General features: G+C 35.3%; 11 protein-coding genes and 1 pseudogene across 25 annotated transcripts; 8 read left to right on the top strand and 4 right to left on the bottom strand.

Annotated features, from left to right (window-relative positions):
- Window positions 1-1,213: 1,213 nt before the first annotated feature.
- LOC146920671 (bZIP transcription factor 16-like) lies at window positions 1,214-8,835 on the top strand. Its single transcript, XM_085714113.1, has 13 exons — window positions 1,214-1,525; window positions 2,015-2,127; window positions 2,214-2,273; window positions 2,365-2,439; window positions 3,867-3,956; window positions 4,054-4,110; window positions 4,236-4,405; window positions 4,951-5,008; window positions 5,159-5,201; window positions 5,323-5,612; window positions 7,641-7,718; window positions 7,814-7,939; window positions 8,387-8,835. The coding sequence occupies exons 2-13, from the start codon at window positions 2,059-2,061 to the stop codon at window positions 8,477-8,479; spliced, it is 1,209 nt and encodes a 402-aa protein (XP_085570239.1). The 5' UTR covers window positions 1,214-1,525; window positions 2,015-2,058; the 3' UTR covers window positions 8,480-8,835.
- A 3,778-nt stretch (window positions 8,836-12,613) lies between these two features.
- LOC146920670 (uncharacterized) lies at window positions 12,614-15,493 on the top strand. The gene is made up of 2 exons (XM_085714114.1): window positions 12,614-13,472; window positions 15,360-15,493. The coding sequence occupies exon 1, from the start codon at window positions 12,759-12,761 to the stop codon at window positions 13,410-13,412; it is 654 nt and encodes a 217-aa protein (XP_085570240.1). The 5' UTR covers window positions 12,614-12,758; the 3' UTR covers window positions 13,413-13,472; window positions 15,360-15,493.
- Window positions 15,494-19,727: 4,234 nt separating this feature from the next.
- Window positions 19,728-20,699, top strand: LOC146920669 (uncharacterized). The gene is made up of 2 exons (XM_085711188.1): window positions 19,728-20,220; window positions 20,353-20,699. The coding sequence occupies exons 1-2, from the start codon at window positions 19,728-19,730 to the stop codon at window positions 20,697-20,699; spliced, it is 840 nt and encodes a 279-aa protein (XP_085567314.1).
- Window positions 20,700-24,568: 3,869 nt separating this feature from the next.
- On the bottom strand, window positions 24,569-25,767 carry LOC146920668 (uncharacterized). Its single transcript, XM_085710735.1, has 3 exons — window positions 25,267-25,767; window positions 25,110-25,178; window positions 24,569-25,001 (listed from the first exon to the last, which is right to left on the bottom strand). Exons 1-3 carry the CDS (start codon window positions 25,432-25,434, stop codon window positions 24,909-24,911), a joined length of 330 nt encoding a protein of 109 aa, XP_085566861.1. The 5' UTR covers window positions 25,435-25,767; the 3' UTR covers window positions 24,569-24,908.
- Window positions 25,768-27,082: 1,315 nt separating this feature from the next.
- LOC146920667 (HVA22-like protein c) lies at window positions 27,083-34,230 on the top strand. 14 transcript variants are annotated; one of them, XM_085714106.1, is made up of 17 exons: window positions 27,083-27,310; window positions 27,411-27,487; window positions 27,702-27,843; window positions 27,931-28,057; window positions 28,282-29,063; window positions 29,197-29,273; window positions 29,372-29,522; window positions 30,254-30,494; window positions 30,623-30,694; window positions 30,828-31,311; window positions 31,385-31,556; window positions 31,886-32,418; window positions 32,560-32,625; window positions 32,825-32,912; window positions 33,033-33,197; window positions 33,563-33,661; window positions 33,997-34,230. In XM_085714106.1, exons 7-10 carry the CDS (start codon window positions 29,473-29,475, stop codon window positions 31,101-31,103), a joined length of 639 nt encoding a protein of 212 aa, XP_085570232.1. In that variant the 5' UTR covers window positions 27,083-27,310; window positions 27,411-27,487; window positions 27,702-27,843; window positions 27,931-28,057; window positions 28,282-29,063; window positions 29,197-29,273; window positions 29,372-29,472; the 3' UTR covers window positions 31,104-31,311; window positions 31,385-31,556; window positions 31,886-32,418; window positions 32,560-32,625; window positions 32,825-32,912; window positions 33,033-33,197; window positions 33,563-33,661; window positions 33,997-34,230. The 14 variants fall into 14 exon arrangements, with proteins under 14 accessions (XP_085570232.1, XP_085570231.1, XP_085570236.1 ...); XM_085714105.1 differs by having other exon boundaries at window positions 27,083-27,487; window positions 28,282-28,491; window positions 28,983-29,063; XM_085714110.1 differs by having other exon boundaries at window positions 27,083-27,487; window positions 28,282-28,491; window positions 28,983-29,063; window positions 29,153-29,273.
- Window positions 31,215-34,230, top strand: LOC146920666 (ethylene-responsive transcription factor 1B-like; annotated as a pseudogene). The gene is made up of 7 exons (XR_015011869.1): window positions 31,215-31,311; window positions 31,403-31,472; window positions 31,886-32,418; window positions 32,825-32,912; window positions 33,033-33,197; window positions 33,563-33,661; window positions 33,997-34,230. The product of XR_015011869.1 is annotated as an ethylene-responsive transcription factor 1B-like (transcript).
- An 8,043-nt stretch (window positions 34,231-42,273) lies between these two features.
- On the top strand, window positions 42,274-99,056 carry LOC146920664 (uncharacterized). Its single transcript, XM_085711186.1, has 13 exons — window positions 42,274-42,396; window positions 42,511-42,598; window positions 48,297-48,515; window positions 52,848-53,333; window positions 54,952-55,003; window positions 55,091-55,197; window positions 67,735-67,799; window positions 68,132-68,170; window positions 72,598-72,607; window positions 88,573-88,647; window positions 88,808-88,846; window positions 97,095-97,525; window positions 98,224-99,056. Exons 1-13 carry the CDS (start codon window positions 42,274-42,276, stop codon window positions 98,830-98,832), a joined length of 2,343 nt encoding a protein of 780 aa, XP_085567312.1. The 3' UTR covers window positions 98,833-99,056.
- LOC146920665 (uncharacterized) lies at window positions 81,992-85,686 on the bottom strand. Its single transcript, XM_085714097.1, has 2 exons — window positions 84,195-85,686; window positions 81,992-82,307 (listed from the first exon to the last, which is right to left on the bottom strand). The coding sequence occupies exon 1, from the start codon at window positions 84,906-84,908 to the stop codon at window positions 84,255-84,257; it is 654 nt and encodes a 217-aa protein (XP_085570223.1). The 5' UTR covers window positions 84,909-85,686; the 3' UTR covers window positions 81,992-82,307; window positions 84,195-84,254.
- Window positions 99,057-101,272: 2,216 nt separating the features above from the next.
- Window positions 101,273-104,314, bottom strand: LOC146920663 (aspartate--tRNA ligase 2, cytoplasmic-like). Its single transcript, XM_085714096.1, has 9 exons — window positions 104,089-104,314; window positions 103,826-103,939; window positions 103,422-103,679; window positions 103,221-103,331; window positions 102,992-103,045; window positions 102,253-102,332; window positions 102,043-102,158; window positions 101,747-101,861; window positions 101,273-101,592 (listed from the first exon to the last, which is right to left on the bottom strand). Exons 1-9 carry the CDS (start codon window positions 104,188-104,190, stop codon window positions 101,508-101,510), a joined length of 1,035 nt encoding a protein of 344 aa, XP_085570222.1. The 5' UTR covers window positions 104,191-104,314; the 3' UTR covers window positions 101,273-101,507.
- Window positions 104,315-113,574: 9,260 nt separating this feature from the next.
- On the top strand, window positions 113,575-114,051 carry LOC146920662 ((R)-mandelonitrile lyase-like). Its single transcript, XM_085711185.1, has one exon. The coding sequence runs from the start codon at window positions 113,575-113,577 to the stop codon at window positions 114,049-114,051; it is 477 nt and encodes a 158-aa protein (XP_085567311.1).
- A 15,651-nt stretch (window positions 114,052-129,702) lies between these two features.
- Window positions 129,703-130,179, top strand: LOC146920661 ((R)-mandelonitrile lyase-like). Its single transcript, XM_085711184.1, has one exon. The coding sequence runs from the start codon at window positions 129,703-129,705 to the stop codon at window positions 130,177-130,179; it is 477 nt and encodes a 158-aa protein (XP_085567310.1).
- A 2,064-nt stretch (window positions 130,180-132,243) lies between these two features.
- On the bottom strand, window positions 132,244-134,963 carry LOC146920660 (putative disease resistance protein RGA4). The gene is made up of 2 exons (XM_085714095.1): window positions 132,507-134,963; window positions 132,244-132,424 (listed from the first exon to the last, which is right to left on the bottom strand). Exons 1-2 carry the CDS (start codon window positions 134,884-134,886, stop codon window positions 132,363-132,365), a joined length of 2,442 nt encoding a protein of 813 aa, XP_085570221.1. The 5' UTR covers window positions 134,887-134,963; the 3' UTR covers window positions 132,244-132,362.
- Window positions 134,964-136,488: the final 1,525 nt, after the last annotated feature.

Genomic DNA, 136,488 nt, shown 5'->3' with positions numbered 1-136,488 from the left:
ACAGGGCCGTCCCTAAGAATTCGGAGGCTCGGCTCTGGAAATGAAAAGAGGTCAGTGATAAAATCAAAACGTATTTTTTTTAAAAGAGCAATGTTCTATTTATATTTTTAAAAGATAAATATAAGGTGCCGTATATATGCGGTACATCCAAAGGTGAAAATGACTACCGTATACATGAGGAACCCCCACCTAACACCAAAAGCAAGAGGACCTAATTCTAATAGGCCTAAAAGGCTAAAACAAGGGGACAGAAAATGGCTGGGGGTATTAAAAAAAATTGGAGGGCAGTAGTACTAGTGGGTATTAATTTTTTTTTAGGCCCATGGCTGAGGGAGGCCCAGCTCTGTTGAGCTATTTGCACCCCCTCAGGGCCGGGCCTGTATATGAACATTAGATTTGATATTTTGATGCGAAAGAACAAACATCCCAATTTCCTTAAAAAAAAAAAACATTTCAATTATTCATTCTAAAAAGGTGAATTCTAGCCACTAAGTTATTCAACAAAAAAATATTAAAGATCGAATAATATAAATGATTTTTTTCCAGTAAGTATATAAATGTTTGACAAAATTTGTGTTTGAAAAACATTGCTCATTGGCAAGGCCGTTCCAATAAAATTGGAGGCTCGACTCTAATATTAAAAATGATCCCTAATAAAAATAATTAATGATAATTTAAACAACTGCAAATTAACAATAAACATTATTTTGATTTTAATTTGTTTTGTTGAATTTTTGTTGTTGATAAATGTGTGTTTGGTTTAACTTGTCAATTTACTCTTTATTTTTGTCAAATAAATGTTTGATTTAGACCTACATAACAAAAAAAATATTATCCAACATTCCAACAATTATACTCATACTCCGTCCTCGTGAGCTTAGCTCAGTTGGTATGGACAATGCATAAAATATGCAAAGTACGAGGTTCAAACCCCAGCCACCACAAAAAAAAAATACTCATACTCCTACAAATAATTGAGGCCTCTGTAAATTGGAGGCTCGGCTTTGTAGAGCTCCTTTCGCATGCCAAACAACGGCTCTACTCGTTGGCTAATGAGAAAAACATTGTTCATTGGCAAAAAAAATAAAAATCGCAAGAATGTGATACGAGTAAAAAACTGCAATGAAGCTTAAAAAAATATAAAAAAAAAAAAAAAAAAAAAAAAACTGTGGGAACAGAGGGTAAACGGGGGATTTCACATCCTGTGCAAAATAGGAACGAAAATCTAACTGGACAGTGACCCACCGTACGACGACCCACGAGTTCCTCTCCGCGAACAACAAACACATTAACCCAACAAACCCTAATTTTTGATCTATCCCCAATTCTTTGCCCCCTTCTCATCAATTCAATCTTAATAAAACTAAGATCAAAATTTTCACAAAATTTCTCAAATAAAATCCCAAATTCACCTTCTTCCTACGCTCAATTTCCATTTTTCTTGCCAATTTTGACCCCTCCTACTGTATATTCACTGCTACTCTCCAAATCAAGCTCTGAAGGATCCCCAATTTCTCTTTGAGTGGTAATTTTTGAAAATTCTCAGCTTTATTTGCTTTTAATTGGATTCAGCTATTCAAAATTTCATATATGCTAGCTGCTTTAGTTGTATGAATTTCAATTTCACTTTTTATCTTTGGTTTCATCTTGATTTTCTAGCTTTGGTTATTGTTGCTTTGATAATTGAATTTGCTATGTTGGGTTTGGAGCATTACATAGAGTAAAATCAAAATTGGATTTTTGGATGATTTTGGAATGATTAGGAGGGGAATTAGGATGGTGGGTTGTTAATGGAATGGTTCATTGTGGTCGATAGATATAACAACTTATACATGCAATATAAAGATTGTAACTTTGTAGATTAATTCAACATTGAAACATGTGTTAGTCCTTGAACTGTTTAGTCTAACATAGTTAACTTTACAGTTCTGGAATTCGGTTGTGAGTTTTTGATTTTGAATGAGTATGGTGTCTCTTATACTGCCTTGTAACGTAAGTTATGTGTATGTTGCAGAATGGTTAAGTATACACTTTTGTAATTCACCCATATATAAAAGTATGGGCAATAATGAGATGGATAAAACAGCAAAAGAGAAGGACTCGAAGACACCGCCACCAACATCACAGGTCTAATTGACTTTCTTTTGTTTTATCTATACTGATATTTAATCTTACATTTTGTGTGACGAAGGAAACATTTATCCTTTTTCTAGGAGCAGCCTTCGACCACCACAAGCACCGGACCAGTTAATACTGACTGGGCCAGCTTTCAGGTTTTTAATGAAGAAGTTTTTTTCGGCACACTATTTTCTATTATTTTCGGTATTAGAAGATTTTAATTCACCATTCTCCATCATTGTATAGGCATATTCTCCTATGCCTCCACATGGATTCATGGCGTCAAGTCCCCAAGCTCACCCTTATATGTGGGGTGTGCAGGTAATGCCGCATATATTTTAAATGCCTGATTTGATGCACACTATGGTGTTGAATATTGCAAGTTAACCTTGTATTATTGCTCATTAATGGCCAAATAATCTAATATATAGCTGTGCCATAATACTCCTTACTGGAGCTGCAGTCCAATGCCTATTGTTAAAAGGCTTTTGATATTTAATGAACATAATACATATAATTTAGATATCAGTATTTTTTTCCCTTTTCAAACTATTATCACTGTTGAAATTATAAGGTTTTAGGTAGGGTAGAAGGAAGAAAGAGAACAAGCTTATGACTAGCATGAAATTCTGTTATGATGCAAATTAAAAGGCACTAACCTCTACCTTTTCTGCTGTAGACTACTAATACTAATCCTAAATAAATAAAGAAACAAATCATGAAATATGAAAAATACTCCTATGAGATCATATTAGATATCCGTCACAAATTATAAGTAACTTTGACTATTTCACACAAATTAAGAAACATAGTTAATTTTGTATGGAGAAAGAAATTATGAGTTACTTGATAAAATTATTCTTCATTAATGGCATGGGAAAAATAAGATAAAAGAATGAGAAGAAGAGGGAGTAATAAATCATAAAGGGTGTGATAGGGAAAGAAACATTAATATTCCATTGGTAAAGTGACTTATAATCTGTGACCGAGGGATTGTTAAAAAACATTCTATAGAAAAATGATATTATTTTCTAGAGATTCTAACACTCTCCTTTGTGCTAAAGCTTACAAAGCTGAGTTTGTTACAAATAGACAAATTCCAAAAGAGAAAATATCATTAATATAAAGTGGACTACATAAAACATAGCTGTCAAGGTAACTTAAACTTAGAGATGCCGGAAAGAAACATCACAGAGATAAGCATTGTTGGAAAACTAAGTTAGCAAAATGGATGGAATGATTCTTAGGTTTAAGAGCTGGAAAGAAAGTTCTCCGACTCCAACCAAGGAAGAAGAGATTTTGATGGTATGACCATTAGCAAAAATTTCGTTGCATGCAACTGTACATATTGACTAAAACTTCCCCGTGTATGGAGAGGACTTTATGCACTCTCATGTGCTAGGTGAATGAGAGATGTTTATGTTATAAATAATGATGACCCTAATTCCTTAGATGCTTAAGGAATATAATATTTTCTTAAAGTTATTTTGTATTAGAAAACATATGTCTTAAAAAAGGATAAGCTTGATCCTCCCAATAATGAATGGGAAGAACTCTTCTTACCACTACAAAATGAACAATTTAGATTTCGGCCCTCAACTATTTATTCTTTGCCTGTCATTGTTTGTTCTTTATATTGTTATCCATTGTATCCGCAGTTTGTTTATACTTTGCCAACACTACAAAATATCTTGTTTGAACACTTCCCCATGTTTTATTTGGTTCATTAATGAAATTATTATTTGCAGCACATGATGCCTCCTTATGGTACTCCACCACATCCCTATGTTGCAATGTATCCCCATGGTGGCATATATGCTCATCCATCCATGCCTCCGGTAATCATTGTCAATTATGATTTCATGGAGTTATCATTTTGTTATTGACTCACCAATTCACCAACCACTTTTTGCTAATTGTGGAAAATTTACACAGGGATCTTATCCATATCCTTATGCCATGCCTACTCCAAACGGTATTGCTGAGGCCTCCGTGAGTTTTACCCCCTTCTGCATTTTTATGTTCCTTCTTTCTCCTTCTTTGTCTGTCCTTTTCCTATTCTGTGAAGGGCTTGTCCTTATATAAGTAGGGAAAAAGTAACACGAGTTTACATGCAGGGAAACACTCCTGCCAGCATGGAAACTGATGGTAAACCTCCTGAAGTGAAGGAAAAATTACCAATCAAAAGGTCAAAAGGAAGTTTAGGTAGTTTGAACATGATTACAGGGAAAAATAATGAACATGGTAAAACAGCGGGGACATCTGCTAATGGAATTCACTCAAAGAGGTAAATTTTGGTGTGTTGATTTGTCCTTGCGTGACGTAGTGCATCCATTCTTTTTCATCGAACAGTATTCTGCTTGATCTTGCTCAGACTTATTTGAAGGACTATGTTACGTGCCTATTAAAACTTTTTCTGGTGTGACATGTCCAAGAGAAAATTCTTGGTGCTTTGGAGGAATGAATTTGAACCATGATTCAATATGTCGTGTATTAGTAATGATTACATTGGCATCCATATCCCTACAGAATGAAAACTTCCCGCAGCTGATGTTTCCTCTCATGTGTCATCCTTTTAACATTTTTATCTGATTTGCTGTACATTATGGGAGCTTATTTTAATAATATAATAATAACTAGATTAAAAAAGCTGCATTTATTATTTATCTCCTAATGCCTGAGGACCCCTACACAGTTACTTGATTTTCTTTTTATTTTATCAATGTTTTTGCTCTATTGGCAGTGATTTATTTTTCCAAGCCTGTTGAGTACATTAGTTTGCCATTTGCAAATTCTGGCAATTTATGCTGATTGGTAATCTTGGATTTGCAGTGGTGAAAGTGGAAGTTATGAAGGTACTAGTGAAGGAAGTGATGCAAATTCTCAGAATGTAAGTTCTGTGACGGTCATCTGTTTACTACTTCATTGTCAATATGTCCACAAACACACATTTTTGCATTAGTTATAAATTTTAAGATATATAAAAGGAGATAATTATGTTTTTTCAACTATCATAGGTTTTGTATTTGTGTTTTTATAGGGCTCTCAATTGAAATCGGGGGACAGGCTGGATTCTTTTGAAGGTTTGGCATTGTGACTTTCTGATGTTCCAATATAGTTTCTAATTTTCACTATCTAATGCTATGCAAACCCATGATGTATGTGTGTTAGAAGCTGAAGTGTACCTTTTCTATTTATTTACAGGTGAACCATCTCAAAATGGCAGTTCAGTGCATACTTCACAAAATGGGGGACTTAATGCACCTCATACAGTGGTTAATCAAACTATGTCTGTCATTCCTATCTCAGCAAGTGGTGCTCCTGGAGCTGTTTCTGGCCCCGCAACAAACTTAAATATAGGAATGGATTATTGGAACACGCCAACTTCATCCAACATTCCCGCTCTCCGCGGAAAGGTGCCGTCTACCACAGTTGCGGGAGGGGTGGTTACTGGTGGATCACGGGATAGTGTTCAGTCACAACTTTGGCTACAGGTTAACTTTTAACAGACCAATGATGTTTATTCTTTCGATAACATTTTATTGCTGTTCAATGAATGAGATCATGTAGAAAATATAAATTGTTTTGTCCTCTCTTGCTTACATTCAACATACCATGCTTTATGTTTGGCAATTTTCTGTTCACCTTTCAAATTGTGACTATGTATCAGTAACTTTTAAGCATTTCCTCTCAGTATTTGTCACCAAGATATTCCTTGTTTTTAAGCAAGTGTACTCATTCAATTACACATATTTTCATTGAGGTTGTCAAAGGTGGAAGGCCTAAAACCCACCATATAAACACGCCATTTCGTCTATGGCGCCGCCATGACAGCTCTTCACAAATTGTCTATGGCAGTTATAAATCCACCATGCCATTCCGCCATGGTTCGCCACCATTTAGCAGCACTTATTTTCATTGAGGCTTAAACAGACGAAGACTATTTCTACTTAGGTGCATACTTAGCCTCATAAAAGTTGTATTTTAGTGAATAGGTTAATCTAATTGTGACACTTATTAAATCTTGGTTCAGTAGTATTGTACATGTATGTTTGGGTAGGGCTGGACAGGATTTCACTAAACCGCCCAACCCGTCCGTTTCGAATGACCCGCAGGCAATCGGGTCGGCCTGGGCGGGTAAGTCGGGTCCTTCGGATTTGAAAAAACGGACATGAATGGGTTATTTCAGTCGGTTTCGGTTGGATAAAATAGACCCATGGCAACCCATTCCCGACCGATCCATACTGTCTAGAGTAGATAAATCATCACTTTTTCTATATGTATGGTCCCATCCTTAGAAAATTGTCAGATTCTTGAGACCCACAACACAAACACCTCACATGCTAGAAGTTCTTTTTCTCATTACTTCTTTCTTTTCACAGTTTTACTTTTCCAACAACTATCTTCCCCTCATTTTCACACTTCTACGACTACCCACTCTCATTTCTCTCTTCCAAACTCCTTCCTCATTTTCTTCTTCTTTACAATTCTTGTGTTTCTTCTCTAAACTCCATCATATGCATGAGTTCCCATTCTTTTTTTGCTTCAACCAGAAAAACAACTGCAACTTTTACATCAAATTTGTTCAATTAAAGTTTATAGATCTACACAAGATTCAACATTTGCTCCATAGAAGAATAAAATATTCTGCCACAAGTAGATCTGCAGAAGTTTCACAATCTTTTGTGTTCTTGTTTGTTTTAAAAGTTTATTTTTTGAATCAAATGTTTATTGTATAGGTTGAAATTCAATGTTCTGAAGTTTTATTTTGCTTGTAACTTTATATATGAATATTGCTGCTGGTACAGTGCTGGTTGATTATCTTCATCAATTGTAAATTCCGGAATTTTTGTGTGTATGACTTTGAAATTTGGCTTCTTGAAATTTTGCATTTTGGTCCTTCGTATCCGTGTAAACCGAGCCGATTAAACCGCATTTCGACCAACCCGTCAACCGCCGTAACCGAACACTATAATGGACGGAAATGGGTTCCATTTTATCACCCGCGGTTGCTTTTGGTTTGGAGTTTTCGGACCGAATTTCGACCGAACCCGACCGTTGTCCACCGCTATGTTTGGGGATGCAGATTTGTGTCTAACTGTGAAGTTATGTTTGACATTGGGCATTGTCAGAGCCATTAGTCGATGCCCTTGGAACAGATGTTTATCGAATATTCAGTAGCTTCATGCTTTTCTTTTTCTGTGGCTGTGTCATTGTTTATTCATGTTATATAGTCCCCACTTACACATTTAGAATTACATTTTAATTTCTTTCAACATAATTTCTCAATTCCCTTTCTCAGATAGAGAATTTTTAGTTAACCCACGGTTTAAGGTTTTAATATCTTGTAGCTTTTTTCCTGGGGAATATAACTCATGTTTTTCAAATTGACTGTAATCAATAACTTGCAATGTTGCTTTCAATTTTTGTCTGAGATATCTGATTTTGAGTTGTATTGTTCCATTATTAATAATTTTTTACACCTCTTATTTAAATATTTATATTTTCTGGTTAACTTTTAGGATGAAAGAGAACTTAAAAGACAAAGACGAAAGCAGTCTAATAGGGAATCTGCTCGGAGATCCAGGTTGCGCAAGCAGGTGATGTCGAGTTCCATGCAGCCTTTATTTCCTTCAGTGTTTGCTTGATCATAATTGGCACATTTCTGATTCCGGTTTGGAAGTGCTGTTTTCAGGCTGAGTGCGACGAGCTCGCTCAGCGTGCTGATGTTTTGAAAGAAGAAAATGCTTCCCTCCGATTAGAAGTAAATCGCATTAGAAGCGAGTATGAGCAGCTACTTTCTGAGAATGCAGCTCTCAAGGTAATGTTAAAATCTTGTATGCTTTTTTTGTTAAAAGGAATGAAAAGTAAGAAGGGAACGCATGGAAGGGGAGTTACTTCCCCTGGTTTGAACTCGGGACTTGTGAGACTCTTTGGGAGTGTATGGAAACAACTTGTGACATGTCTATAAACAGCTTTCACCTAACTTGTGACATGTCTATGAACAGCTTTCACCTTATTTCCACGAGCTCTCCAGGATTGATCATTTCTTATAAAAATAACTTATATATATATATATATATATATATATATATATATATATATATATATATAAACGCTTAAATAAGTTGTTTTCTCAAACAGAGCATAAATAGATGGGCTTAGATGGAATTTGGCTTCCAACTAAAACCTACACCATTCGTAGATTTTCTTAATATGTGAAAGCTTACCATAATTATTTGACTTAACATAAAGATTTAATCTACAGGAGAGACTTGGGGAACAACCAGGGAACGATCAACACATGTGTAACAACAGTCAACAAAGTGGACAGACAGAGGTTGTGCAGGGTGGTCATTAGGATCATATACTGCATTTCGGGAAGATAACCTAACTCAATAGCAAGAGCGCGATCTTGTTTCGGATAGCTTGTAGCTCAAATTGTATTACAGCTGACCTATTATAGTCTTAAAAGATCTGTTTTTATGTTATATGATCCCTCATTCCTAATTTGTCTTTTACTTTTAACCCCATTAAAAACAACATGGATCATATGTAGTGTGTGAATTGTATCATACCTCATTCTCAGTTTGAAAGTTAGTGTCTGTAGTAATAAACAATATATATTAATGTAGTTTTTTTTTTTTTTGACAAGATATATTAATGCAGTTGGTGTGTTGATTATATAATTTTCTGTATGAATAAATTTATCGGGAATTTCGTGTTAAACATGTTATCCAATTTAAATTGTCTCGATGTGCATGCTGAATTCTACTTGTGTACAAGACACTCTGAATTACTCTCATCTTATGAATTTTTTTATTAGGAACTCTACCTCCATCGTTATTGTTCTGGACCGGCCAAAAGGATCTTTGGCCCATTACTTAGGCCCAATACGATCCAAAGCCCAAACTCCACGTTTGGCAACGTTACTTGCAACACACCCCCTCTCCGCGAGGGGGGTGCACGGAGCTAGCGAGACCGGTTCAAACGAACCCCCAACGTCTCTTTGCACGTTCCCGCAATAAACTCTCAGACGGTTACGCTTCCCACGATTTCGTAACCACCAGAACCAGGTGTGCCATTACAATGGCTCTGCAGCCCTCCACCTCTATAAATAGGGGACTCAATGCAGTCCCCAAGGTAGAATCTCTTCTTCCCTCTAAACCCTCACTCTCTGATCTCTACTGACTTGAGCGTCGGAGTGCCTGCAGGTACACACCCCCCATCCGCTCCAAGAAGCATTCTGACGTATTCCACCACCGTCATAACCACCGCATTCAAAGCACCGGCAGTCACCTTCTGATTAGGCACGATCACTTATATATAACTTAAAAAAAATTGTTGTAGTTTTTTCTTCGTATATATATTTTTTTTTTCAAGAGAAAACTTATTGCATTTCATTTAAAATAAGATTAGAGATACAAGATGGAATTCAAATGAAAATACGGAAACTAGTATGACAAAGAGCTACCCTACCCTAGCTAAACAATGAGCAAATTCATTAGCTTGTTTCGTAATAAACTTAACATCGGAGGTTGTTAAATCTGAAGAAAGTAAACGTCGAGAATCATTAATAATTGACGCAAAATCTGAGATGTCGAGTGTACTGTCATAGATACTGTCTACAACCACCTTGAGTCCATTTCAAAATGCACATTGGCCAATTGAAGGTCATGTACCCACTGAAGACTAGACAACAATCCAGGTGCTTCTCCCAAATCAACATCAAATAACGGTAATGGCCACTTCATTTTAGCTAACACAAAATGATGCTCGTCATCCTGAATACACATACCAAGGCCAACTTTGTTTAACACATGAGAATAAGAGGCATTAACATTACATTTATAGCGACCTACAATTGATTTGCACAAGACAACCGTCTTAGTGTGATGTGTATGAGTAGGGGCAGTGGTCCTGATAAGTTGGGCATTGACCTAGCTATTGAAGAGAGTGTTTCCTGGTTCCAAATCATCGAAACAGATTCAACGATATTGTTCAAAACCATATTATTTAGATTCTTCCAAATACAACACAAAGTCACCAGAAAAACTTGCTTTTGTTGGGCATCTAGGTGTCGTAAAGAAGCAAACACAATCAAAGCAAAACTAGGAGTAGGATCGATTGGAGGAAGACGGGAGGACCAAATACTAGTGTGTTGCCAGCAAGTGACACTTTTGTCGCATTGAAAGAAAAAGGGGAAGTTATCTTTGTCGTGAACCGTACAAATCACACAAGAACCTTGACAAGGAACACCTCGACTATGCAATTTTAACCGTGTAGGAAGACAATTGCGACAGGCTCGCCACATAAAATTCTTAACCTTAGGAGGTAACTTAAGATTCCAAATGAGATTTCATTGTCCTGCCACCCTATGTTGAATTGCATCATTATTAACATTCATTATTTGACGGTAAGCACTACGCACCGTATACTCACCATCCTTTTCAAACTTCCAAAATGGAGCATCAAACAAAACAGATTCAAACAAAGGGGTGTTGATGATTTGGTTAGTTGTACCATAATCAAAGAAAATATTAACCAACCCCACATTCCATTGCTTTAGCATGTAGTGCTAATAGCTCCGATACAGTAATATGTGGCCATGCTAATTGTTGCTGGGAGACTGGAGAGATACGACCCGCATAAGAAAATCATGGTTGATTCCACAATGGTATATTCTCACCTGAACCTATGCTCCATCTGCATCCATGCCGAAGAACATCCTTCGCACTCCAGAGTCCACACCAAATATAATTTGGATTGTGACCAAGACCTGCACTAAAATAATCACACAGAAGAAAATGTTTAGCTTTGAGTAATCGAGTGATTAAGGCATTCATATTTGAAATTAATTTCCAAGCCTGTTTGCCAACCATTGCCAAATTGAACGCTTTCAGACGCTTAAACTCCATTCCACCAAAAACTTCATCTTTAGTTAAATGTTCCCATGAGAGCTGATAAGTGTCATAAAAGTGTTAATTTCATGTTATATTTTAAGCACTTTGTGTTGCTTGCTTTGCAAGTAATTGAAGGAAAAGCCGAGAAATAAGTGTTAAATACCTTATTACGCTTTACTTATCATTACTCTATCTTTTTGTGCAGGAATTAGCCTCAAGACACTGATCAAAGACCAAAAATCATGAAAAAGTGCAAAATGGCAGAAGCTGTCCAGCAAGCTTGAAGAAATGGCGCTAATAGCGTATTCTACGCTATTAGCGTGTTCAATGAAGTGTCAAGGTCCAGAGAGATACGCTATTAGCGTATCTGGAGCGAAGCCAAGAAGAAGTCATGAAGAAATACGCTATTAGCGTGATCTACGCTATTAGCGTAAATGCTCCAGAGAACCACGCTATTAGCGTAATTTGGGCGAAGCAGGGCCCAAGGACCAACGTGGCAGAATCTCATTGGCCACCAAATAGGCCGACCTACTTCGCTAATAGCGTGGATTTCGCTATTAGCGTAGGTGCAAAAGTTCAGCCCCTTTAAATAACACTTTTACTTCTCTTTCAGGATATTGACTATTCCATTAGATATTTTTATAGCATTCTTAGAGAGAGAAATAGGGCTAGTGCATATAGAGTGAGAGTGATTTTGGAAGTTGGATCTTAATCCTTTGTTGAGACATCACTAGGAGAATGAATCCTTCCTTTTCAATCCATCCTTGCAAGGCTTCCATGATGATGTGTAGCTAAATACTCTTTGTTGGGATGAGAGGTACTTGATTCTTGCTAACATGTAATCTTTTGATCTTGCAAAATATGATTCTAGCAATTTATATTCAATATTGTTGTTATTCTTGTGTTAATGCTTTCAATGAGATTCAAGATGATTTGGACACAAACTCTTGAATCTAGAGCTAGAATATCAATCTATCTTAGATTGTCTTACTTGACACCTTTGTTAAATCTTGGATAATCACCATCAATCAAGAACTCAATGCTTTCGGACATTTAGTCAGGCTGGACACGGTCGATTAAGTTATCCGATCGTCTTTGTGATCGTTTAAATGATTTGGTTACGAACGTTTAAAAGATAGGTTATAAAAATACATATCGTTTTATGACACGATCGATTATGTTATCTTTTAAATGATATTGACACAATTGTTTAAACGATACCTTAGAACTAATAATATCACTTTGGACACGAAGGATATTGTAGAAATGATTGTGATAATGTTGGTTATGAAGCTAGAATTCGTATTGATCATTAGGTTATGTGTGATGCTTGGTTAAGAAACTCTACTCCTAACAAGTTTAAATCCTTATTAATCTCCTCTTTTACTTTTGCAATATAGTTAGTTTAGTTAGAATTAAACCAAACTTTGCACCCTTTTTACTTAGAATGATATTTGATGTTAAACTATCCGTGATGTCACACTAATCCCTGTGGAGACGATACAAATACTTATCTTGTTTTTGATGTAAAACTACAATCATCAAAATGGCGCCGCTGCCGGGGATTGGTGTTTAGATATCGTAGATAGAACGATTGATTTATCATTTTAAGCATTTGTACATAATTCGTAAATATTTTTTTTTACTTAATAGTTGTTACCACTAACCCCTCTTTGATAAACAAAGAAAAGTTTCTTGTTAGTTGTTTCCGTTTCAGATCATCACCTAGACAAAATCATGGCTGATCATGGTTATAACAACTTCTATACTCCACCCAAGTATGAATCCTATCAACAATATCAACAATGTTCTTATGAAGATGAGAGATATTCGGTGATAGAAAATACTTTGAACATCTTCATGCAACAATCCATGATAAACATGCAAGATACCAGCCAAAGATTGAAGAATTTATCACTTCAACTTGAGTTGATTCAAGCACAAATCATGGATAACCAAGCCAACAATCAATCCATTCTTCGAGAACAAGAAAATAATCCAAATATGTTTGAGAGAGTCGGAGAGATTGTTGAAGAAGTTGTTGTTCAAAATGAGGAAGTTACAACATTAGAAGAATGTGGTGCACCACACAAAGACGAACTTCCTCAAGAAAGGTCAAATATTGAAGTGGCCAACACTGTTGATAATGGAGAAGTGATAGAGGTGGTAGAGGAACGGTTACTTAGCAAGGAAGAAACATTTGAACAAAAGGGGAAGAAAGTGAGCAAGGCTGAAATTTACCGGGTCATTGATGAAATTTGCGCCTTGTTCAAACCAAAGTTCAGGAGGTCATGGACTCCACATCAGCTGTACCTAAAGTTCATGGAATTCCTCCCAAAGCGTAGGGTTTCAAAGGATGATGTGTTGTCCGTCTCATTTTGGCCGCCCTAACGAAAAAGGCGTCGAGCTAACGACGTTAAACAAGCGCTTGTTGGGAGGCAACCCAATTTTGTGAGTTTATTTACTGTTTTAAATGCATAATAAGTCTAGGAGTCAGGTGCATGCATCACAACAGCAAAAATAGAAGTTAAACAGAGAGCAGAATCCTGAACTGACACAACTCGCAATGGCGAGTAAAATCAGCTCGCAACTGCGAGCATATGGTCATAACTCGCAACTGCGAGTAGATCAGCTCGCAATTGCGAGCAAGCATGGTTTGGTTTTTTGTTTTCTTTCTTGATACCTTTCAACACTAGTTTGCTTCTGTTGTTTGTTTCATTTTGGCACATGGACTCATATTTTGTTTTATTAGTACTATGTTTTATGTTGAATAATGTGTTAGCATTTTTTGTTGATTAAGTACTTCATTTTATTTTGAAAATCATGGAAGCTTCATTTGTATCACTCTTGCTTCATTCTCAAATCTCAGATGATTGGTAATGATACATAATTATGGTAAAAGCGCAAAGCCAAGGTACAAGTTTCCAGTTTTTCTAGGTTTTTACTCGAATATGGAACGAGTACTTTGTGCAAATTTCATTTCATTTAGTTCTTCGCAATAATATGTTTGTTTGTGAACCACTTAGTACTAGCTAAAAGTGAGGAAACCTCAAATGTTTGTACATATGCAAGGAGACCGGTATTCATTGTTTAACTCGGTTGTTTTATGTTAAATCCAATAATTATTTTAAATTGTGTGAAGGCATGGAAGTGATCAAGGCATATTTTTGTTTATGAGTGAAACTTACTTGACCACAAATAGCCTACCTTGTGAGAAGAGTGAGTATTTGCTAACCCACTTGAGCCAAATGAATCGGAGTCCTCAATTATGAACTGTCAATTCATAAGCACAATGCTTGATGAATTTGCCCTTGAAGTTTTAAAAATCCAGTTCATTCTTGACACACTTTAAGACTCTGATATGTTTTTAATTGTTGAACCCTAAAATTTCATTGTTTTATTGTCCCTTTTGCCTTAGAGTAAAGGAACATTCAAATAGGGTATATTGATTCAAGTTGGGGAGAGAAGGTAGATGTAAATCTTATGTCAAGTATAATGGTGTAATTTTATCTTTGATCAAGACAACATGTTGTTGTAAATACAAAAAGAAAAGAAAAACAATGTGTACATGAAAAGAAAAAGAAAAAGAGAAAAAGAAAGAAAAATCCAAAAAGAAAATAAGTTGTCAAGATCAAAGTTTGTCATATTTAAGCACCAAGGGTTTGTAATGATTGGTAGGAAAGATTGTGGATTTTAATGGTTGATACAAGGAATGTTCCTCTTTGATAGGCTTTTTGATTTCAATTGCCCCACATATGACATTTCTTTTGTAGCCAAGCCAAGTTATAACCCTCAAAGACCTTTTGATCCATGTTTTTATGCATTTTGAAATGATATTTGGATGGACACATAATTTGATTGGAATGTTAACTTGATTGCCGGATGTGTGTTCATAGCCCTCATTTTTATGTTTTCAATTGTTTATCTACTTTCATAGAAGTGTGTTAGGTGTGGTTTGTTAATAAATATATTATTGTTTTGAAATATTTGGCATGAACTTTGTACATAGGACTCATCTCATATTAGTAGTAGAATTCTAAATTAGTTGGAAGCTTAGCCTTGCCCGCGCATTCATTTTGAATCATTCATCTGAAAAAGTTTTCAAAGCCTTTTGTACTTGTGTCTTGTCATTAACTTGTTTGATTTTCAATCCTTTGTTTGAGGACAAACAAAGAGTTAAGTTGGGGAGTGTGATAAGTGTCATAAAAGTGTTAATTTCATGTTATATTTTAAGCACTTTGTGTTGCTTGCTTTGCAAGTAATTGAAGGAAAAGCCGAGAAATAAGTGTTAAATACCTTATTACGCTTTACTTATCATTACTCTATCTTTTTGTGCAGGAATTAGCCTCAAGACACTGATCAAAGACCAAAAATCATGAAAAAGTGCAAAATGGCAGAAGCTGTCCAGCAAGCTTGAAGAAATGGCGCTAATAGCGTATTCTACGCTATTAGCGTGTTCAATGAAGTGTCAAGGTCCAGAGAGATACGCTATTAGCGTATCTGGAGCGAAGCCAAGAAGAAGTCATGAAGAAATACGCTATTAGCGTGATCTACGCTATTAGCGTAAATGCTCCAGAGAACCACGCTATTAGCGTAATTTGGGCGAAGCAGGGCCCAAGGACCAACGTGGCAGAATCTCATTGGCCACCAAATAGGCCGACCTACTTCGCTAATAGCGTGGATTTCGCTATTAGCGTAGGTGCAAAAGTTCAGCCCCTTTAAATAACACTTTTACTTCTCTTTCAGGATATTGACTATTCCATTAGATATTTTTATAGCATTCTTAGAGAGAGAAATAGGGCTAGTGCATATAGAGTGAGAGTGATTTTGGAAGTTGGATCTTAATCCTTTGTTGAGACATCACTAGGAGAATGAATCCTTCCTTTTCAATCCATCCTTGCAAGGCTTCCATGATGATGTGTAGCTAAATACTCTTTGTTGGGATGAGAGGTACTTGATTCTTGCTAACATGTAATCTTTTGATCTTGCAAAATATGATTCTAGCAATTTATATTCAATATTGTTGTTATTCTTGTGTTAATGCTTTCAATGAGATTCAAGATGATTTGGACACAAACTCTTGAATCTAGAGCTAGAATATCAATCTATCTTAGATTGTCTTACTTGACACCTTTGTTAAATCTTGGATAATCACCATCAATCAAGAACTCAATGCTTTCGGACATTTAGTCAGGCTGGACACGGTCGATTAAGTTATCCGATCGTCTTTGTGATCGTTTAAATGATTTGGTTACGAACGTTTAAAAGATAGGTTATAAAAATACATATCGTTTTATGACACGATCGATTATGTTATCTTTTAAATGATATTGACACAATTGTTTAAACGATACCTTAGAACTAATAATATCACTTTGGACACGAAGGATATTGTAGAAATGATTGTGATAATGTTGGTTATGAAGCTAGAATTCGTATTGATCATTAGGTTATGTGTGATGCTTGGTTAAGAAACTCTACTCCTAACAAGTTTAAATCCTTATTAATCTCCTCTTTTACTTTTGCAATATAGTTAGTTTAGTTAGAATTAAACCAAACTTTGCACCCTTTTTACTTAGAATGATATTTGATGTTAAACTATCCGTGATGTCACACTAATCCCTGTGGAGACGATACAAATACTTATCTTGTTTTTGATGTAAAACTACAATCATCAAGAGCCAATGTAGTCCTCTAGAATTGCAAGTATTATGATCCCACCAACAGGAATTTAACATCTTCTCAATTTCATTAATAAGAGTTATCGGCAAAAGAAACACACTCATGATCACATAAGAGGGAATAAATTGCAATACTTATTTGATTAGGACCTCCCTACCTGCTTGAGACAAGCTCCAGCTGCCCCAAGAATTGATTTTATGCCAAATTCGATCTTTCACATATTTGAAAGTAGATTTCTTACTCCGACCTATCATAGATGTGAGGCCAAGATATTTACTTGTACCTAACGCTTGCCTGACACCAAGAATTTCGGCCCTGGTTGCACAAAGTTCAGCGAATGTATTTCTTCTACAAAAAATCTCAAACCTTTGCAAGTTGATCGCTTGTCGAGAAGCCCCCTCATACTTATCCAAAATATATTTCATTGCTACAACATCACTCTCCCTAGCTCTGAAGAAGAGAAAGACGTCGTCCACACAATTTGATACAATTGGATGGAGTCAAAGTAATCCACTTTAAAGAGAATATAGAAATCCAGTTTTAGTGAAAATGAATTACAATGGTAAAATCGAGTGCTTACTTTATGTCGTTGATAACTTTTCTCTCTTAAGAGTAGCCTCTCTTAATGGTTGCTACATTTAACAAATAGCTCCATTTAATTGATTTTATTTATGAATTGTTATTATCTCTTCATTTTATTTATCTGTTCAAATTCCTTCAAAAAAAAAAAAAATCTGTTCAAATTGAACATTGTATATCTATCTAGTTCAACTTCAATGTTGTGGAATTGATAAACAACATTGAAAAATTACAAGTTCTAAATATTTTTTATTTTTTTGAAGAAACAGTTCTAAATATTATAGAGGTCCAATTTTAATATTAGAGTGGAGTCTCGCTTTTGATTGGGACGGCCTGACCTTGTGATGAAAATAAGTTTAGACTACATTATAAAGATTAGATGTAACTTTTGATATTACTGGATTATTTTTTGTTACATACTTTTGATATTACTGGATTATTTTTTGTTACATCCTGAATTAAAGTAATTGAATAATCTTTTTTTAGTAGTAACTGAATACTCTAATTGTAACAAAAAAAAAGAGTACTTTAATGTGATTTGTTTATTAATTGCATTGAATTTTTCTCTACGGTGCCAATTTATGTTCTTTAAAAAAAATGCATTGAAAAAAAAAACAAACCGGAATCATATCGATTTTGCGATTGAGCGGTCAAAAACCATCGCTTTTTGAGAGCGATTTCAATGAGAACGACTGAATGATTGAACAATTGAAGATTTTCATTGAGAGGTAATTAACAGTTCACAATGGTTATCGCCATCTCAGAACTTAGAATCGATGTTCCTTTCAATCATTCATCTCAGTCGCTTCTTTCTCAAATCAATTGCTTGTTTCACATAATCAATCGTTCCCTCACAAATTCTATCAATCAATTCAGAATCCATCTCTAACAGAATCGATAGCTTCTCTATGAAACGCGATTTCCTTCTCTTCAATTTCGACAGAAACTGCAATATCAGACAGAAAACAGAAACGCGATAAACAGAAACTGCGACATCAAACAAAAAACAGAAACACGATAGTGCGATAGTAAATCGTGATCGCTCTACTATTATTAGAAACGCTATTGTTCTACTACACAAAACATGATCAATCTGCTAGGGCTTTTGATTGCTGAAGGTTTTCTCTCCATCGTTGTGAGAGTTTTTGTGCTTCTCTTCTTGTAAGAGCTTGTGGTGTTGTTAGTGTGGGTACGATGACAGGGGTGAATTTGGAAGACTTATCGCTGAGTGATGACGAGGGACTGAGTTTCGATATCGAGGAGGAAGAGAGCCTCGCATATGTTTGGTTGGCCGTTTTCTTGTCAATCGTCCTGTTCGACTTAAAGAGATGAAAATACGGCTGTCTGAGGTGTGGCGACCGGTGAAGGGGGTGGCAGTGAAGGAAGCGCAACCAGGGCTATTCTTGTTTCAATTCTTTCACAAACAGGATATGGAGGAGGTACTGAAGGGTGGTCTGTGGACATATGACAGTCACTCATTGGTTTTGGAAAAGCTGCGAATAGTGGCGTCGTTGAAGGATATACAGTTGAACTATATGAATCTCTGGGTTAGGGTTTACAATTTGCCAACTGGTATGTTGAAGGAGAAAGTCGGAATGGGACTAGGGAACTATATTGGAGAGTTTTTGGAATACGATGGAAATAACAATTCTAGCTTCTGGCGTGAGTATATGAGGTTGAAGGTGAAGTTTGATATAAGACAGCCATTGATGATAGGGAAGAAAATAAAGAAGAATGGGGGAGAATGGTATGTGGTGAATTTCAAGTATGAGAAGTTAGGAACCTTCTGTTTTGTGTGTGGGGTGCTAGGGCATAGCGAGAACAAGTGTGAGTTAGGTTCTCTCAGCCAGATGTCGTGATTCCAAAACGGTGGTAAAATGCGATTAGGGCATATCCATGGAAGCCAGGTGGGAGGGCGTCATCACAGTGGTTGCGGGAAGATAGGGGTTATAAGGTTGATGATGTGAAGGAGGGAGGGAGGCAGGCCGAAATAGATTGGCGGTCTGAGTTCAATAGGCAGCAGGCATCTCCGCCTTTTGTGGAGAACGTGACCACGTGTCAGGTATTGGTGGGCAAACAGATTGGTTCTACGATTGTGTCAGGTGGGGCCAGCAATAGTGTGAAGGAGTTAAGACATGCAAATTCTCCTTTACTCGACTATTCCAGTGTGAAGGAAGATAATGCAGATATGGAATATCAGTTTTAGAGAAAGCGTATGCGAGAAAACAAACAACAACTTATCGAGGATTCTACAAATCAGACTAACAAGCATTTTTTATCGGCACGTCCTGGCAGCAGGCAGGACTGCTGGGACCAATGATTATTTTAAGTTGGAACTGTCGGGGACTGGGCAGCCTGAGTGCAGTTCCAAATCTTCAAAACCTGGCCTGGGGACACAAACTAGACATTCTTTTCCTATCTGAAACGTTGGCTACTACTCAAAGCATGGAAAATATCCGTGTCATGTTGGGATATGATTCATGCCTAGCAGTTGATGTGGAAGGAAGGAGCGGGGGGCTGGCAGTGTTTTGGAAGAATGTTTCTAATTTTCGTGTTTTAAATTACTCTCGAAATTTCATTAATTTGATTGTGGAGGATAGAGAAGTTGGTGATTGGAGATTAACTTGTTATTATGGCTTTCCTGAACGTGCCCGTCGTCGTGATGCTTGGGATTTACTCTGGGAGTTGCTGGATATGTCATCTCTTCTGTGGTATATCATTGGGTACTTTAATGATTTATTGTCTCAACAAGACAAAGCTGGTATTCATCCTCATCCTAATTGGTTGTGTATGGGCTTCTGTGAAGAGGTTGATGATTGTGGCTTATCCGATATTAAATTGCATGGTCACCCATTTACGTGTATCAAGAGTCCGGGTACGAATCGTGTGCTGGAGGAAAGATTGGATATGGCTATGGGAAACTCCGAATGGCTGCAACGTTTTCCAGAAGTCAAACTTACAAACTTACTTACTTTTCACTCAGATCACTCTCCAATACTGCTTGAGACTACACCGACAATTCGTCAGAGGTATAATTATTCTTTTAAATTTGAAAACAGTTGACTTCTAGAGGACGATATTGAGGAGGTGGTGGTGGATGGTTGGGGTGGTACTATGGGGTTGGAGCTTGGTGATAGAGTTGTGAATTGTTCAACGAAGTTGCAGAGTTGGGGTAGCAGGAAAAGAGTTCGGTTTAAGGAAGAAATTAACCAATGTATCCGTATTTTAGAGGAACTTCGTGCTCAGCCGAATGGTATGATGCGCACGCAATATGTTGCAACCCGAGAGAAGCATGCTCGACTTCTTGTACAAGAAAAGGCCTTTTGGAAGCAGAGAGCAAAAATGCATTGGTTGAAGGAAGGGGACATCAATACAAAGTTCTTTCATACAGATGATGGGGATATCAATAAAAAGTGAAGAAGGTTAGTAAGCTCCGTACAGATGATGGGAGGACTGCTACGTCGCAAGAGGATATGTGTATTGTGGCACAAGGTTACTTTGAGAACTTCTTTGCTGTGAATGCGGGTGTTCATGAACCGGTGTTGGATTTGATGAGCCAATGTGTTTCGATGGATGACAATATAATGCTTACAACACCTATTACAAAAGAAGAATTGGGCCAAGCCCTTTTTCAGATGCAACCGGACAAGTCCCCAGGTCCAGATGGTTTTAATCCAGCATTTTATCAGAGATTCTGGCATGTGTGTGGTGATGATATTTTTCAGGCAGCGACTTCTTGGTTGGATCACGGTTACTTCCCTTCAAACCTTATAGAAACAAATATATGTTTGATCCCGAAGTGCGAAGAACCGGATAATATGAAAGATCTTAGGCCAATATCTATATGTAATGTGTTGTATAAAATGGTATCGAAGTTGCTTGCTAATCGACTGAAACGGTGTTTGGATAAATGTGTGTCAGAGGAGCAGTCAGCATTTGTCGATGGACGCTCTATACTGGACAACGCGTTAATAGCTACCGAAATAATCCACTCAATGAAGAGGAAGACAAAGGGATGGAGAGGGGAATTGGCTCTCAAGATTGATATTAGCAAGGCTTATGATAAAGTGGATTGGGGCTTTCTTCGTGGTGTGCTTATGCGAATAGGATTCAGTGAGAAATGGATTCAGTGGATGATGATGTGTGTTAGTTCTGTTACTTATTCGGTGTTTATGAACTTTGACAGGGTGGGGCCTATTGTACCCGGCCGAGGGTTGCACCAGGGTGACCCGTTATCACCATATTTATTCATATTGGTGGTTGAGGGCCTCTCGACTTTAATACATAAAGCAATTAATAGAGGTGATATTCATGGTGTACAAGTATGTCGTGGCGCACCAGTGGTGTCCCATCTGTTGCTTGCAGACGATTGTTTCTTGTTTTGCTGGGCCAATGTGGTAGAAGCACAACGTTTACTCACTATTCTTAAAACTTATGAGGCAGCATCTGGACAAGAAATTAACTTATCAAAGTCCGAGGTGTTTTTCAGTCGCAATATGAGTGGGGCGACGCAGGTGGATTTGTCACGCATTATTGGTGTCCGCCATGTGATGGGTACTGGAAAGTATTTGGGATTACCTTCGATGATTGGTAGAGATAAGAGTTCTGTTTTTTCTTTTATCAAGGATCGTATTTGAAAATGAATAAATGCGTGGAGGGGACGAGCGCTATCGCAGGCGGGAAAGGAAGTTATGATTAAATCTGTGTTACAATCCATTCCTTTATACATAATGAGTATTTATCTTTTGCCGAATTCAATTATAAATGATATTGTGAAGATGATTAATGCGTTTTGGTGGGGAGGAAGGAGTAACAATCGCAGGATTAAATGGATGGCATGGGAACGCGTGGCATGCCCCAAAGAATTTGGTGGAATGGGGATTAGGAATTTCAAAGCATTTAATCTCGCTATGGTAGCTAAGCACGGATGGAGTTTTTTGTCTAAACCTGAATCTCTGGTTGCTAGAGTTTTTAAATCTAGTTATTTTCCCCATTCTTCATTTTTGGGTGCTAAACTTGGTTATAACCCGAGCTTTGCTTGGCGGAGTATTTGGAATCTGCGTCAGTTACTTTTATATGGATGTAGATGGACAATTGGAAATGGGCAGCATGTCAGTGTGATGAATGATCCATGGGTTCGAGGTGTTCAAGGTAGTTGGATTCAATCCCCACAATGCCAAAATGTGCATAGTTTGAGTGTGTCTGATTTGATTGCGGTCGAGGGACGGATTGGGATATTGATAAGATTGAATATTTGTTTTCAGATGATATGGTGCAAGCTATTCTCGACACACCATTGTTTGCAGAATGATAGAATAATGTGGATGATGGAACGCAACGGAAGGTATACTGTTAAGACTGGTTATAAATTGGCTATGAAGGAGTTGTTACATACCGATCGATTCCATGTGGAAGGAGACTGACATATAATCTGGAAGGTGAATTCTCCCCATAAAGCTCGTAATTTGTTATGGAGGATTTGTAGAGAGTGTGTTCCGACGCGTCTCCAGTTACAATCACGACATGTACAATGTGAGATGATATGCCCCTGGTGTGATACGGCTGTTGAGGATGATTGGCATGCTTTTGTAGGTTGTACGGTGGTGCGTGAGAGTTGGTATTGGGCAGGTCTTTTGACTGTGTTGCAACCCCGAGTTGGAACTGTGAGCAGTTTGGCAGATTTTGTTTTTGATATATGTCGGCCAGAAAGCTGAGACATTGCTGGTTGGGTGGCTTTACTTCTTTGGCAAATATGGGCTGCTCGTAATGATGTCATTTGGAATGACGCTCATCATACTTCAACTAGCATTGGAAGGACAGCACTAGAGGCATGGCAACAATGGCAAGAGGTTCATAAACAACCTTCACCATCGGCTGTGCAACACGGGCAGAATAGAGTGCAAGGTAACAGCACAATTTGGGAGCAACCGAGCGAGACGTGGTTAAAGTGCAATGTGGATGCCGTGTTCCATGGTCGTAACCATATTACATCTTTTGCGTGTTCCATTAGAGACTCCCGTGGGCAGTTTGTACGGGCTCAAACGAGATGACAGCGGGCAAATATGACAGTATTGGAGGGAGAGGTCGTAGCCTTACTCGAGGCCATTCACTTTGCTGATGCGAACAGATGGAACCGGGTTATCTTCGAGTCCGACTCATCTACTCTAGTGCAAAGCTCTATCGTTTCCGGGTCATGGTGATTCGGAGTTCTATGTTATTGTTTCTAGCATTATTTATCAGTTATCTTTACATTCCTATTTCAAGGTGAAGTTTGTTAGGAGACAAGCGAACATGGTTGCTCATAGTTTAGCTAGGGCGGCATGTTCTTGGGCTAGTCACCGTATTTTTTATTCTTATCCTTCTTGTATTGAACATTTGTTAATTAATGATAATAATTAACTTTGCTTTGGTCGTAAAAAAAAATGCATTGAATTTAAGATAAATCGGTATTTGTTTTCAGGGAAATTCTAACATGTATACTTAGAATGCATGTTAGAAAAACTCAATATTAAAATTATATCTTAAAAATTATGTCAATTTATTTTTTAAAAAATAAAAAATAATTATTAATTAATATATTTTATTCGTAGAATCAGTAACATATGCTTTTAAGCATAACACCCTCCCTTTGTTTAATAAATAAGATCAATATTTAATCGATGACTTATATATATATATATATATATCCCGAAACGAGTGAATAGCCAAATACCCCCCTGAAATTGCAAGGGGCGTCAATTACCCCCCTGTAGTTAACGAAATATCAATTACCCCCCTGAAATTGATAAACGTTAGTCAATTACCCCCCTCCGTTAATTTCCTCCATCCAACATGCTGATGTGGCAGTTAACTGCCCACGTGGCACTGCCACATGGTCAGAAAAGGCATGCCACGTCAGAGGGGGGTAATTGACTATAGGGGGGTAATTGACTATATTTTTTTTTTTTTGAAAAAAATCTGATTTTTTTTTTTTTTTTTTTTCTGGTTTCTTCATAATTTTTTTTGGCTATTCCCATTTTTGTGGAATAACAAATAGTACTATTTTTTGTGTAGACAAACTTTTGCAAATTTTTAATACTTCAATATCCTTGCAGCATTTTCCCATTATCCATGATTAGTTTTAACCTTGTGTTCAGTTTAAAAGCCACTGACTTGGCTAAGATTCACTTAAATAATGGAACCATAAAATCAGTTTAAAAAAATTAGTGTCTAAGCATGTGATTCAGAAATATTAATCATATCTAAAAGGTTTACCATTTACTCCTACTTTCTTTGAGTTCAATATCTCCGCTTAATGATTAAATCCTTGGTTAAAATGAATATTGATCATGTGTCCATATAAAACTGTTTTCCACAATCTAAATGAAATAACTGAGCTGCTCCTCTTTCTTCCTTGAACCTCCTTCTCCATACAAATTATTCCATTGCTCCAGCATTTTCATATTTGATCCTTCTGTAGCATAACTTGCAGCCACCTGTATTTACATTACACATGCATCTATTAGATTAATTTAATGCAGTATCTAAACAGAACATGTGCTGTGCTGCTATCTTGAAACTTAGGTATTAAGTATATTCCTACAAAGTCTCTAGGTAAGAAATATAAGTGCTTATGTATGAGCTATTTCAATTGCAAAAGATAAGATAAAGTCGAGCAGTTTTCATATAAGCTATAATATCTTCTGATTTTTCAACTTCTGCCTCCTTTTTCTTCTTTTTCTGAAATAAGTGGTGGTTATTACTTAGCTTTACAGCACATGAACACTATACATTTGATGGAAATCATTTTAACAATCACATTATTATATGTAATAGTTTAGTATCTACCATTTCTTTTTCCTTCTCCTGTTGCATTAGCTCCTTAATGGGGCGATAGGCTGCAGTGGTGCACAAGTTCTGTTTACAGAAATTAATGTCAAGAGATCATTATCACGACAAACCAGAAGTAGGGAATATGAAAAAGAGAATGATCAATAAACTGAACCTTAAGGTCGCTTCCACTGTATCCTTCTGTCATAGTTGAAAGCTCTTTGAAGTCTATATCTTCGTGTTTTCCCTTAGCTAGAAGAGTTTTCAAGATCGTTTCCCTATTCTCAGCAGACGGAAGACCAACCATTATCCTGCTCAAAATTGCCATGAACACAAATGTCATCCACAGATTTCAAAAACGAGAGTTTGCATCATACCGTGAAATCAAACCATGCAATCACACGCCTGCAAGATGCTTCAAAATAATGGTAGAAAATTATGAAGAAACCAGAAAGAAAAAAAAAAAAATCATATTTTTTTCAGAAAAAAAAAATATAGTCAATTACCCCCCTATAATCAATTACCCCCCTATAGTCAATTACCCCCCTCTGACGTGGCATGCCTTTTCTGACCATGTGGCAGTGCCACGTGGGCAGTTAACTGCCACATCAGCATGTTGGATGGAGGAAATTAACGGAGGGGGGTAATTGACTAACGTTTATCAATTTCAGGGGGGTAATTGATATTTCGTTAACTACAGGGGGGTAATTGACGCCCCTTGCAATTTCAGGGGGGTATTTGGCTATTCACTCATCCCGAAACGGATCCTCGGCAGCCAATGTGTCTACCGCTGTTTCTGCAGCACATTCTTAGCCTTTAGATCCATCTAACGATATTCTCTCTCTCGTATGATTTATTACACGTTCACATACAAGATTTTTGGTGCCCTCTTTCATCCGCATAGGTGTTAATCGTATTTTTTCCAATCCATGGCATTTCAGAGATGAATTCCAATCATGAGAAATTCAACTCTCTGAAATTAAATCTTATGTTTCCCCTCAACAACTTTGATTTCAACATTGACCCAATCAATCCAAATCCCTAATCTTTCCTCTATGTTAAACATTTCGTGACAGGATTTCAGCCGCTAGTCTCTTCCTTTTGTCAAGGACACGATAAATATGATTTCTGAAAACATTTTTGTGGCTTCATTTATGCATTTTAACATTCATTTTTTTATTTTCAGTAAAATCATTTACCACTTCAATTTGATTTCTGGTTTGTTAAGGTTTTGTAAAAGATTAGTGATGAATTTTAATTGAAGAAGTTAAAATAGGAAGATATTGCCATGAAAGAGGCACTTGGATGTTGTAGAAGAAAAAAAGTAGTAGCAGTTTGAAGAAGATGAATGAAGGGTAGAGAGGTATTATGTGAACGTGGGACCACATATGTGAACGTGTCATAATAGTATGAAAGGGAACGAGTAATACAGTATGACACCAACCTATGCAACAGTTGTAATGTTAAATTTTCTTAATCGTTTGATGAATCGAAAGGTTAAGAATGATGCTGCAGAAACAGCTGCAGACATATCGGCTGCTGAGGATCCAAATCCCTTGGCCCAGTTGGCCTTATCAGTTGAAAAAGAACCATATTATAAAATTATATTACGTAGAATTTTATTTTTATGTTTTAGTTTTTATCATAAATGATGGTTCAATTAAAAAAAAGTTGACTCATCCTATGGCTGTAGGTTCAACCCCACTTGTGCTTTTATTAAGTTTTAAAGTCTTGTCTGACTCTACGATGAACTTTAGAGCCTAACTTTTGTTATAAAAAAATACTTTAATTTTTTTATTAAAAAAGGTAATTATACTTTATATTTTTGTTTAAGTGAAACAACACTTATCTACTAAACTAAATAGAAAAATCATTGTCTGTTTTTTTTACCATTTTACCCTTGTGAGGGTATTTTGGTAAATTAGTAATTCATGCTTTTCCCCTATATATATGGAGTGGTATGAAAAAAAAATCAGTGTCCAAAACTTCTCTCCTTATCCCATCGTTTCTCTCCTTATCCCATGGTTTCTCTCCTTTTTCTCTGCAACTCTCTCCGATGACCACCCATCGGAACGGCGACAACAACCGGCAACCGCCATCTCTCATTGACCAGAAAATCAGTCTCAATCTCTCCCGAGAATCCATTCTTCTCCGTCACGACTGCGGAACACGGCGGCGCCGGTGAGGAAGAGTAGGAGAGAGACGGCCAGATGACGAAGGTAATTTCCAATCTAAAGCCATGCATGTTGTTTTTGTTTTCGTTCTCCAGTCGGCCGTAAATATTGTCCCGTTTTGGCTAACAATCGTGCTGTTCTTGAGATGTCTTCTATGGATCCTCTATCTTCTTCTTCCGCTTCTTCTTCTGCGTTTCCAGATCAACAACCTCCTAATCTCAGGTATATTCACGCTCCTTGAATCTTTCTGGATGATGATCTCAGTTATTTTGTTTCGGTTTTGTAGTTGTTTTTCCTGGTTTTTTTTTAATCGATGGTTATTTTAAAATTTTATGCTGTTGATTAGATACATTGATAAGAAAATTTGTGTTTTTTAGGGTTTTATTTTGATTTTGAGGTGGTTTTTGCACGTGGGTCGTTTTTGTTTGTGTTTTAGAATTGAATTGAATGGAGTGGTTCTAGGGTTTTGAAAGTGGTTTGCTTAAGGATAAGGTAGAGCATTATCATGTCCTAGAAGAAAAATTAAAGGACAGAGGCAGAGATTTCATCAATGCACAGTGCTTCGTTGGAAAAAGAAGGTATAAATTTACATAAAATTCCTCATCCCTTTTGTTTCATAAACATTTATAGAACATTTGAGTCAATATTGTTTTTTAACTTTGTAGGAAGCTGTGGCTGTTGGAAGAACATTTGCTGCTATGAAAGACTATTCACTAGATGGTAACAGAGAAATGGTGGCACTAGGAACAATGAACATTGTTGGTTCTTTGACATCTTGCTATGTGGCTACAGGTACCAGAGAGGTCTTATTTTCATATGCTCTCCAGGATAGCATATGAAAACAAGTTGACATTATTATATCCTTTGTTATAGAAATAGCTTATTTTTTTGGCTTCAATCAATCATCTTTATATTTTGGCTTCAATACATGATCCTCTACTTTTGTTCCCATAGTTTCACGGTTTTCAACTATTATTAGAGTTATCTTGATGAGTGTTTCTGATTATTTTTTTCAGGATCATTTTCTCGCTCCGCTGTGAACTATATGTCTGGTTGTAAAACTATTGTATCAAACATAGTTATGGCCATAGTGTTGTTAACTCTATTAGTGATTATACCACTATTCAAGTACACTCCAAATGCAGTGCTTGCCTCAATTGTTATAGCTGCGGTCATGAGCCTGTTCGACTATAGTGGTCAAGGGTGTTGGAGCAATTAATTAGTTGGTTGGTTAGTTTGTTATGTGATCAATTTTTTTTAGTTTGGTGCACGCATTTCTGACATCTTGCTAAATCTTGAGAGATGAGAATTAAATTTGAGATTCTTTATGAGAGAGGTGAAATTATTGTTGGTCATTCTTTTTTTATAGGAAGAATTTTCTTTTTGAAGAATCTAATATGATAAACTTGCGTGTGTTTCAAGTTTTTGTCATGTAACTTTCAGTCATTCAATGGCTAATATGGTGAGTTGCATTTTGTACATGAGCCTTGCATAATGAGATGTGTTGATAAACTAAAAAAAATCCAAAGCAATTTATGAATTATATTGGAGCCTGTGACTGTTAATTCTGGTGTAATTCTCTATAGGTTTGATGAATTTAATAAATGCCGCTTTGTATTTGTTGCATATGTGTCTATGAGGCAATGGAATATGTGATAAATAATGAAGTATTATGCCTAATATTGTATACAATGAGAAGTCTCTCTTCTTTGTTTAGTTTGGCTTTCCAAAGTTGATGCGACTAGAAAGGCGGTTTTACGGGCACTTAAGCTTCTTGCATTAGGTATTTTTCTTCAAGGTGCCAACTGAACCTTTTTCTTAAATTTTGTGAAAATTTCTTAGCTGAAATTCAAGCTTATTTAGCATTTTTTTTTTATGAATGTCAAGGTGTTAAGATAAAATGTTGGTGCTGGAAATTTTGTCGTTCGCAGGAGGTTATGTTCATCACGTTAGTGATTTGACGTTCGGAGTGGATTTGAAGCAGATAAGTTTGATGGGAATACTGCAGGTACGATTTTTCGCCTTATGAAGTTAGAATTTCGTTGAACATGATAAAAAATGTCTGTATAATACTGATCATTCTTTATTTATTTCATTTGATGTCAGAGAATTGCGGTAGCAATATCAGAGTCTGAGTCTTTTTGATGAGAAAATGAAAGAGATTGAGCCTCTGCAGCAGGCACTGGGAAAGCCCAGCAATTTAAATAATGCTGGTCGGGGCGGTATCTGCTCATCTGAGGACGAACTTAACAATTTCGTATGTTATGAATCTCTTAGTTTCTTTTCAATCCAAAGCCCTCACTTTACTTGTGTTTTATTTATTCGAACATGTATTCTTCAGTCACTCACCACTGATATGCTTTTATGGATACATTGAGTGAAAAGAAAAACACCTTGAAAACACCTAATACAACATAGTAGTTTGTGACTACCCTTTTTTGGACAGGTGTGCTTCCATACAAGCAATAGAGACCGACTCTTGTGCAAGAACTAAGGAATTGATCTCATATTGGATACTTCTTTCCTTAATTTACCTCTTTGAATATGCTTTTATGAACCTTCTTCTATGGTAGTTTTTTTGTCTTCCCTCAAATATGGAAAGAACCTTGGTATTACCACGGACACCGTGAATTTGGTGAAATCACGGACACTGGTTTTGATGAATCTTGATAGTTTAGCTTTTGCCAAAATTACAATGACGTACCTGGATTCTCCCAAATTCATCGGCAATTCAAATATGTATTAAGAAATTAAGAATGACCAAGTTCATTTTTTCACAAAGAATGAGTACCTGATTTGAACTTGAGATTAATCAATGCACTTTTAATGTGCCAAATTTTTAATTGAGATTATTAGGGCATGAAATTCCTTCTGGGATGTCTTTTTCCCCATAAGAAAAGAAATGTTGCAAATCGCACCTTTTTTGTGTTATTTTAAAACCAATATTAAGGTAGTTTTTAACTACTTCATTACCATGTCTGACATCAGGTTTCAGCTCTGGCCATACATTAAGCTAATGATCATCTTATGGCTCATCATACCGGATTTTGGACGAACTTCTTATGTTTATAACTACCTTATTCGCTCCATGAAACCACAAATAGTCACATGGAGGTTAAATAGCTACTGGAGAGATTGTTTTGCTGAGAAAGATAACTTTTTACTGCATGCAGAGAGATATATGAAAGAGAATGGAACTGAAACCTTACAGAAACTCATTGCTAGCAAGGTAATTACAGCTAAAAATGTCAAAATACTATAATTTAAGAAGCATGTATGTGTTTATGATAACTCTATATCTGCATTGGCAATTGAAAATTTTAGCTAATTCTGTTTTTTTTTTTTTTAATATTGAAGAACACAATGTGTATGCCTGATGTAGAAGCGACAAAGGAAACCATAGGTACTAATAGTAAAGAAATATTAAAGGTAAAGTTTTTGGTGTTAAGTCAATTGTGACATTAATAGTTTTTGTTACAAGTTCTTGTATGAGTAGATTCTACCTGTCTTAGTCTCATGGTGACATTTAGAGTGCTTAATGAGGGAGCTTAATCCTGTGCAGAAAAATGGAGAAAGACTCCAAGTAAAATACAAAGACATCAAAGATTTGGAGGCTATTGAGAAAAAAGATTTTCCTGCAACCAAGCAAGTAAGGATTCATTCATATTCACTGCAAGTAGAAATCTCCCAAGGACAAATAATTTTTAGACTTGATTTCAGTCACAATATGTCAGATGATTTACTTGAAATATGTGTTTCTTTGTTGGCCAAGGTGAAAGAGTTGGACCTCTTTCATAAATTACAATTTCTACCTACATACATAGCAGAAATTCTTTGAGGAAATTTTATTTGAATAATTGCAATCTTTTTCGAGAAATTAGAAGGATTCATAAGGCTGCACATCCTTGAAAGATTTAGACCTCACACTTCTTGCTGCATACACCAGAGATTTTAACTTCTTCAGATTCAGTGGAATCTGTAAGGATTCTTAATGACACAAATGCTCCAAGCCTAAGTGAAGAGGCTATGCAAGCTTTGCAAATAGTGTAAGACTTCATCTTCATTGATGCTTCAGTTCTATTGCAACCTGCTTAGGTTACCTCTCTAATTTTTCTGCAGATGATGATTACATATCAGGAGAAATGTGAACACTGATACAAGAGCCTTGATGGAGTTCAAAGCTGGAGTAAGGAATAAAATGAATCAGGTATGATAATTGATTCTGAATTGCTGCAAGCCGATTAATCACCATATGATCAGCTTCCGACGTACATAGCATAATAAAGTATTTGTAAGCTTTCTTTCAACAATTTACTTTATTTATCTGCAAAGCTAAATCCAAGATACTTGCACAACGACTTTTATGTTTCATAATAATTATTGGACAATAAAAATGAGTTTTGTGAGTGTAAATAAGAATATTTGACTTTATAATTTGAAGTACTTGATCCAATTGTTGTTTTATTACTTTATAATTTGAAGTACTTGATCCGATTATTGTTTCTTGCTTCATTGTCAAAAATTCAGATGGTTAGCTGTTTGATTACATTGCTAAATATGCAATATTGTTTGTGTGGTTTTCTTTCCTTTGATATGATTGATTTCTCATCGAGTTCGCAGACAACAATTACCGAAAATGAGCCAAAACAATTGATGTTGAAGTCATCATCATCTGAAGCAAAGGAAGTGTTGCAGAATAATAATTAGATGAATCAAAAGTCTTCATATATAGGTGTGAGAAAAAGACCTAGGGGAAAATATGCAGAGATCAGAGACACAACAAGAAGAGGAAGAAGGGTTTGGCTTGGAACATTTGATAGTGTTGAGGATGCTGCTTTGGCTTATGATCAAGCTGCATTTTCAATGAGAGGTAATAATGTTGTGCTCAATTTTTCTGTTCAAAGGGTCAAAGGATCTTTGCAAGAGATTCAATATGATTGCAGAGGGGTTTTCACATGAACTTGCACTCAAGGAGAGACACTGTGAACAAAGAAAGATGTTATCCAAAGGTGTAAATAATAAAGCAGGGAAACAAGATCAATCAGAGGGATCAAGTGTCTTGGTGTTAGAAGACTTGGGAGTTGAATATCTTGAGCAACTTCTAACAATATCTGATAATCAAAGTACAAGCAGCAGCAACTTACGATCAAGTTGTATGTAATTTTTATTACTTCTTTTTAATTGATGCAGTAATTCTTTTTACTTGAACTAACATTATTACTTATGAAGAACTATCCATTGTAATTTTGGATCAATTGGTTGTGATTACTTTATGATAAAAACTTATATTTCAGAAAATTTGGTCGATTACAATAAATACTAACTATGTTCTGCTTTAGGAGCCATCGTCGAGAAATCTTGTGAGTTAAAATTTGGTTGATTCACTCCTCTCTTTGGTGTGATTTAAAATTTACTTTGAAACAAAATCTTATCATAGATTGTCTTTCGTTATATATGGTATTCGTCAAAGGTTTATTTAATTTTGGTTGGGGAAGATCTTTTCTATGTTTTCCTTACCTTCTGCAGTGCAACTAATTTCCTCATTTCTACATTTTACAGGTGAAACAATAATTTTGATACTCTTTGGATTATGTACAGCTCATAGAGGATACTTTTGGTGGTTCTAACTTCTCTAAATATATAATGGGTAATAATGCTTAAGTTGTCTGCTATATTGTTGAGTTGATAAGTTTTACTCTAAACTTTTATACAGTTGAGCTTATTTTGAGGTTTTAGTGTTTCTAACTTCTCTAAATATATTCTTCAGGATGTTAGTGCTGTTTTAGAGCTATATAAGGCTTCACAAGTCATTATACATCCCAATGAATCAATTTTGGTTAAACAAAGTTCTTGGACGACACATTTTTTGGAGCAAGATTCTTCCCCTTACCAATTATACGCTGATAAACTTCAGATTTATGTTGATAATGAGGTAGTTTATTGTCTCAATCTTTCATAATAATAACATATATACAATCAGTAGGTGTAAATCGCGGCCATGGCGTGTGGTTTTTTTTTTTTTTTTTCAACAGCCATAGACAATTTGTAAAGGGATGTCCGCCATAGCGCCACCATATGGCCATAGTCGTCAATGACATGTTTATATTGCGGATTTTAGCATCAGTGTAGACAATATTACAATCTATCCTGAATACTGCAATGTTCTTGCACATTATAATAGGTCAGTGGAGCATTGCAATGCAAACGAAACAAGGACTTTGAAAACATCATACATGTGTGCCATTATTTTCATTCCTCTTTTTTGTGGTCAATTTTTTTAATGTTTTTATGAAACAGATGTTGCAATCTTGCAAGCAAAGAAATTCTGAAGCTAGCAGTAGGAGATTTCAATCTCTGCCAATCAATACACAATCAAGAATTGAAACAACTTGAAAGGTAAATAGTTTTCTTTTTATTTTTTTTAAAATTCACAAACTACATATGTCTTGCTGGAAAATAATAAAGAAAAATTACTATTGTCTTTGTAATGCAAACCATAACCAAAATTACCGAACAACTTTAGCTTTATTTTTAAAGTTCTTTTATTAGTTTCAATTTTAAAATAGCTTTTAGTTCCAAAATAAACCTGGTAATACAAAGCCTATATTTTTGTAGAAAGTTAATCCAAAAATGTGTCATCAATATAATGTCATGGACTTTGGCTAAAAATTCTGCAAAAGAACCATGTATTTTACCGAGCTAGATATATATCTGTTTTCTATCAAATGCAGGTGGATTGTTGAAAATAGACTAGACAAATTAAAATTTGCAAGGCACGGGTTGTTAATTTACAAAATGTAAAATGATGTATTACCAGGTTAGCTCAAGGCACGGGTTGTTAAAATACCTCAAAATGTAAAATGATGTAACTAAAATGAGATATTTCTATTATCTCATAAATATGTAAGCATCTAATATCTCTTATTTTAATTTCCAACAGAAATATCTCTTTTGTTCATTCATAATTCAATTTTGCTCATTTAAATCACGATATGTAATCAATGTTTTTGCTAGGCTAGAGAACCTCACAGTTTTTTTTTTGCGGCATCTAATATGTAATCGTAATTTGCACATTATTGGTTCCCTTATTGGTTCCAATTAATTTCATCTTAATTATTATGATGTTTTCCTTGTCTCATGAACAAAATATATGTTCTTTTCATGAATCAAAACTTGGTAAGGCTTTCATAAATATTTTGATAAAGATTTCTAATGTAAACAATGAAAGGTAGTGGTTACTTTTCAAATTGAAGACGATAGGATCGTTTCGGAAATTTAACTTTGTAATCCATCAAACACAACTACTTTAGAATCTATCTTATATAACTTATGTTTTGGTTTCATTTAAGATAGACCTGTCTAGGATTTAATATGCTATGAATCATGATTTTTTATATTTATAAGCATGTAATATCTATGTTCACAATCAGTTTACTTTTAAGCGTTAAAAAATGTGATTGCCAACAAAATTATCCTGAAAAAAAAAAAAAAACAATCCACCCCGTGCGAAGCACGGGTTGACAACTAGTTATTGATAAAATACAAAGTGAATCAACACATACCAAGGCTAATTTTTGTTTGACAATTTTCATCGTAGAATTTGTTTGTTTGACAAAAATGGCAAGCTAATGAACATCAATTAAATCGATGACTAGTAATTTTTTTTTGGGGGGGATCGATGACTTTTTTTTTAAAGGATTCGATGACTATTTACTAGTTATGTTGTATATCACTACAGCTTAATAAAATAAATTCTTAGGTGATTTAAAATTTGGTTGAATATTGTATATCATTGGTACAATTTGTTTAACATTATTTATACTTATTTTAAAATAAATAAATAGTCAATTGAGATTCATGCATATCATTGTGTTCACCTTATAATAACTAGTGAAAAGACGAGCACCCACATGTTCGTCTTTCTGCTATTTTTATTGCGCTAACGTTTTTTTTTTGACAAAAATAAATGATATTCATTCATTCAAATTGATAGAGTACATCGATACATTGCAAATTCCCTAAAAACAAAAAGGATGAATCTGCGAACAAACTCACAGCATCCATGTTAATAGCATAAAACAACAAAGCTCAAAAGCTTACACATATGATTGTATTCAAGTCTCCGGAATACCCATGTCTCCGGATCTGCAGCGTGAACAACACCAAAGTCATTGGATCTGCACTGGATCGAAGGTGATTTGACAATCTGAACCGAACAAATACCTGAACGAAACAAGAAAGACAAACAACGCCGCACAAAGACGACGAACAAAACAACGTTGCACTAAGACGACCAAATCACAAAATAAAAAACGGAATTGATGTGAAAATCACTTATTTTAATAAAAGGGAAAGAGATAAACGAGTTAGATAGGTGATTTTGGGTCAAAAATTGACCCTAAATCACCCATCTTTGATGGATGAAGGAGGAAAACTAGGGTTTTGGTGTCGACTAACAAGAGAGAAAATCGATTTTTTAGTTTGCTATTGCGCTAACGTTTGAAAATTATTAGTGGTGTGTTTTTATGAAATTTTGATTTTGATTAAAACTAAAAATATAAATATTTGTTGTTTTCAAGTTATTACACACCAAATTAATCATGATTATCTATTCCCATGACACCAACAATATAACAAAAAAAAATATAATCTATTTTTTTCAATGACACCAACAACAATCTTTATTATAGAAAAAGTTGTTGAAGGGTAACACCCATACCAGACGTATCTAGAAAGTCTAGCACGTGTGTTAATATTAGTACTGGATACATTAAAATTTACAACATAATTTACACACGAATGAATATTTATACAACAAATTGCGTTCGTGCATAAATCACATAAACATCACGACTATACATATATAATTTCATCCTTCAATATCCAAAGCATCCTGCAGCGACACGAACGCACACTTGCTGAAACATTCATCCGACTTCAAGCTTGCATAGCGCCCTGCTTATCTGAAACAAATAAGGATTGGGATGAGACATAATGTCTCAGTGAGTTCCACCTAATCCTAGGCTATAGGCAACCTCAAGGGGAAACCTACGGTCACCACGTGTCTACATTACAACCTGACGGTTGATTATACGTGTGTGGGGACTTGCATGCTTAGACGGTAGTGCATACTAGAGCCGTCATAATCTTATCGTAACTTGTTATAGGCTTCACTTCCTATACGTGTCATGGCGGTCGAGGGGAACCTAAAACCGCATTGCCAAAGATACGCTCTACGTATCAAGGCCTAAGCATACATAATCATGGCACGATTCTAAACCGGACGATTAGGGGAAACCTAAGATCGTCATCGGCATAACATACTTTACTTGTTCTCTACATAACTTGCTCATGTCTTATGGCATCTAATGCCCTTGCTCATAACTTAATCATAAACATAACATACATAGTCGTGCATAAGTTCATTCATTAGGTTAGCGTTGAACAAACAATTATTATCTTGATTCATTTTACGGATAGTCCCGGGTGGAGTAACCCCGAGATCAATCCCATACATGACCGATGTACGTACATCGGACTCCCTCGGTGTCGTGCGGGTCCCTTGCGGCTTGAACCGTTCCCCTTAGGTCGAGAACCTTTCGTATCCACCTAGCGGGATATCGAAAGCCACGACGTGGGTGTTACATGCCCACCAGCTTCCGCCTGGTTCGTCCCCGAACCACACCGTACTGGGAGAGGTCTGCTCTGATACCAAGTGTAACATCCCAGACTGCTTACATGATTGCCGACTAACCCCACAAACCAACACGAGTCTTTTCAGCATGCTTTGTCCTCACTCACATGCTTACCGGGAAACTTCCCGGTAGGTCACCCATCCTAGTACTACTCCAAGCCAAGCACGCTTAACTGTGGAGTTCCTATGGATTGAGCTCCCGAAAAGAAGATGCATCTTGTTGATATGGGTAGTACCTAACAATTCTTATAAGCCTTCCTTCAACCATGTAGTCCCATACCTACACGGCCTCCGGATCCCTCTCATTCCGATGTGTTTCGGTTCCTACTATTGTCGTGGGGGTCCCTTGTGGCTTAAACCGTTCCCCTTAGGTCGGGAACCTTTCGTATCCACCTAGCGGGATATCGAAAGCCACGACGTGGGTGTTACAAAGGGTATAATTGGGATAATGAAAAAGTAAGTATAAATATAGTTTGTTACACTTTTTAAATGATAAAGGAAAATATATGTTTAAATTTATGTTTGTTACATTTTTGAAATATTTAAATTTATTTTTATCTATTTAAATTTATTTATTTTTTAAATAAATATATGTTTGTTATTTTTTTAAATATATAAATTTATTTTTATCTATTTAAATTTATTTTTTTAAATATATATAATTTTGTTATTTTTTTTAAATATATAAATTTATTTTTATCTATTTGTTATATGTTTTTTGAGGGAATCTATTTGTTATATGTGTTATTTGTATTGAAAATTGATGGCATTTTTGGAAAGAAAAAGTCAACCCAAAAGAGTTGAAAGATGTTGTTTTCTTTATATATAGTATAGATTACAAACATATAGGAAACTCGAGGGGCAAACCACTTGGAGAATTCTAATATTTTATAATTATAAACAAGCACAACATAATTAATTATTTGTTTAATCGTTATTTTTTTAATGACAAATATTAGTAATTAGTTGTTAGATTAATATTTACTTCTTCGTAAGGGTTTGAACCGTGACCTCCAATTCCTTGTTCTTTAGCTCAAATCAATTCATCTATTCAACTCCCAATTTAATTGTTAATCTACTACGATTAATCAATGTAAATCTAGTCACTCATTCTTCGTGTCATTAAAAAGGTCTTTGGAAGTTTTGCGAGAAGACAAATAACGCTGGTGTGAACCATGTTGGATGACGGGTGAGGGTTAGAAAGAAGTCCTGCTCTGACAACAATGAAGTATTGCAGGAAAATTTGAAATTTTAGAGTGGAAATATCAGGAGTTTCAGCAAGAAGGTCAAAATAGAAAGCGTAAAAAACGATTAGGGTTCAGGAACTAACGTTTATGTAGCCCTTGAAAAGGTGCAATGATGAAATGGCTAATGATGGTCAAATTTAGGTAAATGTACCAATCGTTTACCAGGTAATAACGTGATAAGGAGAGTATCGTATCCACAAGAATTGTAGTTTCAACCAAACAATTCACGTTACTTATTTGGGAACAATAATCATAAAAGAGATAAGTGTTTAGAGTTTTGCAAAGTTAATCTATTTGCAAAAGAGCAAAGTTTACCTGTTTTGCTTGCATAATGTTAACGGCGGTTAGGATTCTTCGAATCCCTTCTATTTAATTGTTGGAGTTGCGTACCAGACAAATCTTATTCATGTGATTAATCGTTATCTATCTAAGTGATGAGTTCATGGGGTTTTACTACCTATCAGCTGTCAAGTTGCATCTGCTGATCACACGAGGTAGATATGTGTGGGGCCTTAATTACTCTCTCGAGATATGGACTCATTTCCTCCAGCTGTCGATTTGCACTTACTTATCACACGGGTAAGAATGCATGGGGTCATACTCTCTCAGGGGTAATTGAAACATAAACTTAAATTAGCTTTCCTAAATTTCCATTGGTGTAGTCCTAATCTTCTTAAAGGTCAGCTCATCTATGAATCTTAGAAGCACATAACACACTCCCCCTCTTGGTAGTTCTATAAACGGGCAACCCTATCAGCGTCTACCTTACCAAGGATGAAAGACACGTGGAGTTACTCAGCGTATTTAAGTCGTGAAGTCACCTGTTTCCTTAATTACTAACTAGTTACTTCCTGATTCTGACAGATACGCATCAATATTAGGTATGTTACCTCCCTAAGTACCTTTCTCTCAGAGTTCTGCTATCTTTCGGCGTGTTTCCCTGTTTACTAATTAATTACTTCCTCATTAGATAGAAATACATCAATATTATGTAATGTCACGTCCTAGGTACCCAAGTCAGGGTAATGCTTCAGAAGAGACAAATCTTAGGCACAATAATAAAACTAAATAGCACACAGAGAAATAACTAAATAAAGACTGTAAATTAAATAAATTATCCAACAACCAGAAGAGAGGTTCATCGTAGAACCCTAGCCTAAAAAGATTTACACATGGTAATTAAAGACAAATTACAAAAGAAATAAAACATACCCTAAAAAAACTTGGAGTGAGTAGAGAAACTCTTCTCTTGAACCGCTTCATTCTGAATGAGAAATTGTGAATGAGAAGAGCGTTATTTAAAGGGAGAGTTTCTACCTGAACTTGGACTAAAATATCGGGTTTTTTTTACCGAAAAGTCACAAAACAACGCCTTGGCTCGCAAGGAACATGCATCAGGCGCCTAAACCATGCGCCAAGCGCATGTAAGAGAAGTTTCAGGTGTCAGGCACCTAGTTGCATGCACCAGGCGCCTCATCATATGCCTAGGCACACATAAATGTGTGACAGGCGCATGTGAGTGTTGTATGGGTTCCGTAACACCTATTTCTTCGTCTTTTTCGATGTTTGGTTTCATATAAGATGTCTTGGAACTTGGGAACATATTTACTCCCTTTGTAACGTCTTTTAAAGCCTCTTGAATCTTCATGCTTTCATCTTTCCAAGTTCTTCACAAATCTTCAGATGTCTTGCTTTGCCAATTTGCATGATTTCTTTGTGAATTACATCAAAACACCCTAAAATTTCTATGTTTCGAGAAGAATAGAATTAGAGACTCAAATATAGAAAACATTACAAATGTTCTGAAATCATAAACGATTGCTCTAATACTCCTCTATTCTTGATGTAAAACCTATTAAAAATTACTGAAAAACATGTTAAAAATAACGTAAGATTACATGTTATCCGTAATCCCAAGATTTCCAAAGTATAAGTATTCATAGCTCTACTTTGGCAAGAAGTTCAAAGACTCATTCGTGATTGGACTCATGATGTGTGAACATGTCATTTCAGAAAAGACATGCAGCGCTTAGCATACGATCAAGTATTTAGAATGTCAAGGCGCAATGCGTTCTTCCTTCAAATACGAATATTGGAGAACATGGTTACTTCAAGTATTTGTTATATCAAGAGCTTATTTTGACGGAATACCGATAGATGATTATCGAATTTATAATGTGTGTCGGCTATTAACATACGATCTGCTAAGAATAGCTTAGAAAAGTAATTGTCATGATTGTGGCCTATAACTAAAATGTTTAGTTTCCCTTCTCTATAAATAAGAAGAACAAATGATCAAATACTTAATTTATGAAGCCTACTCCTAATTAACTAGAAAAAGACTCAACTTTTCAGAGCATTAACTATTCCTTTCATTGTCTTTTAATTCTTTTAAATTCTTGTGATTTCAATTCAAATCTGATTTTCTAGGTTTGTTTGATAAAGATTTAGGTTGTTTGTAAGTTTGATGAATTTTTTTGGAGTTATTGATTAAATTTTTGATAAAAAAGGATAACTATGTTGACATTTTATAACATGAAAGACTAAATCGGGACAAAAAAAAAAGATAAATGACGAAATTATTACATAAAATTAAGTTAATGGACGAATTGTGTAATTTTGCCTATCTTTTAATTACTTGTTAGAAAAAATTATAAAGATTCTTATATGATATTATTTAACCTTGTATATTAGTAAAAAAAATGATCAAAATATATTAGGTCAATAGTACACATTATCACATAAGATCATCTAATATGAGATAGAGGGAGTATATGTTTCCTCAAGCACTATTTTATTATATATTTCCTCAATATAAAATAATTTATGTGTTAAAACCATAAATTTTTGAAATGTTTCTTTGTTTATCATTTGTGAATGGAGTACCACCACCATTCATTTCTTGGACGTACGGATAGAGATTAGAGATCTAGGGGAAAAATATATTTGGATTTTGCAATTTCTATCTAAGTTTAAAGGTTTTTAGATTTAGGAATTAGGAAAAGAAGATATTATCTAATGAACAAAAGAGGGAAAATTCTTATTGATGAATGAGGTAGTACATGAGCATATATACATCAGTAGCATAAGCTAAGTAACTAACTGAACTAGAACAAAGAAGATGGAAGTAAAATGTCTAAAATGCCCTCTAAGTTTCATTCTTGAGCTGCAAGTTATCTATTGTGTTTTTTGTATTTTCTGCATTCTCTTCTAAGTTCAATAGAAGATAAATACGAAAGTAAAATATATTTCTATATCTAATTAATTAAATACAAAATGTTCATTGAAGTTTTTAATCCATAGGCAAAAATTGAGATATATGCATGTGTCATCAATATGGACGAACCACATTGTTATTCAGTGTTACATCTGAATATCCCCTAATAAAAACCTAATTGATATGAGAAATATTTTATCAACGTTGTTTAATTTGAAGGAGGAATTTACTATATGTAAATTTAGGGTCTCAAGTTTTCTGACGTTCACAATTTCATGACTCGATTAGTTTTCTCTTAAACAAAAGGATGACATAAGAATGATAACGTCGTGTGAACAAAATAATGATAATATGAGTCCTTTTATGTGAAGTTCACGTGATCTGTGCTTTCATACTAGTGTAGAAAGTTTTCTTAATATAGATATTAACAATAATAAATGTTTAGACTATATATATAATAATAAATATTATAGTCTGTACATCATCTAGCTTCTTTATATAGAGTATTACTTGATTCGTTTTCCGTCATTCAAGGAACCAAGTTGACATTGATCGGTGCTGTACCCTTGTATTGCATAAACAATTTTAATGTTCAAAGTCTGATTGTGGCTTGTAACCTGCGAGTTCCAAGTTCCAATTAATCATTTAACTTTAGCAGTCAGGTATAGCTATTACTTGCTTTCTGCTACTTATAAAATTGAATATCATTTAAGCTGTCCACTAGTAAAGAATTCTTTTGACTCAATGAATTGGTTGATGAATTTCAGATATTGAATAGATCGAGGAAGACTCAATGAATTGAATTGGTTGATGAATTTCAGATATTGAATAGATCGAGGAAGCTAGTATGATGAAATCAGCAGGTGTTGCATCATATGGAATAGTTCATCAAGCACTTACTGACCGTGACAACTATGAAAGATGGAGAATTGTTATGCAAAGGTATCTGCAGGGGCAAGGTCTATGGGATGTTGTCGTCTATGGCAACTATGAAAGATGGAATGCTCATGCTCGTACTGATCAGGCTTCCAAGACGATGAAAGATGGGAAAGCTTCACATTTCATTGAACTATCATTTGGAAGAGAGATTCTTGAAACAGTAAAAAAATCCAGCTTGAATCAACTCATCAACCAAAACGACACCGACCCCAAATCCACCCCAGATTTGGAGCAAGGTCCGTATCTATTTTTCATTTTGAATTATTTATATTCTTTTAAAATTTTGGGGAAGCAAATGGTGAAAAGTTTAATAAGGAATTCCTTCAAAAAGAGTTTAATTAGGAACCGGAGAAGATGAGGGTATTGATGATGTAAGGAAATTAGAGAGTGGCGATGATTAATGGGTTGGAGATGGAATTTGGCAAAAATGAAAGAGTTTTTGCTAACAAATGCCCTTAGAAACTACTACCGCCGTCCTTAATTATAAGGTCCTTTAGAAAAAATAACGGGAATTAAGAAAATTGAAAGGGTAATAAATATGTTTGTAATTGTTATTGTTTTTACAATTGTATCCTTTAAGAGAGAGGGTTAGTGTATGTTTTCAATACAATCTTTAATGCTGATTGAAGAAAAAGATATAAAATAAATAGGGGTGTGTTGGTAAATAATTAATTAATGTACATGAAAATATCAAAGGGGTCTTATAAAAATAGACAAAAAAATTTCTCAAAGGTCTTATATTTAGGGACAAAGGTAGTAGTTAAGAAGTCAAAAATAGAAATAAATTATAAATTTGATATAAATAAAAATATAAATTTTAAATTTTAAAGGTGTTGAATACATTATTCCTAAGATAACTTTCTTTTTTTAACTTCTTAACAAATGCCCTAACATTTTCCAAAAGAAAAAAAGGAGAAAATACCCAAGTTCGTACTTGAATTTTCAAGGACTAGCCAAATTTGTCCTTAAATTTTGCGAAATGTCTATTTCATCCCTGAATTAACCAAATGTCAATCAAATCAATCCCCCGTTAAGTTGGCTTGTTAACAGAGGCGACGTGTACTATTAACCTATTACAAGGCTTGCCATGTCAGAGGTCACGCAAGCAGAGACTAATTTGTTCGAAAATGGCGAAATTTCCAAGGACCAAATTCATTGATTTACAGAAAATCCGAACTCACTTTTGGAGAAATATAATCATTACCCAACGTCTCTTTCTTCCCCAAATCTATAAAATCGGAACCCTAATTTTATAATTTGTCACCTTGAGTTCAAAATCCCCAAAATTTCTTCCATTAATTGATGACAACGTTCTTCCCCAATTCAAAAAACTTCAAAACCTAATTTTTTTTATTGAATTCGAAATCCAAAAATCCCCAAAAATTGTTCAAGCTTTAGTGTTCAGAAATGATGGGTGGTGGGCATATGGGAAAAAACAACTATAATAGCCGGCCTTCATCTTCAAGCTCTATGTTTAAGGTGATGTGAGAGTACTTGAATGTTGGTGTATTGTACTTGAATGCAACCTTTCTGTCAAAATATTTCCATCAAATTAATCCCTAAATTATTTACCTAAGTATCAAATCGATCCCTACATTATATAAAAATACTATCAAATAAGTCCTTGAATTATTTAAACAGATGTCAGTGTGATCATTGGTGCATATATATGCAGAATAAAGTAAAAAATTAAACAGACACAATTTAATTTGATCCTTGATTATACCATCAAATAAGTCGTAATTCAGTCATGCACTACAAGTGCAACAATATTACATAGGTAAAAAGAAACTTAACCATGGGGCATTAACAAGTCATAAGTCATACATTCCATGTTCTTAAATATTACATATCAAAAAAGAAACCCAACTAAAGAGCATAATTTAAACAAGTCTAAATATTACATTTTCCAAAAGCATGATTTAATCAGGCATCAAGCATTACTTCTTTGGAAATCATGGGGTTGGGATAAATTTCAAGAATTAGGGTTGAGTAGAACCGGATGACCCGTAACTTGGATATGACATTATAATAACTCCAAGAGCATATGGATGTGGTGGAGCAGGACCCCTCACTGGTGTTCGCGTAGACTTCTCAGTTGAAATAACTGGTCATCTCATGCCATACCTCCTTGTACTCACTCCCTGTAATGAAATCGAGCAAATCAGTCCCTAGATGTCTAAAATTTTCAATCAAATCAGTCCCTAAATTTTTACAGTTACTATCAAATCGATCCTTAAAAGAGGGGTAAAAGACGAAAATAGAAAAAATTGAAAGTGAAAAGTTAAAACTGAAATTTGTAACGTTTCCATCAAATTGGTCCTTGTACACCTGGTTGACTGGATGACACGTGGACATCACAGCATAACATGCAGGACGACACGTCAGCCTCACTAACAGATGGATTGGACGGAGGGATGAATTTGATGGACGTCTGTTAAATTCACGGACTAATTTAATATTTAAAAAAATTGAAGGACGAATTTGACTGTTTCTTGCAAATTCAAAGACGAATTTGAGTATTTGCTCAAAGGAAAAAAAAGTAAGGAGCAACTGACATGACACTGATCGTGTTAAACTAGGTTATGATTAGAGATAGTTCCTTGAAGTAATCTGATTTGATCTAATTTACGTGTAGTAATTTTTATTTAATAGGTTCACAGAATTTTTTGTTTGTTTGTTTGGGAAAACAGTTCATTCAACTCTATATAGATTAGTATAAAGATTTAAGATCAATTAACACCATGGGTCAAACTTTATTCTGAACCCTCACCTTCTCATGTTTTCAATCTCTCCTTCTAATTTTGTGCTTTACGCAGGGCCGTTCCTATAAAATAGAAGGTTCGGCTCTCTTTTTAAAATAAGCCTCTAGTAAAATAAAAACGTAATTTTTTTGTGTAGTTAAACTTCATTTAAAAAAAATCAGAATAAGAACTTCTAAACATGAAACAAAATAAATAAAAAATTAAGTGAAAGAGAGGTGAAATTTACCTAATAGTGTCGTTTGGATTTGCCACTCCTTCGTTGTGGGAAGGGAAAACAAATGGTTTATGCGGAAAAAAATGATTGTTGTGATTCTTTCAATGAAATAGCTTTCCAAATTGACTGATTAAGTGATTTTACAAATTGAATTGTTTAGTAGTATCAGATTTATGTACAAAAAAGATAACTAGAGTCTAAAAAAAACTCAAACGTGTACTGAAGAAAGAAAAAGAAGTAACATATATTTTTTTTATTTAAATGGAGGGTGGATAATAGACTTATTTTTTTGTTTGAGGTTCGTAACATTTGGAGGCCCGACCTGATAGAGCACCTTGCACTCCCCCAAAGACGGGCCTGGGCCTTTACGTGGTTTACCTTCATCTCATTCTCCACTTCGCTCACCTGCTCGAGCTATCATTCATCTAATGTATTGCACATAAAAATTAAAAACTCACAATTCAACTAGTGGTGGAGATGAATTGAAAGAAGAACAAAATATAATTATATTTAACCTGATATCCTTCCATGCCCTTTTTCCCCTTTCAACGATGAAGAATCACAAGTCTTAATTTGCAATCCCTTCGTTACGTTTTTTCCTCCAAAATATCTCTTGATTCATCTGGTTCTTATTAATTTTAGGGTTAAATATGTTTTTGGCTTAATTAATGATGTGGTCCCTTAAGTTATTTGGTGGTCACATTTTAGTTCCATAAGTTATTAATGTTACAATTTGGTCCCTTTAAATCATATTCCGTCAACCAAATAAATCTCCACCGTCAAAACCGTTAAGCCAATGTCTAAGATGGATACACATTGCAAGTTGTCATGTCACCATTCACATGTGCCTATTTAACGTTTTGGCAAAAGATTGACAGTGAAGATTTATTTGGCTAACATATACTAACTTAAGGGACCAACTTGTAACGTTAATAACTTATGGGACCAAAATGTAACCAACAAATAACTTAAGGGACCAAATCATTAATTAAGCCTATGTTTTTAATCTTTATAAAATTACCAATTTTTAAGTTCAATCTAAACCAAAAATTTATTCACTTTTAGTCTTTATACTTTATAGGTTTAATTGCAGTTTTAGCCCCCTATGTTTCAAGAAGTTGTGATTTTGGCCGCCTAACAAAGTAAAATACAAAACCGTCCCTTAAGTATTGCCCACCAGGTCAATTCTGACCAAGTCAAAGCTGCCGTGGACGCAATATGTGTAATTTTTTTTATTTTTTTAATTATTAAAAAAATATTTAAAAAAAATTAATTAAAAAAATACACACGTGGCGTCCACGTGTGGATTGACTTGGTCAAATTTGGCTTGGGGACCAAATCTGCAAAAGAGACAATACTTAGGGGACGGTTTTGTATTTTATTTTGTTAGAGGGCAAAAATCTCAACTTCTTAAAACATAGTGGGCCAAAACTGCTATTAAGCCTATTTTAGAGGATAAAAATAACAATTTTTGTACAAAGTTTTTAAAATAGTGATCATTCTTACAAACCATAATATTATAAGACTAAAATTACAGCTAAAATTTTATAGGGATTAAACTTGTAAACTTATAAATTTGTAAGAATTAAAAACATATTTAGATAATAAAATTATAAGAATTCACGCCAATTTGTAGATGGAGTTATGCTTTTTGAATTCATAAGTCCCTTTTTTCTTCAAATTTATATGTCAAAACCCACTAACAAACAATAGCCATGGATGATTTTTACTCTTTGAGTTGAGACAAGATGTCGCTGAGGAAAAGTGATATCTGAAAACCAGTGTATCGCATTTAGGTTGAGATAGGATAGAGGTGAGATAGAATATATGAGGAGAACCAGAACCTAACTGCAACGAGACGGTCACATGACTATTTTTAAATGAATAAATATTATTTTAAAAACATGAATAAATATTAATCCTCTGGATTAATTCAGATCAAGGGATGTGATTTGATATGAAAACAAAGCAGAAAGAAGATGTGGAATATAATTTTGGCTAAATTGTATTTTTAGTGCCTTAACTATTTAATTAGTATCGTTTTGGTCCCTTAATTAAAATTTGATTTATTTTGGTATCTTAACTTTCTCTCCTTACACATTTTGATCCTTTCCGTTAGTTTTAATTCAAAAACGTTAGGTTTTCTTCATCTTCTTCTCCTCGTCTTCATCTTCATATCATCTCCATCAACCTTCAACAACAAAAATCCGAGAAAAATTCCACAAGAAAATGAAGAAAACCTAACGTTTTTGAATTAAAACTAACGGAAATGACCAAAATGTGTAACGGAGAGAAGTTAAGATACCAAAATAAATCAAATTTTAATTAAGGGATCAAAGCGATACTAATTAAATAGTTAAGGGACCAAAAATATAATTTAGCCTATAATTTTTCTTGTTATTAAAAATCAGCTAGGAAAATCAATCAATGCCTAAACAAGCAAAACCAACAGGGTACGACCACACTCAACACAACTATGATAACCTACAACAAAGTTTGAAGTTTTGCCTTCAGCCACAAAAAGGAAATCATCCTAACTTTGTCGATAAGACGAGGAGTAGAATTTTCCTAATTATTAAAAATCCTCTTATTCCTTTCATTCAAAATAACTCAAACACAAAAAAAACCAAAATAAGTGCTTAAGTGATTGTCGCACTCTAGAGCCTCCTGCTAATTGAGCATATGGAAGAAAATGATTTGAAATATCACGGGGATCTACGGATGAAAATCCTACCCAATCACAAACCAGCAAAGTGATGACATATAACTTTGACTTATAACTTATCATATACACATATAACCTTAACTTATAACTCATCACTGGTCTTCATTATGTTTACCAGAGCATAAAATTAAATATTTTTTGCTAAATGTTTCCTCTTTCAGAGTAATGTCTATGTTTATTTTTCTATCTAAATATTTCTGGCTAAATGTAAATGATTATAATGGGACAAGGTCTTTGCGGCGTTATCCAAAGTATTTCAGAATATGAAACTGAGGCGTCATGGAAAACAAAGGATGCGAAAGCTTTGCACATCATTCAACTATCATGTGAACGAGATATTTTTGATGAGATTAGTCATTTCGAAACAGCCAAAGAAGCCTGGAATCATTTGGCGGAATTATATGGCCAAGAGTACTTAGAACACATGGCGGGACAACATATGGAACAAGGTATCTATTTATATCTATATATCTATAATAAGAAATGTTATTTGGACAACCATGTTTATATATTGTGTGGGTACAATTTTATTTTTTGGTTGTCCAATACGTTGTTAAGTTTTTTAGTTGTTTAAATAACATTCCACATCTATAATCTATAATCTCTTTACTTACTTTTCATTTTGTCTACTTATCTTGATATGCGAAGTAGTTTTGTTGGCAATAAAAAAGGGCCCTCAACTTAAGTATTAGCTATTCACAATACAAGAATCACATGTACATTTGCCTAAGATGTTGTGTATATACGGTTTCATCTTTTGGTTGTTAAATAGAATGTCAATTTTTTGTTGTTTAAATAACATTCCATGTTTTTAATCAGTAATCTGTTTACTTACTTTTCACTTTGTCTACCTTTCTTGATATGCGAAGAAGTTTTTTTGGCAATAAATTAAAAAAGGTCCCTCAACTTAAGCACGAGTTACCCCTAACGGCAGTTAAGTGCCGTTCACTATCATCGACAGTTAATTGTTGTTGGCTCAACGACAATTAACAACTGATGTCCCAAACGTTAGTTAAGCCTAATGTTTATTTTTTCATTTCCGATCATTCACTACATTCATTCACCACATTCATTCACTCAATCATTCACATGTCTTAGAACAATCAATTCATTCATTCAATCATTTCAAAAATCAATTATAGCTAAAAAAATACACAAATACGCAAAACAATAAAATACGACAAATGATAATTTATAGTTTAATTTCATCTGTGTTCAAATCGGGCAATTAAGGAAATGTTACATTACATTCTCCCTAAAGATGTTGTATCATGAAGATGTTGGATTTAAATTAAATTCATGGAAGTTTACTGCAAATGTTGGCATTGAAGTGTCTTATACATAGTGAGTAAACTTCAGATTTAACAAGAGTGACTTGTAGTCTTGAACTCTATCTTTGACATAAAATCCACACAAATCTTTTTCTAAGGTGTATTCTTAAATCTCGTCCATTTATGGTCTTGCACTTCTATCTTAGTTTAACAAACGCTTTAGGAAATCTGCCTCAAAATTTCATAGGAACCGCCCAATTTCAAATTCACACAAGTGAGTCTATCATAAGTACTATTGAAGATATGTAATCCACTCCACCTATAGTACATATTTCATTAAGAGTTTTTACCATTTCGTCCTCTCATCGCTTAAGGAATCATGCTTCTTTAATTTATTATTGGCAATAGTTTCATTCCATATCCCTTCATGACTTGTTCAACTATAATGACAATTTGTCGTCTTTCATACATGAAAATAACACATACATTAGAAAGAAGTGGTATAGTCCCACATTAGAAAGAACACATACATTGGTAGTGTTTATACAGGAGGAGAGGGACTAGTTTTATGAACCGGGCGAACACTCACGAATCGCCGTCCAAGTGGACTTGTGCTTGGGCTTGAGCTAAGTGATATATATTTTTTATTATTCAAAAATGTTAAATTAATTCATTTTTAACATTATCAGAAACTACTTTTTTAATGAACACGTTTTTCGTGTCTATCTGCTCCAATTGTGTCAACTAATCTTCCAGTTTCTTTCGATCTTATTCACGCATCCAACTTGCTTCCCATGTTTCTTTGAACCATTTTTGTTACTTGATCTGATCCACGTTATCCTTGATCCCCATGTTTCTCACACATCTGTTGAAAAACCTCTACAAATAGAAAGGTCGCATAGTTCATTTGGGACACCAAAAAAGGCTTATGAGTTATCGATCTTTTTTCTTCTTTTTTCCCTTTGGCTTGTGTTAACTCGCTATTCTTCTCTATTTCTTATGTCCCTTTCAGTTTCGTGTGGTATATATGTACCATATTTGAGTGGCAATAATAGTCATATATGAGGGAGTAATCTCGAACGGTTTTGTATAATGTCGTCATAAACCGCAACAGTGAACTGAGATGTTTTATCCTTAAGATGAAGTGGTTGATAATCTGTCTTAACAACTTTAATGAGCGCCAACATGATATCGCAACAGTGCTCTTTTAGGTGGTAATTTTCAAGGTATTTTCAAATTGAAATACTAAAGAGTGTCATTGGAACATTGGATAAGAGGATACAAATATAAATATTGCATTGAGAAATGTTGTTGAATACAATGCAAACATGTTACTTTTGATTTCCTTAACAAATTCCCACAAGGCACTTGTTAACATTACTTTTTTTTTTTTGCCAAACTTTGTATGCAAGTGGACAAGAAAAATAGTAAAAGATGATTACAAGTTTTTTTTTAAAGCTCCACTCTTTAACTCCCTCACGTCAGTCATCAGTCCATCCTTATGATTATATCCTCTAGTCGATCACAGGTTTCTAATTAACATTAAAGCAAAAAAACGCAAGAAGTACAATATAATTCTCCAAGTATTCCTTTTTCATATGATACATCTCTTGTTGGCATCCTATGTTGCAGCAATCTCCAAGCAAACTGAAAATACACCAATTTTTTATGGTATTGCATTCTTCCACAAACATTTTAAGGCCTTTTTGTTTAAATCAGCATCAAGATAATTCTTGTTTGTGCATTCAGCCATTACTCATAATTGAATGAACCGAAAAGTTCTTTGTCTTGTCCAATTTCCAGCACCAATGGCGCGTAACAATCCTGCACCATTCACTGATTAATTGAATCTATACTATATATAAAGAAAATTACCCCTTTCAGCACTTTTGGGCTGAATTTTTCTTTTCAAAAATACCCTCAATTTTCAATACAAATAACAAATTGATAAGAATAAATTTAAATATTAAAATAAATGTAACAAACACGATATGAATATATTTTTTTTTTGTTTTTTTCCTTTATCATTTAAAAAGTATAACAAACTAAATGAGTATATTTATACTTACTTTTTCATCATTCCAATTATACCCTTGACCAACTTTTTCTATAATAAAATTGTTGTTGGTGTCATTAAATAAAGAATTTAGATTTATTTTTGTTATATTGTATTATTGTCGGTGTCGTTGAAATAGATAACCATGGTTAGTTTGATTTTTTATAACTAGAAAGCAACAAACATTTATATTTTTTTAGTTTTAATAAAAATCAAAATTTCATAAAAAAAAACACCGTTCATAATTTTCAAACGTTAGCGTAATAAAAAGAGCGGAAAGACAGGCACGTGAGTGCCCGTCTTTTCGCTAGTAATTAAATAAAGGGTATTCTAACGAATGTATTTAAGGCACTCATTAAAAATTACAAATAAAAAAATTAGTCCAATGTATTTATTTAAAAAGTTAAATATTTCAATTTTCAAAACACTGAATGTACACATTTTCATAAAATTTTAATATTTTAACCTCTTAATTAAAGAGTACCCTTATGACACTCGTTAATATTTTCCTTACATAAATCTTTATTTTTGACCTTTTAATTCCCACCTTTAGATTTATTTTTGCCATATGGAGTAAAAGGAGGAAACCTATTGTGAAGAGTAATAGAGTCTAAAGTTTAACAATGCCTAAAATAGTGGAGTTAGTTTTGGTATTTTGTATATCCATTTGGAGTGTCATAGAAAACCAAAAGAGTGAGAAGTATAGGTCCTCTCAAATGACAAATGACTTCCATGTTAGCATAGCAGATGTCATGGTGGTGTCTTTTTCTATGAGTCCACTTTCATCATTTCTCTGTTTTTTTTTATTTACATTTTCTTTTGGAACAAAAGAAACTTTCATAAAACAGATTTATAGAATTTAATTTGTCTATAGCGTACATTTATTTATTTATTTATTATTATTATTATTATTATTATTATTATTATTATTATTATTATTATTATTATTATTATTATTATTATTAGAACAAAAGAAACTTTCATAAAACAGATTTATAGAATTTAATTTGTCTATAGCGTACATTTATTTATTTATTATTATTATTATTATTATTATTATTATTATTATTATTATTATTATTATTATTATATATATATATATATATATATATATATATATATATATTGATGCAGCGTACATTTTTATATATTTATTCAATCATATATCACTATATAAATAAATAATATATATTTTTTGGTTTTTTTTTTTGACAAGATATATATTTTTTGTTGCTGCGTACATTTTTGTATATTTATTCAATCATATATCACTATATAAATAAATATATTGTGAGATGTTTTAGAAAAATTTCCCAAAGTAAAATAACTTAGTCCGATTATCTGATTTTTTTTTTTTTGACAAAAGTGCTATTATCTGATTGAAAAGCTAATTTACCAACCGAATTTGATGAACAATTATGTGCCTCAATTAAAGTCTTGAATGTAAATGACAGCTGTATTGGACGATAGCTTGGGTCAGCAGCACAGACTCTTCAAGATGGTTGAGAGAGGTGATTATATTGGAAACATGGTTATCGATTCAGATGTATATATGACATCCGCTTCAGGTAGGACACTTCTTCACGTTGCAGTAATTGCTGGAAATATGGAAAATGTGAAAATGTTAGTGAAAAAAGGGAGTGACAGGTTACTACTCATGCAAGACAAACTTGGCGACACAGCTCTTTCTCTTGTTGCTCGTTATACTGGAAACACTGAAATGGCAAAGTGCATGGTAGAGACAAAAAATGGGTCCCGTGAAAGGCTGCTGGAAATGCAGAACAAGGAAAATGTAATCCCAATTCTTATAGCTGCTGCTAATGGACACAAAGAACTCACTACCTATCTTTACTTGAAAACTCCCTCCACGGTGTTTGACGGAGACGATTCACAAGATCGTGTTTTGCTCCTTTCACTATGCATCACTGCTGAAATATTTGGTAAGCAAAGTTTCTAATGTTATTTAGTAGTATACTCCTTCGGTCACTTTTATAAGCAAAAAACCATTTTAAATACATTAAATAACTAATGTATCAGACATATAAATGTGACCAAATATATTAATTATTCAATAAATTTAAAAAGTTGATTTTTGTTTATAAATGTGACCAGAGAGAATACTAATTGATAATCGTGTGTCTATAATCACAGCATTTTTAATCGTGTGTCTATAATTAAGAGCTTAAATGTACTTTTAATTCTCCTATTTTCAAAATAATGATAATGATGTTTTGGTCCATCCATTTTAAAACCAATTTTTAGTCTCTTAATGTAACTTTTTCTGAACTTCTGTTCTTTATCTCATTTTTTGATAATTTTTTTTATGTGATCAATTCATTTATGGCACAATATCCTTTATTAGACCTCATTGAGTACATGTCAACAAAAAATTGTTCAATAAGTGTTGTCATGTTCTCTAAAAAATAATGTTGGTAGGTTATAAATGAATAGACAAAATCATAAAAAAATTACTCCCTCCGTCCTGCAATAGATGACCCATTTGAAAATTTTCAATTTTGACCTAACTTACTTTGACCGTATTTTTCTACTAATATACAAAGATAAATAATATCATATAAGATGTCGTTAGATTTGTCTCGATGAGTATTTTTAAAATATCAAATTTTCATAATTTTTTCAAATATATTATTCAAGATATTTATGCTCAAAGTTATGCATTGACATGCGTAATAAGGTCAACTGTGTCAAGTATTATGGGACGGAGGGAGTATTAGAAAATGAGATGAAGGGCCAAAATTCGAGGAAGAAGAAGGTAAAATTGGAGAACACAAAAATCAGTTTTTTAAATGTGGGTGGGGTCGCACCTTCATTTTTAGGGTGAGTCTAGTCCATAATTGAATAAAACTATTTGAACAAATAAATATCAAATACACCATCCAGTCACTAATATAAGCAAAAGTTAACATTTTAGATTCATTCATTAAATAATGTATGTGGTCTATAATAAAGACTATATACATCATTAATTGAATGAATGCAAAATGTCAATTTTTGCTTATATTAGTGACCGGAGGGTGTATGTTTGTAGGGTGAGTCTAATATGGACCTAAAAAAATTGGTTCAATGATAAACATTTAACATTTTCAGCATTAAAATCATAATTTATAATAGTAAAAAATGGAAAACAAAAAAAATATAATAATAATTTATAATAGTAAAAAATGGAAAACAAAAAAAAAATATTTTCTTAAAATTTATATATAAAAAAAAAACTAGTAGATTTACATTTGGACTAGTTCATAATAGTTTTTTTTTTTTTTTTGTTGAAGGAACTAGTTCATAATAGTTGATTCTGTGTTTGAATTTTATTTCATAATTCATGATATTTTTTATTTTTTTAAAAAACAAATTTTATTTTAAAAATACAAGTCAAACAAAATTATATAAAAAAAACAATTTTTATGCAAAAATTATCACTTCTTTTTTTTTTTTTTTGACAAGAAAAATTATCACTTCTTATTATTTAAACAATGTCACAAGTGCATCTGTTAGTATTTTCTTTATTGAAATTGATGGTTTAATTTGATCCGTGAACAGATGTGCCTTTAAGATTACTCAAACGTTACAAGGATCTGCCCAAGGAATCATTATCAATATTTAAGTTCTACGTCCCTAATTTGCTAAGGGACTCATTATCATTACGAACCACATTCTCAAAACCTGAAGATTATCTCTATCAACCCTTACATGATAAATTCTCAAGCTTAAATGCATTGGCTAAAATGCCTTCAGCTTTCTCAAGTGGTACTCGATTAGGTTTTCTAGAACGGATCATCTACGACAGTAAGTTTTCGCACTTCTCTTTCTCTTGTTATCTATACTATATATCTAGAAAACTACCCATTTCAACACTTTTGGGTTGAACTTTTCTTTCAAAAAATCCATTTAATGATCAATACAAATAATACATGTAACAAATAAATAAGAACAAATTTATTTAAATATTAAAATAAAAGTGTAACAAACACAAATGTTCAGCTTATTTTTTGCTACCACCAAAAAAAAAAATACTTAATTTTTTATTATTCCAACTATACCTTTAAACAACAACTTTTTCTATAATAAAGATCGTTGTTGATGTCATAAAAAAAATGAATTTAGATTATATTTTTCTGTTAATATTTTTTGTTTCATTGAAATAGTTAATCATGGTTAGTTTGATTTGTTATAGTTTAAAACGAAAAAACATTTATATTTTTACTTTTAATCAAGATTAATTTCTTTTAAAAAAAACATCGTTCATGAATTTGAAATGTTAACGCAATATAAATAGTGGAAAGACGAGCACGTAAGTACCCGTCTTTTCGCTAGTATAATATAAAAAATGTTTTATGAACATTCAATATTCTCTATCTTTACAATATCTTGTTTCTTTTTTTGAGAGGATACAATACAATAACTTGTTGATCACATGCAAAGTTGTGATTAATTTAGTTGAGTATGCAGTAAATTTAGATCATATGTTTGAACGTGATCAACGTTGCGGGTGTAAACAAAAATTAAGTGTTTTTAAAGAATTAAAATAAATAACTTGATTATAAACATCAATTTAATATATATATATATTTTTTGTTGGAACATTGGTGTGATGTTGGAAGAAAAATTGAAAGGTTAAACACCAAGCAATTAAACTTTGATCTAATATTGTGTGAATTCAAAAAAAATAGAGTGTGTGTCCCACACACTAGTAGTGTTTAAATTGCGGTATTTAATTTTAAATACTTAATAATGATAAAAATAATAGTAATTATTAATTTTATTCGTGAATATCATTTTCCATAAATTTAGCTTATGGTGGTTGTGATTAGAATAAGAATAAGAATTCAATTGAATTTCAGGACCAACTCTTTCTTGTCTTTTGTTTACCATTAGGCCAATTCAATCCATGCCACCGAGGAACAAGACTAATACTAATGGCATGAAAAAACTATCGCAAAGATGATTTGCGATTCTCTAATCTCTCCAAGAATTAACATTGCTCTTCAAGATTTTGCATCGCTATTCAAGACTTTCCTTCAACGTATAACCCTTAACCGCCATGGCCGCACCTTGATGTAACCTATATCTCCATCCTCCTCTTCTATCCTTTCCCCTCTCTCATTGTGATTCAACCCTCTCTCCTTCTCCATTCTCTCGATTCTTTTCTTCTTGTGTCCTAAGATCAATTTGATCCTCTCCTTTGTCTCAGATCTTTTGATCTTGTCTGGTTTTCCTCCCTCACCTTTGGGTGCATAAGGGTAGTTGATTTAGGGTTGCATCCTTGGATGATTTACTGGGTTCTCTGGGTTTGATTTCCATCAGGTGATTGATCAGCACAATCACATAATCTTGTTTCTTCTTTATCCTATTTTTTTGGTCTTCTTGTTTTTTTTTTCCGTTGTTTTTATTTTTATCATCTTCCCCAATCGCAATCATAAGTTCTCATCAAGGCAACGAAATTCTACAAGAATCCCAATCTCCCACATCACAGAGCCCTGGTTCCAACGTTCAAAGACCATTCAAGATCCAAAAAATCCAAATCCCTCATATGGACTCAATTCTCCACTACTCTGCAACTCACAATCCTCATGGTATTGGCTCAAGTGGTGGGATGAACTTCAACAGCAACAGTCCTGCAAATCAACAGCACAATGACTATCAGCAATCTCCTCACTCAACTGAGAAACCAAATCAGACTCCAAAATCAACAAAAGAAGACCCTTTCTTTTACTATCAAGAGAGTCATGTTCAAGATAGTGTTAAATCATGTCAAAAAAAGTATGATTGGAAGATTCTTATCTGATAAAGCCATGCCCTTTCAACAGATTAACAATATATTAATGGGTATATGGAGTAACCCTGCTGGGTTCAAGCTAGTAGAAATTGAAGATAAATACTACCAAGTTGCTATGGAAAATGATGAAGACATTCAACGCATTTTGAAGGGGAGCCTGTGGATTGTTAGGAATGTTTGGTTTGTTGTCCATGCTTGGGATAGAAAGGTGGCTCCTAAAGACTTGAACTTCACCACTGTTCCCCTCTGGATTCAACTGTGGGCTCTCCCTCTCCACTGTAAATCAGAACACATGGGTAAGGCATTAAGCAGTCAGTTAGGGGAAGTTTTGGATGCTGCAATTTATGAGCTACCTGATAAATCAACTTTTGTCAAAATTAAAATCGTGTTTGTTGTCATCAATCCCATTAGGGCTAGGATGTACATTGGAAACCAAGTAGATGGAGTCAACTGGGTGGATTTTAGGTTTGAGAACATCCCTATGTTCTGTTTCCATTGTGGACTGGTGGGGCACATTGAGGAAAAATGATTGGAAAAACAACTGTGTTGTGCAGAAACTGGTGCAGAAAGTGTTAACCCCAGAGGTGCTTGGTTAAGGTCTAATAGTTATGGCAAAAGGATTGTGGAGACAAAAGAAAAGACATTCAGGAGTAACCCAAGGAAATCTCAAAGTGGTCGGCAATTTAGCCCTGTTTCAAAGGGCCTAATGGAGATGATGGCTGAGCTCAGAATGAACTCTGACCCTCAAAAGGAAGCTCCTCCTGGTCAGACAGCTAATAACGAAGACAGGCAGAAGAAGAGTGGGTCTGAAACTGGTGGTAAACTGCAAAAATGACAACTCAAGAGGAAGTCTGGTGCTACTGCTGAGATCTTAGCTAACTCCTAAGAGGAACAAATGATGATGGCAGGCCTTATTGATAAGGCCAGCCAAGGAATATGAAAATTCTTACCTGGAACTGCAGAGGGTTGGGCAACCCTGATGCAGTTAGAGCCTATAAAAAGCTCATAAGGTCCAACTGCCCTGATGTGGTGTTTTTAATGGAGACTAAACTCAAAGATTCTGATCTTAATGTTGCTAGTAAGTTGTGTCTTGGCCACCTTCAGAATCACTTCATTGTGAACTGCAACACTGAAGGTGGAGGTAGGTCAGGTGGTTTAGCTTTAGTGTGGCATAATGATGTAAATCTTCACATTACCAATCATAATAAAATGCTTATTGATTTTTATGTCTTGGATAGCCTTAATAATAATACTTGGTATGCTTCTGGTCTTTATGGGTACCCAACCCAAAGCCAAAAATATCTCACTTGTGAAACTATTAATCATCTCCATAATAGTTATCATAATAAAAAATGGCTTATGTTTGGTGATTTTAACATGTATGTTAACAGTTCTGAGAAACTAGGAGGAAAAAATATGGATTATAAGCACTGTACTCTGTTCCAGTCCACCCTTAATCAACGTGATATGCTAGATCTTGGGTATCATGGTAATAAGTTCACATGGGCTAATAATCAAGAGAGTTCTTATCATATTAAGGAAAGACTTGATAGATACTGTGCTAATCCTTTATGGATTAATTATTTTCCTAGATTCACTAATTACCATCTTTTAAGATTTACTTCTGATCACTCACCCATTCTTCTTGAGTTTTGGGATAAGTTTACTTGCAAACATAGATTCTCTAAAAAGAAAAAGCTTCTTAGGTTTGAAGAGTTATGGAGTCATGACAAAGAAAGATTTAGCGTTGTTAAAAACAGCTGGAACTTAACTATTGGTGATACTCTCCATAAGAGTAAAATGGTACTGCACCAGCTTAATGAATGGAGGCAGCAAAAGTTCGGAGACATCCCTAACAAAATTAAGCATCTCCAGGATAGGCTATGTAGATTGAAAGACCAAATTCCTGACTCTGACATGAAGAAAACTATTATGGAAACTGAAAAGAACCTTAATGAAGCTATGCTACAAGAAGAAGTTTGGTGGGCTCAAAGGGCTAAGACACAATGGCTCAAATATGGGGACAACAACACCAAGTTCTTCCATTTCAAAGCCAACCAAAGGAAGAAAAAGAACACCATCTACACTATTATGGATAATCAGGGAGTGTCTTGGCAAGATGAACTTCATATTCATGATACTTTTATTAATCATTTTCAAGACATTTTCTCAACCTCTAATCCTATTGATGTGCATAACAACCTTGATGTTATTAAAAATAGAGTTTCTCTAGACATGTTGGGTGACCTCAGTGCAGATTTTACCCCAGAAGAAGTGGTATCTGTCATAAAATCCATGAAAGGTACCTCTTCTCCTGGCCCTGATGGGTTGCCAGCCATTTTTTACCAAACCTACTGGCATCTCATCAGCAATGAAGTCACTCAATATGTCCTGCACATCCTTAATCATGGAGGTGACCCCTCTGCTATTAATCACACCTATATTACCCTTATTCCTAAGATCAATAGTCCTAGTCAACCTTCAGACTACAGACCTATTAGCCTCTGTAATGTTATTCTTAAGATTGTTACTAAGACCATAGCTAATAGAGTTAAGAGAATTCTTCCCCATGTCATCTCTGAGCACCAAAGTGCTTTCCTATCCAGCAGACTTATCACTGACAATATTCTGATAGCTTTTGAAGCTTTCCATAAAATTTATAAAACCAATAATAAAAGGAAAGGTCTGGTTGGTATCAAATTAGATATGGCTAAAGCCTATGACAAGATTGAGTGGAGCTTTCTCAATAAAGTGCTTTTAACTATGGGTTTTCCTAATAATTTAGTCTCTACTATTATGAATTGTGTCACCGCTGTTTCCTTCTCTATTTTGATCAATGGCCAACCCTCTAACAAATTTACTCCTCAAAGAGGGTTGAGACAGGGTGACCCTTTCTCTCCCTACCTATTTATTCTTTGTGCAGAGGTTCTCTCTGGACTTCTCACTAAAGGTCAAACTAATGGGAACTTTCAGGGTATTAATATAGCCTCCAATGCACCCCCTATTTCTCATTTGTTTTTTGTTGATGACAGTTTACTCTTTTGTAGATCTGACCCTAAGGAGGCCAAGTTCATTATGGACACCCTCCAACTATATCAAAGCATATCTGGCCAGAAAGTCAATTTAGACAAGTCTGAAATGGTTTTCAGTCCAAGGATCAGTGACAATGCTAAAGGAGCCTTTCATGCAAATCTCCCTATTCTTATAACAAATAAAATCACTAAATATTTGGGCTTACCTACTCATTTTGGTAGATCCAAGGTGAATGATTTCAACTACATTATGGATAGAATCTCTAAGAAGCTAAAGGGTTGGAAGGAGAAAAACCTATCCTTTGCAGGCAGAAGTTTTCTTATCAAGGCTGTTGCTTAAGTCATTCATGTTTTTGTAATGAGCTGTTTCCTTCTTCCCCAGGAAATTTGTGATAGAATTGAGAGAGCTGTTTACCAGTTTTGGTGGGGAAGTAAGGGAGAATCCAAGAAAATCCATTGGGTTAAAAAAGAAAAACTTCTAAAGTCCACTATGGAGGGAGGTTTATGTTTTAAATGCCTCAAAGACTTTAACCTGGCCATGCTAGCTAAGCAAGTATGGAGGCTGCATACTATCCCAAACTCTTTGATTTCTAAACTGTTCAAAGCTAGGTACTATCCCAACTCTGATATACTTCAAGCTAATATAGGAAATACACCCAGCTATGCTTGGAGAAGCATCCATCAAGCCATAAGGATCATCAACAAAGGGTGCTGCTGGAGAGTTGGAAATGGAGCTTCCATTAAAGTATGGGAGGATAGTTGGCTACCCCATCAGAATGGGCACAAGATTATTACCCCTGCCTCATCTCACCAGAACATTAGATTGATCAAGGATTTAATTCTACCTGATCCCATTAGATGGAATAAGGATCTTATTGACAACATTTTTCTACCCTTTGAAGGGTTACAAATTCAACAACTCCTTCTCTCTCATACAGAATCCAATGACTCTATCACGTGGATGTGGTCAGATAATGGAGATTACTCAGTAAAATCTGGTTATCAAGCCATTCAATTTTGGCGAAACAACAAGGATCAAGGAACCTCTAACTCTGGGGTTATGGACACAGTTTGGAAGAAAGTGTGGGGAATGGATACCATCCCTAGACACAAGGTTTTAATTTCGAGAATTATCAACAGGGCTCTTCCTATCATAAGTGACCTCCAGAAGAAGGGAATTAGGTGTTCTCTTCTTTGTCCTCGCTGTGAGGCTAGTACTGAAACCATTAACCACCTCTTTCTCAACTGTGAATACTCTAAAAGGGAACTGTTTAGGTCTCAACTTGGGATCTATCCTCAGACCAATAACACCATGGATTTTATTGAGTGGCTAGTAGCGTTCATAATTAAACATGACAGATCTACTATTGCTACTCTAGCTGCTCTCCTATACAGCATATGGCATGCGCGTAATCAAAGGGTATTTAAAGATAAAATCATACCTGGAGAAGTTGTTATTCAACGCGCATGCAACACCATCATATGCTTCCAATAAGCCAAAGCGCTAGTTCCAGATCTAGATCAATCTCATCCATGCAACAACTCTCGCTCCCAACACCACACCAGCAAGCACGCTCCAGACCCTCGGATCACTTCATCTTTGTCCTCGCGATCTGTTGTCCCAGCTCGAGCTCCTGAAAAGGCTAAATGGGTTAAACATGTGCATGGTTTTATCAAGGTAAATAGTGATGTTAGTCTTGCCTACCATGATCATTGGGGAGCTGGTGTTATTGCTCGATCTGATACCGGTGTTGAGATAGCTGCTTGTACAAAGCTTCGCCCTGGATTCAAATGTGTGTGCACAGAAGAGGCTTGGGGGATGTACCAGGCAGTAAAGTTTGCAAGAGATCAAGGGTTTAGATGTGTTCATTTTGAAAATGACAATCAGAGAGTTATTCGTTTACTTCAAGGATGAGAGGAAGAACAAAGGTCTTACTTGGGATCTCTAATTCAGAGTATTAAGTCTTTGTTACCCTCCTTTAGTATGTATATCTTTACTCATCTAAAAAGAAGTGGTAATTAATTGGCCCATTGTTTGGCCCAATTAGCAACCACTGGTCCTAATCACGTTTGGCTGGAAAATGTCCCAGCCCAAGCCGACAATCTGTATTTTGCTGATTTAATTTCTTAATGAAATCTAGTCTTTATTCAAAAAAAAAAAAATCATATTTTTCCTTTATTCAAATCCAATGAGTTTGTTTCCTCCACTTTTGTGGATTTATTTGTTTTTTTATCTTATCCACAAATGTTGTTGAACTGATTCTCTTTTGATCTTATCCATTAGAGTAAATGTTGTCGCATTTTTTGCTAAAACAATTACAAAATTTCTATATAAATAGAGGACTCCACTCAGTTCAAAAATCACACCAAAAAGTTTCAATTAAGTTGTCGAAATTAAACTCTTCTCCCTCCAGCTTGTGTTGACGAGTTATTCTTCTCCGCATCTCCTTTTTCTGTCCCATCAGAAATAAGATTGTTCTTAAGACCTTAGTCCCTATTCGGTATAATGTCCCTTCGAAATTAAGAAAGGTCTTAAAAACATAGTCCTTTCGATAATGTATGTCCCTTCGGAATAAAGAGTACTTTTAAGATCATAATCCCCTTTGAAAAAATAATGTCCCGTTGGAATTAAAAATGATAATATTCTTTCAATATTTTTCTACTTGAGTAGAAATTAAAAAGTCGAAATGGTGGAATCACTATATTTGAGTTGTCGTAGTGCCATATTGATATTTGGAGAACTTAAAGTTAGAATGGTGGTAACACCATATTTGAGTGGACTCAGCACCATAACAGAATGATAACAATACCATATTAAAGTGATTCCAGTATTAAAGAGCGGTCTTAGTACCATATTTGAGGGTGTAAATCTCGAACGATTTTCTATAGTGCAGTAGTTAACCGCACAGTTGTAGTTTGACTTGTTTTATCCTAGAGGCAGCGTGGTTGATAGTCTGTCTTGCACAACTTTCGGCAGTGCCACAAAACGTCTTAAAGAGAGGACATAGTCGTGACTCAACCTAGTAACAACTTCGGTAGATATTCTTTTCTTTTTTTTTTTTTTAAAAAAAAGAATTTGAAAATTCAAATACAACTTTTTGAAAATCCAAAAACAACAAATTTAAGACGTTTCGATCTGCTATGTCTACCGAAGAAATTATTTATTGAGGTTTCGTTGTCCTTAAAGGCAACAAAGATAAATCAAACTATAAAAATACATCTTATGACTGAACATGACGAAGTGCTTGTTATAAACAACAAACACTGTGAAATCCACATCTCTTTTTTTTTTTTTTTTAAAGTGTGAAGTTAATTGTGGGTAATTATAAATGTCCTTGGTTATATCAAATCCCCAATTCCATGATGTCGTTGCTTCTTCTTGTGTTAGGCCGGACGTTATGATCGGGGTTCGAACCCCGACACCTCCACTTGTGTGTGTGAGTTTATAATGGCTTTGTCATTTCGTCTACCAACCAAAAAATAAAAAATAAGCATACGGTTTTTTTTTTTATTTTTAAGTTGTGATTTCGGATCATTCATACATGTTGTTTTTAAGATTTGTCATTACAGTAGAAGTGAAAATAGAAACTATGGACAAATTGCAGCTACTTCACTTAAAAAACGGTAACAAAAAAATTATGCTTCTACGATGTTGATAGTTCAAGGCTCCAAGTTAAGCGCAACAACGTTGTTAGAATATTGAGCACCAGCGATGAACCATAGACCCATCGAGCCACTAAAGCTTGATGTGCGGATTATACAAGTGTACTAAATCGTTTACCAAGTAATAAAGTGATAAATAGAGTATCGTTGTCACAGTGATTGTCGTTTCGTCCAAACAATTCCTGTTACTTATTTTTGTAAGTTGACGGTACAAAAGATAAAGGGTTAGAAATGTTGCAATTTTTATCTGTTTACAACAGAGCAAGTTTACATGTTTTTGGTTGCAGAAAAGTAAGCAGCATTTAGTATTCTTCGAATCCCCCTGTCTATATTGTTGGATATTAAATAACCGTAGTGTCGCGTTTATTTATCTTAGGTAGACAATACAAGTGATGAGGTCGTTGAGACGTTACTAACCTACTTTGGTTTATTCCTCTGATGGCTAACTGCACCTGCTGATCGCACGGTGATCCTTACATGAGGGATCTTACTAATTCAAAGGTAATTGAAACATAAACTTTAATTGGTTTTCCAGTGTTTCCCAAGGCAATGAAGACCAATGTTCCCTTAGGCCTGTCCATCTATGAATCTCAGGACACTCATAGCACAATCTCTCTACGCTTACTTAGTAGTTACACAAACAGACAACCCTAATCTACGTCTACCTTACTAAGGGTTTCAAGAGAATGGTTCTATTAGGCTACAACTTATTTCTTTTAGCCAGGCATTTGTTTCCCTAATAACTAACCAGTTACATCCTAGGTTCGGTAGGGCACCACCCAGTCTTAATAGTTTCACATACTAAGGCTCTGTTTGGTAAAATTAGCGGATAACTGATAGCTTATAGCTTATAGCGGATGACTGATGACTGATAGCTTATAGCTGCTGACTGATAGCTGACAAGCTGATTAAAGTGTTTGGTAAAACTAGCGGTTCAACTAACTTATAAATGTAAAATGACATAAAAGAACATTCTTAATTCATCATAAAGTCTATATAAATTAATATTTAAGTATTTAGAATTAATAAACTTATACTAACTTATTCTTAATTTATAAGGTCTGACTAATAAAGAAAAGAAATAAGCTCAAACATGTAACAAAAAAAAACTAATGTAACCAACAAAAAAAAAAAGCTCAAACATTGATTGTTAGTTGGTTTCCTAAAAATAAAAAATGATTGTTAGTCGCTGTTACCAAATGAATATAATACTCGTGCAGTTGGACCCAAAAATGAAAAACTCGCTGCCAATTCGTTGGTACCTTTTACGGGAAGATGAAAAAATAGAGGGTAAAATTGGATTTTAAATTAAATAATAAGGGTAAAAATGGAATAAAAGATGATAAACTATAAGCCATAAGTTCAAACGCTACTTGAAATAGCGTCTGAGAAATAGTTTATAAGCTCGTGGTGAAAAAACATTACCAAACATAGTTTTTTTGGTCAAACGAGTTTATAAGCTATTCGCTATTCGCTATAAGCTCGTTTTTTGGTCTTACCAAACATACCTTAAGTACTTACGGCTAGGGTCAACTCTCTTTCTGTATCTTTCACTAGTTAATAATCGCTTACTTCCTAGACATATAGTTATTAGTAAAAGAATATAAATATCAAGATATAAGCATGCAGTTAATGATAGCAATATTAGGCCCTGTCACAACTTAAGTATCTAATCCAAGGTTGAACCTATCCAAAAAATAAACTATTTCCTAATAAAACTTTATAGCGAACAAAAAATAAATAAAATATAAACGACATTAAATTAAATAAATATTCAACAAAAATAAATAAAGGTTCATCATAGAACTTTAACCTAAAAAGATTTAGTTACACATGGTAATTAAAAATAAATTACTAAAGATAAAAACATACCCTAGAAAATCAAGGAGAAGATAAAAATTCTCCCAAAGCTCCAAAGTTGCCTTCCTCTTGAACTGCACAGTTTTGAACGAGAAATTCTAAATGAGAAAGGCTGTTATATTTATAGTGAGAGTTTCTACCTGTGTTTGAGCTAAAAATGCGGGCTTTACCCAAAATAAAAGCAGGAAAAAACGCTTGTTCCCCCACATTTTCAGATGCACGGGGCACATCTCCAGCATGCCTAGCGCATGAGAGAGAGGTGCCCTAAGCGCATGACTAATGCCCTAGGCGCATGGATGCTTCTCCCATGTGCTAGGCGCATGGTATCTCTTCCTGGGCCCAAATTCTCCGATTTTCCATCGTTTTAGATCTTCGTCTTCAAATAACTTGCCTCGGAACTAGGGAATATATTTCCTCCATGTTGTAAGTCTTCTGAGGCCTCTTGAATCTTCATTCTTTGTTTCCTTGAATCTTCACAATTCTTTGGATGTTCTGATTTGCCGATTTGCATGATTTCTTCGTGAATTACTTTAAAAACCCCTAAAATTGCTATGTTTCGGAAAAACTAGAATTACAGACTCAAATATAAAAAACATTACAAAAGTCCTGAAATCATAGACAATCGTTCTAATACTCCTCCTTTTTGCTGCTAAATCCTACTGAAAATAACTGAAAAAACATGCTAATAATAATTTAAGATGACCTGTCATTAGTAGGATACAAATATAAATGAATAGTATTTGATGACACACACGTCAAATATCTTTTTCTCAAAAGACTAAATCATTTTATTATCAATTTCTTTATTATTATTTGAAAGAAAAAAAAAATTGATGTGTATGCGCCAAATACTATTTATTTGTGTTTGTAACCATGGTAAACTTTCCCATTGCACAATGTCATCACGTAGTTGTTGATCAACTTTCTTAAAGAAATATATCTTCTTTTGGCTATTAATCCTTTGTCCCGACGGGACATAAGATATCATGACAATTCATGATACAATGAGCCTTTCCCTCAAAAAAAAAAAAAATGATACAATGAGCCTGGTCATTATTGTCTTAGAACAACCAATTGATAAATATTCCCTCCGTCCCAAATTATAAGCAAAAAAAAAAATCGCACATTAAGAAAACTAAAACATACTCCCTCCGGTCTCAAATATAAGAAAATATTCCTTTTTTAGGTTCATTGAATAATTAATGTATCTGTTTTACAATGTAGACCACATACATTAACTACTCAATGAATCTAAAAAAGGAATATTTTCTTATATTTGAGACCGGAGGGAGTAAGAATTTGGAGTATAGTTTTTTGTGTTTTCTTTGGAAAAAGTTTTATAGGAAGATGTAAAAACAATTTTCATTGACTATTGGCTATGGAAAAAATGAAAGAGAGAGAAAATTGAATGTAATTTTGTAGGGACTAAAAACAAAATTCTGAATATTTATAGGGACCATTTACTTAATTAACCCTTAATTTTATGAGAATAAACAAAAGTTTTTCTTGGAAAAGAGATTTTTTTAAAAAACAAGATTAAATAGGATAAAACTTTGTCTTTTTTGCTTATATTTTGGGACAAAGAAAATGAGTTTTTTTTGCTTATATTATGGGACGGAAGGAGTATAATTAATCTACAAGCGTTTCTGCACTTTTTTTTTTTAGCAAAAAGCGTTTCTGCCCTTAATAATATTAAAAAAATAATTAAATAATAAAATATTTTTTGTGAGTTTATCTCAGTTGGTAGTGACAATACATAATATATGTAAGGTCCGAAGTTCAAACCCCGATCACTATAAAAAAAGATTAATATTTATATTGACGGTGCAAGATTATTTTACACATGAATCTAATCATATCACATATAGTAGTGACATTGTCTTATGTTTGTTCCTAAAATATCTATATGATGATTTGATTGAATACATATGATAATATTTTGATGTATATACATTAAATTCATAATAAATATTTGACATATGTTGCATGCAGATTTGAGCGTGGAAAGGAAATTCAGTGACAATTATGGTATTCCCGGCAATACGAACTTCGTCCAAATTGTAACACGCGTTGCACATAAAAGACCACATTCCGCAGGCTGGTTCTACCTTGGCAGAAAGGTTTGGCTTTTTCGTTTTTCAGGTACGTTGTGTTTTTCGTCTTAGAAAATTTCGGGCTTATACATCACATATTAATAATTAGACTTAATTGTATTTTTAACTGAGTGAATAGGAAAAAAAAAACCTTGGAAATCGTAACTTTCGTTAAAACCTTCCGACTTTCAAGAAACTTCAAAATCTCCCTGAAATTGATAAACGTTAGTCAATTATCCCCTCCGTTTGTTTTGATTGTTAAACCCTATGATGTGGCTGTTAACTGTACACGTGACACCTCCACACGGGCTGGATGTCATGCCATGTCACAGGGGGTAATGAACTATTTTTTAATTATTTTTTGCTTTTTTTGTCAATTTTTTGTTGTTGCTTTTTTTTTTTTTGTCTAAAATTGGTGTGATTATAAAAATAGGCAAATAACCCCCTCAAATTTATCACTTATATGCAAATATCTCTCGCAAATTTAAAATTTATGTAGGAAATACCCCCTTAAATTTAAAATTTATATGCAAATATCTGTCTCAAATTTAAAACTTATGTACAAATACCCCCTTAAACAATGCTTGCACATTATCATGGTGATCGACACAACCATGAATACAACAGAGATGTTGGTCTTTATGAACATCACACTAAGACGGTTAGACCGCTCCCACATTTCATAAAGATCAACATCTTCCTGAAGGATAGCTTCGGTAACTGGAGTTGGTTCGTCTTTCCGAATAGCATAATCAATATCCATCCACCCTAAGTGAAGAAGAATTTTCTCCTTCCCCACTTTATAATTTTCACCCCTTAGTTCGGGAATTTCACACTTAAAATCAGAAAAATTGAGTAAATAGACAAAAAAAAAAAAACCCCCCGAAATTGTAGCATTCGTCAAAAACCCCCCTGACATTTAAGAAACTTCAAAAAACCCCCTAAAATTGTTAAACGTTAGTCAATTACCCCCCTCCGTTTGTTTTGGCAGTTAAACCATATGATGTTGCAAGTAAATGTACACGTTGCACCTCCACATTGGCTGAATTTTATGCCACGTCATAGGGGGTAAATGACTTTTTTTTTTTTTTTTGCTTTCTTCATCTTCTTCCTTCTACTTATTCATCATCTTCAACATCACTTTCATCAATGTTCATAAAAAATGCAGAATTTGTTTTAAGAAACAACAACTTATCAACAACATCATCATCATCTCATTACTTCACCTCCAACCACAATCAATGTCCATGATCCTAAACAATTTCAAGGTTTTCATCATCAAGGTTGGCACATTCTTTAGAAATTTCCTCTGCAAAATAATTGACAGCATGCAAAAAAAATATATGGTTGTTTACATTACTCAATAATTAACAGTATACAACATCACAACCACTTTGATGGTGTAAGTCTTCTGAATAGAGATGTTAGGCTTAGGGAACTGATGTAAGATTTTTCCTACACGTCATATAACTATGTACACGTGAGTATATATAGGATCGTTTCCACAGGGAGTTACGTTTAATCATAAGCATTTACACAATCGTTCACATTAAGGGTTTGGATATAATTTGTTTGTTTGCAACACTATATCCATATTTGACACTAAAGTAAAAACGAGAGGGGATCGAACTATTTCGCTTGCGGTATAAGATAACGAGCAAGCATAACAGCAGCAATCTCTCGATCGATTAACAGACTCTAGCTTTATAACCAATATTATTACAATCATTTCTACAATATCCTTCGTGTCCAAAGTGACATCGTTATTTCTAGGTTATCGTTTAAACATTCGTGTCCAAATTCCTTAAACGATAACAAAGTCGATCGGATAACTTAATCGACCGTGTCCAGCCTGATTAAGCATCCGAAAGCATTAAAATCTTGATTAAAAGTAATTATCAAAGGTTTACAAACTTGTCAAGAGTGATATAACATAAGATAGATTGTTATTCTAGTTCTAGATTCAAGAGTTTGTGTCCAAATCATCTTGAATCTCTTTGAAAGCATTAAAAGCAAGAATAACAACAATATTGAATCATATAGCTAGAACCATATATATTAAAAGATCAAAAGATTACATAATAGCTTGATTGTTACCTCAATACTACAAAGAAGGTTAGTTACATATAGACATGTAAACTAATGCAAGGAATGAAGGAAAGATGAAGATTCCATGCCAAGATCCTTGATGTCTCAATGAATCTAGGGTTGAATCTACTCCTTAATCTCTTGCTTTGTGTTTCTCTCTTTGAAATAGCTCTAACCTCTCTCTAGAAATGTGTAAAATGTTTTCAATGGAATAGTGAATACCTAAAAGAGAGGTAAAAATGCTATTTAAATGGCCTGTGTTTTTGCACCTGCGCTAATAGCGCAACTCACGCTAATAGCGTGGTAAGGCGGCCTATAATCTGGCCAATGGGAGCCTGCCACGTTGTTCTTGCCCTGCTGCTACGCTCCAGCCACGCTAATAGCGTGGCTCTCTGGAGCATTTACGCTAATAGCGTGAAATACGCTAATAGCGTAGCTCTTCAAACCCAGCTTCTGCTTCCACGCTCCAGGTACGCATATAGCGTAGCTCTCTGGACATTGTACGCTAATAGCGTGAAATACGCTAATAGCGTAGCTCTTCAAGAGTACTCCAGATCCACGCCCCAGGTGCGCTAATGGCGTATCCCTCTGGCATTGGGCATTTCTTCATCACGCCAATAGCGTAGGATACGCTAATGGCGTAGCTTCTTGAACTTTGACATTTCTTGCTCCTTGCTTGTAATTTCCTGCACAAAAAGGGTAGACTAAGGCTCAAAAGCATAAATGACATATTAACACAATATTTGGAGTTTTCCATAGAGAATCTTGCAAAACAAGTCACTAAAACGACTAAACTCCTATGCGAAATATATCACTTTTAAACACTTATCAAACTCTCCCCAACTTGGCTTTTTGTTTGTCCTCAAACAAATCAATTGAAAAGAAAACTAACAAGGCTTTGGACAAGGTTTTCAACATGGTGTCAAACAATTCAAAACAAAAATAAACAAATGGTGATTCAAAAATGATCGCGTGGACAAGCATGAAGTCCTCCGCTACTCTAGGTTCAAACTAAGAATGCGACAAATGTCCTAAGCACAAACTATACATCATAAACTTCAAGACGTAAACATAACTATCTATGAACCACACCTAACACACTTCTAAGAAAGTAAATGCAATATAATGATAACAATGAATGAGGTAATGAACACACATCCAACAATCATGCTAACATCCTATTTAAGTTAGGTGTCCATCCAAATATCGTCTCAAAAAGCATAAAAGCATGGATCAAAAGGTCTTGCAAGGGTTATAACTTGGCCGGGCTACAAAAGAAATGTCATATGTGGGGCAATTGATCAGAAAGCCTATCAAAGAGGAACATTTTTTTTTTTTTTGTATCACAACTTGAAATCCATATACTTCCCTACCAAGAATTAAAACCTTTGGTGATTAACAATCAAACTTATAACCTTGACAACTTATTTTATTTTTGATTTTTCACTTTCTTTTTCTTTTCTTTTCTTTTCTTTTTCAAATGTACAATTTTTTTTCCTTTGATTCAATGTTGTCAGGTTATTTTACAACTTCACCAGAACTTAACATATAATGCCTCCTTTTTCTCCCCAACTTGAATACAACAAAAACTCTAATTGAATGTTCCCCTATCCTAAGGCAAGGGACAAAGTACAAAAAGGTTAAGGGTTCAACAAAGTAAAAATATCAAAGTCCTATAAGATTCAACCATGAACTGGATTTTTGAAAAATTTCAGGCAAATTCAACAAGCATTGTGCTTATGAATATTGACAGTTCATGTTTGAGGACTTGATTCATTAGGCTCGGATTGGGGTATCAGATACTCGCTCTTCTCACAGGTAGGCTTTATGTGGTCAAGTAGGTTACTCTCAATTCAAAAAGTGCCTTGATCCTTTCCATGCTTTCAAACAATTCAAAATAATTATCAGATTTAACATAACTAAAACAAGTTAGACAGTGATTATTGGTCTCCAGCATATATACAACAGATTGAAGCTACCTCACATTTATGTTAAGTACTAAGTGGTTCAAAAATATTTATGTCTATGAAAAGAATTAAATGATATATATTTTGTGCAAAGTACAAGTTTCAAATTCTTATTAAAAACCTAGAATAAAAGAAAACCAATACCTTGGCCTTACGCTTTATCACAAGTAATATCATTATCACTCACCTGCTTTTGCTCAAACATGGCTCCATGGAGCACTTTAAGATTTATTGTTCATGAGCAATTTTCTTTTGAGAGACACAAGCAAGATGTAAACAAAAATTTCATCCAAAGCATAAGTTATTAAACCAAAAAAACTAAGTTATTAAACCATATAAAAAGTAACAAAGTAACAAATCAAGCACTAAAAACCACAGTGCTTGAAGAGTACAAAATACAACCAAAATAAACAGATGTTCCAACATGAAATAAAAACATAGAGTTATAAAGCAAAAAGAAAAACATCACTAAAAATCCAACAGATCACTGATCATCCTCTCCAGCATCATCCATATCAAGATCCTGGTACACATCATCATCATCACCCACGACTCCAGCATCATCAGGTGTCGCCTCATCATCAACAGCATCAGCCACCCCCACATAAGGAGTTGGCCTGCCCTCAGGCCAATGAACATAAGCCTGGTACTGCTCAGGAGTCATCACCGGGTACTCAGCATTTCCCGGATGCATGTGAGCATTGTAGAAGTCCTGGTGTATGCCCATGTTACTCCTCCAAATTGCTTCATTCTGGTCCATCAAGAAGCTATTCTGGTCCCTCACGTACTGGTTATGCATCTGCTGCTCCAGCATAAAGGTCTGCAAACCTGAAAAGTCAAAAGAACCAGCACCCTCAGATGGGCCACCTTCATCATCAGAGAAATGGTATTGGGCTGCCCTCAGCTCTGATTTCTCCCAAGTGCGAATATGAGAGTCAGTAATGGCCCCCTCAATATCCTCATCATAAGGTCCAGTAATGGCCACTCCATTGGCCTTCAGCAATCCCATAATCAAACCCGGGTAGAACAGTGCCACCTTCTTAGCACCAGTGGCAACTTTCAAAGCCACAGCCTTCATCTCATTAGCAATGATGCGAGCAATATCAACAGGCACTCCTTTCATAATGCACCAGATGAGTGGTAGAACGGCTTTTGGAGCATCGGAAGTATGGGCTCTAGGTAGGGCATTGTGGACAAGGAATTGGAAAACTAAGCGGGCAGTAGCGGTCATCTCCTTGGTAAGTGCATGCCTAATCTCTCCCTTGTCATTTTTGACAAAGAGCCTACCCTTGTTCATTATATCACGCTCAATTTGCTGATATTTCCAATTTCCTTGAGCGTTTCTCTTAGCATAGGTACACAAGGTGGGCATTGTGGGGTCCTCAGATGGCTCAAGGTTTAAGGCATTTCCAAGGAAATCATTGATTGCATCCCTATCAAAAGGGATTTGCTTTCCTCGGACATAAGAAGTCCAAGAGAAAGTCTCAGCAAGGGCTGCGGGTGAGGCATCAGGGACAGCATTACAATAGAACTCCCTGATTAGGTCGGTGTTAATCTCAGTTGCGGGCACCAGGAGTTTGGTCCATTTGCGACCGGTAAAAATGTGGAGCATGTCAGAGTGTTCGCCACCCGGTTGAATGTCAAAGGTTTTCTCGTGCCAGGTTTTGTACTGTGCCATCTTCTTAAACCTGGCAGAGTGGGCAGGGGTGGGGAAACGGTTTGGGATTGCAGGTGCAGCAGAGGAAGAGGCACCTTTGCCTCTAGGACGTTTAGTCCCGGTAGTTTTTTCAACATTTTTCGGTGCCATCTGCAACAAAACCAGGAAACACCAACATATTGCATAGAAAATATTAGCACAAACTACAATTGGTCATTTAAAAATATCAAAAATTTTGAAAATCTGGGCAAGTAAGAAGATCTACGCTATTAGCGCCTGCCACGCTAATAGCGAAATTTTTCTGGAAAAGTTGCGCTATTAGCGTAATTTTCGCTATTAGCGTAGCTCTTCGTACCTGCAATTTTCAAATTTTCAAAATCTTTGTTCCTGCAATTTCTCAGCACAATCCAGCATATTTCAACCCTAGGTTTCATCCTATGTCTCTAAAACACAATAGAATCATGAAAAGGAATCAGAATCACAACATTGGCACACAAATCATTCAAAACCCTTATTTTTCAAATTTACAAAATGGGTCAAAATCAAAAGATGAATGTTTGTTGCATGTGGGTTGTGATTATTGTTCCTTTTCCAACTGTTATCAATGAAGAACAGTCTCTATTCACAAATCAAAACTCTAACCCTAACCTAACCATCTCTAATCATGTCAAAAGCATGGTTTTTTTTTTTCAAATTTAAGAACAAAGATAGGAAGAGAAGATCAAACCTTGTTAATGCAGAGAGAAGCAACACAAATGCAAGAAGAAATGATGCAAAAATGGATGCTTGAACCAAAATGAAAAGTGGGTTTGATTTCTAGGGTTAGGGAATGGGAGAGAAGTTTTGATGTGTGGTTATGAGATAATGGACAAATGAAACCGTAAAAGGGGAAAAAGAGGGGTTGTGGGAAGTTATGGGGAGTTAATCCCCTGGGCCCACAAAATTTTTTTTCTCCCACGCCAAACTCACGCCAATAGCGTGGCTCTCTGGAGCTCTCACGCTAATAGCGCAAATTTCGCTATTGGCGTGAGGCTTCAGGATCAGTTTTTCAAAGTCTTTCATTTCTGCTGTTAATGTATATGTACTACTACTATATGCAATAACCATAAAAATACTTACAAAACTGGGTGTGCCTCCCAGCAAGAGCTTGTTTTACGTCCTTAGCTTGACGCATTTTGAAGAGATCATGGCTCGATTAGTGAAATCGTCGTCAAACACCGATCAATTTCACCACCGAAGTAGGGCTTAAGCCTTTGCCCATTAACAGTCCAGTTGGCTTTGGTGACTGGGTCCTCAAGTTCAACAGCTCCGTACGGTTTGACCTCTTTAACCATGAAAGGTCCGGACCACTTAGACTTCAATTTGCCCGAAAACAACCTCAGTCTTGAATTGAAAAGTAATACCATTTGTCCCGGCATGAATTGTCTCAGAGTGATCTTCTTGTCATGATACTTCTTGGTCCTTTCTTTGTAGAGCTTTGAAGATTCATAAGCTTGATTTCTCAATTCTTCAAGCTCATGCATTTGAACTTTTCTTCTTTCACCGGCTTTCTCTTGATCGAAGTTTAGGAACTTCAATGCCCAAAAGGCTTTATGTTCGAGCTCGACCGGTAAGTGACAAGATTTGCCATAAACCATTTGGAAAGGAGTGAGGCCTATAGGAGACTTGTATGCAGTCCTATATGCCCACAAAGCTTCATCAAGTTTAGCCGACCAATCCTTCCGAGATGTAGAGACCGTCTTCTCAAGTATTCGTTTGACCTCCCGGTTGGAAACTTCGGCTTGTCCATTCGTTTGCGGATGATACGGTGATGCTACTTTGTGCTTGACTCCATAATGATCTAGGGCCTTGGCAAGTTGTGTGTTGCAAAAGTGTGACCCTCCATCACTAATGAGAACTCTTGGTGTACCAAACCGGGTGAAAATATTCTTCTTTAGGAACTTCACCACCGTCTTGCTATCGGCTTTAGGCGATGCTACGGCTTCCACCCACTTTGACACATAATCAACAGCGACCAAGATGTACTCATTTGAATATGATGAAGGGAAAGGGCCAACAAAATCTATACCCCAACAATCGAACACTTCCACTTCAAGGATGAGTTGTAGAGGCATCTCATTTCTTTTTGACATTGATCCGGTTCTTTGGCATTCATCACAATGCTTGCAATGTAAGTTGGCATCTTTGAATAGAGTTGGCCAATAGAACCCGGATTGAAGTACCTTTGTGGCGGTTCTCTCCCCGTTGAAGTGACCTCCATAGGGCGAATTATGACATTGCCATAGGATCTTCTTTGCCTCTTCATCATCCACACACCTACGCAAGAGATTGTCCGCTCCAATTTTGAACAAGTAAGGCTCATCCCACACATAGTGGTTAGCATCATGAAGGAACTTCTTGCGTTGTTGCCATTCAAAATCTTCCGGAATGAACCCGGTTGCTTTGTAGTTCACCAAGTCGGCAAACCACGGTCTCACATTGATAGCTAGCAACCGTTCATCTGGAAATTCTTCACGAACCTCCGGTTCATTCTTGGTTACCTCATTGTTTGTCAACCTTGAAAGGTGATCAGCTACAAGATTCTCCGTGCCTTTCTTATCCTTGATCTCTAAGTCAAACTCTTGAAGCAACAACATCCACCGGATGAGTCTAGGCTTTGAGTCGGACTTAGTAAGGAGATACTTGATAGCTGCATGGTCAGTATAAACAACAATTTTGGAACCGACAAAGTAAGAACGAAATTTCTCCATTGCATATACTATTGCAAGTAACTCTTTTTCAGTTGTGGCATAATTGATTTGTGCCTCATTTAAAACCTTACTTGCATAGTGAATGGCATGGAAAATTTTGTCCTTACGTTGACCCAAGACCGCACCAACAGCATAATCACTTGCATCACACATTAATTCAAAATTTAAATCCCAATTAGGAGCAATGATTATTGGTGCGGTGGTCAACTTTTCTTTTAAAGATTCAAATGCATCAAGACATTCATTATCAAAAACAAAAGACTTATCTTTGTTGAGCAAGTTGCTCATAGGCTTTGCAATCTTTGAGAAGTCTTTGATGAACCTCCGGTAGAACCCGGCATGACCAAGAAAACTCCGCACACCTTTGACATTTACCGGTGGAGGAAGCTTTCCTATGACATCGACCTTTGCTTGGTCTACCTCGATACCCTTAGCAGAAATCTTATGACCAAGGACAATGCCCTCGGTAACCATGAAGTGACATTTCTCCCAATTGAGCACCAAGCTAGTTTCAATACACCGCTTCAGCACGGTATCCAAGCTATTCAAACACGTATCAAATGACGAACCGAAAACTGAGAAATCATCCATGAACACCTCCATGCATTTTCCAATAAGTTTGGAGAAGATTGCTTGAACACACCGTTGAAAAGTTGCGGGTGCATTACACAAGCCAAATGGCATTCTTCGATAAGCAAAAATACCAAAGGGGCAAGTGAAAGCCGTCTTCTCGTGATCATCTGGATTCATGGCGATTTGATTGTAACCGGAGTAACCATCTAAGAAGCAATAAAAGGACTGACCGGAGAGTCTTTCAAGCATTTGATCCATGAAGGGCAAGGGGAAGTGATCCTTCCTTGTTGCTTGATTGAGTCTTCTATAATCTATACACATCCTCCATCCGGTGACGGTTCTAGTTGGGATCAACTCATTTTTATCATTAGTGATCACCGTCATTCCTCCTTTCTTGGGAACTACTTGAACCGGGCTTACCCAAGCACTATCCGAGATAGGATAGATCATGCCGGCTTCAAGTAACTTCACTACTTCCTTTCGCACCACCTCTTTCATGTTTGGATTCAAGCGGCGTTGCGGTTGTGCTACCGGCTTAAAGTTTTCTTCCATCATGATCTTGTGCATACAATAAGATGGACTTATCCCTTTCAAGTCGGATAACTTCCACCCTATCGCTTCCTTGTTGGCCTTGAGAACCTCTACCAACTTGGTTTCATCATTGATGGACAAGGAGCTACTAATGATCACCGGTTTTGTACCATCTTTCTCAAGAAAAACATACTTCAAATTAGATGGTAAAATTTTTAATTCTACCTTGGTGTCATCAACTTTGGCTTCTTCCTTGGATTCTTCTTTCAAATCTTCAAGTATGGCTTGATTAGGAAGAACCTCCTTCAAGGAATCTAGCTCCTTTAAACACTCTTCAATGGCACTTGCTTCGTCTTCATCAATAGCATTGAGTGCGTCCACCAAAGCACTCTCAAGGGGTGTTCTATTGTGCACTTGCTTCCGAGTAGTCAAGATGACTTCTTCGGTAGCATCCATTTTGAAACATGCACCCTTGTCTTTCGAGTACTTCAAAGCTTCTCGGATGTTGAAGGTAACCTCTTCATCATTTACCTTGACCTTCATGATATTATCATCAAGATCAATCATCATCCGAGCCGTTTGCATGAAATTCCTTCCCATTAAGATAGGCACATCCTCATCTTCTTCGACATCCATAACCACAAAATCAGCCGGAAAAATAAATTTGTCCACTTTTACAAGAACATCTTCGGCCATACCTAGTGGTTTTGCAAAGGATTTGTCGGCCAATTGCAACATCATCCTAGTCCGCTTTATACAAAGGTCACCAACTCTTTTGGCAACGGACAAAGGCATGAGATTGATGCTTGATCCAAGATCAAGTAGTGCTTTACCTACACGTGTTGTGCCAATAGCTACCGGTAGAGTGACTCTTCCCGGATCTTGCTCTTTCTTAGGCAACGTTCTTTGAATAATAGCACTACAATTGGCATCGATTTGGATCGTCTCTTCATCGTTGATTCTTCTTTTCTTGGAAAGGATATCTTTCATGAACTTCGCATAGACCGGCATTTGCTCCAAGGCTTCCGAGAATGGTATATCAATTTGTAACTTCTTGAAGAGTTCAAGAAACCTTGTGTATTGCCGCTCTTTGTCTTTCTTCGATGGAGCATGCGGGTATGGTAAGCGTTGAGCCACCACTTGCTTCTCAACTACTTGTTTCTTCCCTTTATCTTTCCCCACATCTATCATCTTCCTCTCCATCTCTTCTTGTTCTACTAGATCTCTTTTTTGATTTTTTTCTTTTTCAACTAAAACATCTTTATTCTTTATATACACTTCCTCCTCTATCTCTACACTATCCTCCTCAAACAACTTTTTGTCCTCCTCAATGACAACTTCATCATCCTTCTCTTTAACAACAATATCATCACCTACCCCTATACCTACTACTCTCCCACTCCTTGTAGCTATAGCTTTTAACTACTATGCCTTGTGGTGCTCCTTAGGATTTGGTTGAGTGTTAGCGGTGAAAGCTCCACCTTGCGGAGGACCTTGAGCCATTTGTTGAGCTAACTGACCAACTTGCGTTTCAAGGCCTTTGATGGACGCGTCGGTGTTTTTCTGGTTAGCCATGGACACTTGCATGAATTGTTTCAAGACCTCCTCGGTGCTTTGGGAATTATTTGGTTGTTGGGGGTTATTTGGTGGTGGATTTTGGTATTGATTGTTGTAAGGTTGTTGGTAGTAGTTTGATGGTGGATATTGATAGTTATTGTTGTACGGTGTTCTCCAAGGTCTTTGGTAGTTTTGATTGGCCGGATACCTTCCTTGAGAATTGGAAGTACCCGGATTTTGGGATTGTTGTGAGGTTCCGGCTTGATGTGGTTGGTTAGGCCTTTGTTGGTTTCCCACATAGTTGACCTCTTCCTCTTCAAATGAACCGGGTTCGGGACAATAGCCGGTTGGATGATCCCCCGTACATAGTCCACAAGTATAGACTTGAGCGGTTCCTCCTTCTTGCTTGAGAGATTCAAGAATTTGTTTAGGCAAAGCTTTCATCTCCTTTTGCATAGCTTCTACTTGTTGAGTGAGAAGCTTATTTTGAGCTAAGACCGCATCATTTGCCTCAAGTTCAAGAATACCGGCTTTCCTTTGATTAGGATTCCGATTGTGAGAAGATTTTCTTGTGTTGAGCGCCATTTGGTTGATGATTTTGACAGCATCAGCTGGGTTTTTCATAGCAATAGAACCTCCAGCACTTGCATCTAGCATCGTCTTGGACATATCTTGAAGCCCTTGACGAAAAAGATATAGTTGCATTTGGCTATCAAATCCATGCTTTGGACAATTCCTTAGCAATGATTTATAGCGCTCCCAAGCTTCACAAAGAGTCTCACTTTGGCCTTGAGCAAAAGTTGTAATTGAAGTTTTAGCCTCAAGATGCCTATCCTCCGGAAAGAACCGTTCTTGAAATGCTTTCTCTAACTCACCCCAATTTTCCATCAAAGAAGTTGGTTGATCAAGATACCACTCCTTAGCCTTCCCGATCAAAGAATGAGGGAACAATTGCACAAACACACCTTCTTCCTCATCTTCTTTCATACCAAGTGTACCGGCGGTAACATAAAAGTTGGTTAAATGCTTATATGGATCCTCATGATCCATACCGGTAAACTGGTTATGAGTAATCAAGTTAATCAACCCCGACTTCAGCTCAATTGACTTGGCATGACGATTGCCAAGATTAGCTAGCCTCCTCGGACTAATCCACATAGGTAAAGCATTCTCATTATCATTTTCCTGAGCCATGACTACTTCTTCTTCACTCTTCGGAGATGAATGTGGTGAAGAATGTGAAGAATCACCAAGTGAAATAGTATGCACCGAACCTGACGGAGAAGGAATAAAAAGTAAAGATTCCGGCTGAGCCAGCCTGGCTAATCTCCTAGCTTCCTTTGCTTGCTTTCTAAGTAACCTAGCAGTTTTCTCAATTTCTGGATCAAATTGTAGGTCTCCTTTATCAACGGTACCTCGCATAAACAAAGTTCACCAAGACTATACCAGGTGGTTAGCATAAAAAATAATGAATGACATAAGTGTATAAGTATATGCATGAAAGAATTTTGTGCAAAATTGACTTAACATGACAAAATTGTTTCAATACTTATGATAAAAATTTCCGTTACTCCCCGGCAACGGCGCCATTTTGATGTAAGATTTTTCCTACACGTCATATAACTATGTACACGTGAGTATATATAGGATCGTTTCCACAGGGAGTTACGTTTAATCATAAGCATTTACACAATCGTTCACATTAAGGGTTTGGATATAATTTGTTTGTTTGCAACACTATATCCATATTTGACACTAAAGTAAAAACGAGAGGGGATCGAACTATTTCGCTTGCGGTATAAGATAACGAGCAAGCATAACAGCAGCAATCTCTCGATCGATTAACAGACTCTAGCTTTATAACCAATATTATTACAATCATTTCTACAATATCCTTCGTGTCCAAAGTGACATCGTTATTTCTAGGTTATCGTTTAAACATTCGTGTCCAAATTCCTTAAACGATAACAAAGTCGATCGGATAACTTAATCGACCGTGTCCAGCCTGATTAAGCATCCGAAAGCATTAAAATCTTGATTAAAAGTAATTATCAAAGGTTTACAAACTTGTCAAGAGTGATATAACATAAGTGATGAAGTTGTTTTGCATCAAAAACAAGATAAGTATTTGTATCGTCTCCACAGGGATTAGTGCGACATCACGGATAGTTCAACATCAATTATCATTCTAAGTAAAAAGGGTGATTGTTTGTTTGAATTTACAACTATGTTAACTAAATGCAAAAAGTAAAAGATGAGATTAATAAGGATTGAAACTTGTTAGGAGTAGCGTTTCTTAACCAAGCGTCACACATAAACTAATGATCCATACGAATTCTAGCTTTATAAACAACATTATCACAATCAATTCTAAACTATCCTTCGTGTCCAAAGCGATATAATTAATTCTAAGGTATCGTTTAAACATTCGTGTCCAAATCCCTTAAACGATAACAAAGTCGATCGAATAACCTAATCGACCGTGTCCAGCCTGATTAAGTATCCGAAAGCATTTAACTCTTGATTATGGTGATTATCACAAGATTAACAAACTTGTCAAGAATGATATAACCTAAGATATATTGCTACTCTAGCTCTAGATTCAAGAGTTTGTGTCCAAATCATCTTGAATCTCATTGAAAGCATTAACACAAGAATAACAACAATATTGAATATAAATTGCTAGAATCATATTTTGCAAGATCAAAAGATTACATGTTAGCAAGAATCAAGTACCTCTCATCCTAACAAAGAGTGTTTAGCTACACATCATCATGGAAGCCTTGCAAGGATGGATTGAAAAGGAAGGATTCATTACACCTTGTGATGTCTCACAAAGGAAGAAGAATCCAACTTCCAAAATCACTCTCACTCTATATGCACTAGCCCTATTTCTCTCTCTAAGAATGCTATAAAAATATCTAATGGAATAGTCAATATCCTGAAAGAGAAGTAAAAGTGTTATTTAAAGGGGCTGAACTTTTGCACCTACGCTAATAGCGAAATCCACGCTATTAGCGAAGTAGGTCGGCCTATTTGGTGGCCAATGAGATTCTGCCACGTTGGTCCTTGGGCCCTGCTTCGCCCAAATTACGCTAATAGCGTGGTTCACTGGAGCATTTACGCTAATAGCGTAGATCACGCTAATAGCGTATTTCTTCATGACTTCTTCTTGGCTTCGCTCCAGATACGCTAATAGCGTATCTCTCTGGACCTTGACACTTCATTGAACACGCTAATAGCGTAGAATACGCTATTAGCGCCATTTCTTCAAGCTTGCTGGACAGCTTCTGCCATTTTGCACTTTTTCATGATTTTTGGTCTTTGATCAGTGTCTTGAGGCTAATTCCTGCACAAAAAGATAGAGTAATGATAAGTAAAGCGTAATAAGGTATTTAACACTTATTTCTCGGCTTTTCCTTCAATTACTTGCAAAGCAAGCAACACAAAGTGCTTAAAATATAACATGAAATTAACACTTTTATGACACTTATCACACTCCCCAACTTAACTCTTTGTTTGTCCTCAAACAAAGGATTGAAAATCAAACAAGTTAATGACAAGACACAAGTACAAAAGGCTTTGAAAACTTTTTCAGATGAATGATTCAAAATGAATGCGCGGGCAAGGCTAAGCTTCCAACTAATTTAGAATTCTACTACTAATATGAGATGAGTCCTATGTACAAAGTTCATGCCAAATATTTCAAAACAATAATATATTTATTAACAAACCACACCTAACACACTTCTATGAAAGTAGATAAACAATTGAAAACATAAAAATGAGGGCTATGAACACACATCCGGCAATCAAGTTAACATTCCAATCAAATTATGTGTCCATCCAAATATCATTTCAAAATGCATAAAAACATGGATCAAAAGGTCTTTGAGGGTTATAACTTGGCTTGGCTACAAAAGAAATGTCATATGTGGGGCAATTGAAATCAAAAAGCCTATCAAAGAGGAACATTCCTTGTATCAACCATTAAAATCCACAATCTTTCCTACCAATCATTACAAACCCTTGGTGCTTAAATATGACAAACTTTGATCTTGACAACTTATTTTCTTTTTGGATTTTTCTTTCTTTTTCTCTTTTTCTTTTTCTTTTCATGTACACATTGTTTTTCTTTTCTTTTTGTATTTACAACAACATGTTGTCTTGATCAAAGATAAAATTACACCATTATACTTGACATAAGATTTACATCTACCTTCTCTCCCCAACTTGAATCAATATACCCTATTTGAATGTTCCTTTACTCTAAGGCAAAAGGGACAATAAAACAATGAAATTTTAGGGTTCAACAATTAAAAACATATCAGAGTCTTAAAGTGTGTCAAGAATGAACTGGATTTTTAAAACTTCAAGGGCAAATTCATCAAGCATTGTGCTTATGAATTGACAGTTCATAATTGAGGACTCCGATTCATTTGGCTCAAGTGGGTTAGCAAATACTCACTCTTCTCACAAGGTAGGCTATTTGTGGTCAAGTAAGTTTCACTCATAAACAAAAATATGCCTTGATCACTTCCATGCCTTCACACAATTTAAAATAATTATTGGATTTAACATAAAACAACCGAGTTAAACAATGAATACCGGTCTCCTTGCATATGTACAAACATTTGAGGTTTCCTCACTTTTAGCTAGTACTAAGTGGTTCACAAACAAACATATTATTGCGAAGAACTAAATGAAATGAAATTTGCACAAAGTACTCGTTCCATATTCGAGTAAAAACCTAGAAAAACTGGAAACTTGTACCTTGGCTTTGCGCTTTTACCATAATTATGTATCATTACCAATCATCTGAGATTTGAGAATGAAGCAAGAGTGATACAAATGAAGCTTCCATGATTTTCAAAATAAAAAGAAGTACTTAATCAACAAAAAATGCTAACACATTATTCAACATAAAACATAGTACTAATAAAACAAAATATGAGTCCATGTGCCAAAATGAAACAAACAACAGAAGCAAACTAGTGTTGAAAGGTATCAAGAAAGAAAACAAAAAACCAAACCATGCTTGCTCGCAATTGCGAGCTGATCTACTCGCAGTTGCGAGTTATGACCATATGCTCGCAGTTGCGAGCTGATTTTACTCGCCATTGCGAGTTGTGTCAGTTCAGGATTCTGCTCTCTGTTTAACTTCTATTTTTGCTGTTGTGATGCATGCACCTGACTCCTAGACTTATTATGCATTTAAAACAGTAAATAAACTCACAAAATTGGGTTGCCTCCCAACAAGCGCTTGTTTAACGTCGTTAGCTCGACGCCTTTTTCGTTAGGGCGGCCAAAATGAGACGGACAACACATCATCCTTTGAAACCCTACGCTTTGGGAGGAATTCCATGAACTTTAGGTACAGCTGATGTGGAGTCCATGACCTCCTGAACTTTGGTTTGAACAAGGCGCAAATTTCATCAATGACCCGGTAAATTTCAGCCTTGCTCACTTTCTTCCCCTTTTGTTCAAATGTTTCTTCCTTGCTAAGTAACCGTTCCTCTACCACCTCTATCACTTCTCCATTATCAACAGTGTTGGCCACTTCAATATTTGACCTTTCTTGAGGAAGTTCGTCTTTGTGTGGTGCACCACATTCTTCTAATGTTGTAACTTCCTCATTTTGAACAACAACTTCTTCAACAATCTCTCCGACTCTCTCAAACATATTTGGATTATTTTCTTGTTCTCGAAGAATGGATTGATTGTTGGCTTGGTTATCCATGATTTGTGCTTGAATCAACTCAAGTTGAAGTGATAAATTCTTCAATCTTTGGCTGGTATCTTGCATGTTTATCATGGATTGTTGCATGAAGATGTTCAAAGTATTTTCTATCACCGAATATCTCTCATCTTCATAAGAACATTGTTGATATTGTTGATAGGATTCATACTTGGGTGGAGTATAGAAGTTGTTATAACCATGATCAGCCATGATTTTGTCTAGGTGATGATCTGAAACGGAAACAACTAACAAGAAACTTTTCTTTGTTTATCAAAGAGGGGTTAGTGGTAACAACTATTAAGTAAAAAAAAATATTTACGAATTATGTACAAATGCTTAAAATGATAAATCAATCGTTCTATCTACGATATCTAAACACCAATCCCCGGCAACGGCGCCATTTTGATGAAGTTGTTTTGCATCAAAAACAAGATAAGTATTTGTATCGTCTCCACAGGGATTAGTGCGACATCACGGATAGTTCAACATCAATTATCATTCTAAGTAAAAAGGGTGATTGTTTGTTTGAATTTACAACTATGTTAACTAAATGCAAAAAGTAAAAGATGAGATTAATAAGGATTGAAACTTGTTAGGAGTAGCGTTTCTTAACCAAGCGTCACACATAAACTAATGATCCATACGAATTCTAGCTTTATAAACAACATTATCACAATCAATTCTAAACTATCCTTCGTGTCCAAAGCGATATAATTAATTCTAAGGTATCGTTTAAACATTCGTGTCCAAATCCCTTAAACGATAACAAAGTCGATCGAATAACCTAATCGACCGTGTCCAGCCTGATTAAGTATCCGAAAGCATTTAACTCTTGATTATGGTGATTATCACAAGATTAACAAACTTGTCAAGAATGATATAACCTAAGATATATTGCTACTCTAGCTCTAGATTCAAGAGTTTGTGTCCAAATCATCTTGAATCTCATTGAAAGCATTAACACAAGAATAACAACAATATTGAATATAAATTGCTAGAATCATATTTTGCAAGATCAAAAGATTACATGTTAGCAAGAATCAAGTACCTCTCATCCTAACAAAGAGTGTTTAGCTACACATCATCATGGAAGCCTTGCAAGGATGGATTGAAAAGGAAGGATTCATTACACCTTGTGATGTCTCACAAAGGAAGAAGAATCCAACTTCCAAAATCACTCTCACTCTATATGCACTAGCCCTATTTCTCTCTCTAAGAATGCTATAAAAATATCTAATGGAATAGTCAATATCCTGAAAGAGAAGTAAAAGTGTTATTTAAAGGGGCTGAACTTTTGCACCTACGCTAATAGCGAAATCCACGCTATTAGCGAAGTAGGTCGGCCTATTTGGTGGCCAATGAGATTCTGCCACGTTGGTCCTTGGGCCCTGCTTCGCCCAAATTACGCTAATAGCGTGGTTCTCTGGAGCATTTACGCTAATAGCGTAGATCACGCTAATAGCGTATTTCTTCATGACTTCTTCTTGGCTTCGCTCCAGATACGCTAATAGCGTATCTCTCTGGACCTTGACACTTCATTGAACACGCTAATAGCGTAGAATACGCTATTAGCGCCATTTCTTCAAGCTTGCTGGACAGCTTCTGCCATTTTGCACTTTTTCATGATTTTTGGTCTTTGATCAGTGTCTTGAGGCTAATTCCTGCACAAAAAGATAGAGTAATGATAAGTAAAGCGTAATAAGGTATTTAACACTTATTTCTCGGCTTTTCCTTCAATTACTTGCAAAGCAAGCAACACAAAGTGCTTAAAATATAACATGAAATTAACACTTTTATGACACTTATCAATAAGATAGATTGTTATTCTAGTTCTAGATTCAAGAGTTTGTGTCCAAATCATCTTGAATCTCTTTGAAAGCATTAAAAGCAAGAATAACAACAATATTGAATCATATAGCTAGAACCATATATATTAAAAGATCAAAAGATTACATAATAGCTTGATTGTTACCTCAATACTACAAAGAAGGTTAGTTACATATAGACATGTAAACTAATGCAAGGAATGAAGGAAAGATGAAGATTCCATGCCAAGATCCTTGATGTCTCAATGAATCTAGGGTTGAATCTACTCCTTAATCTCTTGCTTTGTGTTTCTCTCTTTGAAATAGCTCTAACCTCTCTCTAGAAATGTGTAAAATGTTTTCAATGGAATAGTGAATACCTAAAAGAGAGGTAAAAATGCTATTTAAATGGCCTGTGTTTTTGCACCTGCGCTAATAGCGCAACTCACGCTAATAGCGTGGTAAGGCGGCCTATAATCTGGCCAATGGGAGCCTGCCACGTTGTTCTTGCCCTGCTGCTACGCTCCAGCCACGCTAATAGCGTGGCTCTCTGGAGCATTTACGCTAATAGCGTGAAATACGCTAATAGCGTAGCTCTTCAAACCCAGCTTCTGCTTCCACGCTCCAGGTACGCATATAGCGTAGCTCTCTGGACATTGTACGCTAATAGCGTGAAATACGCTAATAGCGTAGCTCTTCAAGAGTACTCCAGATCCACGCCCCAGGTGCGCTAATGGCGTATCCCTCTGGCATTGGGCATTTCTTCATCACGCCAATAGCGTAGGATACGCTAATGGCGTAGCTTCTTGAACTTTGACATTTCTTGCTCCTTGCTTGTAATTTCCTGCACAAAAAGGGTAGACTAAGGCTCAAAAGCATAAATGACATATTAACACAATATTTGGAGTTTTCCATAGAGAATCTTGCAAAACAAGTCACTAAAACGACTAAACTCCTATGCGAAATATATCACTTTTAAACACTTATCAGGAACCAAAACTATGAACTGCTCTTCTTTATATATAACTTCTGCCATCAATAAGTTACAGTATGTGCAAAATAAAATTGCTCCCCACTCACTCATAATGGCAGTTACTGAATTTAAGGTAAATAATATAGACCATTTTATGATAAAGGGGTAATTACCACTATGAGCACCTAATGGGTAACTACCACTTATCTTTTTAAATAAATAAACAACTTAATTAGGGAAAAATACTACATGCCGAGCTACCTCAATTTTACACTCTAATCCAACTTAAACACTCAAAGAACCAGCGTAGGTTTTGTTTAGCTCCACCGATAAAAATTTGCAACAATGCTCTTTGTTTGTTTTTGCACGTGGTCGGAAGAATACAAAATGTAATATTTGAGTCTGATAGTGACATCTTCATAGGACGATAAGTATGATATGTCCTTCAGAGTCTTCATATTTCAAAAGCTTATGACCTTTAGAGTTTGATGTCCTTCAGCAGCTACACTTCTTCAGAGTCTAGTCCTTTAGATTCTGATCCAGAACTTAAGCTTCTCTTCAAATTCCTAATGCTCCTTTATATGTTCTTTCAGTACCAAAAATTGATTTAATACATTGAATTTTAGCCTTTGGCCCTGCACACTTGAACATACATTAACATATCTAATTGTTTTTTTAATACTTTGTTATCATCAAAACTTAAAATGTATTATACAAAATCCATTTATGTTCAACAACGATGTTCAAGAATATTAGTTATATATAAAACAATCGATACCTACGCAGGCCCGTTTATGAGACTTTGATGACCGAACGGAAACCCTACCCTGCCTGTTAGAACCTGTTCGATAACCCTTTGCCCATCCAAAACCTCCTTGTCTGCTGCTCTTCCGCTACCAGTACTGTCCCTGTCCCTGATATGCTAGTCTCCCCTCTCCCAGAAAATCTTTCTCCCGACGAATAGGAGCACCGACGGGGTGACCCGGAGTGGAACCCTAGACCAATACTTCTCTTTCTCACTCTAACTCTCCATTTTTTTCTTTGCTGTCTTTTATTTTATTTTATTTTATTTTTTCATTATATAAATGGTTCAAAGCTTTTGTTTTAGGTCGGCTCTTCTGGAAACTGGTGGTTTCGATATTTCTCATTTGGCCCATAAAGCTTTTGGGTATGTCGTGTTCAGTCTTATTGACGGCTATATGCTTTAATCATTTTAAATTTCTTCAGTAATTTTATTTATTGAATTCTACACTGATTATTCAGTGGAATTCTACACTGATTGTTGGTTTGTTCAGGTGTACTACTTGACGGATTATTCCGTGGAATTGCATACTTGCTCGTTCAAATTTTCGATTGCCTAAATATCTTTGGTACGTAAGTTCCATTCATCTCATTAATTATTCCGTCACATATTAAATAAAGCTTATTAAATAGCTGAGTCCGTGCAACTAACAAGTGATATTATTTCATCGGTTTTAAAATAAATGTTTGTTTAAGTTTTATACGAATTTTTATACGAATACTTCTTCTTCTTCTTCAAAAAAAAAAAAGTTTTATACGAATATATTAAAAAGTAACTAGAACCATGACCCGTGCTGACACACGGGTCTTATTTTTATGTAGAAACTCACAATGTTACCTAAGCCAATATTATACCATAACAGAATAAGTCATAATAATTATAACAATAAGTCGTAAAACATAGAGAGTACAAAATTTATTCTACATTCCACGCCATGAATCATAGGAATCATAGGAATAGAAAAACTTTAATTCTGTTAAATAATAGAAAGTACACAACTAGGAAAAATTGTCAGGCATAAATAATTAACAATGAAGAAGTTTAATTTCGGTCAATCCTTACAAGTACACAATTTAGGATACATTGCGAAAAACTTCGTGATAAATTACATTAGGAGTTACATCAGTGTCTTCACCATCATCATCAGATATTAATATCTTCAAACCTTCTCTTGAAGTAACCCTTGACAAAGCCACATACAATTGACCATGAGAGAAGATAGACGATGACAAATATACGCCAACATGTTTCAAAGATTGACCTTGGCTTTTGTTTATAGTCATTGCAAAAGAATTGGTAAAAAATAGGAAACGATATTAAAACACGCCGTAATTGAAAGAAAAAATAACCGTATTACCTGTCAAGCAGTGGTAGGACAGCAGAGTTTCAATACCACGACCCTCCATTTGAATCAACGATAGAATAATGGAAGGAGAAAGGAGACTGATTTTATAGACTGATTTTAATATGCAAACCGTGTGTTTTTTTTTTTTAACTTGCAAACGGTGCTGTTTTTTTTTTTAATATGCTACCGTGTGGTCTTTTTTTTTTTAAAAGAAATTTTCAACCGTGTGGTTTGAATGCTAGTTAATGTACAATTGACTGGGTGTTATTTTATTTTCATCCGTGTGGTTTTCTTTTAATATGCAAAAGGTGATATTTTTTTTAATATGCAACCGTGTGACCTACATTGTTTTTAAAAGAAATTTTCAACCGTGTGGTTTTAATGCTAATCAATATACAATTGATTGTGTCTTATTTTATTTCCATTATACATTTTTGTACGTAATTCCTACAACCTGTAATGAAATGACTTTATGACGTGTATTAAATGTGAGGAGGTCAAACGTCGACATAAATGCTTTATAATGAGCGGGAAAATGCTTGTTTTTAAAAGAAATTTTCAACCGTTTGGTTTTAATGCTAATCAATATACAATTTATTGTGTCTTATTTTATTTCCATTATACAATTTTGTACGTAATTCACGGGTCTAATTTAGGATGGCAATTAAATACATCAATCGTGTGTTATTGTATTTCAAAAATTAAAATTATATGCAATCGTGTTATAAATGACAGTTACTATAACCTGTAATGAAATGACTTTATGGCGTGTATTAAAGGTGAGGAGGTCAAGCGTCGACATAAATGCTTTAGAATGAGCGGGAAAATGCTCTTTAAGGTTAGAGTTAGGGTTAGCTTGACCTGACAAGCTTTAGTAAGTAAGATTTGTCTCAAGAGTTTAAATTAGTTGTTAAAAATATGCAAGGGTCGGAGTTCGAATCAACTTGACAAAAAAAAAAGTAATTTACATAAAAAGAAGAAGAAAGAACAATTACTTCACCAAATTATTCATAATATTTGTTTGTTTTTTGGTAAAATAAAAGTAATGTTTTGAAAATAGAGCACACATTTTTTTCTTTTTAAATTATCCTTAAAAAAAAAAAAACAAGGCAGAATTTTATCATGTCAACAATTTATGCATATCGAATTGAACATTTATAGTGAGTAATTAATCTTACAATCGACGATTGCTTGTATTTTTTTTATTTTTAGGAAACAATTGCTTGTAATTTTAAATTAGTTTTAAGGGCCATATGTATAATATGAGAAAAATGCCCCTTACATAATTCATCATAAATTTTGTTAGTTCATTGTTGTGATTTTATTAACTCTTCATTTCATTTTTTTTCCCGCTTTCCACTACCAAATAGATGTTTTTTTAGGCAACATATGAAAATAAATCAAATATTTCATAGACACCAAAACAAAATAAAATATCATTGAAGTATAAAACAATAGCACATGCGAAGTAGATTGAAATTTTAACTTCTAAGAATAATAACAGCTAGCAAAAAAGTAAAAGTATATCAACACATAATTAACTAAATTTTAAACTTTTGGATGCAAAATTCTCGACTGTTAAACTCATAACAACAATAATACATGATATAAAATTAGTGTTAGACTTTTTAGAGAAATCATAGATACAAGAACTCCTTTGTAAACTAGAAGTACATCATTCCTCTTTTTATATGCTATAAGTATCTCTAACAAGTTCATTATGATGATACATGAATGTGTCATGCAATATTTTATTTTTTTGAAATGGCAAATTTTATTCTTGGCAAGTAATTGCAAGACGCAAAACACTCGCGGAAAAAAGAAAGAAACACATACAAATTAAACTATGCAATCCTTTCAATCCATTCAAGAAAGTTGACATTACTATATTTATGAAATTTAATTTTATGGAACTTTTAAAAAACAAGAGATTAAGATTAATTTCTCTAGTAAGTCCATTGTCAACTAAAATATAATTTGTTTTGTTATGAAAATTATCCCAATTTATTGGATAATAAATATCACCTATATTTTTAATATTAGTGAAGAACATTATTAGGAACAAAGGGCCCAAAAAAATATCACAAATTTCTTTGATAATATTTTTTTTGGCACATTTTTAAGAACAATCAAAAAAAAGTATAGGGAGGGTGTATATAGAAATTTTGGGCTATACAAAGGTACATATAGCAAATCGCGTCAAAAGGTCCAAAAACTTTAACAGACTTCAGTCCTGCACGTCATCATGTCAATGTTTGAGGCCTTTATGTGAACTTTTCTACATATACATAAACAAAATATTTCTATATACACCTCCCTCCATAAAAAAAATATTTGGACCCCCTACCGGCAAGGGCACTAGGCCTTCGTACCCCCGGTCTATGGCCTAGAGCCGGCCCTGGTAAGGATAGTCTGGCCAATAATTCTTCCATCTAAGAATCGAACTTGGATTCTCTGAACGATTCATCTTGTGAACTTTATTAACCACTTGAACTCAATTGCTTGATTTATATTTCAAGAATAGTTGAAATTATTTGATGAAGTAGACTTGATATAAAAGTTTGTGAACTTGCCCATTTTAGTACAAAATTAATTTGATAGTTCAATTGGTAAAGTTCTGTGTACAAAATGAGTTAAGATTTTAATTTTCTACACTTACAAATTTTGCATTGTCAACAATTCATAATGATTTATATGTGCATCTTAAGAAATTGTTATGATTGATTGACATTATAATTTATTTCCACCACCATTGCATATGCTAATATTATCTATATGCTTAATTTGAATTGATTTTAGTTTTACTTGCACTATTGACTCTCTTATTTCTTAATTGTGCAATTTCGATGCTTTTCCCCAATTAGAGCTTAGGTTGCAATTTTTTTATGACATGTCATCCTTCTTACATGTCCAACATGGATATTAGCAATTTTAAAAAATTAACAAACTTCAGAGGTACATGTTTTTTTTCTCTTCCTTCCAAATGCTGAAAGGCATCTGCTGATACTTTCCCCCTGTTATACCGAGGCAAAATAACTTGTAACCACCCAAATCCTATCTACCCGGAAAATATTTTGGTGACATTGTGCTTGGTGACGGTGACATTAGCGATATTGGCCAACCACAATGTCATAAGTGTACAACAAAACAAAAAAACTTGTGAAAAAAAAAGAAGAAAGCCACATGTGACATTGTGGTTGGCCAATGTCACCAATGTCACCAACCACAATGTCACCCAAGTGCTACCCACCCTTATCTACTATTAGTTATAGAAGAGAAAAATGAAATAAAAGGAGTAAATGAATATGTGAGATAGATTTAATAGATTTGTGATGTGATAGAAAAAGAGAGATAAAAGAAAATGAAGTATTGAAGGAGTGTAAGAAAATTAATGATGTTGAAATGTAATTGTTATTCTAAAAACTACTACTCAGCTCGAACCTCAGATTCCCAACTTATTTATCTTAAAGATGAAATTATAGCCACTAAACTATATGACAAAAAAAAAACCATAACCCCATTAGGTTCTGAAACCACCCTCTGCCTCGTTGTACTATTGATAGCTACCATGAAACTTGACCAAATTGTGTTGGCTTCAGTTAAGCTGGGAGTGGAGGGAGCGTGTGGATGAAAGGACATTGTAGGGGTGATAATTTGACCTACCAATCCATCATCCATCCATCAAACAAAAAATTTGTTCATAAATTGAACAATACATTTAAAATCCATCAACATTATTCTAAAAGTAGAATGAATCACCTCAAATAACAATAATACACATTTATTTGATAAAATAAAAATAATTTGTTTATCAAATTAATTTAATAAAAAACATAAACACGTAAAAAGTAGAAATAATTTAATAAATAAAAAGCTGAAACAAAAAACATTAAAAATGTAATTTTATAATTAACTTAATATTTTAATTAAAATATTATTAAAATAATTAATACTATTTATATTTAATTATTATAAAGTAGTGGCCAACGTTGGAGCTTCACCGTTCAACGTTAGAGCTTCATTGTCGAACATCGATCGCGCGTTGTAGGCCACCGTGATGGTCAGAGAGCTCCACTCAACCACATTGGATCACCAGAGCACCGCCATGTTCAACGTCATGTGGCCATCAGTCAATTCCAAAAGAACGCCATCATTAAAAAGAACACCATCATTAATATAGCTATTTAATTATTTAATTAATATCAAAATATTTAAATAAATTATAATAAAACATTATTAATAAAATTGTTTAGGGAAAAATATAAACTATTTGCGTAATTAAAAAGAACACCATCATTAATATAGCTATTTAATTATTTAATTAATATCAAAATATTTAAATAAATTATAATAAAACATTATTAATAAAATTGTTTAGGGAAAAATATAAACTATTTGCGTAATTGGGCTTAATAAAAAATATTTTGGGCTAGGACAAAAAAAATTGATTGAATTTTTTATGCACGAATTTATTAAAGGGTTAATTATGTTTTTGGTCCCTACAAAATTGCGACCTTGTAAGTTTAGTCCTTACTTAATTTTAATAGCATTTTTAATCCCTACAAAAAATTTCTGCACTCAATATTAGTCCTTACTCAATCCAAATTTGTTTAATTTATGCTTAAACTCTTAAGTTTTTCAACAATTTTTTCCAGGCATGCTAAGAACGTTATTAAAAGGTCCTCCGAAAAAAATATCGCAAAAATTTGATTTCTACGTCCATATTTTTGTTACTTATATCTTAAACTTTTGTCGTTTTAAAAAATTCATATTTAATTTATTTCATGTTAAAAAATTATAGATTTTAGTAAATGAACCTTTCATAGTGTTCTAAACTTGTATAAAAAGAATCGTTAAAAAATTTAAGAGTTTAAGGATAATTAAACAAAATTTATTTTAGCAGGGACTAAAATTATAAGTAAATTTTTTTTTTTGTAGGGATTAAAAAAGCTATTAAAATTAAGTAAGGACTAAACTTAGAAGGTCGCCATTTTATAGGGACCAAAAACATAATTAACCCTTTATTAAAAAAGGGTTAATTAAGTTTTTAGTTCCTATAAATATTCATAATTTTGTTTTTAGTCCTTACAAAATAAAATCACAACTTTTAGTCCCTGTAACATTTTCCTTTAGCATTTTAGGGACTGAAAATGATGATGTAAATTCTTTACAGGACTAAAATGTTGATGGAAAAATTTTATAGGGACTAAAAATGCTGATGGAAAATTTTATAGGGATTAAAAAGTGCGATTTTATTTTGTAGGGACTAAAAACAAAATTCTGAATATTTATAGGGACTAAAAACTTAATTTTTTGAAGGAGGGACTAAAAACTTAATTAATCCTTAAAAAATTAATGTAAACAATTGCTTTAATTTTTTTTTTTAATAAATGGATCGGATGGATATCCATCCATTGATAATCTAATATTTGATTTTATATCAAATGGATGGATATTTTAAAAGGTTTTTTTAGTGGATTGTTAATGAAATGATGGATTGTTTTGATCCATTCATTATAATTCAAATCCATCAAATCTATACATTTTTAGACGCCAAAGGAGAGAGCATTGTGAGTGAGAGAAGATGCGACAAACAAAGACCTAAAAATAATGGTTGAACGGGATATGAATTTTGTGGTCTCTGAGTGTTGCTAATGCGCTCCTCAAACCTGGGTGTATTGTTTATGATCTATGAAAGATTGTTGCAACGTTAAGCCTATATGAGGATGGAAAATGCACAAGGGAAATGATGAACAAAGGGGGAAAGTAGGACAAGTTTGGATGGTTAACTTTGAGAATACTACCTTGGTAATTTTATCTACATCTCTTTTTCTTGTTAAAAAAAATCTACATCTCTTTTTACCAATCATTATCCAAAAATATTAGAAACGGATCCCTAAAAAAAATTTGGAAATGTATTAAGATAAAAAAAATGACGTTACTCATAAAGATTTTTTTTTCTTTATATATTAGAATAAGAATTTCTACTTAGAACGATACAATAACAACTACACACCGGAATATCAAAATGTGTGTCTGAATCAATTGGAATTTTATGTTCTAATTTTGAAAAGGAATCAAAATGATGGACAAAATCACCCACTGTTTTGACCCTTGTATTTCTATCATAGATCAAAATAGCAGTAATATAAATTAAGTAAAAGTAAAATACTTCATGAATAAACAACGATTCTCAAATTATAGAAGAAAAGAAAACTCATAAAAGAGAACACAATATCAATGTTGCAAACTTGCAACTGGGAGTCAGATTATATATGTGGAAAGCTTTGGTGCAATAAAATAATTTATGTCTATCTGTCTATCTGGCACAAAATAATTTATTATATTTTGATTGTTTTGCCCTTTGAATGTCTATCTGTCTATGTTCTGCAACCGGAAAAAAAAAATTAATGTGACTGCATTTATGTTTGAGATAAGTAAGCACATATTTTTTTTTTTTAAGTATGTTAACAAATAAGAAGTCTATGTAATATTTATTTAACCGGATGTCAACAAATAAGAAGTTTATGTGAGCAAAATTGAAGTCACTCATTTAAGGACACCAATTGATTAGAGGGAATAGAAATTTAGAAGAGGGAATAGAAGTTTAGTAATAGAAAACATTTACATGGATTTAGGAGTTGTAATGTAACATGCAATCAATAATTGATAAGATTGGAATTGGGACATGCAAAGTTAAATGGGAGTTTTAAGGATTTAATTTAATGAAGTTTTGTTCAGAGTGTAAAATTGGAACGAGGTTGCAAAAATGGAGGGTAAAATTGATAAATTGAATATTAGGGTTGAGGAATAAGGTTTGCATGGCTATCTTTCAATTTATAATAATAATAATAATAATAATAATAATAATAATAATAATAATAATAATAATAATAATAGATAGATAGATAGATAGATAGATAGATAGATAGATAGATTTATTTTAACCATTCATCAATTATCAAGTTACACTAAAGTCACCGATATAACCAAATGTTAGTAAAATTAGCCACCGAGTATTGATCACCTCTAGTTGCTTAAAATAAACGAAGAATATCATTTAAAGAGATAAACACAAAAATAATCGATAGTAGATTATATCAATAAGTAACTCCCACCACCATTAATTATTTATATTTTTTCCTACTTTTTTATTTCTTTATCTCTTTAAATGAGATAAGTGAAGATGATCCTAGCTCAATGCTTCTCAAATTCGATGATGGTTACATGAGAAGAATGATGGGTCATAAAAATTTGTCAATTCAACTCAAAATTGGCGATCACAAAATAAGAAAATAGTAAATGTGTTATTGACCAAAAAAAAAAAAGAGTAAATGTGAAGGTCAAATTAAAATTGCTCAAAAAACTAGGTCATAATCGTACAATTGAAAAATCAGAGGCTGATGGTACAATTAAGTTTTGAATTTGTGTAACAGCTCCAGGGCTGATTAAGTACCTTCAATTGTTACAGGAATCAGAAAAATATATGATCAGAAATATATCCATTATGAAGTTATGGGAATATTGCGTTACTTTTCCCTAAGTATTGGAGAATTTAATTATTTACAACTCAAAGAGGCTTCGGCGTATGAAGCCATGTTGCATGCAGCCCAGCACGGGATAATCGAGTTCATAAATACAATGAGGCATGCCAATCCTGATTTGCTTTTAGCAGTGGATAGCAGCTATAGAGGCATATTTTCTTATGCAATTGTGTATCGGAAACACAATGTGTTTCAACTCATACATTCTCTCCATGAGCGGAAGAAAATTTTCATATCAAGTACAGACGTGTTTGGCAGTAACATGTTGCACCTGACAGCATATTTGGGTTCTTCATCTGATTGTGATAGCAAATCTGGTGCTGCTCTGCAAATGCAAAGAGAAATTCAATGGTTTAAGGTCACTCATCTTAATCATCTTACTATATATAATAGAAGATATATATAAGAGTGCTAGCATCAAATATTTTTTAATGCACTCTCTTTTATTAGTTAAAATTCATATGAACCCCACTAAATTATATAAATATCATATTTATTTAGTAGAACTCATAAATTTTAATCAATAAAATAGTTTTTTTTTTTTTTTTACGGAAATAAAGAGAGTATTATTAAGGTCATACTGATTTTACAAAATGTCAGCGAATGTGTTCCTATCATTATTTCCACCATATGTTGAAACTTTGTTAGCCATTTTACACAATATGATGATATAGGCAAACCCTTTTAGAATTTACATTTCATAAAATAATAATATATAAGCATTTTTTAGTGAATGTTGATGAGTGTTACCATATTTTGTACTCCAAAATTACATTACACTCCTAGGTACGAAATTGGAAACATTAAATTTACGAGAAAGTCTAATGATGTTGAAGCTCCAAATGTACTAAGAATTTTCTGTTTCAACATTGTGATCGATTTGATTGAAGCTTCAAAGTGTAGTTTTTTTTTCTTTTCAAAATTATAATGAGACACTTTGATTATGTCATTAAAAAAAACACACTTTGATTACGCCTTTGCGAATATGTGTACAATTTTACAATACATATACATCGTCCCTTGTTTATTTATAAGTTTCTTATGAAACCACTGTAGGCAGTGGAGAAAGTTGTGCATCCCCAGTTTAAGGAAGCTAAAGATGGTGATGGTAAGATGCCGTATGAGATATTCACTGAAAACCACAAGGACCTAGTGAAAACCGGAGAGAAATGGGCAAAAGCCACAGCACAATCTTATACAATTGTGGGTACTCTCATCACTACCATCATGTTTGCTGCGGTCTTTACGGTCCCAGGTGGAAACAATCAAGAAACTGGTTTGCCCATCTTCTTGCATGACAACATATTCACTATATTTCTCATAGCAGATGCATTCTCTCTCTTTACTTCTGCCACTTCAAACTTGATTTTCATTGGGATTCTTGCATCTCGTTATTCTGAGAATGACTTTCTGAAGAGCTTGCCTTGGAAGTTAATGTTCGGTGTTTTGTTCTTTTCTCTCTCTCTGTGTTCCATGATAGTTGCATTTTGTGCTGCCATTGTTATGATCTTAAAGGGATATCGAACCTATAAGTGGTTCATTGTAGCACCAACCATGTCGCTTGGGAGTATTCCAATTATAATTCTCTTACTATCACAGCTGCACTTAGTCTATAAAATCTTCAACTCTACATGGAGAAATCCCATTGATACTATCAAAAAGTGACGACATTAGTACGTATGCTTCAAAAGATTCATGCTTGCTTCAAAATAAGTTAACTACTCATGAGAGAGTTTCTAGCAATTACAGAAGCGTTTATGGTATTTCCTTCCATTGTTTCAAGAATTGTAATTTTTCATTTCGACAAAGAATAATCTTGTACTTCTTATTATCAACGCCCCTGATGTTTTTTAAGTAAAAAATTATTACATTGTTGTGTTGATTTGAAATCTAGTCATGAATTGTTCAACCAAGACCAAAAATATGGGAAATGTGACAGCCCTTTCAGCATGTAATTAGAAAAGTCACTTTCGATAAAAGTCCCTTAACGGATATATTTTTCCTCACTTTTGCAACGTAAAACAGTAGTCAACCATGTCATGTCTTAAGTCTAGTGATTTGAGATTTATCTTTTAAACAAAATGGATTTTTATCATAACTTGCAAATACTCTCAATTTAAAAGCTTCTCACTCTCTCATTCTTGATTCTAGGTTTAAATTTCTAAATGTAGAAAGAGCAAATTCAAGCAACCACATCTCCAGAACCATGTGACAACATTCAAATAAATTGGAAATGTATTTTAGACTCACATGGTCTGGGAAAAATGTGTGTAGTTAGATGACTCATTTAATCTCTCGTGTATATTGAGTTAATTGATTGTTTAATAGGTTGCAATAGAAATCAGTGTTAACTTAAATCAATTATGTGGAACAGTTCTAATCTATCGTTTAGTTATTTAGCTAATTAACAAAGTTACAGGGAGAGGGTATGATTAATCGACTATGGGAATACCTATAATCAATTGTTTACATATAATAATTGATAATGAGAACACTGATTAAAGTCTTAGATTCAGGCATTCAGAAAATATTGACAGCATCCAACCAAAAAATACAGTAAGCATCCATAGTTTAAAAGAAAATGTTAAAATGAGTGTTTCTAGCACTACTCTTAACTCAACTAACCAAATGACAGAAGCTTATATCACATTTCTAAACCCAAACTTTCCAGGGATTATAAAACTAAGGATTACACAGAAATTCTCTACAAATGAACACATGCAATTAGTTTGAAACCTCATTTCTTGTTTCCCAATCTCTACTCTCTCGTCCATGTATGTATGAGAGGGTAAGTAGAAAAGTTTTTCCTTCTTTTTGTTAAGCATGCGTGTCGTTAAATTGAGGAAGATGGTGAGATTGTTGTTCTAATTTTACCCTCACAAGTTTCCTAATCCCTCATTTGTCCTAGAGTTAAGTTCAATTGGACACTTAAATAATATTCAGTTCAATTTAGCGGATAGTGGCCACTTAAAAAACCTTTCCTCACTAATTCGAATGGAAAGTAGAGTTGCCAGCATTTTTTGTCTTAAATGACAAACAAAAAAAAAAACACTATTTTTTTATTTGATCATCATCTTTTTGTCCTAAGAATGATTATACTTTCAACAATCACAGAATGTATGTCCTTGCTAATGTGGCTAAAAGTCACTTTGGTGAGTTGATGTTCTACATGGTAAAGGAATTATTGATGCAAATTGTCAGAATTTAAATTCTGTGACAGTCATCATTTGCTACTATATTGTCAATATATCCATAAACACTTATTTTTGAAGTACTTATAAATTTTAAGTTTTGAGTTATGTAAGGATGAAATTGAAGAGAATGGTGCAACTCCGTTTCTTTATACTGCCTAAATATAATTCCTCTAGGATTGTCATCCCTGTAATTATTTGACAACACTTTGTAGTAAATAGCATATTCCGTGTCACATATAATCAAAACACTTACGGTGGTAAGATAATCTCTTGCACTTGCAGCCAACAAGATTGCCTGCATATAGGATTTTTGTATATCTTTTATATTATATACTTTTACGTCAAACTTTAAAAATGTGAAAGACGGGAATCAAACCATGAACTTGGTAAATAAAATCACATGGTTCTTACCACAGTATCGCTAACAGTTCAGGCAAAATAGTTCATTTATAATAATTACTTCATATACTTATTTGTAAAATAATTTTAGAAACTAATTTGAGAAAGTGATACTATGGTGTAATTTAATTGAATGTTGTGTAAACAAGTTTCACACTGAATAAAAATGAATCCCTTCTATACAAAGAATCAATTTAAATTTGAAACCCTCTATAAATGTGCTTTTCGGTGTTCGTGGGAGTAAGAACAACAAAATTACTCTCTATTGTAAAGTGTGTCCTGAAATTGGGAAAGGCAGGGTGAGATTGTTTTGTTGTTCCAACTTTCACCTTATTAACTTCCAGTTCCTTTTTGTCCTAAGGTTCAATTGTTCTCTAAAGTTGAGACTATCGCTTAAACACGATGCTTACTCTATTTTTTTGATGCAATCTCAAAAAGTGGACCAAGAAAAAAGAGTTGTTCATAATAGGTTCATTTTTTAGGATATACAATGTACACATGTAAAAACAATATTTCAGTGAATGCATTCATTCATATAAAATTCATTAAGATGTCATTCTAGATATAAACGCGATCAAATTTATCATCAAACAACCTGGATACTGAGTAGAGGTTAAACACAAGATTACAGTTTAATACCTAATGGCAACTACATCAACTCAAACTTCATAAGTATTTTGTACAAATTGCTCCAAGATTGCTAGTGGAAATGATAAGTTCAGGAATCTACACAAGAACTTCAGATATTTAGCGAATATTATTCAGGCCACAGAATAGCATTACAACACGCTCCAAGCCTGCTCCAAAGCCACCATGCAGTGGTGCACCATATCTAGCAATGATCACACATTCAGTTATCTGATAGACATTATTTAGCCAGATATACATAATTATAATAGCCAGGGCACGTTAGTAGGGTAGGGACAGCCTAAGCACAGGTATAAGAGACACTGAATGCTAGAGGAAGATGTGATGATAAATAATACCTGAAAGAATCAATGTAATCAGATATGGTATTGGCATCAATGCCACAAGCCTGTGCACGTTGTTCTAAAAGTTCTGGTTCATGTATATGTTGAGCTCCTGAAATTAGCTCCTCGCCTAAGGGACAATGAATATATAGAATTTCAAATCAAACAACAATAACAGAGAGCTAAAGCTTTTATGGAAGTGAAAACACAATTGGAGCAGTAGGATGATTGAACGGGACGTGATGAATTAAGCACACCAGATTGTCATGCCAAAGCATTGCATAACAAAACAACATGTTGCGTCTGCTTACCACGGATAAAGACATCAAAAGAGTTACTGTATTCTGGTTTGTCATGGCAAGGCATTGTATAAAATGGCTTTACAGCCAAAGGGTACTGATGAAGAATATAGAATTCAGTGTCATACCTACAAATAGAATTACAGTCCAAAAAACCATTTTAAATAAAAGCTCATAACAGTAAAGACAATATTAAGTGGTAAAAAGTGATAAGGAAATTACTTTTCTAAAACTAGTTGGCCTAGTTTCCTTTGTGCTTCCTTATTCAAGTCACCAAAAGGCTCAATTTCTACTCCAACTTCCTGCAAAACAAAATCATTAAAAGATGCAACACAACTACACAAGCTTATTGTGAATAGCAACTATCTAAACCTCCATCTATTGTTGGGAGTAAATTTTTTGTAATCATTTACCTCAAGACTCAAAATTTCAAAATGACAATTTCAATTGGCAAGCGTGCAAGGATATTATATGGATTGGGAATGGGGTTTTTAAACCATTAAAATGACTCAACAAAGATATCAGATTCTCCAGTCATCAATTCAGCAATAAACAAGCTATACATTACTGTGAACCTTCATGCGACAACTATTCACTCTATCCGACATCCGACTAATATTAACAAGCAAGCAAGGCTGTACGGACCAAGTCAGTGATTTTGATGGCGGATGGAAAAAAAAAAAACATAAACAAGCCACAGTACAGTAGTCTACAGCGCTGCCATGACAGGCACATCTCTTCACATGATGGTCAGTTGTTAATATTTAGTATGATAATCTATATAATTTAAGTTTAAAATTTGCACAGGCTACTCCTTATCGATGCCTTATTTCCCCAAATCCTACCTTCTAACTCAGCATCATGACAAAGGACTAAAGGTTTGAGCTTCATTTTCACTGTAACACATTTGTTTGTTTATATACAGCTTGCAAGTTGATTAGTTTAGAAATTTTAAGCTTACCTTGAGCATTTGTCGACCTTCTTCATATGTAAGCCGCAGAGTATTTGGCAGGTACTGCAGATTCACAGAACTATGTGTCAGACGAAAACAAGTAACTATGCATTCGTTAACATCTAATATTATTCAACAAAAGCATCATGAACACACTACCAAACAAATCAACTGAAAAATATGCAACTTATCATAACAAATGACAAATCCAATACATAAGACGATACAAAACACACACCTTTAAAGGTTTGATGGGATACTGATTCCCCACGGTTTCGAGATCCTTCTTACAGTTCTGGTTCAAATTTTCAAATATGGCAACAAACAATCTATCAACTATATCCATAACCTGCCAAAAAATCACAAATGATCGGTAAATCAAGTTATTTTTCTCTTGACAATTACAAACACCCAAAATAAGCCAATGTAACAAATATACCTCAGAGTAATGCTTGTTTATCGCCATTTCAACATCAAGACCAGTAAACTCACACAAATGCCTCTGAGTAAAGGAATCTTCAGCTCTAAACACAGAACCAATCTCAAAAACGCGGCGAAAGTCACCGCATATTGCCATTTGCTTGTAAAATTGAGGTGCCTGAGCCAAGCATGAAGCTCCTCCCTCACTAGATCTAGCAATCAACTTCGGAGTGTGAATTTGTGTAAACTTTTCGTCCCATAAAAATTGCGTAAACGCCTGCCCAGACACAAAATGCAATCAAAAGTTAACCAAATCATAAGTTTCTCGGTATGCAATTTTTCAAGTAAGTATTAACGTGATTCAAAAGTAAATAAAAAACAAACAAACAAACAAACATGCTAGAACAACATCCAATGCTTTACTTTTTCAACGTGATTCTGAATACGGAAAATTGCTTGATTAGCTGCTGTTCCCAGATCAAGTACTCCGTAGTTCAACAGTGTATCATGATTCGCATGAACAAGTTGTATACCAACCTGCATTCATCAAAATCATCAACATTCACAAACATAAAGGATAAGATCAAAATAAACGTACAGAAAAAGATGGATGAAACTATATTGAACAAACAACAAACACACATCTCTTCTCATTAAGATTTTAAATTCAAAGAATCGAAATAAACCTCTCTGAAAGGTTGTTGAGATTCTTGGAAGCCAATATGATCGCTGAGAACAAGACCGGAATTGGTGATGTCAGGAATCACGATCTTCTCTTCGGACGACATTTCACAACCGATTGGAGAGGTGCAATTAGGTGGAACGGAATTGAGAAAGAGAGAATTGAAAAGGGAAACGAAAGAAAGAAAGACTGAACTGTGTGTGTGAGAGAGAATAGGGTTTTTTTTTGGTTACAAAAAGTTTAGGTGGGTTCGGCTCCGGTCACCACCAGGGTCAGGGCACGCCTCCGGGCCCAAAGGGCACTTACAGAGGTACTTACAGATCACCCACCAACACTGCCCTCACATCGGCAGAGGGAATCGAACACACAACCTTCTGCAAGGAAGTGGTCCGTTCCTTACCAACTGAGCCAACGTGTGTTGGTAGAGAGAATAGGGTTTTGAAGAGGGTTTCGTAATTTGAGAGTGGCGCGCAGTATATATCTTATTAATAAAAGTTCTTAAGTTGTCTTAAACTACTTTTTGGAGCCAAAATTTGAGGTTAATTTTGTCGTTTTAATATTGACATCTCATTATTATTATTAGTTAATATATATTTAAGTATTTGAACAAACTTTTGCTAAATTTGTGCCATAAACTACTAAATACGTTTTTTTTCTTCCATAATCTTAGTTTGTTTGTTTTTTCGTTTTTTTTATTTCATAATCTTATTTTGTTTTTCTTTCATATTATTATTTAATATATGTTTAAGCAATTGAACAAACTTTTGCTAAATTTGTGCCATAAACTACTAAATACGTTTTTTTTTCTTCCATTATCTTTGTTTGTTTATTTCGTTTATTTCCTTCATAATCTTATTTTGTTTTTTGTTTGATGGGCATCATAGTTTGTCTTCTATTTTCTTTATTTATTTGGCAATATAAACACAGATCCCCATATATTTTTTTTTTCTTTTTGTTAACTAGCTTTTCCTGAACAAACTTTTCCTGAAAAAAATTTCTCATTAAATTTGTGCCACCATAGAAAAAAACCCTCATCTAATGTTTGTTTTTTGTAACTAACTTTGTCTACATCTGTGCCCCTTTATACCAAACTAATCCTCTCTCACTCTCTATACAAGTAACATTAAATTGCATTTATAAGTCAAAAGTCATATTTCATCCTTCATCCTTCCATTAAATCATCTTGCTTCAAATTAAAAGTACGTCATGTTTTTTTTTTTGCTTTGAATCTCTTTTATTTTTATTTTTATATCAACGATTAAAGTATCTCTCTATTAATGTTTCTAACTTTGTCTAACTTTATATGATTTATTTCTTCTCAATTCTATGTAGGTTGAATAATGGCTTCTCATATTACTGCTATTGATGACATTGTTGCTGGAAAAATCAATTGGATTGGACGATACGTGTTCGTATAGTTAACCTTTGAAAAATTCTTGAATTCAACAAACCAAAACAGGCATCCAGTATTGAATTACTTTTGCTAGATGAAAAGATATGGTCATGCATGATATTCATATGGTTCTATTGTACCTGTAAATTTTGTTGTTAAATATCTCTGATTTATACTACAACATGTCTATGTTATTTGATGAAAAGGATTCCTATATATTAATTTTATATGGTTCTATTATACGTATCTATTTTTTATTAAATATCTTTGATTTATTCATGTAGTTCACAAGTCTTATCTTCTGTTTTTCATCACTGTTAAATTAGCATGTTAAATTAAAAGAACCATATATGAACGTGTTAGTTAAACAATTAGCCTATTAAATTTAGAGGTGGGGACTTATTTGTTTTGGCAGGTGTTGTGCAGTTTTTGGGTTCGTGAGGTTCATGTTCCTCCACTGTAATCTTTTTTGCTATTTTGAGTTCACTACACTTTTTTTGTGGGTGGCTCTATTTTAATATAATATGCCGTTGGAAAAACAAAATTAAAACTATTATAAATTGATAATAAATGAAGTTCTTTATCGTGCTTCATGACTGAAATATGGACGTATTGATAAAAAATATTATATGGTCATTGTTTTTTGTTTTAAGTTTATATTTCACATTATCTTTTTATCTTTTTTATTCACATAAAATCATATAATGTTTTATTGATTTCAGTTGTCAAAGATACAAACTTCTATTAAAAGCAAGGATTTCAAGCAACATGGAGATTCTATTGAAGAGGGTGCTTCATATACTATAGAGAAGTTATTGGTCTCATTTAATAAAAGAGGCAATTTTAAACCAACAAATCTCAAATACAAGCTAATAATGTTGTTTTAATGGGTTAGTACTTTATAATAAACTTCACAAAATAAATATTAAACAGATTCCTTTATTTTTATATTTTTATAATTTCTTTTTTATGATTCTACAACCACATTTATTTGCAGATGTCATTGACAATGTAGTTGGAAGGACCGACATTAAGGATATTCAAGTAAAAGGAAATATAACTAAACTCTTGGACTTACTCTTGAAGACCTTGAGTTAGTGGAGTTTTTTTTTTTTTTAATCTTTTTTGTTAACTATGTATATAGATGCTATTTTTATCTTGAAGATCTTGAGAATGGGTCAACTACCATTGTGTTGTTTGATAGAGTTATTTCACAACACTTTGGAAAGACTGCAAAAGAACTAATGGAATCGATAATGAACTTAAGTATATTATTTTTTGTATTTTTTATATGTAATATTATTAAAACAATAAACATTTGTCTTAATTGTTTAATGATACAAATCAAAAACAGGGAAAGGCCACATATGATTATCCAACAGAGTTTGACACCTTACGTGACAAGGACATGTTTTTTAAACTGGAAATCAATAAAAAAAAATGTTGACCAGAGGTTTTATACCTATGCAGTCAAAAAGATGTCCGATGACAATGAAATCATTGATGAGTTTATGAAAAAGTATCATATTGAGTGTCATGTTGCTCCTCATAATTGTGAAGAAGATGATGATGTTGACTTCATGGGTCTTATTACACCCCAAACTGGCGATAATATGAAGGTAGTTAAATATTTTTTATATCTACTTTAAAGGTATTCATAAAACTTATTAAATTAACCATTGCTATGAATGTTTATTCATGTAGCTTCTTGGTGATGAATCTAATTCTATTCCTAAGGATACTCATCCATCCAAGTCTTTGAGAAAGAGAAATGCCGACATGCCGACTCAGATGCAACACATATTGACGTTGATTGTCGAACTCAGTCGTCAACCACTAAATTGCAGAAAGTTGTCAAAATTAAGCAAGAACATAAAGATTGATATTTTAGCTCTTCTCAGTCTAGACTACTTAGATTTATTTTGTTTCGATTTTTTTTTGCTCATTAAGTATTTTCTTAATTGTTTTGGAAATTTATTTGCTTGACATTTGCTAATTTGGTACTTTGTTACATGTGTCATACATCCAAAAATAACATGTTTACGTTTTTTTTTGTGTACATTAATATCACTCTATCTATAAAAAAAAAATAAAAAAAATATTTGTCTGTTGAAAGATGTGACGGTAACCAAAATCACTTGCGTTGGTGACCAAGATAACTCACCATACTTTTTTTATTGTGTTTGGTAACATGATCAATATTCCCTCTTCATATAGTGGCAAAAACTATATGCATGTCTAATCTTAAATAATATTTTGATCTTTGCCTTAAAGGTGGATGTCAAATTTAGATAACTAACACTCGATGTCTACCCTACTCTTCACTAATTAAGCAAGTGAAGACCACATCAAATAAAATTACCCTAATCTTAAATAATATTTTGATCTTTGCCTTAAAGGTGGATGTCAAATTTAGATAACTAACACTCGATGTCTACCCTACTCTTCACTAATTAAGCAAGTGAAGACCACATCAAATAAAATTACCCTATGGTCGGCACATTCCTTGCAGGAATCTTATTCACTAATTTTGAAATATCAATGAAATTATTTATACAATTTCAAGGTTGCTTATAACACTCCAAAGTCCTGATAGAAGCAATTTAAAAGTCCTAAAACAGGGACCACAAAGAAGGGGATGAAGGTGTTGGTAGATCGTTGGTCTACAAGCGGATCAAACAAAGCATGAATTGTTGGATGGTAAAAGCCAAAGAGAGGATTTCTGTTAAGATTTTAGTTGTCTTAACTTTCATATGGGTGCATCAGCCTTGTGTGATTGGTATCATTTTTTTTACTAAGTGTGATTCGTATCAGCTTGATCAACTTCTTAATCCATGTTCATGTATTAATACATGAGAAAGCACATCATCCTCATGGCTTTCATCGCTGTCCACATTGTTTACAGGGCCGGTCTTAAGATTTTTTGTGCCCTGGACGAAACAATAAATTGTGCCATTTTAATTATTCAAACATTTTTCTTCTTGCTTTTTTGTTCCAAAATATTTATTTATAATCAAATTTATCTAAAAATATATTTTCAATAGAATTAATCAAAGCGAATTAAAAAGAAACATATCGATATAGTACTAACTACTAAGTAAACATAATAATTTTGGTGCCCCTTAACCAATGGTGCCCTGGGTTGCTGGCCCCCGCGCCCGCCCTCAGTGCCACCCCTGGTTGTTTAGAAACCAACAATATGTCACCTAAAATATAATTCTACAAATAATCTCAAATCCACAAATTACTCATAGTTTGTTATAAGCACAAAGTAATTTTTATGTGAAAAACCAACTTTAGAAAGATGTTAATTCTACGAAGTGGGTGTTTGAATAATCATACCACTCGCAAGAGTTCTTCTTTTTTAACTTTTTTCTTTTTGAGGGAATTTCTTCATTTTTTAACTTGAAATTTATACTTATCTAAATTTTCTTTCTTTACCTTAACAAAAATCACCTTAAAAAAAATTGTTTGTTTGGATACAACTATATAAAAGGGATTATTTGTTATAAAATTGATTCAATATTTTGATTCTAATTTTAGGATTTTTTTTTATATTCTAATTTTTGTTAGGAGTTGTAACAATAGGATGCACACTCTTAAACTTGATTCTAATTTTTCTTCAAACTGGATCTTCCTGTTCTTATGTCAATGAACTCAAAGAGTTCTCAGACTGGATTTTAAATTTTGAAGATGGAAACATTGGATAAAACAATGATAGGGAAGTTGAAATTGAAATACCAGATGACATGTTGATCAAGAATTCAGGTGACCCAATTGCTTCAATTGTTGATAACACATATCCATCACTGTTGGAGAGTATATGAGTTATCTTTCATTTTTTCAAAGCAAGGCAATTTTAGCACCTACCAATGATATTGTTGATTCACTGAACAATTACATTTTATCAATGATACCTGGTGAGAAAAAAACGTACTTAAGTGCTTAAGGCGGAATTATATTAATAGTTGCATTTGATTATTTTTCTTTCTCTATCTGATGTGATAACAAGAATTCTAAATTAATTCAGGTTTTCATTATCATTGTTTTGGAAGCATTAATTCATTTACAATTATCTTATTTTTTTTATCAATGCCATAAAAATTACCTTATTTATTAGTTAATGAGATAATCAACTTCCCGTGCATCGCACGGGTCCAAATACTAGTATTTGTTGAAAATCCTTTCAAAATTCAAGTTCCAAATACTTACTTTTATTATATTTTTTAACTAACATATAAATACAAATGTTAGATAATTAAATATATCTTGTTCTTTCAAAAAAAAAAATTAAATATATCTTGTCACAAAAAAAAAGATAATTAAATATATATTGTTCAATTTAAAATATTTTATTATATTGTTCAATTTATTTTGATAAATATTTTTTAAATGGTAAATTCTTTTAATTTTTACTTTAGATGATTAAATATATTAACAATCAAATTGTGTATTGGCATGTGTGAAGTGGTTGACTGTGACATGGACATTGAAATAGATGGAGTAATAGCGTGCAATTGTAGTAGGTGAAAACATTGTACCAATGTTGTTTATCTGGTATTTACTTATCATCAAATCATTTAATTTTTATTTTTGTTTCTTTTAAAATAAATTCAAATATTAAACAAATTTTGTCCATCTAAAAATTTAGTTTATTAATACCTAACCAAACTTTAAGGTATCTAAAAATTTACTTTGTAGTTCAAATATATGAACTTTTGTTCGAACCCTCTTTCCTTTGAAATTTTGTTCAAACCCTCTTTCTTTCTTTCTTTTTTCACGCCTCTTGTTCTAACCATCTTTCCTTTGATTTTTGTTTTTTAATTCATAGTCTTCATTGTTTATGCAAAACGTAATCACTTTTGTCTTTTGTCACAGCTCAAATCACGTTTAGCCACATTGCAACTGTGGTTAATTTCCAAATTTTTTCATCACTAAACTTCCATATTTTTTCTCTCTTTGATTTCTTCTATCAAGTTCAATAGAAAAATTAAAAGCATAACAAATGGAGAATCTATTCAAGGCGATTGAAGGCGACAATTTTTATTAGGAGATTGAAATTTAGGGAAATGAAATATGTTCACAAAATTTTGTTAACTCTTTGGCTAAGTTACTTATCTTCCTCAACTGATTTAGCAAGTTTGAAAATGTAAAGTTGTAAAACAAATTATTCTATTTTACATTTTGTATAAACATAAAAGAAAAATGCTAAATATCGCGACACATTATTTCGGGAAAAAACACGAATAAGGTTACAAAGGGAAAAAGCAAGAAAACTTGCATTTCAAAACATGCGAGTCTCCGAGTTTGACTCGGTTCAAGGATGAGATGAAGTTTACTTCCTCTTAATTTGCATTGCTTCAAAGATCAAGCTTGAAAGCTGCATCATATAAATCAATTCTTCAATTTTTATGTTTTATCATTTTCAACTTAACTTTGGATTTCATGTTGTTTTGAATTGGAGGTCAACCTGGAGTTGTTTTGTGTTGATGATGCATGTTGATTGTTTTGGTAAGTACAAGCAAGAATAGAAGGATAAGGATGAATGGATGGAAATCTTTTGTACTGATGAAGCGGCAAAAGTCAGAGAGAAAATATAAGAAAGCTTTTTAGATGGGACCCATTCATGAATTTTCCCAACCGCTCCTTTATTGTGCCATAGGGAATTGATCTAATGGTGCAGATTTTTCGGGAAGGATTCGTGAAATTTGATGTCGCGATGTATAGCATCGCTGAACATAAAAATATATTAAAGACGGATAAAAATCCAAACATAAAATCTCTAACAACCAAAAACAACATCTCAATGTAAATATTATTAAAAATTTAAATTGCAATAGATAACAAACATGAAAATCCACATCTTTCATCCTCTTTAGTCCTTCAAATTTATAACCTCAAAATCAAAACATGCCAGTAGTGTATAATTAGTGTACAAAATTATTGAAAATTAAAATTGATGCAAATTCTGGAATATCGTACTAATGCTTAAAATGATTAAATTTTCTGAAATAACGAAATGATAAATTTTATATTTTTTATGATTTTCTTTTAGTGATGGAATGATTCCTCCAATCTTTGTAAAGATCAACACAAACAAATATCATAACATCACAAGAAATTTATCATGAACAAACAAATAGCATAACATTACAAGAAATTAATCATAAAAGTAGAATTAATCAAATTACAATTCAACTAGGACCTGCGGTTTCTAGCTAATTAATAATGCAAGTCCCTTAAGAAGTTTCCTTGGCATGTATAATATTTTTGATATGCTTAATCTGTGGCCAATCATCACCCGTGTCTGGTTGACACCTTGGCAATAACAAGGGGCAGTCCCGAATAATCAAAGTCTGTAGAGACCGGAGCATTTCCATTCCTTTGGGCAGAGAATCTAACTTTCTGCATTCAGAAAGAACCAGTTTTTCAAGTGAAGTGAAGTTGCATATGCTTTCCGGTAGAGAAGTTAAACCATGGCAATCATAAAGCCTTAAGACTAGCAAAGAGTTCACAATCTCGAATCCCCGTGGAAGGGACTTGAGTTTTGGAATACTCCTTAATGTCATACCCTAATTTTGGACCTAAAAATACTTGTTCAATTCTTCTTTTTTGCATTTCAAGTCATTTGAACTGTCTCCGATCAATTGCATCTTTACTTGCATTTTATTTCAATGTTATTTGCAAAATTCACATAGAAGGGTATTTTGGTCATTTCCTGCATTCAACTCATTTTAATCCTTGAAAATTGTTTGAGTCTTTTAAATTGGTTTGTATAAGTCCTTGTTTCAATCTCATGTCAAAATTCATTTCAAAAATATCAGTCGAGTCATTTCTTAGTCAGTATAGCCCCTAGGGGCATTTTAGTCATTTCCCATGATACAATCTCTTTCAGTCTTTTAAAAATCTCTTTCAGTCTTTTAAAAATTTGGTTGAGTCCTTTTAAATAGTTTGAATAAGTCTTCATTTTAATTCTATGTCAAAATCCATTTTAAAATTGCATTTGAAGTCATTTTGAGTCGGTTTTGCCCCTAGGGGCATTTTAGTCTTTTCATGTGTTAAAACCCTGTTTAGATTCTAAAAATTGTCTCTGAGTCTTTTATTCTTGCTTGTATAAGCTCTTGCTTTAAGTCCCTGTTAAAAATCCATTTTAAGATTTCATCCGAGTCATTTTTAGTCGTTTTAAGCCTCCAGGGGCATTTTGGTCATTTCACGTAAAATCTCTTATCTGCTTTATTGTTTTCAATCGTCTCGCTTTACGTTAATTTTCAATTTACTTTTTCAATTCAATTTTGGTTTAATTTTCATTTTGGTCCTCGTACTTTTGTTATTTGCATTTTAATCCATTTTTAAGTTTGTTAAAGTCAAAGTCAAGGTTTGTTACAAGTCAAGTGCCACGTGGCAGTCCATCATTGGTCCAAGCATTTCCACATCACCTATAAATAGGTCAAAGTTGGTCAAGGTTCATTTAACTAATCATTTTTACACAAAAATTTCCAAAAATTCCAAAAAAATCATTTTTTTAATTATTTCCTCTCCCATTTTTTTTCATCTTCAACAACCTCTAACAAACCACCCTAACTAACTCTCAACCACCACTTTCCACCACCAAAACCACCATAACAACCTCCCACCACCACCAAAACCACCACAACAACCTCCTTCCACATTCCACTACCAATCTTCAAACTCAATCACCATAACCACCATGTCCATCATCAACCACAACCAAATTGAAATCCAGCAACATTAACATCTAATTTTCCTTTTCTTTCTACATATAACAACATCAACATTCCTTCATCTTCATTCTTATGCCTATAAACAAAAATTCAATCATCAAATTCCAATCTTCCAAAACCAATTCACCCCAATCTCATAGCAACCGAACTGAATTGTTCATTTCCAACACCATAGAGAAGTGGCTGCGCCACTCTCATCTGTTCGGCACCTTCAACATACGAACTTCCTTTGGCTCAAACAAGCAGAACAGAAAACGGACTAGAATCAGAAGCAAGAACCAGCACGAACAAAACGGAGAAAGAAGTGCTGGAACAAGATCCATGACTGATTCAATCTCAAGCAAAGGACGCGAGGATGAAGCTCGAAATTCCGGTCATCGCGTCGGAGTTTAAACCGTCACCGGAATCTGGAATTTTGATCGGAGAGAGCGAAGCATCGCGAGAAAGAAGAAGAAGAAGGTTTCTTGAACCCTTGAGCGCTACCGCAAACAACGCCGACAACGACGATTCACCGGCACAGTCCTTCGTTTCTGAAAACGGTGTTCTCATCACGGCCGTGTTCTTGGTGGTGGTAGCGCAATTAACACTGGGCTTTCATAGTCATGCTGATTGCGAATTCTTCATGGAGTCTGGTCTTAATTGGGATTTGAAGCTTGCGAACGAATCGTATGAAAGGATTAAGCTTGCGTTTCAGCCATGGCAATATGCTGTGCGTGATGATTGCCTTGATGATTGCCTTGAATCTTATAACGTTTTCACATTAGATGATGCTAGTGGTACCAACATTGGTGGATCCACTTTCAATTCCCAAGGGCCTGGGCCTTGTTCCTAAACATTGCTGCACTTTTGCTATCCGCACCCTATTTCTTGCCAAGTTGCTCCTTGTTTGCCTCAAATTGCTTGGTAAAATTTCTAACATTTTTTTTTTAGTTATTTTTCTTGATGTTTTTATTAACTCTTGATGTGTTTTACATGTTAGAATTGCTTAGGAAAATATGTGTGTAAAGCGTAATTGATATCGTTAGTTTTTTTTAGTTCTTGATAAATGTTTCGTTAAAATGTAGATAAAAGGTCCATATGCTTTGTTCCTTTTGATTGTCCCTTGACCATTTTTAGGATGGAATCTCGTTCTTGAAAATGTAAAAAATGTGTATATTATCTTTTGTTAGTTTCAATTTTCTTTGCAAGTTGTTAATAATGATTCCTTTTTTTACTTGCACTTTGTTTGATTTTCTTGCCTATAAAAACGCTCCAAAAAAAAAATAGGTGCCATGCCTTGTAAATTTGTTCTATCTCTTACTTGTGATTTGGTTAATTTTTCTTGCACTTGAAAATGATTCTAAATGAATGTTATGATGGAATTCTTTCTACCCTATGTTTTGATACTTTTCTTGCCTTGAAAAATACTTCAAATATGTGCTTAATGGCAATTTTCTTGTCCTATGACTTGGCTGAAATTCTTGCTTCCAAGATGTGTGAAATGCCATATGTGAATTTGCCTCTTGTATGTTCCATGTTTCTATGCTTTTTACCATTTCATGTGCTTATAAAAACTCTCCAAAAAAAACTCTATGTGACTGTATATACTTCTAGTGCATTTTGTTGGCTTTTTCCTACCATTTCTTTTATGTAATATTTCCATCATTTCATACATTTTTGTTCACTAACCCCCTTGTTTCCATCTTGTGTCTTTAGCTTTATTTTCCTCGCCATTTAAATTTTTCATGCAAAGGCTTAGAATGTAAAAAAACCTAGGGATATTTGTACTTTACTTTCATGTCCTTTAAATTTCTTGCAAGACCATAGAATGTATCTAGGCCAATGATGTAACGGACAATGGACTCTAATAATGTACACCGACACAAGCACCGACACATGCACACACATCACTTTAGATAAATAGCTAGAATATGCATGTTTAGATGTATGTTTAGGATTGTATGTTTAGATGTATGTTTAGGCTTTATACTTAGAAAAATCATTTTCCAAAAAAAACATGAACAACTTCACTCAAATCTTTTCCAAATAAACCTTGGGATCCCACATCCCATTGTATTTTCTTTTCCATTTTCTTAATCAAATTTCAACAAACTTTAATCATACTTTGACTTGTTTTTTTGCAAATGACTAATCAAACCCCACTCTTTTCTTAAATTCTCATGCCTTCAAGGCCTCTCAATCTCCATTCTTCAAAATCCTATTTTCAAACTTAAAATCAACCAACAAAAACAAAAACATTTTTGAGAGAGAACTACGGTGGATTTGATCCCTTAAACGGGTACGTAGGCAAGGAACAAAATTCCTTCAATTCAACTAAAATAAAAATTCAAACACATTCTTCTCCCTCCAATTCTTCACTTAGAACATTCTTAGGTTTAATAAACATTTTCAAAATAGCATTTAAAAATAAAGCGCGCACGTAGAAATTAAAGATGGTTCCTATAGGTTACTATAGTCGTTATGGGTGCCTAACACCTTCCCGTAGCGAAAACAACTCCCGGACCTCGATTCTCAAGGGTTTTGCTTACTTTTTCCCTTCCCAAGAAAAAATAAGATATCACCGGTTTAAAAGGTTCAAACGTAATCAATGTTTGACACCCGAAAACCAAGATAAAACAGCTGGCGACTTCACTGGGGAGTTTCGAGAGTTACGCCTAGTCTTTATTTCCACGCTTGCGCTTTCGTTTTTACTTGCTTCTTTTTTGTTTTCTTATGTGAATAAATGTTTAAATTCTTGCAAACGTGTGGGGTGAGAATATCAAAAGTCCTGCACCCGGGCAGAGTGAACTTAGGATTTAGGAGGGATATAATCGACAATTCATTCCGGGGGTTGCCTCGTGTTTTGGATTATGCGATCAATCCCACATAGCTGAGGCATTTTGGGGGTGATGTTGTCGGCGCGTGTTGTCGCGTTTAGGCACTTTACTTCTAATTGTTCTATGACGCTATGAACCGTAGATAACCAAACCCATCCATGGCCATTTTCTAGGATGTAGTGCGGAGGCTAAACCGAGTGTTGTCTCGAGTTTTAGTCGTCACGCGATACTACACTCAAGTTAGACCTTCCACATATAATCATGGAGCGAGTGTTGTCTCGTGACACCATGAGATACGTCGGAGAGGTTGCAACTTGGGAACCTTTTTAGAACCCGGTTACTATTTCCTAAAGCCCTAGATTCACCGGACACCGTGTCCACCCATGACTCCTCGACTTTGAACTTCAAACCCACCATGTTTTCTCCAAACTTGAACATAACCATGCATTCATGCATACATGCATACATGCATAAACTTTTGTCATGCATTGTTATCGAAGGGCTTAGACAAGTTGAATTTGTAAACATTGTAGGGATGAAGATGACTAAGTCCTACAAGTTCAAGGAAGTGGATTTGGCTAGTTTGAGAGATTTGGCACTCAAGATTGAGGATCCGACTGGTTTCCGACGTCATTACGGGGCCTTACTTCCTATTCTCCATACTAATGTGGATGAGAAGCTTGTGCACACTCTAGTGCAATTCTATGATCAGGGGTATCGGTGCTTCACTTTTCCAGACTTTCAGTTGGTGCCTACTCTAGAGGCTTATTCTTCCTTGATGGGTTTATCTATTGCTAAGGGGATACCTTTCTCAGGACCTGAAAATTCTCCTACTCCATTGGTTATTGCTAAAGATCTCTATCTCAAGACCACCGATGTCTCCAAGAATCTCGTCACTAAGGCACGCATCCGAGGGTTCACTTCAGAGTATCTTCTTGGGAAAGCCAACCTCAATACTACTTGTCAGGACACTCTCGAGGCTATTCTTGCACTTCTCATCTATGGGCTTATTCTCTTTCCAAATCTTGATGGCTTCGTGGACATGAATGCTATCATGATCTTCCACTCCAAGAATCCGGTTCCTACTTTGCTAGCTGACACCTACCATGCTATTCACGATCGTTCCGACAAAGGTCGTGGATACATTCTTTGTTGTGTGCCTCTCCTCTATAGGTGGTTTATTTCGCACCTTCCGCAGTCTTTCCACGACAATCCGAGGAATTGGTCTATTTTACAGAGGATTATGGCTCTCACTCCTAATGAAGTAGTTTGGCTCACTCCAGCTTCTAGAGTTAAGGAAATCATCTTGGGTGGTGGAAAGTTTCTTAATATACCTCTTCTTGGTACCCGGGGTGGAATCAACTATAACTCGGAGCTTGCTTTGCGACAATTCGGTTTCCCGATGAAAGATAAGCCCATCAATCTTGCTACGGCCCCTTACTTCTTTCACTACTCCAATGCTCCCACCGGAATTAGAGAAGATTTCATGGATGCGTGGTCTAAGCTTCGGAAGAAAGAGGTGAAGCATATGGGTGTAAGGTCCGGTATTGCTCATGAGGCCTATACACAGTGGGTGATAAACCAAGCTGAGGAGATTGGTATGCCTTACCCCTCTATGAGATATGTGTCTGCAACTGTCCCTACCATGCCTTTGCCTCTACTCCCACCTACCCAGGAGATGTACCAGGAGCATCTAGCTATGGAGAGTCGGGAGAAGCATCAGTGGAGGGCTAGATACTACGAGGCTGAGAACTTGATCATGACTTTGGATGGAAAGGATGAGCAACAGACTCATGAGGTCTTGACACTGAAGAAAGAGTTAGCTAAGGCTAAGAGAGAGATTGAGGAGAAAGATAGATTGCTCATGAGAGACTCCAAGAGGGCTAGGGGTGCCCGTGACTTCTACGCACGATATTGCAGCTATGAGTCCGACTCTGAGGACGACGCTTCCACTTCCTATGCTTGAGGATTTCCATTTCCTGTTATTATTTCCATTTGTTTATGTTGAAATTGTCTTGTAAAACTATATGTTGGTTGTTTGCTTCCCGTTTATGTTAATTGGTGTTTAGTAATGTTTACGAGTTTATAATTTGTCTAAAACCCTTCGATAACACAAAAAGAGTCTTTTTTGCATATGCATTAACACATTTCATGCATCATATGCATTCATTGGTCACAAAAAACTTCTCTCGTGCTCATTGCCTCCTGGTTTTGTCCGCCGCAGTCTGAAAAGTGGCTCGTGTTCGCAAAGTCTACCAACCAGATAGAATTCATCAGACAAGATTTCACAAGAGAAGGATGATGGCTAACTTTGAAGAAGAAAATGCTCAGCTCCGTGCCGAATTGGCTGCTATGAAAGAAGACTTGGCTAAGGCTCATGACGCTATGTCCGCTATGATGGCTTCACAAGAACAGCCAGCCACTTCTATTCCAGTTACTGCTGAGGTGATTCCCTCTATCCCACTATCTACTGTGGCTACTGATGCTCGTTTTGTTATGCCCAACGGCCGTCCTTATGGCCTCTCAGCTTACTACTCTCCTAATACTGCTGCTGGTGTCTCTGGTTTTGCTGGTCAAGGACAGATTCCTGTGTCTACTGCTATGCCTCAAGCAACTACTGTTGTCACCGACCCTATTGTACACACTGTGCAACAGGTGATTGATGTTGACACTCCGCGTGGACCAAATCCCGCAATGGAAGCTATGAAGAGACAGTTGCAGGAGTTGGCTGGAGAACTCCGTGAGGTCAAGGCTAGCCGGGGAAACAATGGTGCTCCTGCTAAAGCTCGTGATCTATGCTTGGTATCCCGATTTGAGGTTCCTAAGAAATTCAAAGAGCCAGAATTTGACAAGTACAATGGGACTTCTTGCCCACATAACCATGTTATCCGGTATGTCCGAAAGATGGCTAACTACGCCGACAATGATGCACTGATGATCCATTGCTTTCAGAGTAGCTTGACAGATGATGCAGCAGATTGGTACACTAGTCTGAGCAAAGATAACATTCATACCTTTGAGGAACTCGCTGCTGCTTTCGAAGGTCAATATGAGTTCAACACCCGTCTGAGGCCAAACAGGGACTCTCTCAAAGCCCTATCTCAGAAATCAGATGAAACATTCCGTGAATATGCTCAAAGGTGGAGAGGGGCAGCTGCCCGTGTTTCTCCTCGACTTGATGAGGAAGAATTAACGCAGACATTCCTGAAGACTCTGAAGAAAGAATATAAAGAGAGAATGATAGTCTCTGCTCCAAACAACTTCTCTGATATGGTTACAATGGGAACTCGGCTAGAGGAGGCTGTCCGAGATGGTATTATTGTTCTTGAGAAAGGTGAATCTTCAAACGGTGCACCAAAGAGGTACGGTGACGGTCATCATAAGAGGAAAGAATCTGACATAGGAATGGTGTCTGGTAACCCATCTGCAGCTGCTACACAATTACCTCTGCCCTATCACTACATGCAATACTCTCAACATCCTTTCTTCCCACCATTCTACCAGCAATATCCACTGCCACCGGGTCAACCACCAATGCCCGTCAATGCCATTCCTCAGCAAGTACAACAACAGCCTCCTGCTCAACAGCAACGGCAGCAACAACAGGGTCCCCGACCCAAACCTTCTTTTCCAACAATACCAATGCGGTATGGTGAGCTGCTCCCAACTCTACTAGCTAAGGGACACTGTGTCACCAGGCCAGGCAAGCCTCCGCCTAATCCGTTGCCTCCCAAGTTCCGTCAGGACCTAACATGTGAATTCCATCAGGGTGCTCAAGGCCATGATGTCGAAGGTTGCTTTGCTCTGAAATATATTGTGAAAGATCTGATAGAAAAAGGACGTTTGACTTTTGAGAACAGTGTTCCTCATGTCCTTGACAATCCGCTTCCAAACCATGCTGCTGTTAACATGATTGAGGCCTTTGAAGAAGTTCCCGTTCCTCAAGAGGATCCCATGTTGGATGTCCGCAATGTCGTTACTCCCTTGGTGCCATTACATGTCAAACTTTGCCAGGCTTCTCTGTTCAAACATGATCATGATTCTTGTTCAGAATGTCTGCAGAATCCTATGGGCTGTTGTGTGGTGCAAAATGATATCCAGAGTCTGATGGATGACAAGCACTTGATTACCAGTGATGTATGTGTGATTGTGCCAGTGTTCCATGACTCTCCTGTTGAAAGTGTATCTCAGGCAAAGAATGTTGAGCCTTTGGTGATCAGGCTACCTGGTCCGGTATCTTATACTTCTACCAAAGCTATTCCCTACAAATACAATGCAACCATGGTTGAAAACGGGGTGGAGGTGCCTCTGGTATCCCCAGCTACAGTTGACAATATTGCCGGTGAAATTACGACTCTGAGAAGTGGAAAAGTCCGTCCACCCTTGTTTCAAAAGAAGGTGGTAACACCTATTGCCACGATAGCTCCACCAGTTGTTCCTCCTGTTGACAAGAACACCGGCCCCGCAGGCCAATCTATTGAAGAGTCCAATCTGGACGAAATCCTAAGACTTATCAAGAAAAGTGACTATAAGATTGTGGACCAGCTGCTACAAACCCCATCAAAGATATCCATCTTGTCTCTGCTCATGAGCTCAGAAGCTCACAGGAAGGTGTTAATGAAGATACTTGAGCAAGCTTACGTTGATCACGAAGTCTCTGTGGATCAATTTGATGGGATAGTGAGTAATATTACTGCCTGCAACAACTTGGGGTTCGGTGACGATGAGCTCCCCGAAGCAGGGAAACGCCACAACTTGGCTCTACATATCTCGGTGCACTGTGGGTCTGATATGATATCCAACGTATTGGTGGACACTGGGTCGTCTCTGAATGTAATGCCTGAATCCACACTAAGGCAATTGAGTCATCATGGAATTTCTCTGAGGGGTAGCAGCTATCTGGTTAAAGCTTTTGATGGATCCCGCAAGGATGTTCTCGGGGAAGTGGACTTGCCAATCACCGTTGGTCCCGAGACATTTCAAATAACTTTCCAAGTCATGGATATCAATGCCTCTTACAGCTGTCTCCTCGGAAGACCGTGGATCCATGACGCTGGAGCAGTCACATCCACTTTGCATCAGAAGCTCAAGTTCATGAGGAACGGTAAGGTTGTCACTGTATATGGTGAGGAGGCATTTCTGGTTAGCCAAGTATCATCTTTCTCTTGTGTTGAAGCAGGGTCCGCTGAAGGGACGTCGTTTCAAGGGTTGACTGTTGAGGGTGCAGAACCCCGGAGGGCTGGTGCTAGCATGGCTTCACTGAAAGATGCCCAGAAGGCTGTTCAAGCAGGGCAAGCTGCTGGCTGGGGCAAGGTGATTCAGATCTTGGAAAACAAGCGTAAAGAGGGCCTTGGATTCTCCCCGACATCTGCTGTTTCAAAGGGAACTTTCTACAGTGCTGGGTACATCAATGCTATTACTGAAAATGCTGCTGGAGGTGGTTACGTGCCTACCTTTGTTATACCAGGAGGCACTGTGAGAAATTGGGAAGCCATTGATGTTCCTTTAGTCATGCATGCTTCCATGTAATGTGTTTTGTTGCTCATGTTTTTTTGTTTTCAAAATAACAATCCTTTCGCTCTGCCCAAGGCGAAAGTGATATCATTGTAAGGGCGTGTTTGTTTCGGCATTGCCGTTAATCAATAAAAAGTTGTCGTTTTTCTCACGACTCTTTGTTTTTTACTTTTAGTGCCTTTTCTTGGAAATAATGGTAATGCCAGAAAAAACCAAAACATCTGTATTTTCTTATTAATTTCAAAAATCTGCATAGAAAACATTTTTCTAAAATCATCCCAATCATATTATGCAGATTGAACCATAATAAACCCGTTGAACACAGTGACCCTATGGTTCCTCCAAATTTTGAATTCCCTGTATATGAAGCTGAAGATGAGGATGATAGTTATGAAGAGATACCGTATGAGATCACTCGACTGCTTGAGCAGGAAAGAAGAGCCATTCAGCCTCACCAGGAAGAGATTGAGCTTATCAACTTGGGTACTGAAGAGAACAAGCGAGAGATCAAAATCGGTGCTGCACTAGAGCCAGAAGTGAAAAAGAAGATCACTCAGCTTCTCCATGATTATCCAGATGTCTTTGCATGGTCCTATGAAGATATGCCGGGTCTAGATCCCAAGATTGTGGAACACCGGATACCGACAAGGCCTGAATGTCCTCCTGTCAAACAGAAATTGAGAAGGTCTCGTCCAGACATGGCTCTTAAGATCAAAGCTGAGGTACAGAAGCAAATTGATGTGGGTTTCCTCATGACAGCTGAATACCCCGAGTGGGTTGCCAACATTGTACCAGTACCAAATAAAGATGGGAAAGTTCGAATGTGCGTTGATTACAGAGATCTGAATAAAGCCAGTCCAAAAGACAACTTCCCATTGCCTCATATTGATGTACTTGTTGACAGTACTGCTCAATCCAAAGTGTTTTCTTTCATGGATGGTTTCTCTGGTTACAACCAGATACGAATGTCTCCCGAAGATAGAGAAAAGACGTCCTTCATCACTCCGTGGGGAACGTTCTGTTATAAAGTGATGCCGTTTGGCTTGATAAATGCTGGCGCTACCTATCAAAGAGGTATGACAACTCTGTTTCATGATATGATTCACAAAGAGATTGAAGTATATGTTGATGATATGATTGTGAAGTCAAGTGATGAAGAGCAGCATGTTGTGTATTTGAAAAAGATGTTTGAAAGACTGAGAAAGTACAAGCTGCGGTTGAATCCTAATAAATGCACATTTGGTGTACGATCTGGAAAGTTGCTAGGCTTCATTGTCAGTTAAAGAGGCATTGAAGTTGATCCAGACAAAGTCTGAGCCATCAGAGAGATGCCAGCCCCTCAAACTGAGAAGCAAGTCAGAGGTTTCCTCGGACGTCTAAATTATATTTCAAGATTCATATCTCACATGACTACTACTTGTGGTCCCATTTTCAAATTGCTCAGAAAGAATCAGCCTGTTGTATGGAATGATGAATGTCAGGAAGCTTTTGATAGCATTAAAGAATACCTGTTGGAGCCACCTATCCTTGTCCCGCCAGTGGAAGGAAGGCCTTTGATTATGTATCTGTCAGTGTTGGATGATTCAGTGGGCTGTGTTCTCGGTCAGCAAGATGAGACTGGTAAGAAAGAGCATGCCATCTACTATCTGAGCAAGAAATTCACCGACTGCGAGACTCGGTATACAATGCTTGAAAAGACTTGCTGTGCTTTAGCCTGGGCTGCCAAACGCCTGCGTCATTATATGGTGAATCATACAACTTGGTTGATATCCCGAATGGATCCAATCAAGTACATCTTTGAAAAGCCTGCTGTTACTGGAAAGATTGCGCGTTGGCAAATGTTGTTGTCTGAATATGATATTGTGTACAAAGCTCAGAAAGCAATCAAAGGAAGTGTCCTTGCTGAGCATCTTGCTTATCAACCTCTTGATGATTACCAGCCAATTAAGTTTGATTTCCCTGATGAAGAGATTATGTATCTGAAAGCAAAGGACTGTGAAGAGCCACTGATCAATGAAGGGCCGGATCCCAATAGCAAATGGGGATTGGTGTTTGATGGTGCTGTTAATGCTTATGGTAAAGGAATTGGAGCCATCATTGTAACTCCACAAGGGCACCACATTCCTTTCACCGCTCGAATAACTTTCGAATGCACAAAGAACATAGCTGAATATGAAGCATGCATCTTGGGCATTGAAGAAGCCCTCGACCTGAGAATCAAACACCTTGACATCTATGGAGATTCTGCACTTGTTATTAATCAGATAAAGGGTGAATGGGAAACTCATCATGAGAAGCTGATCCCATACCGTGACTATGCCAGACGGCTGTTGACATACTTTACCAAGGTTAAGCTGCACCACATCCCTCGGGATGAAAATCAGATGGCTGATGCTCTCGCTACTTTGTCTTCCATGTTTCGTGTCAATCATTGGAATGATGTGCCCGTGATCAAAGTGCAGCGTCTTGATAGACCTGCTCATGTGTTTACCATTGAAAATATGCCAGATCAAGCTAAGGAAGATGTGAATGATAAAAAGCCTTGGTATTACAACATCAAGCAATTTTTGCAGAATCGTGAATATCCACCTGGTGCTTCAAACAGGGATAAAAAGACTTTGAGACGATGGGCTAGTAAATTCCTTCTGGACGGAGAAATCTTATACAAGAGGAACTATGACATGGTCTTGTTAAGGTGTGTGGATAAACAAGAAGCTGAGAAATTGATGCATGATGTACATGACGGTACCTTTGGGACCCATGCTTCGGGCCACACTATGTCGAAGAAACTGTTAAGAGCCGGCTATTACTGGATAACTATGGAGCGTGACTGCCACAAACACGCTAAAAGATGCCACAAGTGTCAAAGTTATGCTGACAAGATTCATGTGCCTCCACATGCCCTCAACGTTATATCTTCCCCATGGCCTTTCTCTATGTGGGGCATTGACATGATCGGAAGAATTGAACCGAAGGCTTCCAATGGACATCGTTTCATTCTAGTGGCAATTGACTACTTCACCAAGTGGGTTGAAGCTGCTTCCTATGCAAATGTGACCAAGCAAGTGGTTGTCAAGTTTATCAAGAATAACATCATCTGTCGATATGGTGTTCCCAATAAAATCATCACTGACAATGGTTCCAATCTGAACAATAGCATGATGCAAGCTTTATGTGAAGAATTCAAGATTGAACATCACAACTCTTCTCCTTATAGACCTCAGATGAATGGTGCAGTTGAGGCCGCTAACAAGAACATCAAGAAGATTGTTCAGAAGATGGTCACTACTTACAAAGACTGGCATGAAATGCTACCTTTTGCCTTGCATGGTTACCGTACTACAGTGCGCAGTTCAACCGGGGCAACTCTGTTCTCTCTTGTGTATGGTATGGAAGCAGTTCTCCCTCTGGAAGTGGAGATTCCATCTCTTCGAGTGATCATGGAAGCAAAATTAACTGAGGCTGAATGGTGTCAAAGTCGGTACGACCAATTGAACCTGATTGAAGAGAAACGTATGGATGCTATGACTCATGGACAATTGTATCAAGTGCGAATGAAGAATGCTTTTGACAAGAAAGTCCGACCTCGAGAATTCAAGGAAGGCGAACTTGTATTGAAAAGAAGGATAAGCCAGCAACCCGACCCAAGGGGCAAGTGGACACCTAACTATGAAGGTCCTTATGTTGTCAAGAAGGCTTTCTCTGGGGGTGCTTTGATTCTTACACACATGGATGGTGTTGAACTCCCAAATCCTGTCAATGCCGTTATAGTCAAGAAATACTTTGTCTAGAAAGAAAAGAACAGCGTGGTAGGTCGAAAACCCGAAAGGGCGGCCTAGGCAAAAATGCGCTTCCCGGTGGATCGAAAACCCGAAAGGGCGATCCAGGCAAAAGTTAGGGACAAAAAATGAATATGAAGAAGCTCGCTGAGATTGTACGCAACTCAGGCAAGAATGAGCGCCTCGATGAGCCGAAAACCCGAAAGGGCGGTTCATGCAAAAGTGAGGTTGACAATGAAAGACAAGTAACTATATCCGGCAAATCACCATCACCCCTTGGGGCATCTGCAACTGTCAACGGTCGTCTTCATCAGAGGCTTCTGTACTTGCGAATTCAAAATTTCTATGAAATGTAGCGGTCGTCGTGTTCAATGTATCACCAACCATTAAAATTACCATTTTCCAAGCTTTGTAAATCCGTGAGGCCATGCCTCTGGCTGACTCTCACTCTTCTACATCAATTTGAGCCTTTCTATTGTTTGAAATTCTATTTTCTTTCTACTTTCAATTTTTTCTTTCTATTTGATAATGTCAATGTCTGAAACAAACATCTTTTGAAAATTGAAAAATCTTTTTCTGTCTATTTTGAAAGCAAACCTGAGCAACAGGGTACATTTCAATGAAACATGCATGAATGAATGAATGTCAATGTCTATTTCAACACATGTTACAAGCAGGTTACTCCCCAGGATGATCTGTGGTCAGTGGCAAGAATGAAAAACAGAATGAAAATGAAAAATGAATGAAAAAATGCATATGAAAAGCTCGCTAAGTTGAAAACCCGAAAAGGCGGCTTAGGCAAAAATGAGCACCCCGCTGATTGACAACCTATGAAGGCAATTCAGGCAAAAATGGGGAAATGAAAAGAATATTTATTCCCCGGTGAATCGAAAACCCGAAAGGGCGGTTCAGGCAAAAATGGGGTTTGAAAATGAAAGAATGAAATATTGAAAAAAGCATTGACCACAGATGCGAACATCCAATGTTTACCCAGCACTGACACGCCTAGCAACGGCGACCTGTATCCAAGAACCTTCCAAGGGTCCTCCTTTACAAGTTTTATTGCCCTCAGCCATGGTTTCGATACGTCTCAACGACGGTCTCTCCAAAGAGGTTTTTCCCCTGTGAATATGTTGCAGCACGAGCCACTACGTGCCCAATATTCCAATGTTTCGTCTGCCTTTGTGAAACTTCTCTGTCAAGTTACAAGCCAATCATGCATTTCAAGCATCCATACATGCATAATCATGCATTTTGTGTGCTCATACATCCAATAATCTTGCTATACCATACATACATGTTGCATATCCAACTCTCAATTGTCAAATTCAAATCCCAATTCCAACCGTCAACTGTCAAATCCAATTCCAATGTCAAATTCAATTCAATTTCAACTGTCAAATTCGATGCAATCTCAACTTTCCAATCTCAATTCCAAACCATGTCAACTGTCAAATTCGAGGCAATCTCAATTTCAATTTCAATTCAATGTCAATTCGAAGCAATTTCCAATCTCCAATTTCAATTCCAATTTCAATGACAATCTCCAATGTCAATGTCAAACTCCAATGTCAATGTCAAATTCCAATTTCAATCCAATCTCAATGTCAATGTCAAATGTCAATGTCAAATGTCAATGTCAAATGTCAATATCCAATGCCAATGTCAATGTCAAATGTCAATGTCAAATGTCAATATCCAATGCCAATGTCAATGTCAATGTCCAATGTCAATGTCAATGTCAATGTCAATGTCAATTTCAATTGCCAAGCCAATGTCAATGTCAATGTCAATGTCAATGTCAATTTCAATTTCCAAGCCAATGTCAATGTCAATGTCAATTTCAACTTTCAATGTCAATTTTCAATTCAAATCAATGTCAATTCACTCTCAATTTACTCTTGGGCCAACAAAAATGGTCATGTCTATTCTCAAATCAAGTCAATGACAATTTACCCTCAATTGGTATCTTGTTAAACCAGACTCTCAATTTGTATCTTGTTTTTGGTCAAGTGCCAGGTTCGATCCAAAAAAGAACCACTTGTACCTGCTTATATACCTATGCTTCCGGACAAACGGCAAGTTCGATTTGAAGAACAGTTTGTACCCAGCTTATGCTTTGTTATCGGTCAGACGGCAAGTTCAATTTGAAGAACAGTTTGTACCCAGCTTATGCTTTGTTATCGGTCAGACGGCAAGTTCGATTTGAAGAACAGTTTGTACCCAGCTCATGCTTTGTTATCGGTCAAACAGCAAGTTCGATCTAAAAGAACAGTTTGCACCCTCCCACATGACGTGGTGATAATCTGACAAGCAAGTTCGATCCAAAGAACAGCTTGTATCAACCCTTTTGTCTATGTCTCCAGCCAAGCGGCCAGTTCAATCCCAAGAACAGTTTGTGTCTGCCTATCTGTTTGTGTTTTCAATCAAGTGTCAAGTTCGATCCGAAGAACAGCTTGTATCTGCCTATATGTCTATGTTTCCGGTCAAGTGTCAAGTTCGATCCCAAGAGCAGCTTGTACCCATCTCTTGTTTGTATCTCTCGGTCAAGTGGCAGGTTCGATCCAAAGAACAGCTTGTACCTGTCTATTTGTTGCCCGTTCTTTCTACCTTGATGTCTATAAATCCCTTGGTGGTGTGACACAGCCCGTAGATTCCGGTTCGTTTGTCTTGCATTCATAAATGAAGTATTGCATGGCATTCATGTTTTGAAAATCTGAAAACGTATTTTTATGTCCAAAAGCAGTGCAAATGTTAATATTTAAGTATCTTCGTCCCGTCAACTCTAAGACTTCGTCTCTTGACTCTCCGGACAAAGAAACTTAAATAGGGGCAGCTGTCATACCCTAATTTTGGACCTAAAAATACTTGTTCAATTCTTCTTTTTTGCATTTCAAGTCATTTGAACTGTCTCCGATCAATTGCATCTTTACTTGCATTTTATTTCAATGTTATTTGCAAAATTCACATAGAAGGGTATTTTGGTCATTTCCTGCATTCAACTCATTTTAATCCTTGAAAATTGTTTGAGTCTTTTAAATTGGTTTGTATAAGTCCTTGTTTAAATCTCATGTCAAAATTCATTTCAAAAATATCAGTCGAGTCATTTCTTAGTCAGTATAGCCCCTAGGGGCATTTTAGTCATTTCCCATGATACAATCTCTTTCAGTCTTTTAAAAATCTCTTTCAGTCTTTTAAAAATTTGGTTGAGTCCTTTTAAATAGTTTGAATAAGTCTTCATTTTAATTCTATGTCAAAATCCATTTTAAAATTGCATTTGAAGTCATTTTGAGTCGGTTTTGCCCCTAGGGGCATTTTAGTCTTTTCATGTGTTAAAACCCTGTTTAGATTCTAAAAATTGTCTCTGAGTCTTTTATTCTTGCTTGTATAAGCTCTTGCTTTAAGTCCCTGTTAAAAATCCATTTTAAGATTTCATCTGAGTCATTTTTAGTCGTTTTAAGCCTCCAGGGGCATTTTGGTCATTTCACGTAAAATCTCTTATCTGCTTTATTGTTTTCAATCGTCTCGCTTTACGTTAATTTTCAATTTACTTTTTCAATTCAATTTTGGTTTAATTTTCATTTTGGTCCTCGTACTTTTGTTATTTGCATTTTAATCCATTTTTAAGTTTGTTAAAGTCAAAGTCAAGGTTTGTTACAAGTCAAGTGCCACGTGGCAGTCCATCATTGGTCCAAGCATTTCCACATCACCTATAAATAGGTCAAAGTTGGTCAAGGTTCATTTAACTAATCATTTTTACACAAAAATTTCCAAAAATTCCAAAAAAATCATTTTTTTAATTATTTCCTCTCCCATTTTTTTTCATCTTCAACAACCTCTAACAAACCACCCTAACTAACTCTCAACCACCACTTTCCACCACCAAAACCACCATAACAACCTCCCACCACCACCAAAACCACCACAACAACCTCCTTCTTCCACATTCCACTACCAATCTTCAAACTCAATCACCATAACCACCATGTCCATCATCAACCACAACCAAATTGAAATCCAGCAACATTAACATCTAATTTTCCTTTTCTTTCTACATATAACAACATCAACATTCCTTCATCTTCATTCTTATGCCTATAAACAAAAATTCAATCATCAAATTCCAATCTTCCAAAACCAATTCACCCCAATCTCATAGCAACCGAACTGAATTGTTCATTTCCAACACCATAGAGAAGTGGCTGCGCCACTCTCATCTGTTCGGCACCTTCAACATACGAACTTCCTTTGGCTCAAACAAGCAGAACAGAAAACGGACTAGAATCAGAAGCAAGAACCAGCACGAACAAAACGGAGAAAGAAGTGCTGGAACAAGATCCATGACTGATTCAATCTCAAGCAAAGGACGCGAGGATGAAGCTCGAAATTCCGGTCATCGCGTCGGAGTTTAAACCGTCACCGGAATCTGGAATTTTGATCGGAGAGAGCGAAGCATCGCGAGAAAGAAGAAGAAGAAGGTTTCTTGAACCCTTGAGCGCTACCGCAAACAACGCCGACAACGACGATTCACCGGCACAGTCCTTCGTTTCTGAAAACGGTGTTCTCATCACGGCCGTGTTCTTGGTGGTGGTAGCGCAATTAACACTGGGCTTTCATAGTCATGCTGATTGCGAATTCTTCATGGAGTCTGGTCTTAATTGGGATTTGAAGCTTGCGAACGAATCGTATGAAAGGATTAAGCTTGCGTTTCAGCCATGGCAATATGCTGTGCATGATGATTGCCTTGATGATTGCCTTGAATCTTATAACGTTTTCACATTAGATGATGCTAGTGGTACCAACATTGGTGGATCCACTTTCAATTCCCAAGGGCCTGGGCCTTGTTCCTAAACATTGCTGCACTTTTGCTATCCGCACCCTATTTCTTGCCAAGTTGCTCCTTGTTTGCCTCAAATTGCTTGGTAAAATTTCTAACATTTTTTTTAGTTATTTTTCTTGATGTTTTTATTAACTCTTGATGTGTTTTACATGTTAGAATTGCTTAGGAAAATATGTGTGTAAAGCGTAATTGATATCGTTAGTTTTTTTTAGTTCTTGATAAATGTTTCGTTAAAATGTAGATAAAAGGTCCATATGCTTTGTTCCTTTTGATTGTCCCTTGACCATTTTTAGGATGGAATCTCGTTCTTGAAAATGTAAAAAATGTGTATATTATCTTTTGTTAGTTTCAATTTTCTTTGCAAGTTGTTAATAATGATTCCTTTTTTTACTTGCACTTTGTTTGATTTTCTTGCCTATAAAAACGCTCCAAAAAAAAATAGGTGCCATGCCTTGTAAATTTGTTCTATCTCTTACTTGTGATTTGGTTAATTTTTCTTGCACTTGAAAATGATTCTAAATGAATGTTATGATGGAATTCTTTCTACCCTATGTTTTGATACTTTTCTTGCCTTGAAAAATACTTCAAATATGTGCTTAATGGCAATTTTCTTGTCCTATGACTTGGCTGAAATTCTTGCTTCCAAGATGTGTGAAATGCCATATGTGAATTTGCCTCTTGTATGTTCCATGTTTCTATGCTTTTTACCATTTCATGTGCTTATAAAAACTCTCCAAAAAAAACTCTATGTGACTGTATATACTTCTAGTGCATTTTGTTGGCTTTTTCCTACCATTTCTTTTATGTAATATTTCCATCATTTCATACATTTTTGTTCACTAACCCCCTTGTTTCCATCTTGTGTCTTTAGCTTTATTTTCCTCGCCATTTAAATTTTTCATGCAAAGGCTTAGAATGTAAAAAAACCTAGGGATATTTGTACTTTACTTTCATGTCCTTTAAATTTCTTGCAAGACCATAGAATGTATCTAGGCCAATGATGTAACGGACAATGGACTCTAATAATGTACACCGACACAAGCACCGACACATGCACACACATCACTTTAGATAAATAGCTAGAATATGCATGTTTAGATGTATGTTTAGGATTGTATGTTTAGATGTATGTTTAGGCTTTATACTTAGAAAAATCATTTTCCAAAAAAAACATGAACAACTTCACTCAAATCTTTTCCAAATAAACCTTGGGATCCCACATCCCATTGTATTTTCTTTTCCATTTTCTTAATCAAATTTCAACAAACTTTAATCATACTTTGACTTGTTTTTTTGCAAATGACTAATCAAACCCCACTCTTTTCTTAAATTCTCATGCCTTCAAGGCCTCTCAATCTCCATTCTTCAAAATCCTATTTTCAAACTTAAAATCAACCAACAAAAACAAAAACATTTTTGAGAGAGAACTACGGTGGATTTGATCCCTTAAACGGGCACGTAGGCAAGGAACAAAATTCCTTCAATTCAACTAAAATAAAAATTCAAACACATTCTTCTCCCTCCAATTCTTCACTTAGAACATTCTTAGGTTTAATAAACATTTTCAAAATAGCATTTAAAAATAAAGCGCGCACGTAGAAATTAAAGACGGTTCCTATAGGTTACTATAGTCGTTATGGGTGCCTAACACCTTCCCGTAGCGAAAACAACTCCCGGACCTCGATTCTCAAGGGTTTTGCTTACTTTTTCCCTTCCCAAGAAAAAATAAGATATCACCGGTTTAAAAGGTTCAAACGTAATCAATGTTTGACACCCGAAAACCAAGATAAAACACTTAATGTAAGAGAACGGAGGTTTTTCAGACCCTCCCACTCATTTGGATATTTGTCAAGATCAAGTTCTTGACATCTTTCAATAGTGAGTGTTTGGAGTGAACTCAAAGACTTGAAACCTTGTGGTAGAGACGCTAAATTAAAACAATCTCTAATGTGAAGTTGTTCAAGTGAAATGAAGTTTTTGAGCCATCTTTCAGGTGGAGAATGCTCGATGCGCTCAACTACCATGGACTTCAATTTGGAGAAGGGTTTCAATTGTGAATTAGAAGTTTTGATTTCAGGAGCAGCGTACTTCATTGTATCCTTCATTGATATTATGCTCGACTCCACCACAACGAGCTCATCATCAAGACCGGGATATAGCGGCATGCAAGCTAACTGAGGACAATATTGAATATTTAGCTTTGAAATGCAACTGAAAGATGGTCTATCATTTTCCCATATGTCTTTTTCCCACCAACTTTTTAGATTAGGACAATCTGACATTGTAAGTTCCTCCAAGGATTTATAGAATTCTGGTGTAGCAGAGGAAGGGGGCTTACCAACTTCATTGTTTTCTGCAATGAATTTCAGTGAGTCCAACCTCCGAAGTTGGAGAACCTTGAGATGTGGAAGCTTATCCATTGGCGGGAGAAATTCGCATTTTGGACAGTCGTTCAAGGTAAACTTGACAAGACAAAGAAGTGAATCGAGCCAGTTAGACAAGGTGAGACCATTGTACCCCACAATGAATAACATTCTCAGATTCGGAGGTGGCACAAGACGGTCAAGCGACTTCTTTTCGTTGACATTGCTTTCCTTTTCCTTCTTATCCTCCTCCTCCTCCTCATGATCCCATCTTAGAGTCAAGAACCCAAGGTGTTCTTTTTTTTCCAAAAATTCATCTTTAGCAACTTCCTTGGATGGAGAGAACTTGACTTGTTCCAGATGCGAAATTTCCATATGACCTCTCAGATTGTTGAGATCGGTGAGTTCTCTTAGTCCTCCCGTAACGTGTTTCTTGCTAGCCACAAAGAGTGACAATGTTTGTAAAGAAGTGAGCTTATTTATCCCAGTTGGCATGTGAGTTAGACCAAGACATCCCTCTAAGTTAAGATGATTGAGGCAACTCAAATCCTCCATGTCTTTTGGCAATTCCTTGAGGAAATGACATTGAGAAAGTTTCAATGTTTGCAAGTGGATAAGATTTGTGATGCAACTAGGAAGCTTCTCGAAGTTGTTATGAGAAAGATCTAGATACCTCAAGTACTTCACCTCTTCAATAGAGCTTGGAATTGTCTTGATCCCCAAGTCATGCATATCTAACACACGCATAGCCTTGAATGTGTTAAAGATCTTAATCCAGGTTGATGTTGTCATCTGTACCTCGTCAGGAAGCCGAGGGTTGTCAGTGTTGTATGGAAAAAGAATGGTCCTCAGATTTTTAGCTTTCTCAAACACAGAATCTGGGATCCCACACAACAAATCTAAAGCATAATCAAACGAAACTCGTAGCATTCCATCGTGAACACCCTCCCCCATCGAATCCACGGTGATGTTTTCGCGATTGTCGACGGTGACTAGCCTTGCAAGTTTATGCATTAACGGGTTTATTCTATATAAGTAGTTGATGTTTGTCACAACACCACCGTATTGGTTTTCGTTTTCTTCTTCCACTTGATGAAAAACCAAAGGAACAAATTCGTTGAAACAAGCTGGACCAAATTGTTGTTCTGGATAGTTGTTTGAGGAAATTGTTAGAAATCCTTCAGCCGTCCAAAGTTGAATTAGTCTCTCGGCATCAATCAAATAATCTTCTGGAAACAATGAACAATACGCAAAACACAACTTCTGATATGTGGGAAGATCTTCGTAATAGATATACCTGAACATTCGTAGAAACATCTTCTCTATGTCAGGTGCTGATTGCAGAATAGAGCCCTCATGATTATAGAGCATCACTTTTGCTACGATCACTATTGCAAGAGGGACTCCACGACAATCCCTCACGATCTCTGATGCGGTGCAGTGTTGGTTGTATTTTGAAACTGCTCCATGAATTTCCTCAAACAAGGACCAAGAGTCCTCTTGATTAAGCTCCTGCAACTTCAAAACATGTCTAACAGCAATGTTGTCCGCGACATGGTTACTACGTGTAGTAATGAGTATGGCCGTATCAGTACGGCCATCAACAGCTTCAGTTAATTTCTTCTGCAACTTCTCAAGATAACCAGGCTCATTAATCTCAATTCTCAAATCATCTATAACAAGTAAGAGGCGTTTCTCATGATGAGACTCGGCAACACTTTTTGCTATAGATTCAACATCAAAGGTTTTGATCCAAATTGGTAACCCAAAATTCATTTCGACTTGCTCATCCTCACAAACGAGATGAGCAAGTTTTGTTTTGCCAATTCCAGGAACACCAACAATAACAATAACAACAGGAACAGCAGCATCAGTGTTCTTCAGGTTCACCAGTTGATTTATAATCTCTTCCTTCTCATTTTCTCTTCCAACAGCTACATGCTTGGTAATTTTCTCAAAATCTTCACATGCAGACTTTCTTTTCTCAGTAGTATCACTAATAACTGCTGCTTCTTCTTCTCCTAGCTTCGTCTCTTGCTCGATCAGACGTTTGAGTTCCTCGGTGGCTTTCTTAACATGACGAGTGCCTTTAATGCGATTCTTTATGCTTAAGCTTGACCTGATACTCTCTTTGTAACGAAGATCCTCGGTCAAATCGTTCAAATCGATTACTACATCTTTAACCTTTTGAAGCCACTCGGAGTGGCTCTTTTTTTGGACTTTGTCATTGATTTGTTTAAGATTGTTTTCAAGCTGGTTGAGGTCAATTCCTGATAGTCGAATTGCTAAGGGTTTTAGGGTGTCCATCCATTGTAGGATGTTGGAAATTGAATGGGAAATCATGGCTACGTCCATTGTAGAATTTTTTGTGTCTGAAAATATAATACTATATTCAAAAACTTATGGATTATTGCTGTGATAATTAGGAGAATGGAAGAAGAAGATACTACTACTTCATATTGTGCTTTTCCATTATCTGGATTTAATCAATAAACTATAAAAATAGATAAGATTAAATTATGATTTAATACTTGTTAATTGATGATTATTAAATTGATAATCCAACAACAAAGCGTGATCAGTGATTTCAACTACTTGCTTGCTGGCCATCTAATTTTAAATTAGTTTTGATTGCCGCGTAACGTGTGTGACTCTTAGTCTATTACCATTTAAATAAATGGACTTAAACAAACATTAGAGAAACTTGAGTCAAAGAAAAAATAATAGAGAAACAAGTGTTCCCCCTCAAAAAATAAAATAAATAGAGAAACAAGTGTTAAACATATCATGAGATGTATATGTTTATTTTTATATATATTTATATTTCCCTTGCATAAAGTCTATGAATGTGTAAAATGGTTGATTTATAAAAGAGGTGATTCATTAACCTAAAGTCTTAGGTATGTTTGGATTGAAGGTTTAGGAGGGGAAATGAGGGGAAGACTTACTTTTATTGTTTAAATTACGAACAATGTAAAATGTTTTTAAAAAAAAAAAATGAATTAAGTGTTTTTGAAGTATTATATGTTCATTTATCATGTTGTTAATTCAATTTTACAATGTCCATCATTTAAAAAAGAAAAGCAAGTCCTCCTCTTCCTTCTCCACCTAAACCCTCCATCCAAACACACCCTTAAGATTTTGGATGAAGATGTGTTGTTGTTGTCTTGGATCTCTCCTAGTTTCAGTTTGGTGGGGGGAGATAGTGGATCATATCTTGAATCATGTTATTGAAGGTGGGAACTCACATTTGTGGGGGAGATTGTTGGATTTTAAGCGTGAGTGCCTAAGTCTCACACCGTCTATTAATGAGTAAAATGTTGAAACTATAAAATATATGATTCTTTAAACCAATACCTTAAAGCTTTGGATGGAGATGTGGTGTATCTCTCTTTTAGTTCTGAAGTATTGACATGTTGTTGCTCCCTAAATGGTCTTCAATCACCCGAATTAGACGGTAGAATTTACAAGTTTCATAAAACTAGCTCATAAAAAAAAAAAAAATCAATTGGGTCTTGTAAGGTCCCCCATTCATACTTATTTTCTCCAAGGCTTGTTAGGACTACTTTCTTAATTGTAAAGGAAGCAGAGTTCGCGGGTTGGAACCCATGAGTGATAAGCAAACAATAGCTTAGTATATACAAATGCAAAAATTTAAGACAATAAGCTCACTAGCATAAAATAAATAGACATATATCCGAAGTACAATCACAATTGTCTTGCTGAAAGTAATCAACAATCCCAGTAACGGTGCCAAGAATTTGATGGATAACTTAACAAGTATATTGTATATTTTCTAATCAACAAAGATAATTGTAATTGGGATGTTAAACTGGAGGATGCACTAGCATAAATCTTGTTTGCAAATTAAAAAAGTTGTGATAAAATCATGAAAGAAAGGTAATTAGGTCATTTTTGAATTCCTTCTTCTTTGATATTTGGTAACCACATCTAAAT

Source organism: Medicago sativa, chromosome 5 (genome assembly GCF_051527215.1).
Source record: "Medicago sativa cultivar Bolivia chromosome 5, Bolivia_mono, whole genome shotgun sequence".
Taxonomy (NCBI): domain Eukaryota; kingdom Viridiplantae; phylum Streptophyta; class Magnoliopsida; order Fabales; family Fabaceae; genus Medicago; species Medicago sativa.
Note: the sequence above shows the minus strand (reverse complement) of the source record. Positions and strands in the feature narration are given on the sequence as shown.

What these genes read in the sequence shown, in the direction of transcription:
- LOC146920660 (XM_085714095.1), bottom strand. Translation starts at nt 134,886, where the DNA reads ATGGACGTAGCCATGATTTCCCATTCAATTTCCAACATCCTACAATGG. An exon ending in TGCAGAAAACAATGAAGTTG is followed by an intron (nt 132,425 to 132,506) that starts GTAAGCCCCCTT and finishes TAATCTAAAAAG; the next exon opens with TTGGTGGGAAAAAGACATAT.
- LOC146920665 (XM_085714097.1), bottom strand. Translation starts at nt 84,908, where the DNA reads ATGGCTGATCATGGTTATAACAACTTCTATACTCCACCCAAGTATGAA.
- LOC146920662 (XM_085711185.1), top strand. Translation starts at nt 113,575, where the DNA reads ATGAAGCTCGAAATTCCGGTCATCGCGTCGGAGTTTAAACCGTCACCG.
- LOC146920668 (XM_085710735.1), bottom strand. Translation starts at nt 25,434, where the DNA reads ATGACATTTGTGTTCATGGCAATTTTGAGCAGGATAATGGTTGGTCTT. An exon ending in ACAGTGGAAGCGACCTTAAG is followed by an intron (nt 25,179 to 25,266) that starts GTTCAGTTTATT and finishes TTCTGTAAACAG; the next exon opens with AACTTGTGCACCACTGCAGC. An exon ending in AGGAGAAGGAAAAAGAAATG is followed by an intron (nt 25,002 to 25,109) that starts GTAGATACTAAA and finishes CACTTATTTCAG; the next exon opens with AAAAAGAAGAAAAAGGAGGC.
- LOC146920667 (XM_085714106.1), top strand. Translation starts at nt 29,473, where the DNA reads ATGCTGGTCGGGGCGGTATCTGCTCATCTGAGGACGAACTTAACAATT. An exon ending in AGGACGAACTTAACAATTTC is followed by an intron (nt 29,523 to 30,253) that starts GTATGTTATGAA and finishes GTCTGACATCAG; the next exon opens with GTTTCAGCTCTGGCCATACA. An exon ending in ATAGTAAAGAAATATTAAAG is followed by an intron (nt 30,695 to 30,827) that starts GTAAAGTTTTTG and finishes AATCCTGTGCAG; the next exon opens with AAAAATGGAGAAAGACTCCA.
- LOC146920663 (XM_085714096.1), bottom strand. Translation starts at nt 104,190, where the DNA reads ATGTCGTCCGAAGAGAAGATCGTGATTCCTGACATCACCAATTCCGGT. An exon ending in TAAACAAGCATTACTCTGAG is followed by an intron (nt 103,332 to 103,421) that starts GTATATTTGTTA and finishes ATTTTTTGGCAG; the next exon opens with GTTATGGATATAGTTGATAG. An exon ending in GATTACATTGATTCTTTCAG is followed by an intron (nt 101,593 to 101,746) that starts GTATTATTTATC and finishes GATCATTGCTAG; the next exon opens with ATATGGTGCACCACTGCATG.
- LOC146920664 (XM_085711186.1), top strand. Translation starts at nt 42,274, where the DNA reads ATGAAATCAGCAGGTGTTGCATCATATGGAATAGTTCATCAAGCACTT. An exon ending in AGAACGGATCATCTACGACA is followed by an intron (nt 55,198 to 67,734) that starts GTAAGTTTTCGC and finishes TGTTGCATGCAG; the next exon opens with ATTTGAGCGTGGAAAGGAAA. An exon ending in GAGAAATTCAATGGTTTAAG is followed by an intron (nt 97,526 to 98,223) that starts GTCACTCATCTT and finishes AAACCACTGTAG; the next exon opens with GCAGTGGAGAAAGTTGTGCA.
- LOC146920669 (XM_085711188.1), top strand. Translation starts at nt 19,728, where the DNA reads ATGGAAAATATCCGTGTCATGTTGGGATATGATTCATGCCTAGCAGTT. An exon ending in AAACTCCGAATGGCTGCAAC is followed by an intron (nt 20,221 to 20,352) that starts GTTTTCCAGAAG and finishes GTTGACTTCTAG; the next exon opens with AGGACGATATTGAGGAGGTG.
- LOC146920661 (XM_085711184.1), top strand. Translation starts at nt 129,703, where the DNA reads ATGAAGCTCGAAATTCCGGTCATCGCGTCGGAGTTTAAACCGTCACCG.
- LOC146920671 (XM_085714113.1), top strand. Translation starts at nt 2,059, where the DNA reads ATGGGCAATAATGAGATGGATAAAACAGCAAAAGAGAAGGACTCGAAG. An exon ending in CTTATATGTGGGGTGTGCAG is followed by an intron (nt 2,440 to 3,866) that starts GTAATGCCGCAT and finishes TATTATTTGCAG; the next exon opens with CACATGATGCCTCCTTATGG. An exon ending in AATGGAATTCACTCAAAGAG is followed by an intron (nt 4,406 to 4,950) that starts GTAAATTTTGGT and finishes TTGGATTTGCAG; the next exon opens with TGGTGAAAGTGGAAGTTATG.
- LOC146920670 (XM_085714114.1), top strand. Translation starts at nt 12,759, where the DNA reads ATGGCTGATCATGGTTATAACAACTTCTATACTCCACCCAAGTATGAA.